This window comes from Pelophylax lessonae (genome assembly GCF_965119305.1).
Source record: "Pelophylax lessonae genome assembly, chromosome: 7".
NCBI classification, from domain to species: domain Eukaryota; kingdom Metazoa; phylum Chordata; class Amphibia; order Anura; family Ranidae; genus Pelophylax; species Pelophylax lessonae.
Genome location: NC_138774.1, coordinates 29,147,126 through 29,274,456, shown reverse-complemented (window position 1 = coordinate 29,274,456; position 127,331 = coordinate 29,147,126). Strand labels below are relative to the sequence as shown.

At 44.7% G+C, this 127,331-nt stretch overlaps 1 protein-coding gene across 1 annotated transcript; it reads right to left on the bottom strand.

The window, feature by feature from the left end:
• Positions 1-15,704: 15,704 nt before the first annotated feature.
• SRPX2 (sushi repeat containing protein X-linked 2) lies at positions 15,705-111,790 on the bottom strand. Its single transcript, XM_082262558.1, has 11 exons — positions 111,644-111,790; positions 93,154-93,289; positions 59,348-59,431; positions 48,176-48,367; positions 45,386-45,562; positions 39,544-39,670; positions 33,252-33,373; positions 26,935-27,114; positions 22,720-22,853; positions 20,260-20,381; positions 15,705-15,944 (listed from the first exon to the last, which is right to left on the bottom strand). Exons 2-11 carry the CDS (start codon positions 93,218-93,220, stop codon positions 15,764-15,766), a joined length of 1,386 nt encoding a protein of 461 aa, XP_082118684.1. The 5' UTR covers positions 93,221-93,289; positions 111,644-111,790; the 3' UTR covers positions 15,705-15,763.
• Between the last annotated feature and the right edge of the window lie 15,541 nt (positions 111,791-127,331).

Genomic DNA, 127,331 nt, shown 5'->3' with positions numbered 1-127,331 from the left:
TATATATATATATATATATTTTTTTTTTAGATTTAGCAGGAATTATGCGAGTTGTGTTTATATTTGTGTCTGCTAATAGTGATTTTGTTGTAATTTTAGCTAAATATATCTTTAATATTTTCTTGGGGGGCCCTGCCAGGTAGTCTGTACGGGGCCCCGCGATTTCTAACAGCAGCCCTGGGTAGCACTGTGGGCACTGAATGACAGCACTGGTGGGCACTGTGGGGACTGCACTAATTATCAGTGTCCCTTTCACAGAAGCCGGTTATCGGCTCTCTTCTCCTTTCCCTATGCTTATGAGGAAATGAGTGCCGATAATCGGCTTCTGTTTAGATCTGTGGTCAGCTGTGATTGGACACAGCTGATCACATGGTAAAGAGCCACTGATTGGCTCTTTACCTCAACCTGTGATCAGCAGCCGGAAGACAGGTACCCAGTGGGCGCAATTTCGAGACGCCGTCATATGACAGCGTCCCAGAACTAGCTGGCTGTGCTGTAGCCGTCAGTTAGCCATAGCACGGTTGGCGTATGTCGATAGTCTGCAATAGGCATCAGACGGGGATGTTTACATGCCGCAGCCATGACGCTTCAATTTGCGCCCATGGCAAAGTTCACCTGACATACACATGCAAGTAAAAGGGGAAGCACCGCAAATGTCCCACAGCCGCGTGCAATGTGGACCAGACTTCAGAGGCAAGGGAGATGACACTCATGTCTTAATCTACCATAGCCCCTGTATTGTGTTGTTTTATAATGTGGGAACATGATGAGCAAAGTGGAAGTTTAATGGAAGATCCTGATCTATACTAAGATGGATGGTTCTCTATGCTGAGTTTCTCATACTGGACGTTATTGGAGATTTAATAAGCTCCTATTTTCTGGTGAGTTTGCATTGCATGAGGAGTGAAGGAGTTAAATGCAGTTTAGCTTCTGTTCTTCCATCACGGGTGTTACCCTCCCTCTGTACTACATCACGTGTGAAACACAAGGTCCCGGGGGCCGAATCCTGCCCTCTAGACCATTTCATGTGGCCCTAGCAGCCAGGACTTTTTTTCAGCCAGAACGTAGCGGAACTCCATTCCTCCACCTCTGGCTCTCACCCTCTGCTCCCCGCTTACCACTATCACTTGTAAACACAGAAGCCTTCTGTGTTTACAAGGACAGTTTTCCTCTTGGCGGCTCTCACATATACCTGCCTGCCCTACATGCACTCATGACGGGGACAGATGATAACCAATGATCTCCCTGCAAGTACACAGCACACTCTTTAACTCTGCACTCTGTACACAGCACACTCCTTAACTCTGCACTCTGTACACAGCGCACTCCTTAACTCTGCACTCTGTACACAGCACACTCCTTAACTCTGCACTCTGTACACAGCACACTCCTTAACTCTGCACTCTGTACACAATACACTCCTTAACTCTGCACTCTGTACACAGCGCACTCCTTAACTCTGCACTCTGTACACAGCGCACTCCTTAACTCTGCACTCTGTACACAGCGCACTCCTTAACTCTGCCCTCTGTACACAATACACTCCTTAACTCTGCACTCTGTACACAGCGCACTCCTTAACTCTGCACTCTGTACACAGCACACTCCTTAACTCTGTACACAGCACACTCCTTAACTCTGCACTCTGTACACAGCGCACCCCTTAACTCTGCACTCTGTACACAGGGCACCACTTAACTCTGCACTCTGTACACAGCGCACTCCTTAACTCTGCACTCTGTACACAGTGCACCCCTTAACTCTGCACTCTGTACACAGGGCACCACTTAACTCTGCACTCTGTACACAGGGCACCACTTAACTCTGCACTCTGTGCACAGCGCACCCCTTAACTCTGCACTCTGTACACAGCGCACCCCTTAACTCTGCACTCTGTACACAGGGCACCCCTTAACTCTGCACTCTGTACACAGGGCACCCCTTAACTCTGCACTCTGTACACAGTGCACTCCTTATAGCGCCGTACACACGTACCGATCGTCGGCCAAACGATCGGCCGTCTTTTGTCCAGGGCTGTCGTGTCTGTTGAAAACTGCAAAAGACTGCACACGAATTTTGTCGGCCAACAACAGCCGACTGCAGAAGTGATGTCATGTGATGGTTAACTTTCCTTGTCTTTTTTCTTTTCTGAGCATGCCCAGTCTTGCTAATCTGCTGTCTGTCGGCCGAATTCTGTACTGACTGGCGAACAATCGGCCGTTCTGGTGTTGGCCAACCAAACTTTAATGCCTGCACGACAGATTCTGTGCAGCCGAAAATGCGCTGTCGGCTGTCAGAAGCATCATACTAACAAGCCTACAATGGGCCGATCGGTCGTCGGCCGAATATTTACGGCCGACAATCGGTACGTGTGTACGGGGTTTTACTCTGCACTCTGTACACAGCACACTCCTTAACTCTGCAGACATAGTCTTACAGACACAACCGGCCCTTTGAGGGCAACCATAATGCCGATTGGGGCTCTCAATGAAATGGAGTTTGACATCCCTGTACTACATCCACAGTCTGTTGGTACTGCACCATGATTAGTTTATCACATTCCTTACATGTTGGTCCACGGATGTAACCTTTTGGTGGAGCCCACATCCACCGTGTCTGCAGGTATTCATTTGGACTTTTACCCGTAGGACTCCATATTAATTTCTGCAGACTCATTTTTCTGGATTTTGGACTTTTATGTATTTTATTCTATGAATATTATTACATTTTTGGATGTCACGTTTATGAGCGCTGCAAAATTCTTATTTGACTTTACCTGAGGTTTTGTGTACCCTGTTTGCCAGCAGCTACTTCAAGAGCTTTGCGCTGATCATTTTTCTTCATGTATAAATCTACCCTTAGGGTCCTTTTACAACTGTACGTTCTGCTGACGGGACTCCGTTCTGCTCAGTGGGGGATTGATCCGCTGATCTGGCGGCTCTCACATATTCCATGCCTGCAAGTGCACAGTACACTCCTTAACCACTTAAGCCCCGGAAGATTTTACCCCCTTCCTGACCAGGGCCTATTTTGCGATTCGGCACTGCGTGGCTTTAAGGACAATTGCGCGGTCGTGCGACGATGTACCCAAATGAAATTGACGTCCTTTTTTCCCACAAACAGAGCTTTCTTTTGGTGGTATTTGATCACCTGTGCGATTTTTTGATCATGCGCTATAAACAAACAAAGAGCGTCAATTTTGCAAAAATAAAAATATTTTTCACATTTTTATATGAAATTCCCCCCCAAAAAATGTAAAAATCTAAATTTTTTAACATTTTAGGCCAATTTGTTTTCTGCTACCTATGTTTGGTAAAAAAAATCGCAATAAGCGTATTTTGATTGGTTTGCGCAAATGTTATTGCGTTTACTAAAGGAAAGATTTTTGTCATTGTTATTTTTTAACGAGTAATGGCGGCAATCTGCGTTTTTTTTTTTTTTTGCGGGACTGCGACATTGCGGCGGACAGATCAGACCCTTGACTGACATTTTTGACACTTTTGGGGGTACCAGTGACATTACTACAGTAATCAGTGCTAAAAATATGCGCTGTTACTGTAAAAATTACACTGGCAGGGAAGGGGTTAACTTTATTGGAGAAGGAAGGGTTAAGTGTGTCCCTAGGGGCGTGCTTCTAACTGTGCAGGGATGTGGCTTTTCATGTAACAGCAGAGATCTATGATCCTACATAGCAGGACCGTATGATCTCTGCTGTTACACAGGGAGAATGACAGGCGGCTTTGTTTACATTAGCTGCCTGGCTTTCTCCCTCTCCACCCGGCGATTGCGAGTGACCGGCGGATATCGGGTCCGCCGGTCACAAGCGCGGGGGGGTCCGCGAACGAGCGGGGGACGGGAGCGCGCCTCCGGCAGCACGCGCTCGCCCCCTAGAGCCTCACAGGCTAGTGACATACCCCTACGCCACTTTGCCTGTGAAGGGCTGACTGCTGCCGTATGTAGTCGTGCGGCAGTCGGCAAGTGGTTAACTCTGCACTCTGTACACAGCGCACTCTGTGTACAACTCTGCTCTGTGTGCGGAGAGAGAGCTGTCAGATCCCCGCTGTCCTCTATGGGGGAATGGGATGAGAACAGACCGCCTGTCCATTCCCATCCAATCCCATCAGATCCGATCCGCCAGACGGATGGAAAATAGGGTTTCCATCCATCCGGATTTGATGGACAGGATCAAATCGGATATCTCCGCTGAATTCCGCTGCCCCATAGGGATGCATGGGGCATCCGATCAGGTCCTCCTGAAAAACTGACAGGAGGATCTGATCGGACCATATGTGTGAAAAGGGCCTTAACCACTTGCCGACCGCCGCAAGTACATATACTGCGGCGGTCAGCCCCTCACAGGCAAAGTGACGTATGGGTACGTCACTAGCCTGTGAGGCTCTGGGGAGCGAGCACGCACCGCCAGAGGCACGCTCCCGCTCGGTCACGGACCCCCCCCCGCGCGTCTGCCCGGCGGACCCGATGTCCGCCGGGCACTCGCGATCGTCCGTTAGAGCTGGAGAAAGGCAGGCGGCTAATGTAAACAAGCCGCCTGTCATTTTCCCCTGTGTAAGAATAGTGATCAGACGGTTCTACTATGTAGGACCGTTGATCACTGTTCCTACACCTCAAGCCACAGCCAATCATAGTTAGAATCCCGCCCCTAGGGACACACACAACCCCTCCCTCTCAAAAAAAGTTAACCCCTTCACTGCCAGTGTCATTATTACAGTAACAGTGCATATGTATAGCACTGATTACTGTAGTAATGTCACTGGTAACCCCAAAAGTGTCAAAAATGTCAGTCAAGGGTCCGATCTGTCCTCCGCAATGTCGCAGTCCCGCAAAAAAAATTGCAGATCGCCGCCATTGCGCGTTAAAAAAAAACAAAAATCTTTCCCTTAGTTAGTAAACGCAATAACTTTTGCGCAAACCAATCAAAGTATGCTTTTTGCAATTTTTTTTTTTTTTTTACCAAAAATATGTAGCATAAAACAAATTGGCCTAAAATGTTAAAAAATTTAGATTTTTACATTTTTGGGGGGAATTTCGTATAAAAAAATTTGAAAAATTTTGTTATTTTTGCAAAATTGATGCTCTTTTTTTGTTTATAGCGCATGATCAAAAAATCGCACAGGTGATCAAATACCACCAAAAGAAATCTCTGTTTGTGGGAAAAAAAGGACGTCAAATTTGTTTAGCTACAGCGTCGCACAAACGCACAATTGTCAGTTAAAGTCACGCAGTGCCGAATCGCAAAATAGGCCCTGGTCAGGAAGGGGGTAAAATCTTCCAGGGCTTAAGTGGTTAATGTGTAGGAAAACTGGTGTTGACCTGTAGAGTTTGCTGTCCTATATGGGGCCATTCGTTTGAGAGGTTGCTTTGCTAGCATTCAGGTCTTTGCATTCCTCTCTACACTTTCCTGTATATCCGGAGTTCGATCTCTTGTGTTGGGGATGGAGTGTCTTACTGATGCTCCTTAGAACTGAAGAAGTGACTTGGAAAAGCTACAAGACATCTTCAACATTACACCAGAATTCCAGCTGTGTGACTATATCCTGTATAATAATGACTATCTGCTACTAGCTGCTCTTGGCTGCTTTTATTTTTGCTCCAGTGTAATAATAATATCCTGTTCAGGTTTTGCTAATTCAGTATCTAACGACCTCAGCAGTTTCCGCCAACCTGAAAAAAAAATGTCTATGAGGTCACAGTAACATTTTTGTGGTGTTACTCCTAGGATATTAGTTTGTGGTTGATGACTGCAGCTTCAAAGAACGATGCAGGACATCTGCATGGTACGGTAGAAGTTTTGCTGCAATTCAACATTGTCTTTTTGGATTTAGGGCCCCTTTAACACAATCGGACCGATCCATTTTTTTAGGCGGACCTGGTCGGGCCACCTATTGTACTCTATGGGGAGGCGGATGTCCGTGGCAGTGGTGTATTTTGGTTTTGTGCTGCCCTAGGCAAGAATAAAATTCGGCGCCCTCCCCATGTAAATTTTCCCCACTCCTTTTTCAACGGATGTGTCTTCCTCCAAAGTTGAAGGACTACAAGTCCCAGCAAGAACCCCTGAGATCTCACGAGAGGGGGGGTGAGAGGGGGTGGGTGAGGGAGAGAGAAAGAGGGGGGTGGGTGAGGGAGGGAGAGAGAGGGGGGATGAAAGAGAGATAGAGAGGGGTTGGGTGAGGGAGGGAAAGAGAGGGGGATGAGAGAGGGGGGGATGATAGAGAGAGAGAGAGAGAGAGGGGGGAATCGAAGAGAGAGAGGGGGGAATCGAAGAGAGAGAGGGGGGGGGTCAAAGGGAGAGAGAGAGAGAGAGAGGGGGGATGAGCGAGAGAGAGTGGGGATGAGAGCGAGCGAGCGAGAGAGAGTGGGGATGAGAGAGGGGGATGAGAGATGGAGAGGAGAGAGAGAGGGGGTGAGAAAGAGAGGGAGGTAAGAGGGAGGGAGAGAGAGAGGAGAGAGTGAGAAAGCGGGGTGAGTGAGAGAGAGGGGGGGTGAGAGAGGTGGTTCTAGCAACCAGTGGCCAATAGAGTCTAAGGTGGTGGGGGGTCTCTTTTTTGCTGCCCCCCTGCAAAGTGCTACCCTAGGCATGGGCCTTGTTGGCCTAGGCCAAAATACAGCACTGGTCAGTGGACATGTGTCCGCTGACACCCACCTGGCATCCAACCTGACAAGATCCACTAAAAACTCATGTAGCACCCTCCTAGATAGGTGCTAGTTAGGGAGGATAAGTTTGCTCTGCCTGCTTAACAGGGGAGTAGCAGGTAAACCATAGTCTGCTCCATCTGCTTATCAGGGGAGCCTGATCAGTAGTTAGGCCTGTTGCATGTGTCCATGTGGGATTCATCTGGGCTGAGGGAGTGTCCCCACTGTATCCAATGGGAGAGTCTGTTGGACAGTGGAGGAAACCCAGCCAGTGGCACACAGGCTTTTTTAGCTATCCCAGTGGGTTGGCACAAACAGTGGTGCATCCTGGGATATGTTATAAAAAGCCAAGGGCACATGTGACAGGGTTTCTTTGGGCGGGAATCCAAGTCCCGGGAGGAGGGCGACGGCTGTCTCTCCTCCTGTCTGTATGGAAGGTGGTCACAGGCGGTCGGCCTAGTGGGCCAGAAGTGTGGTGCTGAGCCAGGAGGTCCAGTGGATGCTGACAAGTGGAGTTGGAGGCAGAGCAACCTTGGGAAAAACAGTGTCTGTGAGTGCCGGGACGCTTGCCAGGGGTCTGTCCAGTGGAGAGTCAATGGACCGGGGCTAGCACACACAGCAAGTGAGAAAGGGGGTGCCAAGCTAGGACCCTGAAGAGAAACTCAGGATCATATCTTTATCTTCACTTCAGTGGCAAGGTGAAGCAGCGGCCTTGCCGCACACTACAGCTAGTTGTCCTCAGATTTGTGCATAGTTCATAGTTGGAGTATCCCACTCATCCCTTCTCCCATCCCAGTTCCAAATAAAACAAAAAAACCAAATCCCCTGGACTGTTTATTGTCTGAGCCAAGCATCTTAAGTGATACATTTCCACACGGGTAACCCAGGGGAATCCAGAAAGTGCAATTCTCAGCAGTCCTCTAGAGGGCAGTGCTACACAGATGTATGGCGATATGTTCGCCATCTGGGTCAGATCGGACGGGAACAGGTAAAAACGGACAGGCTGTCTGTTTTTTCATCCGATCTCCTCATAGAGGAAAGCAGGACCGTGTCAGCACAGTGAGCGTAGACGGACCTGTCAGAATGAATATAGTGGTCTTTAGAAATTTGAATTCGAAATTGAATAGAATAGATAAAAAGAATAGAATAGAGCAAAACAGAATAAATACAGCCATCTTTGGAAATTCTAATATTTTGAATTGATTTTAAAATAACAAATTTACTAAAGAAATCTGAATATATGAAACAATTTCCTCCAACGAATCATTCTAACATAACCAATGAAGCACTACTCCCTTGGGAACTACTGGTTACGGAATTCCCCTGGGTTACCCATAGCAACAACATGACAGATTAGCATTTTCAAAGTGCTTGGCTCAGTCAGGAACAGTCCAGGGGTTTTGGTTTTTTGTGGTTTTGAACTTGGATAGGAGAAGGGATGAGCGGAATACTCCAACTTGAATAATAACTATGCACAATTTGCTGGGATGTCTAAATATATAGCTGAGTGCGGCAAGGCCGCTGCTTCACCTTGTTACTGCAGTGAAGAAGAATCTAATGAACTGTATGCTTCTGTGAATCTCTCTCCAGGGCCCTACTTGCGAACCCTTTGTCCCTACTCTTCAGGGTTCTTTACACGGCACCCCCTTTACTGAAACACCCTGTGTGAGCTGGCTCCCTGATCCCCTGACTTCATTGGAGTTGTCCCCCTTCCTGGGCAGACCCCTTTGGCAAGTCCCCTAGTCCTTACGGACACTGTTTTTCCCGAGAGACTCTGCCAGCAGCTCCACTTTCAGCTCCACTGGATCCCCTGCAGCTCAGCTCCACACCTGGTTCACTAGGCCAACTGCCTAAGTCCACTTTCTTCATACACAACAGGAGGAGAGACAGCCGTCAGCCTCCTCCTGGGACTCTGCTTCCCGCCAAAGACGCCCTGTCACATGTCCCCCCAGCTTTTATGGGCAATCCCAGGATGCATTGCAAGAGTGCCCTCCCACTGGGACTCCCACAAAAGCCAATGTGTCACTGGCCGGGTTTCCTCCACTGTCCAACATGCTCCCTCATTGGATACAGTGGGGACACTCCCTCAGACTCAGTGAATCACACCTGGAAACATGCAACAGGCAACCTAATAGATCAGGCTCCCCCTAATAAGCAGAAGGAGCAAATAGATCAGGGGTCTTCAAACTATGGTCCTCCAGTTGTTCAGGAACTACAATTCCCATCATGCCTAGTCATGTTTGGGAATGTCAGAGTTTTACAATGCCTCATGGGATGTGTAGTTCTGCAACAGCTAAAGGGCCATAGTTTGAGGATCCCTGAAATAGATGCTTTTACGTAGCACCTATCTAGGAGGGTGCTACACATCCGAAATTGAACAAATATTTCCAGCATGCACATCTCTAATCCCATGCTGAGTGCCGTGGTTCCTCCAGCCATAGGTGTAACAGCTGGTGGGAGGAAATGCCATCAACCTGGTCCAGAATAAATCCTTCTCTCATCTATTTTACTTATCCTATCCCTGCCGCAGCCTGGCTCCGATTGAGGCCCCATATCCAGTAACTGGACCTGTTCCAGTAGGATGTGTAAATCTGAGCCGTTCCCCCCCTGAGGTCTTTGTCTCCCGTGGTAAGAACATGCACATTGCTCATCTATTTTCCATCCACAGTCTGCAAAACATATTTCCCAGCTTAGCCCCTGGAAAATAGGCTGCAGATCTATCACAGGAGGAACATGTGTAGAGATGCCAAGGATTAGTCATGGAAATATCTCCTTCAGGTTTACCGAGTGACGTTAGGAGAAGACGAGGCAGACTGGGTTTTCCTGAATTCCAGCTATAAAGAAAGACCTCAAACAGAACCCCATTGCCGGGCTCCACACATTATGTTCTGGTGTGTTAACATGCTGAGTACTGCCTCACTTAACCACTTCGGGACCGGAAGATTTTCCCCCTTAACCTCTTGCCGACCACCCACTGCAGTATTACTGTAGCAGGGTGGCTTGGCTGTGCAAAATCACGTAGATCTATGTGATTTCATGCACGAGGTCTCAGTAGCGCACGCGCGCTCCCGCTGTGTTTTAGGAGGCGGGTCACGGGAGGAGTGGCAGTGATTGCCGCCGGCCTCCCGCAATCGTCAGAGAAACTGACAGAAGACCCGCCTGCTTATGTAAACAAAGAAGGCAGGGCCGGCGCTTCCACTAGCCAAACTAGGCAGCCGCCTAGGGCGCATTGCCACCTAGGGGCGCAGTCAGGAGTCGGCACTCTCTCTCCATCATGAATGATTATTGTTAGCTGAGGGGAGAGGTGGCGGTAGGGGAGGAAGAAGGGACAGAGAAAGATGCCAGGTGTCTTGGGCAGTGGCGGAACTATCAGGCACTGGCTTTCCACCACTGTTGGAGGGGCCCCAAGAGGCAGGAATGGAGCCCACCAGAGTGCTGCCTGCATGATGATCCTCTTCAGCTGGAGCTGAACGGCCTTAACCCCAGGCAGGAAGTGACTCTCTGCACTGAGCTGGTGGGCAGCCGTTCATTTCCCTGGGTTGGTATTAAGCAGGGAGCTGAGGAGAGCTGAACCTGAGCTGGAGCTCGGCACTGGAGGGCGGAACCTTTACTGGGGCAGAAGCGACGGGGCACCGGAATGGTCTGAGGAGGTTGGTGATGAAGGACATGCGGAGCTCTCTGACTGCTGCTTTTACCTCCACCAGGAGTCTGTTGGGGCTGTGGTCAGCACTTTGGTCCAGGAGAGGAGTGTCCTGGGAGAAGGAATCAGCAGGATCACTGTGAAGGAGGGCAGAGTGGGGGCCACTCTCTTCATACCGTCCAGTGAGTGTCCCCAGAACAGGGGATCGGGGTTCCTGGGTGTTACATGGAGAATCCCTTGTATGAAAGGGAATCAGAGTCACCAGGTGTGACATGGAGGATAGGGGTCACCAGGTGTAACAGGAGTTCGGGGTCACCAGGTGTGCCATAAGGAATTGGGGTCCCTGGGTGTGCCATGGTGGATTGGGGTCCCCAAGTGTGACACGGAGGAACATCAGGGTACCCAGGTGTGACATGGAGGAACATCAGGGTCCCCAACTGTGACATGGAAAAACATCAGGGTCTGACATAGAGGGTGAAATCAGGGAAAGACTGGATAAACTTAACACAAACAAATCACCAGGTCCGGATGGCGTACATCCGAGAGTACTCAAGGAACTCAGTAAGGTTATATCCAGACCACTGTTCCTGATCTTTGCTGACAATATTAGGACAGGAGATGTAGCAGGGGATTGGAGGAAAGCTAACGTGATTCCGATATTCAAAAAGGGGCAGAGGCATATCCCGGGAAATTATAGGCCTGTCAGTTTGACATCAATAATATGTAAACTTTTGGAGGGGATGATAAGGGACTATATCGTAGAGTATGCTAAAGACAACAACATCATCAGTAGTAATCAGCACGGGTTTACAAATGGGCGTTCTTGTCAAACCAATCTCTTAGCATTCTACGAGGAGGTGAGCTGTGAGCTAGATAGGGGCAGACCAGTGGATGTGGTGTACCTAGATTTCGTTAAGGCGTTTGATACAGTTCCCCACAAGCGCTTAATTTATAAAATAAGGTCTGCAGGTATCGACAGCAGGGTTTGCTCTTGGATACGGAACTGGCTAAAAGGGCGTGTCCAAAGAGTGGTAATAAACAGCGCATACTCAGACTGGTCTGAGGTAGTAAGCGGGGTCCCCCAAGGCTCAGTCCTGGGACCAACCTTGTTCAATTTATTCATAGACAGCATTGAGGACGGGATCAGTAGTTCTATATCAGTTTTTGCAGACGACACAAAATTGGGCAGGGCAATAACTGCACAGCATGAAGCAGATATCCTACAGAATGACCTGGACAAAATAACGGAGTGGGCAAAGACATGGCAAATGAGGTTTAACGTGGAGAAGTGTAAGGTTCTGCACTTGGGGACTAAAAACATAAAAGCACAATACACGTTAGGAGGGGAACCCTTGGGGGAATCAAAAATGGAGAAAGATCTGGGAGTCTTGGTTGATGATAGATTAGGCAACAGCATGCAATGTCAAGCGGCAGCTTCCAAAGCCAACAGAATATTAGCATGCATAAAGAAAGGGATGTATTCCAGAGATAAGACTATAATCCTTCCACTTTATAAAACTCTGGTCTGACCGCATCTGGAGTATTCTGTCCAGTTCTGGTCGCCAGTCCTCAGGAGGGATGTGTTGGAGCTGGAGAGAGTCCAGAGAAGGGCAACTAAACTGATTAGGGGGTTGGAGGACCTTAACTATGAAGAGCGGCTGCAATCGCTCAATTTATTTTCCCTGGAGAAGAGATGTCTGAGAGGGGACATGATAGCAATTTATAAATATCTTAATGGGGATCTCAGCTTAGAAAAAAAGCTGTTCATTCGAAGGAATTGCATGAGGACTCGAGGAAATACAATGCGATTAGAGGAGAAGCGTTTTAACCTCAGGCAACGAGGAGGGTTCTTTACTGTTAGGGCTACAAGATTGTGGAATTCTCTACCACAAGAGGTGGTTTCTGCGGGTAGTATGGTGACTTTCAAAAGACTCTTAGATTTACATCTCAAGGATCAGGAGATTAAGGGCTATGTTAGATGATTACAGTCACACACACCTACACAGGTTGAACTGGATGGACTATTGTCTTTATTCAACCTCACCTACTATGTAACTATGTAAGGAACATTGGGGTCACTGAGTATGAGAGCATGACATGGAGGAACACGGGGGTCCCTGGGTGTGACATGGAGGAACATCGGGGTCAGTGGGTATGACAGCATGACATGGAGGAATATTGGGGTCCAAGGGTGTGACATGGAAAAACATCAAAGTCCCTGGGTGTGACACGGAGGGACATTAGGGTCCCTGGGTGTGACATGGAGGAATATGGGGGTCACTGGGTATGAAAGCATAACATGGAGGAACCATCAGATCAGGGTCACTGGGTATGACATAGAGGAGTTTTTAACCCCTTTTCCTTTTTTTGGGGGGGGGGGGGGAGCGCAAGTAGCTGGTTTTGCCTACAGCGTAAAATAGTCTAGCACCGGCCCTGAAAGCAGACAGATCTTCTGTCAGACAGGCAGGGAGAGATCAGAGTTTCAGCGAAGCTACAACCCCGATCTCTCTGTGCCTGTCACAGAGCCCTTCCCCCCACACAGTCAGTAATCACATTTGGGCATACATTAACCCCTTTGATCACCCCCCAGTATTAACCCCTTCCCTACCAGTGTCATTTATACAGTAACCGTGCATATTATTTAGCACTGATGACTGTATTAATGTCACTGGTCCCCAAAAAGTGTCAAAAATGTCAGTTAGGGGTCCGATCTGCAATGTCGCTGTCCCGCTAAAAAAAAACGCTGATCGCCACCATTACTAATAGATTTTGGAATTTTTATTTATTTTTTTCATTTCTATCTCGTAGTTTGTAAACGCTATAACGTTTGCGCAAACCAATTACAATGCTTTTTGGGATTTTTTTTTTTACCAAAAATATGTAGCAGAATACAAATTGGCCTAAACTGATTTTTTTTTTATTGGGAATGTTTTATAGCAGAAAGTAAAAAATATGGCGTTTTTTTTTTTTTTTTTTTCAAAATGGTCGCTCTTTTTTGTTTGTAGTGCAAAATCTAAAAACCGCAGAGGTGATCAAATACCACCAAAAGAAAGCTCTGTTTGTGGAAAAAAAGGACATCAATTGTATTTGGGTACAGCGTCGCACGACCACGCAATTTATTGTTAAAGTAACGCAGTGCCGGATAGCAAAAAAATGGCTTGGTCATTTAGGGGGGTAAAACCTTCCCGGAGCTGAAGTGGTTAAAAAGTAACTCCACTTTTGAGGGGGGGGGGGGGGGAAATCAGCAAACAAAGAAAAAAGAATATAGTGTATACAATTGCAGATGAGTCACAGATCCTCAAGATCATTCTCTCAGGATGGCTTCAGCGTATAAACAGTGTGGGTTATTTCCTTCCAAGAAGATGGCCGCTGCGTCCTCCGGCGCAATGACGTCACACGCTCCGTAGCCCGCCCGACGTGGCGTTTCGTCAACAATGACGTCGCCAGGGGCGTGGTTTGTGGACGCATTGTGCACATTTATGTACTGAGGACGGAACGAGCGGCACTCAGCAGGAGGAACGGGGCTGTACTAGGAAATTGACTCTTCCTGAAGAAGTCAAATTTTCTAGCAAGTTCAAATGCACATTGCAAGCCAATAGTAAAATGTGTTTATGATAAGAAAAAAGGCTGAAAGTAATGATTTGGAATTGATTGTTGTTACATAATAATTTAGAATATTGGAGTGTTTTTACCTTAATTTAGATATTATTTTATGTTTTTAGTATTGTATTTTTTTTTTTATTAGGATTTATTTGTTTTTGAAAGGAGGAGTATAGTCAAAGCTCTTTTTGGATCACAAGAGTGCAGCTCATTCTGCACTCCTGTGACCCGTTTTCAGCCGACAGGGGGCTAAAACAGTACTGTCACAGAATCGGTCCAGGTTCTGGAAAGATCCTGACCATATGGTTGGTATTTTACCAGAAGCCTGGACCTGAACGCAACTCAGCCTTTCAGCGATCCCAGCCCCGCCCCCTACACAGCCCAGTGATTCAGTGAGTGCTGGAGGGGAAGGCAGAGAGCCATTGACTGACAGTCACTGCTCTCTGCTCAGAGAAGAGGGGGAGAACTGTTTGATTGCTCACTGCACATCTGGCCAGGAATCGATGCTGCATCTATCCAAGTGAGTACATATATATTTTTTTTAATCCTAAACTTTTCTTTTGAAGTAAAAAGTATAAATTACTGCTTAAAGTGGAGTTCCACCCATTTTTAATCATTTGGATTACATAGATGTATGTAATCCCCTTTAAAACGACTTTTACCAATGGAAAGTTTTTTTTTTTTTGCTAGTAAATACCTTATTTTCTGCTTTATTTATCCTCTTCTCACTTCCGGGTCCGGTTGGCGATTGCGTCATTCGGCGATTCGCAGTGTGTGCTGGGATGTATCTCAGGGCATGAAATCTTGCATTATTACACAGGAGATGAGCTGCACTGCGTGCTCTGCCCCGCCTCCGCCCCGCCTCCTCTCAGTGAGCTGTATTGTATGTATTGTATTGAGGCCGTGCTCCGCCCCGCCTCCTCTCAGTGAGCTCGGTGAGGATATAATGCTTTCAGTCCTCGCTCACTGAGAGGAGGAGGGGCGGAGCACGGCCTCAATACAATACATACAGTACAGCTCACTGAGAGGAGGCGGGGCAGAGCACGCAGTGCAGCTCATCTCCTGTGTAATAATGCAAGATTTCATGCCCTGAGATACATCCCAGCACACCCTGCGAATCGCCGAATGACGTAATCGCCGACAGGACCCGGAAGTGAGAAGAGGATAAATAAAGCAGAAAATAAGGTATTTACTAGCAACAAAAGGGGATTACATACATCTAAAGTCACTAAAATGGGTGGAACTCCACTTTAACTCCAGCTACCACTTTTTAGATTTTTTTTTTGATATATACAGTTTATGAAGTTAAAAAACAATCAATTTACCAGTCTTTAGATCTGCTCATGTTGTTGCATTAATTTTCGTATTTTTAAAACTTTTTTCCTTTTATTTTTTACCCAGTGATCCTACCATTAACACACTTCCTGTCCTAGGGTAACCACGTTCGTTCACACTACTGTATCAGGACAACAGAAGCCATATAGGACTATAGAACCCCACCCCTCTCCTATTCTATATAACATGGTAGGGATTGGTTCTGTAGTCTTCGGGGATACAGTAGCCGTAACAGTCCACAGACGTGGGGAGCACAGGAAGTTATCAGCTCACAATATTTCTGGCAGGATCAACCAGCATTTGTATTTTGTAAAAAAAAAAAAAACTATACATGCACTTTAAAGAAACCAACATTTTATGTCCCATAAACCAGAGCCAATTAAATCCCTAATCGTATTCAAATAATGCCACAACTATTGTTCAGAGGTGTTTTTTTTTTAATAAATACTCTTTTTCTATAAACAATTAACCAAAAAAAAAAAAAAATTCTATCCTTTTTGACGAACAGATGGTTGTTCCTCCGCTCCATCCAGTCCATCATTCACAGTGTTCTCTGTTGGCCTCCACCTGTGCTTTCTCCTGCGAGCTTAGTAAATATGTGTCAATGAAAGTGAAGAGCTCATCGGATGTTGTGGGTTGCCGGTAGCGTTCCCGGTCCACGCCAAACTTGTCCAGCAGAACTACATTGAAATAGGACTTTGTGATACGCAAAGCCTGCCTGCATGCAGAAAAAAAATATATATATTTAAGGAAAAGGACGAAACATACAGTGTGATGGTACATAGGTCTAGTACAACACTGGTAACCTTTTTTTTTTTTTTTTTTTATACAAATATCTATGAAATGATTGCCCTGGTCAGCAGCCTTGCCTTCCAGCACTGGTTCCAATCTCAGTCAGGACACGATGGGCTGTATTGATAAAAATTATAAAAATTTGCACAGCTGTTGGTTTAGTTAAAGTGCACGTACATTCGATCTCTGTGAATGAGGCAAAACGTATGTAATTAGGCAATTTCCTGTGCTGGTCAAATGTTTTACATTTATTTAAAATGGAAAATATTGCATTTGGCCACTAGATGGTGTCAAAAAATCATTACACATTTCTACGATACTTAACGCCATCTAGTGCCCAAATGCAGTATTTTCATTTTTAAATGAATGATAAGCATTCAACTAGCACAGGAAATAGCCTAATAACCTTCATTTTTTTGCTTCATTCACTCAGAACAAAGGTACATACACTGTCACTGGGTTAATTGCTATGCAAATGTATAAATGTATAAATAAAATCCTTATCTGAAAAAGGAATTGATTGTGTCATAATATAAAAACTATCAAATAGGGTTCCTTCATACCAATGATAATGGCAAAAAAGTTTGGGACTAAAGGGCCCAAGCCAACCTGGGAAGGGAAAAAGGAAAACAAAATATGGGAAACACAGGAAGGGAGGGGAAAAGGAAAGAGGGGAGGGAGAAGGGGCTATAAGGATTTTAATGGTACTGTACAAATCACTGTAGAAATAGGTTAAAAAACAATTTTTATTGAAAAATTAAGAAAACATATTAAAATAGCAATAGTATTTGCACATCTGTATGGAGTTTGTAGGTTCTACTTGTGCTTGTGTGGGGTTCCACAGGGTGCTCCAGATTTCTTCCACACTTCAAAGACATGTCGATAGGCCAAATGAATATTGTCTAAATTGGTTCTTGTATGACCCATGAGCTGAATCTGGCTCACCAGGTAATTTCATGTGGCCCTTGCATCTCTCCTCCAACTGTGGCACCTCCACCTTGTCTCAGCAGAAGAGAACAGAACTCCTCCACCAGATCCTGCACTTCCCTGTGCAGCCACAAAGAGGCTCATCTCTGTTCCACCCTGTCTCAGCAGTCAGCAGCAGAGAGAAGGGCAGAACTCCTCCTACAGATCATGCCCCTTGTCTCCTCCTCCTCTGGTCTCAGCATTCAGCAAACTCTGGCAGCTGACTCCAGCCCTCCTCAAGGCCTCCTCCAGACCCTGCTCTTTTTGCTTCACAGCTTCGCCTCCAGCTTCTTCCCAGCAGCAGTACAAGGTAAGGGGGTGCACTGTGATGTAAGGGAGGTTGGAAGACACTTGATTTCTGATGATGGGGGGGACTCTTGACATCTGATGTAAGGGGGTGCTCTGGACATTTAGTCCTACAGACACAACTGGCCCTTGTAGAGCAGCCATAATGTGACCCGCAATGAAATTGAGTTTGATACCCCTTGCTTTGACTGTATGCTCCTTGAGGGCAGGGGCTGATGTGATTGTACAGCATGTAAAAACTGCTGCGTAAATTGTTGGTGACATTTATACGCTATTTTGTCAAAAGTATTGGGACGCCTGCCTTTACACACACATGAACTTTAATGGCATCCCAGTCTTAGTCCGTAGGGTTCAATTTTGAGTTGGCCCACCCTTTGCAGCTATAACAGCTTCAACTCTTCTGGGAAGGCTGTCCACAAGGTTTAGAAGTGTGTCTATGGGAATGTTTGACTATTCTTCCAGAAGTGCATTTATGAGTTTAGGCACTGATGTTGGGCGAGAAGGCCTAGCTCGCAGTCTCCACTCTAATTTATCCCAAAGGTGTTCTATCAGGTTAAGGGCAGGACTCTCTTCAGGCCAGTCAAGTTCCTCCACCCCAAACTCACTCATCCATGTCTTTATGGACCTTGCTTTGTGCACTGCTGCGCAGTCATGTTGGAACAGAAAGGGGCCATCCCCAAACTGTTCCCACAAAGTTGGGAGCATGAAATTGTCCAATATGTCTTGGTATACTGACGCCTTAAGAGTTCCCTTCACTGGAACTAAGGGGCCAAGCCCAACCCCTGAAAAACAACCCCCCACCATAATCCCCCTTCCACCAAATGATTTGGATCAGTACACAAAGCAAGGTCCATAAAGACATGGATGAGTGAGTTTGGGGAGGAGGAACTTGATTGGCCTGCACAGAGTCCTGACCTCAACCTGATAGAACATCTTTGGGATGAATTAGAGCGGAGATTGCGAGCCAGGTCTTCCCGTCCAACATCAGTGTCTGACCTCACAAATGCGCTTCTGGAAGAATGGTCAAACATTCCCATAGACACACTCCTAAACCTTGTGGACAGCCTTCCCAGAAGAGTTGAAGCTGTTATAGCTGCAAAGGGTGGGCCAACCCAATATTGAACCCTACGGACTAATGCTGGCCATACACTATACAAAAAATCATTCAAACTCATTTACGAAAAACGAACACTCGGCTGTGAGAGCAGACGATTGTGCCATCATGAAATTCAATGGACATAAACAAATCCGTTTTTCCTTCAGTTTGTCACATATGCCTGGTGCAAACAGTTCGGGCGAGAAACACATTAACCTTTCAATTTATTGTTCGTTCAGTAGAATTTTCCAAAATGTTCCTTCGGTTTTTCAGCTCTAGAAAGTTAAAATTGATTTTCTATTTGCGCCCATTAACTGGACAAAAAACGAACGATCTGAACAAATGACAGATTTTCGAATGATTTTTCAGCTAGTGTATGGCCAGCATAAGATTGGCATACCATCAAAGTTCATGTGCGTGTAAAGGCAGGCGTCCCAATACTTTTGGTAATCTAGTGTATAAATACCTGTAATCATAAACAAAGATTGTTCACAATAACTCCTATGTCAATAGCACCATCTCCATGCCTACTAATTCACCCACTGTGTATGTAATTCACAGCTCATGGATAGTGCCGGGGCAAGGCCATCCAGCGCCCAGGGCAAAGATGACAAACTGCGCCCCCCCCTTCCCTTAGGGTTAGGTTTAGGGTGCCCCCTCCCTGCAATAAACTATTGCACCCAGGGCAGCCGCCCCTCCCGCCCACACCTTGTCCTGGCCCTGCTCATGGAAGAGGGGACACTTTAACCTTTTTTGCCTGTGGGTGCTAAAGGACCTTATACTGGCACTGGTGGCTGCCATATGAGTAGTTCCTAAATCTAAAGCAGTGCACAATATTACAACTGAAGTGGCTGGGATGGACCCAGAGGCGTAAATAGAACCTTCAGGGCCCCGGTGCAAGAAACCATGAAGGGCCCCCTGGACCCTTGGCTGGGGCCCTTCCCTTCGTGCCTGGGGCTCTTCCCACTGATCCTGGGGCCCTTCCCTTCAAGCCTGGGGCTCTTATCACTGATCCTGGGGCCCTTCCCTTCAAGCCTGGGGCTCTTATCACTGATCCTGGGGCCCTTCCCTTCAAGCCTGGGGCTCTTATCACTGATCCTGGGGCCCTTCCCTTCAAGCCTGGGGCTCTTCCCACTGATCCTGGGGCCCTTTATTCTTGTTGCGGGGCTCTCTATTATGGTCCCACAGCGGGACCCCTTCAAAAGTTCTGCAGTGGGCCCCCTTCCTGCCATTTTTGGGCCTCCCTACGGTGATGGAATGCCAGGGCCCGGTCGCAAGTGTGACCTTTGCGATCCTGGTATTTCACCCTCTGGTGTCAGTAGTTTTTATTTTTTTGGTATTTTAATTATATTATTTTTTATCACTTTATTTAATTTTTTTACGTCACTGACTATGACTCTGTCCATTCAGAAAAGGAAGGAGCGGGTAAATTACTTATTTACTGTCCCCTTCCTGGTTCTCTATTGTGACACATTCTCTGCATCAGCCGGCAGGAGAGGGGAGGGGAGCACAGTGGGGGAGGGGGGACCAGGGGAGCACACAGGGGCCCAGAGTTAGCAGAACACAAGTGAACTGGATGAGAGGAGTGGCGGGGGCAACATACAGAGGAACCGATCTCCTCCATTTTCCTCCTGCAGCTACAGGAGGAAAAAGGAGGACAGTGATTTCTCTACATGCTGCCCCCACCCCCCTCCTATTCAGGTGTGCAGGGGAGCCACACAGGCCCCCTGGAGCATGGGTCCCGGTTGCAATTGCAACCCCTGTAGTTACGCCCCTGGATGGACCAATCAGTGTACAGTGTAAATATAGGTTAAAGATAAATAAATAAAGTAAATAAGGATAAAGAAGAGCTTTAGAACAGTGTTTGAGATACCTTAGTTGTTCAATGAGTTCCACCGAGAGTTGCTGAGACCGGACCCGTCCCACTTCCCTTGGCTCCTCTCCAACCAGCTCCACCACTACGACATGTCTCTGATCCAGGCCGCAGCTCGCCCCCTAGGATTACATTTATGACATTGAGGAGTCGGTAATGTCTCAGTTCCCTGGCTGCACACTTGATGACAAAGCTGTTAGGCTATGAGCTCAGATTTGGAAAACCTTCTTCTAGATTTATTCGGAATTTAGGCCATCACACAATAAATCGTGAACAAATTTTATTACTATTTTACGGGACCAGGCTTCTACTTTGCTGGTGGTTTTCTTGTAGTGGTTACAATTATAGAGGACCTGCACTGGTGACGCTGTGCCTGAAAAAGATGCGGAGAGGGTATAGGACTAGTCACCAATATTACCTATGGTCTACCCACAGTCGATCCTTTAAGGTTACTGACTTACCATCTCTTGTTCTACATGTGAGGAAGAAACTATTTTATTCAGGGAGCAGGGCTTTGCTTCCTCATATTGGAGCTCCCCCCAGGGACTGGCAAACTAATGTTCAAGAATTAGTAAGAGCAGAGCTTTTTTTCTCAGAAAATAGGTACAGAAACTCAACTACCCCCAAACCCCCCCTCCCCACACACACTCCAAACCGCATCAAATAGTGGGCTTGGTCAAATTTCACTAACAGTGGGAAGGTTCTAAAGAGGCTTTAAAAGGGCAGCACTTTGCAGGGGGGCAGCAAAAAAGCCGCCCCCCTCCACCTGAGACTCTATTGGCCACTGGTTGCTAGAGCCGCCTCTCTCGCCCCCCTCTCACTCACCCACGTCTCTCTCAACCCCTCTCTCTCTCACCCCCTCTCTCCCTCCCCCTCTCTCTCACCCCCTCACTCTCTCTCTCACCCCCTCCTCTCTCTCACTCACCCCCCTCTCTCTCTCACCCCCCTCTCTCACTTACCCCCCCTCTCTCTCACACCTTCCCTCTCTCTCTCTCTCACCCCCTCCTCTCTCTCACTCACCCCCCTCTCTCTCTCACCCCCCTCTCTCACTTACCCCCCCTCTCTCTCTCACCCCTCCCCTCTCTCACCCCCTCCTCTCTCTCACTTACTCACCCCCCTCTCTCTCTCACCCCCCTCTCTCTCGCCCCTTCTCTCTCGCCCCTCCCCTCTCTATCTCCCACCCCTCCCCCTCTCACCCTCTCTATCTCTCATCCCCCCTCTCTCTCTCTCTCGCCCCTCTCCCTCTCGCCCCTCTCTCTCTCGCCCCTCTCTCTCACCCCCTCTCTCTCACCCCCCTCTCTCTCCCATCCTTCTCTCTCTCTCCCATCCCCTCTCTCTCTCTCTCTCACCCCCCTCTCTCTCTCTCACCCAGCCTCTCTCTTCTCTCACATCCCCCCTCTCTCTCCCTCCCTCACCCCCCTCTCTCTCCCACCCCCTCTGACCCCCCCCCCCCTGTGAGATCTCAGGGGTTTATGCTGGGACTTGTAGTCCTTCAGTTTTGGAAGGAGTCACATCCATTAAAAAGGAAGGAGTGAGGCAAATTTGCATAGGAGGGGGTGCCTAGGGCAGCACAAAACCAAAATACACCACTGCAACTCCCCCCCCCCCCCAAAATCCCCATGTTCTCCCCATTTCCTTTAAAGCTCTGCCATTTTCCACATGTCTCAAATTGTTGCTGTATTAAGCAGAAGCACCCGGCCGGCTCTAGTACTTCCTCGCACATTGTAGTTGGCTCTGCCTCTCTCTTGTGGGAAGATCATCTACTGGGGTTGTTGGCATCGGCACTGCACCCCGGGCCACTGCATCTCCCTTGTCCCCATCCTTCACTCAGTGTGAGACACTCAGGAGATCAGATCTGTGACAAGCTGTCACTTGTAAACACAGAAGCCAGACTTCTGTGTTTACAAGTGATGGTAGTGAGCAGAGAGCAGAGGGCCTGAGCCATAGGTGGTGGAACTGAGTTCCACCAAGTTCCAGCTGAAAAAAAAACCCTGAGTAAGAGGATCCACAGAATGGATGAAGGAAAAACAGGGAGATTCTTGCACTGCAGGACTTCAGATACAGCTTTCTCTCCAGCAAGGAAAACAGAGGTAAAAACATAAAACCTGGCAAGACTTGCAGTCAGAGGTGATCTCACACTATAGAGATACACTTATTATGAGGCTACAAAGCAGGAGTGCCTAGGCACAGGAAGGGCTCTGCTGTTTTTCAAGAGGAATCCAAGACAAAAGGTAGAATTTTCAGAGTATTGCCTAAACACAACTAATATATCTAGATGTTTCCTATAAGAAAGCAAATCTTTAATTCTTGCGTTTAGTTCCACTTTAATGGTCCCAATACTGCTTATGACTACCAATTCACCACTGATTGCAAATTTACTATGGCAGACACCAGAAACTGCATAATGCCACAATTGTACATTACTGCACACATGCATTTTAGCACATATTGTTTACCCACCTGTAGAGCAGCGTTCTGGAGCCGGTAGTATCGGTCAGAGGAGCTGGGAGCAGAGATTATCAGCAGTCGCTGCTTCTCAAAGAACTGATCCACAAAGGCACCAGCTGAATTCACATTGACATTGATCTGCATAGCTGGAAAAAAAACATGTTATATATTATACAGGCATGGTACAGCTGTCCACAAAAAGGCTACAGAATGTTTATGTAGGAGCACTGAACCTTTGGTAAGCTTGAGTTAGATCATCCAGAAGGCAACTTAGGCAGGAGCCAAGGGGCCCTGTGAATGCCCATCTACAACATTCATGCACCCACAGTAAAACAGGAGTATACCTGTACATGAGGTTCAAAATGGATGGGTTCTCTGGTGTGTGATGGGGTGGAGCGTACTACAGGGATTTCAAAATGTATGACTTCTTTAATGTCTGGGGTGAACGATACCATTACAGGAAGTTCAAATAGATGGGATGACCCTACCAGTACAGACAATTGGACGGCTTTTCTGGGGTCTTATGGGATTGACCATACCAGTAGAGACAGATCAAATTGGATGGCTTCTCTCATATCTGATAGTGTTGAGCATACCAGAACAGAAAGTTCAAAATGGATGGCTTCTTTTTTGTCTGATGGTATAGACCATACCAGTACAGACAGTTCATATCGGATAGCTTCTCTGGTGTTTGATGGGGTTGACTATACCAGCACATGAAGTTCAAAATGGATGGCTTTTCTGGTGTCTGATGAGGATGACCCTACCTGTGCATCAGATACAGTGCATCCGGAAAGTATTCACAGCGCTTCACTTTTTCTACATTTTGTTTTGTTACAGCCTTATTCCAAAATAGATTAAATGTATTATTTTCCTCAAAATTCTACAAACAATACCCCATGATAACAACGTGAATGAAGTTTGTTTGAAATCTTTGAAACCATGACCATGAGAAACAAAATTCTCTGGTCTGATGAAACAAAGATTGAACTCTTTGGCCTGAAAGGCAAGCGTCATGTCTGGAGGAAACCAGGCACTAATAATTATCTGGCCAATACCATCCCTACAGTGAAGCATGGTGGTGGCAGCATCATGCTGTAGGGATGCTTTTCAGTGGCAGGAACTCGGAGACTAGTCAGGATCGAGGGACAGATTAATGCAGAGTCATCTTTGATGAAAACCTGTGCCAGAGCGCTCTGGAGACTGGGGACGAAGGTTCATCTTCCAACAGGAAAATAACCCTAAGCACACAACCAAGATGACAAAAGTGTGGCTACAGGACAACTCTTTGAATGTCTTTCAGTGGCCCAGCCAGAGCCCAGACTTGAACCCGATTGAACATCTCTGGAGAGATCTGAAAATGGCTGTGCACTCACTTATGCTCCCCATCCATGAATGAAAATTCGCTATTGTCACACGGATCCTCCTCCTGGCCAATCAGGAAGCGGCGGCGATACACGCTTCCTGATTGGCCGAAAGTCAAACCCCATGCCATTGGCTGGGGAGGAGGCGGAGCCGGGAGAACTGAAGAAAAGCCGCCATGCCGGGGAACGGAAGAGAAGCCGAGAGCCGCCGCTGCTGCCCAGGCAGGAGACAGGAGACAGACACAGAGCAGGGTGTGAGGTAAGTGCACTGGTCACGCGCGCGGGGGGGGGGGGGACACGCTTATGCTGCTCACTATGCATTGAAAGGGGGCATGCTGGCATCTCTGCATTGAAAGGGGGCATGCTGGCATCTCTGCATTGAAAGGGGGCATGCTGGCATCTCTGCATTGAAAGGGGGCATGATGGCATCTCTGCATTGAAAAGGGGCATGATGGCATCTCTGCATTGAAAGGGGGCATGATGGCATCTCTGCATTAAAAGGGGGCATGATGGCATCTCTGCATTGAAAGGGGGCATGCTGGCATCTCTGCATTGATAGGGGGCATGATGGCTTCTCTGCATTGAAAGGGGGCACGCAGGCATCTCTGCATTGAAAGGGGGCACGCTGGCATCTCTGCATTGGAAGGGGTCACGCTGGTCACTGCACTGAAAGGGGGCACCCTGGTCACTGCAGTTAAAGGGGGCACGCTGGTTTCTGTGCATTGAAAGGGGGCACGCTGGTCTCTGTGCATTGAAAGGGGGCACGCTATACCTTAATTACTGAAGGCCCCTTTCACACTTTTGTGACCTCAAAGTCACGCAATTTTTTACAGCGTTTTTTTGCCGCAAAGCAATGCCTATTACATTTTTCTGTTTGCGCCCCCCAAAAAATTTTGACCAACCGCCACTGGCTGTAACATAACAAAATGTGGAAAAAGTGAAGAACTGTGAATACTTTCCGGATGCACTGTGATCAAATAAATGTTCTGAAAGTTTTCCTATTAAATCCCAAAGGGAAAAGGCCAGTTTAAGAACATAGAAGGCTGATTAGATTCCTTAGGATTACACAGATTGAATAGGACAGGTTTGAATTTTGGGCAGGATCAACAGGCATTTTTTGCCTTTATTGAACAGATATTACAAAATGATTTGAATGGTTTATATAACAGAAAATTGGCAATAGCATTACAACCTTTTACATGCAAACACATGTCCCAATATTTCACACTGTATATTTGATGAAAAAAAAAAAATTAAAAAAACCTCTAATGGCATGACTTAAAAATGTGTTCTTATTTTATCTGATCTGCTCTATAAACATTTTCGCTAATCCCGCATAAAGCCATGATAATAACAAAAATGGAAGCACATCCATACACTTAATACGCCATTACTGTGGCCTCATGGGGGATTAGGTGGACAGCTGGTGGGGTCCTTCAAATATTAATTGCATTGTTGGATCTGAAGTACCACAATTTATTTATTACCCGCTATTTTCATTCTAGCCTAGCATGTAATTCCCAGCAGTCCCTGAAGATGACGCCACCTGCTGGAGAAGGAGCTGCTGTTAGAAATCATAGGGCCTTGCACATTTTACCTGAACTCCCCCCTGGAAAATATCAAAATGATATTTTCAATACAAATACACTAAAATCAACATTAGTGGACACACATGTAGCACTACTACCTGGGGAGCTGCTTGAAGCGGGTTCCCCTGGGTTACCTATAGCAACAACTCAGCAATTCAAAGTACTTTAAGCGTTTGGGTCAGTCAGAAAACAGTGCAGGGATGTGCTTTTTTGTTGGTTTTATTTTAGAACTTGGATAGGAGAAAGGATGAGTGGGATACTCCAACTGGATGAACTATGCACAATTTAGGACTTCTAACTATGTTGACTGCCGCAAGGCCGCTGCTTCACCTTGCCACTGTAGTGAAGTATTTGATAATCAAACTGTATAGTGAATTACTCTTCAGGGCCCCACTTGGCACCCCCTTTTACTCTTGCATACTGTGTGAGCTGACCTTCTATCCTTGGACTTCTCTGGAGTGGCCCCCCTTCCTGGGTGGACCCTTTGGCAAGCCCCCCTGGTACTCAAGGACACTGTTTTTCCCACATGACTCTGCCAGCAGCTCCACCGTCAGCTTTCCAGGATCCTTCAGGCTCAGCTCCACACCTGGTTCACTAGGCCGACTGCCTGTGACCACCTTCCCCAGACAGCAGGAGGAGAGACAGCCATCACCCTCCTCCTGGGATTCTGCTTCCGGCCAAAGACGCCCTGTCACATGTGCCTTTGGCTTTTATGGTCAATCCCAGGATGCACTGCGGTAGTGCCCTTTCACTGGAACTGCCACAAAATCTGTTTGCCACTGGCCAGGTTTCCTCCACTGTCCAACAGGCTCCCCTATTGGATACAGTGGGGACTCTCCCTCAGACCTAGTCACTCACACCTGGACACATGCAACAGGCATGACTAACAGATCAGGCTCCCCTGATAAGCAGATGGAGCATAATAATGCTTTTTCCTATCATCTATCTAGGAGGGTGCTACTGCTACATACATATAACATATACAATTTCCCATAATGCTCCTGCACTCTGCAGTGTAGTTGAGCATCATGGGAAATGTAGTTCCAAAACATCTGGGGTGCCGGGGTTCGCCATCACTCAAAAAGGGGAAAAGGCGGCAGCTCTCTTGGCTATAAAAGGATAGAAGGGTTTAGTACCGATGGAGATGGTAAGGCATAGGTGATAGTTGGGGAGATCCACACCCAAATGCCCATTGCTGGGTTCCTGAGAAGTAATGTCGCCTCTAGGAGTTGGAATAGTGTTGTAGAAGACCAACGCTTGCATAGAGTACTTACGGGTACATGTAGCTGGTGCTCCGGCCCACTGCCCGCTGAACTGGCACACTCTGAGCACCGACCCCTGGCGTTCATAGCTTCCCTCGCAGTGATACTCGCAGTTGGATCCATAATTATTTCCTGCACCACTACAGGTGATGTAGCCATGAAGTGGAGGAGTGAGTAGCGGGCATCTTTTCACTGTGGGACAAAGAAAGCCACAGAGCTGACAATTATAATATTTTTTTGTACTAATTTTAGGACCTTATTGTTACTTGCATTGTATATAACTAGTTGCAGACTCTGAACATACTTGACACGCCCAAAAACATGCCATCATTGTGCACAGGGCATGTCTAGTACGCCAGGTCCTTCTGCTCTGCTGCTGGGATCCCCCCTGTCCCAGTACAATGCAATTCAGCTGTGATTAATCATAGCTGCATTGAAGAGTACACAGAGAAGGTGGGCAGCAGGAGCTGTAAAAAAAAAAAAAAGCAGTTTGACAATGTTTATCAACAACATTGCTCAGATGGGAATACAGAAAGTTACAATGAAAGGGTAACTCCACTTTCGTGGGGGGGGGGGGGGGGGGAAATCAGCAAATATGGAAAAAACAATATAGCGTATACAATTGCGACACAAATCATATTGTAATTCAATGTTATTAAAAATTGCCTTTCCTTTTCAATCTGCAGCTGTTGTAATTTTCTGAAAATACAATGCAATATGGCCGCCTGGAGCTGTTCTGTACACAGAATGTATACGACAACACACCCCAGAAGCATAATTTCCTGCTTGTGTGATTGGCTCACCAATTTTCCCAGAAGTCTACACTACAAGTCAGATTTCTGGCATCCCCTGCAACAAAAATTTCATTTTTGGTGAGAAACTCCCAATAGGAACACGTCTAAAGGGATGCAGGCCCAGCAGCTTTCCGCATTAGAGTCCTGCAGCTGCCACAGCTGATAGATAATTATGAAAACACTCCCATTTGACCCACTCAGCACAGAGGAACAAACAATGATTTCTTCAGAATAACAAAAGGAAGGAATCTGCAACAAAGTTTGTTAAAATCCCTGCAATGTACAGAGATCACCCAGAGGGGAATGTTTTTTTCTCAACTAAAGTGGAGTTTCGCTTGAAACATTGTATCATTTGTAATGTTCTGTGTTTTTCATTTACAGATCAAAGGGATGAACTTCAATCTACAGATGAAGAGAGTTAAAGTGATTGTAAAGTCTCTCTATTTTTTTTTTTATTTTTTTTTTAGATAACAAACCTAGCCCCTTAGGACAAAAGTGAGCAGTGGCATTTTATTCCCTTCTCTCAGTTGAAACAACAGATCTTTCTCAAGGGGGAAAAAAAGGAAAAATATTTCACGTCCCTGGGTGGGCTTGAACCACCAACCTTTCGGTTAACAGCCGAACGCGCTAACCGATTGCGCCACAGAGACTTGTGAGCATGCTTGTCAAAGCTTTGCTACCTGTTTACAAAGTCCCATTCGTTGCTCCTATTTATTTTCAAGGTTTGGGTGGAATGTCCAATTATTTCTATTCATACTTTTCTTAAAACTATTAATGCAATTTTTTAATTGTACCTACATTAGTTTAAAGGATATTTTGCAGGGTATAAATCTAAACTTACTACCTTACTACATTTAATTTAAAAATAGTATTTTGTAAAGCACTTAGCAAACTGTTTGTGCTATATATAAAGCCTGAAAAATAATAATAACAATAATAATAAAGCACTTGGCTTACTGTTGATGCTATATAAATCCTGAATAATTGTAATAATAATAAGGCACTAGACAAACTGTTGGTACTATATAAAACCTGAATAATAATTATAATAATAATAAAGCACTTGGCAAACTGTTGATGCTATACAAATCCCAAATAATAAAAATATTATTAATAATCATAATAATAATATTAATAATAAAGCACTTGCAAACTGTTGGTGCTATATACTGTAAATCCTGAATAATAATAATATTAATAATAATAAAAAGCACTTGGCAAACTGTTGTTGCTGCATAAATCCTGAATAATAATAATAATGATAGTATTATTAATAATAATAATAAAAAAAGCACTTGGAAAACTGTTGATGCTATACAAATCCCGAATAATAAAAATAATAATATTATTATTAATAATAATAATAATAATAATAATATTAATAATAAAGCACTTGCAAACTGTTGGTGCTATATACTGTAAATCCTGAATAATAATAATAATATTAATAATAATAAAAAGCACTTGGCAAACTGTTGTTGCTGCATAAATCCTGGATAATAATAATGATAATATTATTATTATTAATAATAATAATATTAATAAAAAGCACTTGGCAAACTGTTGATGCTATACAAATCCCGAATAATAAAAATAATAATATTATTAATAATCATAATAATAATGGATCCCCTGCAGCTCAGCTCCACACCTGGTTCACTAGGCCGACTGCCTAAGACCACTTTCCTCATATAACAGGAGGAGAGACAGCCATCAGCCTCCTCCTGGGACTCTGCTTCCCACCAAAGACCCCCTGTCACATGTCCCCCCAGCTTTTATGAGCAATCCCAGGATGGATTGCAAGAATGCCCTCCCACTGGGACTCCCACAAAAGCCAATGTGTCACTGGCTGGGTTTCCTCCACTGTCCAACAAGCTCCCTCATTGGATGCAGTGGGGACACTCCCTCAGACCCAGTGAATCACACCTGGAAACATGTAACAGGCAACCTAACAGATCAGGCTCCCAGAACACTGAACAGTAACAGGAGGATGCTCTTTTCTCTTAGTACAGTCCCTTCATCAATAGCTCAGGAAATGGACAGCTATGGGACACCATAAGCAATGTTCCAGGCCAGGCAAGCCTTAGTAACAGTCACTAGGTTCCTTCACTCAGGTTTGTACTCACAGTGTCCCCAGGTACCTGGATGCTTCCCTCTAGTCTCAGAAAAACAACTCTTTAGTGAATCTTCCAGACTGGATCCCCTAGCATAACATCTGTCTTAGCTTCAGGGATTCTAGCAGAAGAATGCTATGTTCACTCCCAGCCACAATCTGGGCACCCTCCCAAGGGATCGGCTGAGACAATATAAATATTCAGCTGCTAATTTGCTTCATCCAGCTTACTACATACTAGAATCCCCCAGAAAGCAGGGGGAAACAATCAAACCTGCGGCCAGTAAAGTTCAGATTAGGCCAAAGCAATCACAGGCTGCCCAACTGATTACAGAAGAGCCGCAAGAACTACATTTGCCTAACCTAACTAGCAGCCTATCTAGTAGGGTGTTACAATACTCTTTAATAGCTGTTTTATTTTGTAAGAAATCCATGCAAAAATTCAAATTTGGCAGGAAAATAATATATATGTATATATATATATATATGAGTAATTCCAGGGCTTTTTTTTCAGCTGGAACTTGGTGGAACTCAGTTCCACCACCTCTGGCTCAGGCCCTCTGCTCCCTGCTCACCAAAGCTTGTCTCCCAAATGGCTCCCATAGATCTAATCTCCTGAGTGGCTCCCACTAAGTGCAGGATGGGGACAAGGGAGATGCAGGTGCCTGTGGTGCAGTGCGGATGCCGACACCCCCCACTGGATGATCTCCCTGCAAGTGAGAGAGGTGCAGCCAGTCATAGCTGAAGAGGGGTGAAAGTAAGATGTGGTTTAGGGAATGCATAGGCAAGCAGCTATGGAAGAAGGCTGAACTCTGCACTCTGTGCGTTGTGCACCCCTGAACTCTGCAATCCGTATGCAGCGAACAACTGAAGTCTAATGCATATATGCATTCTCGAACTCTGCACATAGCGCACCCCTGAACCCTGCACTCTGTATGTAATGCACTCCTGATATTTAATGTCCCTTTAAGACCATTCCACTCAGTGGCGGCTGGTGCTCCATGGGCCAGGGGGAGGGCAGCAGACGGACCGGACCACACCATACACCCCCGGACCACATCAGCCTGCACACCATACCCCCCCCCCCCCCCGTCACCAGCTCACTCACCCTGGACATGTGGAGGGCAGGCAGCGGTGGCAGCTTCCCCCTCAGTCTCCTGCATCTCCTCCCTCCTCCTCCTCAGCCAATGGCATGGCTTCTCCTTTCGGCCAATCGGGAAATGGGTCTCGGGACCGGCTTCCTGATTGGCCAGGAGGAGAATCAGTGTGGCAATAGCGAATATTCATTCGCTATTGTCGCACAACTGGGTGGGCTCTGGGCACAGTACACTGCGCCCCGAGCCCACCCTTTTTTGAAGCCTATTGGAGCCTCTGGCTTTAATCAAGTGCTTAAAAAAAAAAAAAAAGAAACCCCATTGGAATCCATGCGTCCGGCGCCCTGCATGTAGATTAGGGGGCCAGACACATGGATAGTGGGGGTGGCTCCCCTGCGCCCCCAATGGACAGGCCGCCACTGATTCCACTGTTAGTGAATTTTGACCACAGCCACTATTTGATGCGGCTTTGGGTGTGTGTGGAGGGGGGGGGGGGTTTGGGGGGACCGTGGTTAAGTTGCTGGACCTATTTTCTGAGAAAAAAATCCCTAAATAATTCTATAGTTCACATCAGTGAACCTAGCTGTCATACAGTGAGTACGGAAAGTATTGAGACCCCCTTAAATTTTTCACTCTTTGTTATATTGCAGCCATTTGCTAAAATCATTTAAGTTCATTCTTCTTCCTCATGAATGTACACATAGCACCCCATACTGACAGAAAAACACAGAATTGTTGACATTGTTGTAGATTTATTAAAAAAGAAAAACTGAAATATCACATGGTCCTAAGTATTCAGACCCTTTGCTGTGACACTCGTATATTTAACTCAGGTGCTTTCCATTTCTTCTGATCATCCTTGAGATGGTTCTACACCTTCATTTGAGTCCAGCTGTGTTTGATTATACTGATTGGACTTGATTAGGAAAGCCACACACCTGTCTATATAAGACCTTCCAGATCACAATGCATGTCAGAGCAAATGAGAATCATGAGGTCAAAGGAACTGCCTGAAGAGCTCAGAGACAGAATTGTGGCAAGGCACAGATCTGGCCAAGGTTACAAAAAGATTTCTGCTGCACTTAAGGTTCCTAAGAGCACAGTGGCCTCCATAATCCTCAAATGGAAGACGTTTGGGACGACCAGAATCCTTCCTAGAGCTGGCCGTCCAGCCAAACTGAGCTATCGGGGGAGAAGAGCCTTGGTGAGAGAGGTAAAGAAGAACCCAAAGATCACTGTGGCTGAGCTCCAGAGATGCAGTCAGGAGATGGGAGAAAGTTGTAGAAAGTCAACCATCACTGCAGCCCTCCACCAGTCGGGGCTTTATGGCAGAGTGGCCCGACGGAAGCCTCTCCTCAGTGTAAGACACATGAAAGCCCGCATGGAGTTTGCTAAAAAACACCTGAAGGACTCCAAGATGGTGAGAAATAAGATTCTCTGGTCTGATGAGACCAAAATAGAACTTTTTGGCCTTAATTCTAAGCGGTATGTGTGGAGAAAACCAGACACTGCTCATCACCTGTCCAATACAGTCCCAACAGTGAAGCATGGTGGTGGCAGCATCATGCTGTGGGGGTGTTTTTCAGCTGCAGGGACAGGACAACTGGTTGCAATCGAGGGAAAGATGAATGCGGCCAAGTACAGGGATATCCTGGACAAAAACCTTCTCCAGAGTGCTCTGGACCTCAGACTGGGCCGAAGGTTTACCTTCCAACAAGACAATGACCCTAAGCACACAGCTAAAATAACGAAGGAGTGGCTTCACAACAACTCCGTGACTGTTCTTGAATGGCCCAGCCAGAGCCCTGACTTAAACCCAATTGAGCATCTCTGGAGAGACCTAAAAATGGCTGTCCACCAACGTTTACCATCCAACCTGACAGAACTGGAGAGGATCTGCAAGGAGGAATGGCAGAGGATCCCCAAATCCAGGTGTGAAAGACTTGTTGCAGCTTTCCCAAAAAGACTCCTGGCTGTATTAGATGAAAAAGGGGCTTCTACTAAATACAGAGCAAAGGGTCTGAATACTTAGGACCATGTGATATTTCAGTTTTTCTTTTTTAATAAATCTGCAACAATGTCAACAATTCTGTGTTTTTCTGTCAGTATGGGGTGCTATGTGTACATTCATGAGGAAGAAGAATGAACTTAAATGATTTTAGCAAATGGCTGCAATATAACAAAGAGTGAAAAATTTAAGGGGGTCTGAATACTTTCCGTACCCACTGTATATTATTGGAATTATGAGGGATCTCTCTCCTTTCTGCTCTGTTATCTTTGCAAAACAATTTGCCCCCATCTCCCTCCATTACTTTGGCTGAATCTTACCTTGCACTTTTATTACAAATTTGCAGCTTGCTCGGTTGTGCGCCCGATCATAGGCGGTGTAGCGGATGATATGTTCCCCTTCTGGAAATTCAGAGCCGGGTTCTGGGCCACGGCGAAAAACTCTGCAATTATAAAACACCATTAAAGTGTTACTAAACCCAGGAGCCTGCATTCTCTAAATCTGGTCTCACACAGAACATGGAAATGCAATTATTTTAGTAAATATAAACTGCAAGCACTGGTTAAAGCTTGTAGGAGGAGTTGTCTGACTGTCCTATCAGGCTGCATGACCCCTGACCCTCTGTCTGGACAGTGCTGATTGGCCCTGTGCCGATGACATGCACTCTCCCAAGAAAAAAAAAAAAAAACCTCTCTTGCAATACACACCAAACTGAGCATGTGCAGCCTGACTCCATAGACTCTGAGTTATCAGGAAATTATCAGGGGAGAGCAGGGCTGTCTTTAACACAGGGCAAAAGGGGAAGCTGCCCTGGGCCCAGTCAATGTTGTGGGGCCCAAAGCAGCTGCCCCTTCAGCCCATGCTGCCTGCAAATAGTTAAGTATATTTGTTATGTAACGGTATCAGCCAAATGATCAGACCAGTGGTGATGTGCAATTTCTACTTTACTTAACAATGTGGAACGTAGATTACACAGGAGATCATGTGAACAGGTGTTTGCAGTACAAAACAGCAATATGAGGAATGGAGAAGCATTCATAAAACATGTGAAAACAATTATATTGCAGTTCTAGTAATGGACACCAGATGGCAGCAGAGTGTTCTGAGTTCAGTTTACTGATAGGATAAAGATCTGAAAATTCTCACGTGTTCCAAGAGATTGATCGTTCATTTAGCAGACTGTGAGCTGAGGGGATTTCCTGCTGGCACAGACTTCACACAGGCGCTGCTGATGCTGACTTTGGTCAGGAGGCTCTGGGGGCCGTAGATAGGACCAACCCACTGCTTGGGACAGCTTCTCCACGTGGACTGTAACAGAGTCCTCTCCAGTGACTGGGGCTTGGATAGATGCTGCGTGCTCTTGTGCTCACTGCTGGTGGCCCACACACCAGACTGATCGAATGAGGACCTAGCACCTGGGGACAGCTCACTTGCCCAGTCACTGCTGTCCCATCAGGCAGGATCTCTCTGAGCACAGGAAGTTGGGCGGAGCTGGCATTTATACTCCCTGGGCGTGTCCAGGAACTCAGGGGATGCTGGGAGCCCAGAGGATTGTGGGGAATCGAGTTAAAGGGACTTGCACCTACATTGGATAAAGGGGCACACCACTACACTGTATTCCGGGGGGGGGGGAGGGCTCCAAGAAAATGTTTGCCCAGGGTCCAATCAATATTGATCCCTGGAAGAAGCTGCGTTGGAACGCAGCGTAACGCAAAGGATAGCCAAACCGGAAGTGACGTATCGGCAAAGGAATGTTTGTTATGTGAGAAACAAGACGTAATGAAATGTGAGTGTTACTCTTATCTTTTTAAATAAAATTTATGAGACGTACTTCACCATGTTTGGCCCAATTTGATTTCTTGGAGATAAAAAGGACCGCATATACCCCCTGGAGTAGAGCTGTCTGTATAAAGGAAATATAATCGAGGATTCAGAATGGTACATATATGCCAATAAGGAGAAAGGCACAGCATACTGAGGCATATAACTTAAGGCTCTCTTTAAAGAGCATTGAGGTGAGCGCATAGGACACCTAGTGGGCACCGCACGAAAAAGCACCTGCATGCCATATTTGGATAAGAAGATTCGTTTTATCACTATATATTTATATATTTATTTAACCACTTGCCGACTGCCTAACGCCGATCTACGTCGGCAGTCAGCCCCTCACAGGCAAAGTGACGTAGGGCTACGTCACTAGCTTGTGAGGGTCTAGGGAGCGAGCGCGCGCCCCCGGAGGCGCGCTCCCGCTCCCGCGTGGTCACGGACCCCCCCGCGCGTGTGACCGGCGGACCCGATGTCCGCCGGTCACTCGGCGATCGGCGGGGGAGAGGGAGAATGTCAGGCAGCCTGTGTAAACAAGCTGCCTGTCATTCTCCTTGCTGTTAGGATACTGATCACTCGGATCTAGTATGTAGATCCGTTGATCAGTGTCCATACAGCTCAAGCCCCAGCCAATCACAGTAGAAAGCACGCCCCTAGGGATACACACAGCCCCTCCCTCCCAAATAAAGTTAACCCCTTCACTACCAGTGTATTTTTACAGTAACAGTGCATATATATATAGCACTGATTACTGTAGAAATGTCACTGGTAACCCCAAAAGTGTCAAAAATGTCAGTCAAGGGTCCGAAAAAACAACAAAAATGACAAAAATCTTTCCCTTTGTTAGTAAACGCGATAACTTTTGCGCAAACCAATCAAAATACGCTTTTTGCGATTTTTTTTTTACCAAACATAGGTAGCATAAAACAAATTGGCCGAAAATGTTAAAAAATTTTGATTTTTACATTTTTTTGGGGGGGAATTTCATATAAAAAATGTGAAAAATATTGCTATTTTTGCAAAATTGACGCTCTTTTTTTGTTTATAGCGCGTGATCAAAAAATCGCACAGGTGATCAAATACCACCAAAAGAAAGCTCTGTTTGTGGGAAAAAAAGGACGCCAAATTCTTTAGGTATAGCGTCGCACGACCGCGCAATTGTCCGTTAAAGTCACGCAGTGCCGAATCGCAAAATACCCCCTGGTCGGAATGGGGGTAAAATCTTCCGGGGCTTAAGTGGTTAAAGGACACTTTAGCACCTTATATTTGTAACCACCTATTTGGAGCACATAATTTTATTTTATTTTAAAAAGGTCACGGACTTATAACTTTATTTATTTTTCTAACTATATATTGTATTTATATAGTTGGTTTAACAGAGATCCATTCTAGTTTAACAGATTTACCACCTATCATATTTATTGTAAGATTTATATTAGATTGTATTTATTATGCACATTGAGATACATTATTTATGAATATTATATTTAAGAAGCACTAAGGCACTTTTTCACATATGTATTTTATTTGATTTATGTTATATTAAGCACTTTAACTCCCCCCAACCATATTTATCTGAATTGTGTAGGTTACCAATTTTAGTACCTGCGGCATTAAAGTTGTTATTATTTTGATAATAATTAAAGAGACAGCGCGAGGATTTCACCAACCCTTAATATTAAAGAACGCCCTGGGAGAGAGTGGAAGAAGGGGTCCCAGAAATCCACGTCCACCTACCTGCCGTATGGCAGTAGTAAGTTGGTTAATGATCTTATCTGCCAGAAGGATTGAGGGTTGACAGAATACATACATGATGGTGTCAAATACAATAACAAATGATGCCACCGGCTAGAGGAATTACACATGTGTATCATTCATGATTGTTTTTTGGAAAAATAGCCATAAAGATTGCTTGTCTGATGGAAACTATCATACATTTCAATAATTTTTGCTTATATGTCGTGCTCTCAATTAAAGTAAGGCCGGCCATAGAAGAAGCACATTTCTTGGATTGCAGGAAGAGTTCCATTACAGCCGCAATCGATAATCACATGTAAAATCTGGCAGGCTGGTTCTACCCAAGTTAGTTGATCAACTTGTAACATTCAGTTTGCAAATACATGGTTCGAATCCCGGCTGGTTTCTGCAGAACCGACTGATATTGGAACCGTCTATGGCCAGCTTAAGCCAAAAAGGTCCAGGGTTTTTTTTTCAGCTGGAACTTGGTGGAACTCAGTTCCACCACCTCTGACTCAGGCTCTCTTCTCCCTGCTCACCACTATCACTTGTACACAGAAGTCCGGCTCCTCTGTTTATCAGTGACAGTTTGTCTCCCAATGGCTCCCTCCGATCTGATCTACTGAATGGCACCCACTGAGTACATGATGGGAACAATGGAGATGCAGGTGCCTGGGTTGCAGTGCAGATGCCAACACCCCCACTGGGGGATCTCCCCACAAGTGAGAGAGCCACAGCTAACTACAGTGTGGAGGTACGAGAGCCGACTGGGTGCTTCAGCTTAATACAGCAACAAAAGTAAGACATGTGGAAGATGGTGGAGCTTTTAAGGAGGTGGAGAGAAGATAGGGCAGTGGTGGGAGGGAGGGGTTGCATGCAGGTCAGAGCTGAAGAGGTTTGAAAGTGAGATGTGGATGCAAAGGTAAGCAGCTGTGGAAAAAGGATGAACTCTGCACTCTGTGTGTAGCGCACCCCTGAATTCTGCACTCTGTATGCAGCGCACTGCTGAACTCTGCACTCTGTATGCAGCGCACTGCTGAACTCTGCACACTGTATGCAGCGTACTGCTGAACTCTGCACTATGTACATAGTGCACCCCCGAACTCTGTGTGTAAGCCAGAACTCTGCACTCCTGATATTTAATGCCCCTTTAAGACACTCCCACAGTTAGTAAAAACTGACCACACCCACTATTTGATGCTGTTCGAAGTTGATAAAGTTTGGGGGGTCGTGGTTGGGTTCCTGTACCTATTTTCTGAGAAAAAAAGCCCTGCAAAGGTGAATCTACAGACAATTCATATCCTTATGTGACAAATTCGTTTAGCGGCAGTATTGTGACCCTATAATGTGCACTGTTGAGTCAGACTCCAAACAGTCCATACCAATACACAGTGCACTGGCAAGTTCAGCCGTTAGCATGGCAGTAAAATCATAATGCTCAGCTGCCACTGAAGCATGTACACATCCAAAGGAAGATCATGCAAAGAATTGACAGGATGTGCACAATGCAGGGGAAAACAAAAATGAAAAATAAGGAAAAACTGTATAATTGTTACATAGTTTGTCAGGTTGAAGAAAGCACAGGTCCATCAAGTTCAGCCTTTCTCAACCTTTGTACCCCAGAGGAACAACTAAACAAATATTTCTGCTCTTGGGGAACCCCTACTAAAACCAATTTATTGTTAATGGGGAAAATGCTCCTTACAGTGGTGGTCAGATGTCACCGTTACAGATAGGTAAAAAGATAATTAGGTCATGCTTTTGGTTTTGCCAATGGCCTTGGCCCTGGAACCATGCAGGCACCATCAGATGAAAGGTCAAGGAACCACTAGCTACCTCTGAAGGAATGCTGGGGAACCACTGAACCCTGGTTGAGAATAGCAGATATATACAGGAGTGTAACTACAGGGGTTGCAATTGCAACCGGGCCCCATGCTCAAGAGGGCCTGTGCAGCTCCCCTGCCACTCCTCCTATCCAGGTCACCTGTGTTCTGCTGTCTCTGGGCCCCTGTGTGCTCCCCTGCCCCCCCCTAATGTGCTGCCCCCCCCCCCCCCCCCCACTGTGCTCCCTTCCCTCTCCTGCTGGCTGCTGCAGGGGATGTGTCACAATCAGGGCCAGATTAACATAGGGGCTATTGGAGCTGCAGCTCCAGGCCCCTACCTTTATATAGGCCCCGGGTTGGCCATATTCACTGTTACCGCTCTTCTGTCACTTGTAAACACAGAAGTCTGGCTTCTATGCTCACTTCCCCAGGCAGCACCCTCAGAACCTCCCCACACAGCACGAAGGCCGGACAAGGAGGGACAGTTGCCGATGCATGGATGTGTTTATGGGCTTCAGAGAGAGCATCCCATGTTGAATTAGGCATGCATGGCTGCACCCTTCCTCCTCTGGGTGCATGCCAAGGCATGGCCCTTAAGGCCCTTCTAAATCCTCAGCACCAAGCCCATGATGCTCTTAATCCGGCCCTGGTCACAATAGAGAGCCAGGAAGGTCAGTAAATATGTAATTTACCAGCTCCTTCCTTTTCTGAATGGACAGAGTCATAGTCAGTGACATTGTAAAAAAATAAAATAAAATGATAAAAAACAATACAATTAAAATACCAAAAAATAAAAAAGACTGACACCAGTGGGTGAACTTCCAGGATCGCAAAGGTCACACTTGCAACCGGGCCCTGGCATTCCACCACCATGGGGAGCCCAGAAGATGGAAGGAAGGGGGCCCACTGCAGAACCTGTGAAAGGGTCCCCCTGCGGGACCGTAATAAAGGGCCCCACAATGAGAGTAAAGGGCCCCAGGTTCAGTGGGAAGAGCCCCAGGCTTAAAGGGAAGGCCAGGGGTCCGGGGGCCCTTCATGGTTTCTTGCACCGGGGCCCTGAAGGTTCTTGTTATGCCTCTGGATATATATATATATATATATAAATATATATAAAACCTTTATATACAGAACAGAGGAAAGAAAAAAAACTATAAAACATGGTCCAAAACCATGTAACAAAATAAAAATGCGATGTAGTTCTGTTCTTGTTTTGACTATTGGTTCTTACCTTGTAATTGCGCCATCAGCCGTATCCTTCACCAATGGGCTTCCCCAGTACACCACGGCCGTCAACTTTCCTGGCTCGGCCACTTTTGTTCGGGAAGGTGGACATTGGACTTTGGGTGGATCTACATCTGATGGAACACAATAAAATTAGATTCTTGAAGCCAGCTCTGATCCCAGATAAAGGTCTAGGCTTTACAAAGCTCTCAGTGGAGGTTAACAAGCTCTAGACTGTAAAATTTGAACAGCCTTCTACTATTAGGCCCCGTACACACGTGCAAAATGTTGGAAGACTTTTTACGGTTAAAAGAAATACGGCCGACATTCTGTCTGTGTGTATGTAGGTCTATCTGACAGAAGCCAGCCGAATGCTGGAAAACCAGCAGCCGACCAACTCCCAAACAGCGCCAATGGCAATGAGTGCTCTGGCAGGGGGGTTCCTCTCCCTGTCAGAACACAACAGCTCAGTGGGGGATATTGCTGGACTAACCTTGCATGATTAGTACAGTGTCTCTGACCGGAGCTGACTTTTATTTGGGTTGCACAAAAAAAAACTGTAGTGTGTACCAGGCATTAGTCATAGGCGTGCACACAGGGTGTGCCTAGGCACACCCTAATCACACCATGTGTCGCAAATTCCTTATTTAGACCCCTGATATTTTACCAAAGCCCCCTAACGGAGCTCCTAAAATTATTGTAAAAAAAAAATAAAATTGTAAAAAATAATAAAAAATAAAATAATAAAAATAAAAACTACTGACACCAGCCACTGCCTTACTGACACCAACTTCTGCCCTACTGACACCGTCCATTGCTCTACTGACGCCATCCATTGCTCTACTGACACCGTCCATTGCTCTACTGATGCCGTCCATTGCTCTACTGACACCGTCAGTATATGTACACATGCACACACATGCAATGCAATAGGCATGCTTGTGTGGTTGGAGACTGAAAACATACTGCAAGAGACCATAAGAGGTTGGTAAAATGTTGGATAAAACTTCTGAAGATCGTTGCCATTACAGTCCTTTTACAAATTGATGCTCCTGCTTCCATTACTGATATCTGCCACCCAAAATACCGAAAAATTACCAAAAAATTTCAGGTTGACCTATAGGAGCTAGTCCTTCTGTACATTTTAACTCTTCCTTTTCTGAAGTGTGCATTCAGTTGGGTTCCATAGTGTAGTGGTTATCACGTCTGCTTTACACGCAGAAGGTCCTGGGTTCGATCCCCAGTGGAACCATTTTGTAATATGAGACCCGATACTGATTTTCTGAAAGTCAGAGTTTGGAACATCCTCCACACAACACAAAGGCAAGCCATAGGGTCAAAAAGTTAAAATTTGCTGTTTTGCAGAGAATAGAAATGCTAATTTCACCTAAGCAGTACTTTGAAAATTACATAGCTATGTGTCTCTAGCGTGAGATCTAAGGCATTGCTAGCTCTGACTTTTAGTCTCAGGTGATTTGGGGTGGGGTTTGGAGATGTCACTACTATGCTGCTCCCTGGACTCCTTGCTGGAGGCTTTCTGACATGAGGAAGGGAAGCCCTGCCTCTACCGAGATGGCTACCTCCAAACAGTGTAAATCAATACATTGTAAATCAGAAAAGATCAGCTGCAGGGATACAACAGGCAATACCGGAAAATAGTCCTTTGCCCTCTGCCTGCCTTTTTTTGCTTCCAGAGTTAAATTCCTTTTTAACCGCTTGCCGACCGCCGCACGACTATTTGCTGCGGCGGTCAGCCCCTCACAGGCAAAGCGACGTAGTACTACGTCGCTAGCCTGTGAGGCTCTAGGGAGCGAGCGCGCGCCGCCGGAGGCGCGCTCCCGCGCGGTCACGGACCCCCCCGCGCGTGTGCCTGGCGGACCCGATGTCCGCCAGGCACTCGCGATCTTCCGTTACACCGGAAGAAAGGCAGGCAGCTAATGTAAACAAAGCCGCCTGTCATTCTTCCCTGTGTAAGAATGGAGATCACATGGTTCTACTATGTAGGATCGTTGATCTTTGTTCTTACACCAGTAGCCATGTCCAATCACAGTTAGAAGCACGCCCCTAGGACACACTTAACCCCTCCCTCTCCAATACAGTTAACTCCTTCACTGCCAGTGTCATTTTTACAGTAACAGTGCATATGTATAGCACTGATTACTGCAGTAATGTCACTGGTAACCCCAAAAGTGTCAAAAATGTCAGTCAAGGGTCCGATCTGTCCACCGCAATGTCGCAGTCCCGCAAAAAAAACGAAGATCGCCGCCATTACTCGTTAAATAAAAAAACAACAAAAATGACAAAAATCTTTCCCTTTGTTAGTAAACGCGATAACTTTTGCGCAAACCAATCAAAATACGCTTTTTGCGATTTTTTTTTACCAAACATATGTAGCATAAAACAAATTGGCCGAAAATGTTAAAAATTTTAGATTTTTACATTTTTTTGGGGGAATTTCATATAAAAAAATGTGAAAAATATTGTTATTTTTGCAAAATTGACGCTCTTTTTTTGTTTATAGCACATGATCAAAAAATCGCACAGGTGATCAAATACCACCAGAAGAAAGCTCTGTTTGTGGGGAAAAAAGGACGTCAAATTTGTTTAGGTACAGCATCGCACGACCGCGCAATTGTCCGTTAAAGTCACGCAGTGCCGAATCGCAAAATAGGCCCTGGTCAGGAAGGGGGGTAAAATCTTCCGGGGCTTAAGTGGTTAAAGGTGTAGCACCCTCCTAGGTAGGTTCTAGAGAGAGAGAGAGAGAGAGAGAGTTTTGGATCTTTTCTGCTTACCAGAGAGATTGCCAGGTAAATCTATATTGTTCTCTGCCTACAAGAGAGCAGGATCAATTTGTGAGGTCTGCTCATTGTGTTCAGGTACAGCTCAGTTTGTCTGAAGTGTTTAACACTGGTCTAATAGGGAGGCATATTGGACAGTGGGAGGAAACCTGACACATGAGTACACAGACATTTAGTACAGCCCTGGTGATTGGCTGAGGAAAGTGCCGTGTGCATGCTGGGATACTGTATAAATGCCAGGGGGCATGTGCTCGAGGTCTTTGAGCTGGAGAGCGGAGTCTCCCCTCCTCTGTAGAAATTGCCATGCGGCCTCAGGTGGTGGACCTGAGGGCCTAAAGAGTAGAGAGGAACTGAACCCAGAGGTCCTGCAGAGCTGACTTGAAGGGAGACACTGGAAAGGGTCTGATTCTGCCTACAGTGAGTACAGATCTGTGTCATGGGGCCTGTCTTGTGGGGGGCCATCCCTGCAGCTAGAAGAGTCAGTGGATGGGTGTCAGTAAAGGGGATGCTAAACAGTGTCCTGGAGATAATGTAGTTCACCAAGTCTGTTGCTGAAAAGAGCAAGAAGACTTAACCCTTTCCGTACATGTGGCAGTATGGTAAAAGCAGTGGGACTGCTTCCACAAGTAACCTGGTGAGGCCAAGTGAGAGTTGTTCTTATCAACTGTAAATAGTTCAAGTTGGAGTATTCCACTATTCCCTTCTCCCATCCAAGTTCCACAATAAATATCAAAAACCAAAACCCCTGGACTGTTTATTGAGTAACAGGCCATTGGAAGTAAGGATGAATGTGTGAACTACCCCTAGGTGACTGTCTGCAGGTAATCAGAGGAGACCCAAGAAGTCATCACACAGCAAGCCCTACGGGGACAGTGCTACAAAGGAAATCCATAAGAACAGAAATATGGAATCAGTCACTGCTGACTTATTTTTTTTGTATCTGGATAATAGGTGTCCCAAAGCTTCACTTGCTACATGCTGATCAATGGCTCGCTAGGTACTAGCAAGGTAGGATGAGGTGACATTCCTGGAGACTACATTGCGACAAAAACAAGCCAGGAATGGAAAATTCCATATTTTTACCCTAATAGTTTTCTTTAAGGGAACCATTAAACACCAAAGCTGCAACATCATATTCAGTGCATAAAGATAACCTTTTGGCTTCTTTTTATAAAAATACATAAAGATAAAACGGTCATGAAATTTGTGTTTAAAGCACATGTAGACCAAACGTTTTTGGTCAATGACAGAATATGGAAGGGTCTATTTGTAGTCCGTGACCTTGTTGGCGAGATTTTCCATGACTTCCTGCTCAGACATTCTTCCACTGGCTCAGAAAACAGACTAGGGGTTCTTTTTAGGTTTTTAATTGGAAACAACAAACTTAGGATAGGAGTGAGGAGCATGGGATGCCCTGATACACCGCAAACTGAACAATTTGAGGACTGTGCACTTCACAAACTGAATATCGCACAGGATTCCCAATGTTGCTGGTGACACCCTCAAGAGTCAAAAGCTACACACTTCCCTTCAGCATTGAGGGGACATCTACTCACTTAGCCCCAGGATCACTGGTTCCCTCCTGCCAATATCCACCAGGCTCTTTCCAGTGAGGGAGGTGTAGACAGGGCCATCTTACCGAATGGGCACGCTGGGCAGTTGCCCGGGGGCCCCACTTGCTGGGGGGCCCCACCTACCCAGTGACCCAGCCCCAGCCAAGCATTAGTCCCAATTCCCATGTACATCCCACCACCAAACTTAGCAGGTGGCAAGCGCCTGTCGGCCCTATGCTTCTGTCAGGCCACTTGGGCCGTGGAGGGGGAGCTCACAACTGCAGGAATGCCTGTCTACCTGTCTGCCTGTCTGAACAGGCAAACACAGGACAGTCAAGTCTGACTCCCGTCCGTGTGTGTTTTAACCGGACCCAGCTACCCAACTTGGAAGCTGTCATTAGCCTGGCACTGCTGTACCAATAAATATTGCATTATCGACAATTTGCATTTTTATTCTCATGGGTGATTGTGTAGGCGGGGCCCCAGTGCACTGCATTGCCCAGGGGCCTATAATGCTCTTAAGATGCCACACCACCATAGGACAGTTGGAATCTTTCCCACCAACTTCCTCCTGGCTCTCTCCAGTGAGCTTCCTCCTAACCCAACTTGAACCCTGGACATTGATCTGTGAATGGGCCCCCCAGTGAAGCCTAGCAGAGACCATTGTGTCTTCCTCAAAGCACTCTCAAGGATCTTGCACCAGGGGGCATAGCCCCTGAACAGGGGTCTCCTCCTGTAGAACTGGACCCAGGAACATTTCACACTGTTGCTCAGGCCTATGACTATTTATGGGCTCTCTCCCCACCTTCTGGGCACACCTCCCAGGGATTGGCTGCCTGTTCTACTCCCCTACCCCTACTTAACTTCTAGATGCCTCTAGAAGACAGAGGGAAGTAACAGAACAGCAGCCTGTGAAATACTGAGCAGCCCTAAGCAATCAGCCCCTGGGCATCCAAACACTCCCCTCCTCTTTCCTGATCATTGGAGAACATATATTCTTTTCTAATAGATTTTTATTAGAAAAACACATTGAATACAATGAAAAACCATTAAAGCTTTACAGTCAAGCATTACAGGTCCAGTCCACAAATGTGCGATTACTTGCAAAGTTATGTGAATTTAGGTTCCCATTCATGGGAATTGCTATTGTAGTAGCAACTGAAGGAAGATGACGTTTTCAAGAAGGACAACGGTAACACTACCCTTCTATACTGACAAAGTACTTTGTAGTTTCACATAGCATCTAAATTACTGGGGAGATCCCCCTCCAGAAGTCTGGTGGGCCAACAGCCCTCTAGGTGGTGTCAGGTAAGCAGTATGGTGAGGCAAGAAAAAGAGACCTGGACATCTAACTTAGAAAACGGCTAGGAGAGAATTGTACCAAAGAATCAGGGGAGAAAGAGAGGAGAAAAATGAATGGAAGAGGGAAGAGGAATTCAAGAGATGAGCCCTCAGGGGAGCCAACAAACGGGAACATACATTCTACATGAAGATTTACCTACACAGAGAGGTTCTTCTCCGCTCCACAGCCCATCCTCCATACAGACACGATTTCGGTCCCCTTCTATCTGATAGCCCAGAGAGCATGTATAATCACAGCGGGATCCCTCGTTAATCCCAGCCGAACATTGGTATGACCCATTGGGTATCGCCGGTAGAACATGGCATTGGATCCCTAAAATAAAAAATGAAGTAATATATGACCATAGAAAGGGGAAGAGGAGCGGTGGAAAATGTCACCATCTCAACAAATCAAAGAACACCTTGCATTTAATTATTAATAATAAGTGTTCTCTAAATGACTGCAGTTCAATGCAAGCAACTCCCTGTAGGGACATAAAAAAACCACTGTACCATAAAGTGGACCTCCCCTTCCCCCTAATAGACCTGACTACCAACATACAGTTTACTCTATTAACTGAAATGAATAAAGTTAGAAGTACTTAAGCAGCCCATGGATGACTAGATTTTCTTTCCTTCCACCACGGGTGGAAGGAAAGAAAATCACTTGATTCCCCCATCAACAGTCAATGGGCTTGGGTACAATCAGCCTCCCTATACATCAGGGGTGGCACGATCGTTCTGTCCGAGCCCCCCCCCCCCCCCCCGTGCCGCTGTGTCAGAAGGAGCCGATGGCTCCGTTCTGACACTGTGAATCTCCGAAAAGGGGGGACCCGAGGCGCCTCGAGCCCGCCCATTTGTGTGACAATAGCGAATGAAAGTGTGACAATAGCGAATGAAAATTTGCTACTGTCTCACGGATCCCCCTCTTCCTTGGCCAATGCCATTGGCAGAGGAGGAGGTGGGACGCGGGAGGACTCGAAGAGACGCGGGGACTGAAGAGAGGAAGCTGCCACTACAACAGGTAAGTCAAGTGCACTGGGGCTTGGCACACTGTTCACTCTGCATTGTGGTCAATCAGTCTGCATTGAAATTGGGCACGCTGTGGTCACTCCGCATTGAAATTGGGCACGCTGTGGTCACTCCGCATTGAAATTGGGCACGCTGTGGTCACTCCGCATTGAAATTGGGCATGCTGTGGTCACTCCGCATTGAAAGGGGGCACGCTGTGGTCACTCCGCATTGAAAGGGGGCACGCTGTGGTCACTCCACATTGAAAGGGGGCACGCTGTGGTCACTCCGCATTGAAAGGGGGCACGCTGTGGTCACTCCGCATTGAAATTGGGCACGCTGTGGTCACTCCGCATTGAAAGGGGGCACGCTGTGGTCACTCCGCATTGAAAGGGGGCACGCTGTGGTCACTCCACATTGAAAGGGGGCACGCTGTGGTCACTCCGCATTGAAATTGGGCACGCTGTGGTCACTCCGCATTGAAAGGAGGTACGCTGTGGTCACTCCGCATTGAAATTGGGCACGCTGTGGTCACTCCGCATTGAAAGGGGGCACGCTGTGGTCACTCCGCATTGAAAGGGGGCATGCTGTGGTCACTCCGCATTGAAAGGGGGCACGCTGTGGTCAGTCTGCATTGAAAGGGGGCACGCTGTGGTCACTCCGCATTGAAAGGGGGCATGCTGTGGTCACTCCGCATTGAAAGGGGGCACACTGTGGTCACTCCGCATTGAAAGGGGGCACACTGTGGTCACTCTGCATTGAAAGGGGGCACACTGTGGTCACTCTGCATTGAAAGGGGGGCACGCTGTGGTCAGTCTGCATTGAAAGGGGGGCACGCTGTGGTCAGTCTGCATTGAAAGGGGGCACACTATACCTTGATTACTGAAGGCCCCTTTCACACTTTTGTGACCTCAAAGCCACGCAATTTTTTACAGCGTTTTTTGCCGCAAAGCAATGCCTATTACATTTATGCATACATTTTGTAAGGCCCCCGAATGATGTTACAAAAATCCAAATGGCCCTTGGCAGAAAAAAGGTTCCCCACCCCTGCTATACATGGATCAAATCTCAGATGGTCCCTGCTGAACTGGCCAAATTTTGATCTATGTATGGCCGGCTTTACCTGCCTCTTCCTTGCCTTTTATGTCCCTGATGTCTCTCAGCATCTTGCTGTTAACAAACAAGATCTCCTTGGAAGGTATTGGTGATGTAGCCTTCCCAGGGGGCATCCGTGAGGTCCTGGCTATGTAACCAGTGTCTCTGATGACCAGTAATTAGGAAACCTTTAGAGATAAGTAACAGCTAATATATTTAATTTTAAATGACTATAAAATTATTTGACATCAGAGATCAGGAGCAGACTGGCAACTTTCAGGCCAGGGGGCAAGTATAAACCAGAGGTCCATGGTGGAGCGACTTGGCCCCTTTCCCACTTCCCCTCACCCCCCTCTCACTCTTCCAATCCTCCTCCTGACCCCCATTCCAAGCTGAAGCCCTGCACCAGATACTCTCTACTGGCCAGCAGGGGGAGGTTGGGGGGAGCGGGGACAGGACGGTCGGGGCTGGCTGGGGCAGAAGAGTCTCCAGTGGGGCATGGAACCGGCCTCTGCTAAGACACAGTTTACACCATCCATGCTGGGAAAGGTGGGGGGGCCTGAGCTCTGTCCTTGTCTTCAACTCCCACTCAGTAGGTCAGTGGCAGAAGCGGTGCAGCCTTTTTACGGAGCATCAGAGCGGCCCAGTGGGCAATTGCCCCCCTGCCCCCTGGCCCAGTCCTCCCCTGTCAGAGATGCATGCTGATGTGATTTTTGGTGAAAAGAGTAAAGGTCCACAATAATGATATCAATTGGTTTATGCACAATGAAAAGGTTCAAAGAAAATCGTAAACAACATATATCCTATCTTTCCTATTAGTTATCTCATTGTAGTCACTTACTTCTGCAGTAAGCATATCCAGACCAGCGGCGACTTTGCAAGCAGCGCACTGAGCTCTGTCCAATAAGGCGGAAGCCCTGGTCACATGACAGACTGCAACGTGTTCCAAGAGTGCTGCGGTAGCCCGGCCCTCTGGGAGAATAACATGCCGCTTCTCCATCTTGGATCTTCAGGTCATAACACCAGCGAGGAACTTAAAAAAAGACAAGAAGAATTGCCAAAGTAAATACTTTATATCTTTCATGATGGGACTTGAGACTCAATACAAAAAGTTTTAGGTGAGGTTCACACATAGTTTCAGTGCGGGAGTCTGGTGCGTTTCTGTTCACCAGTTCAGGTGCGATTTAGGTGCAAATTTTTTACCTGAAATTGCACCTGAACAGGACCCAAAAATGCACTGGACCCTTTTTTAAAACTGCACTGCGGCCGTCCCACACAGTGTCGGGACAAGGCCATCCAGCGCCCAGAGCAAAGATGCCAAACTGCGCCCAACCTTCCCTTAGGGTTAGGTCGAGGGTGTCCCCCTCCCTGCAATAAACGATTGTGCCCAGGGCAGCCGTCCCTCCTGCCCATCCCTTGTCCCTGCCCTTTCCCCCCCCCCCCAAACCACACATGATACCACAATACCCAGGGCAGCCACCCCTTGTCCCGGCCCTTGATGCTCCCAAACCTCACATGATACCACAGTGTCTGGGGCAGCCACCCCTCCTGCTTACCCCTTGTCCCGTCCCTGGATGCCCCCAAACCACACATGATACCACAGTGCCTAGGGCAGCCTCCCCTCCTGCCCACCCCTTGTCCCGGCCCTGGATACCCCCAAACCTTACATGATACCACAGTGCCCAGGGCAGCCATCCCTCCTGCCCACCCCTTGTCCCGGCCCGGGAGGTCACCAAACCTTACATTATACCACAGTGCCCAGGGCAGCTGTCCCTCCTGCCCACCCCTTGTCCCGGCCCTGGATGCCCCCAAACCTCACATGATACCACATTGCCCAGGGCAGCCGCCCCTCCTGTCCATCCCTTGTCCCAGCCCTTGATGCTCCCAAACCTCACATGATACCACAGTGTCTGGGGCAGCCACCCCTCCTGCCCACCCCTTGTCCCGGCCCTGGATACCCCCAAACCTCGCATGATACCACAGTGCTCAGGGCAGCCGCCCCTCCTGCCCACCCCTTGTCCCAACCCTGGATGTCCCCAAATCTCACACGATACCACATTGCCCAGGGCAGCCGCCCCTCCTGCTCACCCCTTGTCCCAACCCTGGATGCCTCCAAATCTCACACGATACCACATTTCCCAGGGCAGCCGTCCCTCCTGCCCACCCCTCGTCCCGGCCCTGGTCCCACACATGCGTGAATCGGCTGCTTTGGAAGCCGTTCACATTCACATGTTTTGCAAATTGGATGCGGTTAAAAACACATGTGAACCCTGCCTAAACCTGAACTCCAGGACACGCAAATATCATCTAAATACAGGAGTCATGTATATTCTTCATTGAGTCTTGGAGTGCTTCGTGTATTTCAGATCTGTGCAGTAACACACCTTCCAACTTTTTAAAAATGGGAACAAGGGATATCTATCAGCAAAAGTATGTAGCCATAGGACACACCCCTGCCACGCCCCCTTAAATTCGAATTATAAAAAAAAAATGAATAGCTAAACCCAAGTGCTTTTTTCCCCACTACTATTCCTTTATATTGGCTTTTGAAATTTACAGATGCAGCAATTTAGAAATTGGATGAAACGTTTAGCAACTATAAAGATCAGACCAAAATGAGGGATACATTAGGAGGAAAGAGGGACAGGGGGACTTTGTTCCAAATCAGGGACAGTCCCTCAAAATCCGGGACAGTTGGGAGCTATGCAGTAATCCAGTATAAAGCTTTGTCTTAATGCAGGAGATTCCTGTACTAAACCTTTCATCATTTTTGTTGCCTGTCTCCAGAATTCGTCACATTATTCTAAATGAGGTCTAACTAAAGATCTATCTATACAGAGGAATCGGGGCCTCCTTCCTCCAACTGGTGATCCCTCTTGTGATAACCAGGGCTTTTTTTCTCAGAGAATAGGTGCAGGAACTCCCCCCTTCTGAGTCACCCCTTGTCTCTGCCCCCTACCCACCTCTGAGCACCGTCCCCTAGTTTCACCCCTTCCCACTTCCCAGTACCGCCCCTTTTAGAGGATACAGAACCAAGTATAATTTTGTGGTGCTAAATAATTTGTATGGAAAAGCAGTAACATAGATCCTCTGCAGCCAGCGACATTAGACCCCCAGCAACAACAGACACCCCTAGCAACAATAGATCCACCCCACAACAAAAGACCCCATCACAGCAATAATAGATCCCCCACACAACAATAGACCCCCCACGCAGAAACAATGGACCACCCACAACAAAACACCACACCCAGCAACAAAAGATCCTACCCAGCAACAATAGAACCCCCAGCAGCAATAACAGATCTCCCAGCAGTCAGCAGCAATAGACCTGCCAGCAACATAAGACCCACCAGTAACAATAGTCCCTCACACAAAAACAGATCCCCACCAGTGACAATAAATCCCCCAGCAGCCAGCATCATCAATAGACCCTCTAGCACACCCCACACCCCTTTCTATTACATACATTCAGTGCTGGAGGTGCCGGAACTGCGTTCCCCCGCGTCCTGCTGAAAAAAAGCCCTGGTGATAACTAAGATCTATATAGAGAATTAGAACCTCCTACTAGGGATCCCTCTAGTAATAATTAAAGATCTATATAGTTGATGATCCCTCTAGCGATGACCAAACTTCTATATAAAGGAATCAGGACCAGTGGCGGCTGGTGCTAAACTTTTCTGGGGGGGGGGGGCAGCAAACAAACCCCCCCTCCCCGGGTCCACACTCAGCCCTCCAGGGTCGCAGCATGGCGGCTTCCCCTGCTTCTCCTAGGGATTGGCTGGGAGGAGAAGCCGAAAACCAATAGCCCAACCTTTTTCCAGCAAATAAAAGCCTCAGGCTCCAATTATACTGTATGCTTAGTCCGGCGCCCCACATGCAATCTTGCATGCAAACTAGGGGGTCAGCACCCCTGCACCCCTTAGGGACAGGCCGCTCCTGATCAGGACCTTATTTCTCCTGCTGGTGATCCCTCTAGTAATAATTAAAGATCTACTGTATATAGTTGATGATCCCTCTACCGATGACCAAACTTCTATATAGAGGAATCAGGGCCAGTGGCGGCTATTGCTAAACTTTTTTGGGGGGGTGGCAATCAAACCCCCCCCTCCCCAGGTCCACGCTCACCCCTCCAGGGTCGCAGCATGGCGGCTTCCCCTGCTTCTTCTAGGGATTGGCTGGGAGGAGAAGCTAAAAACCAATAGCCCAACCTTTTTCAAGCCAATAAGAGCCTCAGGCTCCAATTATATGCTTAGTCCGGCGCCCCACATGCAAACTAGAGGGTCAGCACCCCTGCGCCACTTAGGGACTGGTCGCTCCTGATCAGGACCCTCTTTCTCCTGCTGGTGATCCCTCTAGTGACATTTAAAGATCTATATAGAGGAATCGGAACCTTCTTTCTCCTGCTGGTGATCCCTCTAGTGACACTTAAAGATCTATATAGAGGAATCTGAACCTTCTTTCTTCTGCTGGTGATCCCTCTAGTGACACTTAAAGATCTATATAGAGGAATCTGAACCTTCTTTCTTCTGCTGGTGATCCCTCTAGTGACACTTAAAGATCTATATAGAGGAATCGGAACCTTCTTTCTTCTGCTGGTGATCCCTCTAGTGATAACTAAATATTTATAGAGAAGAATTAGGACCTCCTTTTTCTGGTTGAGGGGCCCCTCTAGTGCAGAGGTTCTCAACCTTGGGTCCATGGACCCCTAAGAGGTCCTTGGATGGTTTAAGGGGGTTGGTGAGGGTCAGATAAAAAATACCATTTACATTCACTATAGAGCCCTCCCCTTTGTCCCACTCAATGGTTTCCCCGTATAAGAAACTAAAGAAACCACACCATTGTACTTCTTATAGCACCAACCACTAAGCATCTTTTGACTCATTGTTGGTCCATGTTTACCATTATAATAGGAGGGAGTTTTTTGTTAAGATTATTTACTTTATTCAAGCTATAGGTATATATATATATATATATATAAGGCATTTATTAAAGATATATATTATATATATGTATATTATATATATATATATATATATATATATATATATATATATATATATATATATATATATATATATATATATATATATATATATATATATTAATTATTATATATATATAATAATATTATATTAATAATATATTAATATAGTAATTAATGAATGAATATAATTAATAAATTAATATTATTATATATATATATACAGTAAACCCCCCTCCATTGCGGGGGTTACGTTCCGGACCCAGCCGCGAAAAGGGAAATTCCGCGAAATAGAAAAACCCTATTAAAATGCATTGTAGGCATGATTTTTTTACTGTCACTGTACGTGTAGAAGCATTTTAAGGTCTTTAAACACACTTTTAAAACAATAGAAACTCATTTAAACACATAAAAGATACTTAGAGACAGAGCAAGAGCTATGAAAAACACAAAAATCTTTCATTTGTAATGATTTATATAGTAAAATAACATTACAAAAAAAAACGCGAATTACCGGGACCGCAAAAACTGAACCGCGATGTAGCGGGGGACTACTGTATATATATATAATAAAACATTTAAAAAAAATAAAGTACATACATTTACTGCATGCAAAGTTGTTTTTATGTGAATATTTCTGGGGAAGGGGTTCATAGTAGTTATCGGATTCTTAAAGGGGTCAGTGACTCAAAAAAGGTAAAGAACCACTTCTGTAGTGATAGCTAAAATTCGTTATTGGGGGGGAAAAAAAAGCTGTGGTGAATGCGGGCATTGATCCCACTACCTCTCACATGCTAAGCAAGCACTCTACCATTTGAGCTAATTCCTAAGAGGTCTGTGGATAGGTTAAGGGGGTTGGTGAGGGTCATGTAAAAAATACCATTACCACTCAATTCACTATAAAGCCCTCCCCTTTTTTTTTTTTTTTAAGCCCGTAGCGTGTGAAACACACTCAAAAGACTTCACCCGGTGCATAAAAAAGTGCACACACACAAACGTGAGGAACACAAAAAGTGCACAGGGTGTGCGAACACAAATGGTCTTCCCTCCGAAGAGGTAGGACCCGAACCTCGATCCCCCGGGGCGCAAGACTCCTGACAGGGATTTAAGGTACTCATGGTCTGTCTGGCCGAAACCAGACCGACCCCGTTCTTCAGGGGGACTGCCGAAACAGCCCCCACCGAGTACTAAGTGGGGCTCCCCCAAAGGGAGACCCCATGAGAGAGGGCGAACTAAGCCAAAAGGCCATATCCACCCCCTCCCAAGACTCAAGGCAGGGCCCGAGGACCCACACCCTACAAGTCGTGCAGTGAAAAAAGGTGATAGAAAGTGACAAACTACAAAGAAAAAGCACACACAAACAAAAAGGTGGGGAAGGGGAAGTGGAGAGGTGAATTAGTGCCTAAGTGAAAAACAAAGGCAGGCCTTCCGGCCGGAATAAAAATTCCTCTGGTCGAAGCCAAAAGGCCTTGCCCAAGAGGCAGGTGCTTAAAAAAGTGTGCGTAGGTGCAGTGACCATGCAGTGACCATGGTGCCGAAAAACTCAAGGCGAGCTGCCCCTCACCAGTGAGAATTAAGGCACCCCTGGGCTGCCACCCCAGGGGCACATACACTACGGGCTTTTTCTACCCCGGCCCAATGGCCAGACCGAGTGTAGCCCTTACCTACCAGGAGGTTTAGAACGTGGACAGCTTAGAGAGAGCCTGCCTTCAACTGGGGACAAGCCTTTTGCAAGAACAGATTCAACCCAGGAGGAAAGGCCCTCCCACCGCCATCCCAATTCCTCACCAATTACATCCAGGAGCAATACTAACCGTCATTTCCCAGCTTTCTTGCTCCCTTCAAACTGGTAGGGGCGGACCCATTCAAACCAAAAGGTAATGGACCCATCCGGCTTTCTCTGATGTGGCTTACTTCCCAGTCTCCCGGTTATTCCGGAGCTCCCTGGTTCATTTCGACCCCCACCGATACTAACCATCAGGTTCCATACCAACTGATAAGAACAGATACTACACTTGATCTTAGCCAAAAGGCCGAGAAAGCCCTCCCCTTTGTCCCACTCAATGGTTTCCCATTGAGAGAAACTAAAGAAAACACACCATTGTACTTCTTATAGCACCGACCACTAAGCATCTTTTGACTCATTGTTGGTCCATGTTTACCATTTAAATTTGTATCAACATTATAATAGGAGGGAGTTTTTTGTTAAGATTGTTTACTTTATTCAAGCTATAGGTATGTATAAGGCATTTAATAAAGACATATATATCTTATATATATAATATTATTATATTATTAATATATTAATGAATTAATATAATTAATATATTAATATTATATATATATATATATATATATATATATATATATATTTCAATAAAATAAAGTACATAAATTTACTGCATGCAAAGTTGTTTTTATGTGAATATTTCTGGGAAGGGGGTTCATAGTAGTTATCGGATTCTTAAAGGGGTCAGTGACTCAAAAAAGGTAAAGAACCACTTCTGTAGTGATAGCTAAAATTCATTATTGGGGGAAAAAAACACTTGGAGAATGCGGGCATCGATCCCGCTACCTCTCACATGCTAAGCGAGCGCTCTACCATTTGAGCTAATTCCCCTCCATGGTCTCCCACAGCTTGCCAGCTACTGTATAAAGACCCTGAAACCCACCTGAACAAATTAAGGTACAGGTTCAGACAAACATCAAGTATCATAAATGCTTACTTTACTTATTATGTGCATATTTTCCATAAATATGCAAAGATCGGGTGAATGAGTCATGAGCTGGTGGCTGCAACATCCCGAAAAGTAAACCGGAAAAGTAAACCGGCATCTCCCTTGGAACTTTTAAGCAGCCATGAAAAATTACGTGTTAAAAAAAGAAAAGTTTATTATACATTGGATTAAAAAATATATTGCGCATCAAAAACCTCTGGTCTCAGATTGCATATAATTGCTATAGTCGATAGCGGCAAAACAACATACATTCAATAATGTTAATTATCGCCGGTTGACCAGCTATGACAGATTATAGCATACATCATGAAATTTAAAAAAATATACCAAAGTATATTCCCCGCGCCAAGGATATAAGTTGTGTATAAATAAGAGAAATAAAAGAAATAAATTATGTATGTATATTTAGGTAAAATGAATAGTTCAGCAGCAGCTGTAGGTGGTAAACGGAAATAAAAGGGATTAGCTCTGGGGACAAAAAGCTAACTACAGCGCTTGCTGAATAAGGTTAATGATATCAAATATATACCCCAATGATTATATTAGTGACTGTATGATTAATAAATAGCACATAATTAAATAAATAATTCAATCATAATGGCAAACAATGGTAAATAAATAATAAAACGTGACTCACTGGTCATATATAGAAAGTCCAATAGGTATAAAGTGACTTTAGTGCTCAGAATAATCAAAAAGTCCTTAGTGACTGTATGGTTCAACGTTTTCAAAGGTGCAAGTGCTCAAGCATGAGTGTCCATATAATTCTGTGACATCAATCCGTTTCGCCGTGATTTGTGGGTAGATGAAATCACTTACCAGAACCAGTGGGTCCTATGTGCTTTACAGCACTAGGACCTTTCGCGCTTTAGTGCCCCCTGGGCTGGGGTGGGTTCCCCCTTTTTTCCTCTGGGCTGGTCTGGATTGGTAACTGGCTCCTCCTCACACCATGGTATTTGGCCAATTATAAAAGGAAAAAGAAGCTCCAGTGCAGTATCAGCAAATAAGTTTATTACCCAATAGTAATGGGTTAAATAGTAAAGGATTGCATAAATAAAAGAAGCAGTGGTGGTCAGTGGTCAGCTGGTGTGGGCTGCACGTCTTCACTGCAGAGTGGCAGGGAAGTGACAGGGGTAGGAGCGGAGATGATTTCAACAGCTGATGCGGTGTAACGTTACAACACACTACCGTGAAAATTCCCTACCCTCCAGACCTCTGAGCATGCGCAATGGTAACCTGCTCAGCTGTTCCATGACGTAGGTGCACCGGAAGTGACGAGGGTAGGGAATTTTCACGGGTAGGGTTTTTTCACGGAACACCGGTGCAGGCACATTGATTCCTGGGAGCGATGACGTTCAGCTCCCAGGAATCAATGCAAAGAGGAAGTGACGGCGCGGGCCGCGACCGCAGAGGGAGGAAGAGGAAGAAAGGTGAGTATATTTTTCTTCAATAACAAGGTAAGTAAACAAAAAAAAAATCGTAACTATCCGTTTCTTTTTCAGGTGACCAATAGCAAGCGGATGGCCCAAAATCAATTATGTCGATTTTGTGGCCGGAACTCCGCTTTAACCACTTGCCTACTGGGCACTTATACCCCCTTCCTGCCCAGGCCAATTTTCAGCTTTCAGCGCTCTCACACTTTGAATGACAATTGCGCGGTCATGCTACACTGTACCCATATGAAATTTTTATCATTTTTTTCACACAAATAGAGCTTTCTTTTGGTGGTATTTAATCACCTCTGGCTTTTTTATTTCTTACAAAAAAAAAGAAAAAATTTTGAAAAAAAAAAAAAAGTTTTTCTTATTTTCTGTGAGTAAATTTTGAAAAGAAATACATTTTTCTCCTGCGCTGATGAGGCGGCACTGATGGGCACCGATAGGCTGCACTGATGAGGTGGCACTTATGGGCACTGATGAGGTGGCACTTATGGGCACTGATGAGGTGGCACTGATGAGGAGGTACTAATATGCCGCACTGATGAGCACTGATAGGTGGCACTGATAGGCGGCACTGATGAGCACTGATAGGCGGCACTGATGAGCACTAATAGGTGGCCCTGCTGGGCACTGATATGTGGCACTGCTGGGTACTGATATGTGGCACTGCTGGGCACTGAGAGGTGGCAGTGCTGGGCACTGAGAGGCGGCACTGATGGACACTGATGGGTGGCACTGATGGACACTGACGGGTGGCACTGATCAGCACTGATGGGCAGCACCATCAGTGCCCACACTCAGTGCCCATAGTGCTGCTAGTCAGTGCCCATCAGTGCCTAGATGAGCAGGCACCGATGGGCACTGACTGGCAGCACTATGGGCACTGACTGGCAGCACTGATGGGGGGCACTGATGGCGGGCACTGTGGGCAGTTATGGCATTTTTTTCCCCTCTTCTGTAATCAGGGCACTGGTGATCAGTGCCCTGATTACATTCCTTTGTGTCCCCTTACCGCTGATCGGCTCTCCTCTTCCTCACACTGCAGTCTCTGTGTGAGGAAGGAGCGCTGGCGATGAGAGATGATCTCATATGTTTACATATGAGATCATCTCTCATTGCACGGTCCGATCACGAGGTAAATGGCCGCTGTGATTGGCCATTTACCACGATCTGTGATTGGCTGTGTCCAAGGGACACGGCCGACACAGATTTTCCCCGATGCGCACTCGCGGGAGCGCGCGGGGAGCCTGTTTAAAGACGGCCTCCCGGAAATTAGAGCCCGCGCTGTAGCCGTCTTTCGGCTATAGCGCGGGCGGGAAGTAGTTAAATATGATTAAATATCACCAAAAGAAACCTCTATTTGTGTGGGAAAAAAATGATAAAAATGTCATATGGGTACAGTGCTGCATGACCACGCAATTGTCATTCAAAGTGTGACGGCGCTGAAAGCTGAAAATTGGACTGGGCAGGAAGGGGGTGAAAGTGTCCAGTACTGAAGTGGTTAAAAAATCAAACACAAGAAAAAAAATGTATAATATATGCAGATCAACAAAGCAGTCTCTGACTAAGTGCTGACCCTCAGCCCAGGAATTTAGAGGAGAACGAGCCTCTCGGTAATTGCTGAGTCAGGAAAGTTTATGTAAAGGCCCGTACACACGTACCGATCGTCGGCATACAAACGTCGGTGGACGAAGGATCTGCCGATTGTACGCGTGTTAGTATGGTGCCTCCGACAGATGTCTGCGCACAATCCGCGGACAAAAGTCTTTCTTGCAAACATGAAAATATTTGTATGCCGACACCAGAACGGACGATTGTTCGCCTGTCAGTACACAATTCGGCCGACAGACCGCAGATTTGCAAGACTGGGCATGCTCAGAAAATAGAAAACACAGGGAAAGTTAACCATTACATGACATCACTTCTGCAGTCGGCGGACAAAATTCTTGTGCTGTCCTTGTGCTGTCTTTGCACTTTTCAGCAGACACCGACATCCCGGGGAGAAAAGAGGAACATTTGTAAGCCGACCATCGGTACGTGTGTACGGGGCTTAAGGCTGTACTATGTATAAATGAAAAAGTGCGCTGATAAATGTGAGTGCGCTGCTACCGAAGGTGTATGAATGAAATAGTGTATAAAAAGTCTGGTGCGCTACTAAATTGCAATAAAATGAACAATGTCAATCATGCATACAAAATAGTGTACAAACAATTTGAAACAATTTGAAACAAAAAGAAAATGTGAGTAAACAAAGTCTCTGGTTTCTCTGGCAAATCAACATAATGTGTTTTCCGTGAATAACTCCACCAGAAAAAAGCTAAATAGATGAATGTGCAAATAAAGTCCAGTGTTCATATATGAATTTATATTAACACTGGACTTTATTTGCACATTCATCTATTTAGCTTTTTTCTGGTGGAGTTGTTAATGAAAAACACATTATATTGATTTGCAAGAGAAACCAGAGACTTTGTTTACTCACATTTTCATTTGTTTTAAATTGTTTGTACACTATTTTGTATGCATGATTGACATTGTTAATTTTTTTGCAATTTAGTAGCGCACCAGACTTTTTTACACTAAGGCTGTACTATGAGCTTCTCTTATTTTATCACTTTTGGCCTCTTTAACCACTTCAAGCAAAATCACGTAGACCTACGTCGGCTGACTTTGCGGGGTTATACCAGGGTGATGCCTCTAGCTAGAGGCATCATCCCGGTACCGTTGTTTAGAGCCGGCGGTCGGCTTTCCGGCGGAAAATCCCAAATCCATGGAAGTCGGCAGGTGTTGGTGAATATTGTAGGGTATATAGGCCATCTTACATTAACAATGAGATAGTTACCATATCTTACCAAGATAATCTGGCTGACGGGCTGGGGGGCGCTGTTCAATATAAACTTCATTATTGTAGCTTTCATCGGAGGCATATCCCGAACCTGTAACAAAATACCCAAAATGTTAAACACAGCGGGATTTTGTGTGGCCCTGTGGAGAGATAAATTATTATCATTATTCATTCACAGCAGGGGTCTCTAAACTTTCCTAAACAAAGGGCCAGTTTACTGTTCTTTAGACTTTAGGGGGGGGGGGGGGCGGTGGGAATAGAAAATATCCTGGCATTAGTGGGGGTAAACAATGCCCTATCTATAGCATTATGGGAAGAAATGGTACCCCATTGGTGTCAGTGGAAGGACTAGTGCCCTATCATTCGTGTCAAGGGGAGGACTAATGCCCCATCATTGGTGTCAGTGGAAGGACTAGTGCTCCATCATTGGTGTTAGTGGAAGGACTAGTGCCCCATCATTGGTATCAGTGGGAGGAATAGTGCTCCATCATTGGTGTCAGTGGAAGGACTAGTGCCCCATCATTGGTATCAATAGGAGGAATAGTGCTCCATCATTGGTGTCAGTGGAAGGACTAGTGCCCCATCATTGGTGTCAGTGGAAGGACTAGTGCCCTATCATTGGTGTCAGTGGAAGGACTAGTGCACCATCATTGGTGTCAGTGGAAGACTAGTGCCCCATCATTGGTGTCAGTGGGAGGAATAGTGCCCCATCATTGGTGTCAGTGGAAGGACTAGTGCCCCATCATTGGTGTCAGTGGAAGGACTAGTGCCTCATCATTGGTGTCAGTGGAAGGACTAGTGCCCTATCTTTGGTGTCAATGGAAGGACTAGTGGTGATTACATGTTCTACACACTTCCCTGAAGAAGGAATCGTAACTTAGATTCCGAAACACGTTGGACGTTTACATCTGTATCAAGAACCAGTGATCCACACTCTCACATTGGGCTACATGCAATACTATTTGAACATACCATTGTGACTATATTCTCTAGTTTTTATTGAATTATGTGTTTTTGTCATTGTACGTTTACATTTTAATATGAAACAATAAATGTTACTTTTTACTCTATTTTCCTATTTCTTCATACTCTTTTACTACCCAGCCTTGTCCAGTTAAATTCCCCAGGGACACTTCCTTGGTTTCTTTCAGTGGAAGGACTAGTGCTCCATCATTGGTGCCAGTGGAAGGACTAGTGCCCCATCATTGGTGTCAGTGGAAGGACTAGTGCCCCATCATTGGTGTCAGTGGAAGGACTAGTGCCCCATCATTGGTGTCAGTGGAAGGACTAGTGCCCCATCATTGGTGTCAGTGGGAGGAATAGTGCCCCATCATTGGTGTCAGTGGAAGGACTAGTGCCCCATCATTGGTGTCAGTGGAAGGACTAGTGCCCTATCATTGGTGTCAGTGGATGGACTAGTGCCTCATCATTGGTGTCAGTGGAAGGACTAGTGCCCTATCATTGGTGTCAGTGGAAGGACTAGTGCCCCATCATCGGTGTCAGTGGGAGGAATAGTGCCCCATCATTGATGTCAGTGGGAGGAATAGTGCCCCATCATTGGTGTCAGTGGAAAGACTAGTGCCCCATCATTGGTGTCAGTGGGAGGAATAGTGTCCCATCATTGGTGTCAGTGGGAGGAATAGTGCCCCATCATTGGTATCAGTGGGAGGAATAGTGCCCCGTCATTGGTGTCAGTGGGAGGAATAGTGCCCCATCATTGGTATCAGTGGGAGGAATAGTGCCCCATCATTGGTGTCAGTGGGAGGAATAGTGTCCCATTATTGGTGTCAGTGGGAGGAATAGTGCCCCATCATTGGTATCAGTGGGAGGAATAGTGCCCCATCATTGGTGTCAGTGGGAGGAATAGTGTCCCATCATTGGTGTCAGTGGGAGGAATAGTGTCCCAAGGGCCAGAGAGTGAGTTTAGGGTGTAGGAACTTTTCTTCCCTGTGAGTCCTGACCTCAAACTGATAGAACACCTTTGGGATGAATTAGCCAAGCCTTCTCTCCAACATCAGTGCCTGACCTCACAAATGCTCTACTGGAAAAATGGTCAAACATTCCCATAGACACACTCCTAAACCTTGTGGACAGCCTTCCCAGAAGAGTTGAAGCTGTTATAGCTGCAAAGGGTGGGCCAACTCAATATTGAACCCTACGGACTAAGACTGGGATGCCATTAAAGTTCATGTGTGTGTAAAGGCAGGCGTCCCAATACTTTTGGTAATACAGTGTAGATGGCGCACACTCATTATCTGGTATGTATTAAGCACTGTGTGATGTGAACAAGCCTAAGAGAAATCCAAAATGATTTCATGGCCATCGTATAAAGAATTGTAGCTGTGGAACTTCACTGAAGATCACATTACAATGCACAGAGCAAAGAGTGCAGAAAGTTTTCCCCTTCGTGGTGTCATTCTGCCTTATTGACAAAAACCGAGAACATTTGGAAAAAATGATGACTGGAATGATACAAATTTACAACATGCATTCCTTCCCCAACCTCCTCACACACAATGGATGGAAATCCCATCACAGCCTATGCAAGTATCAGATAGTCTGGCTCTGAAAAGTGCCATGTGCTTCACATGACGTATGTAAATGAGAAACAGCCAACAGCTAAAAGGAAAACTCAGCGTGTGAGCGCAAATCCTGAGTCATAGTTGCAAAGCTTATTTGAACATCATTTTAATGTGAGATAAATGACTGTTGAGATAAAGTCAATTACAGGGTAAGCCACCCACCCAAATGCAGTGGAGTTAACCATTTACCGCAAAGTGACGTAGGGGTACGTCAACAAACTTGGCGGTGTTATACCCGAATAATGCCTCTAGCTAGAGACACCATCCCGGTACCGTGGTTTACAGGCTTTCCGTCAGTAAAGACCGATGCGGCTCGGGAGCCGCTCAATCGTTACCCGGGTGAGCGGGAGGGGACGTCCCCCCCTCCCACCACCTTCCGTGACTTTGCCCGGGCCTCCCGTCCCACCGGGAGACCGGAGCACCCAGCCGGCTGGATGGAGTCCCGATCAATGCCGGAAACGGCTTCGATCGGGTCTCCGATGACGTAACCCAGAGGCGGCGTCCATGACGTCACTTCCGGGTTACTGTGCTGCAAAAGGCGGCAGATTTAAAAAACGGCTGTATGCAAAAACGCAGTTTTTGGCGTTTTGCATACATGGAAGTGCAGTGGAGGGGTTTGGGGTCTTTTAGACCCTCGATCCCTCCATAAAGTGTACCTGTCACTGCATATTGGTGTCACAAGGGATGTTTACATTGCTTGTGACAGCAATAAAATTGATCAGATTTTTTTTTAAAAAAAAAAACCTGTAATAAACTTAAAAAAAGAAAATAAAATAAATAGGAAAATTTTTTTTAGCCGCCCCCGTCACCGTTAGCTCGCGCATGAAAAAAACGTATATGGAAGTCGAGCTGCGAATGAAATCGCTGTTCAAACCACACACGTGAGGTATCGCCGCAATCGCCAGAGCGTGGGCAATAATTTAAAAAAAAAAGAGCTACACTCTAACTCTAAACTGGTAACCGTTAAAAAAATTTAAAGCGTCGCCTATTGAGATCTCTATTGACCGTAGTTTGTCGCCATTCCAAGGGTGTGCGCAATTTTAAACCGTAACATGTTGGGTATCTCTTTACTTGGCGTAACATCATCTTTCACAATATACAAAAAAATGGGCTAACCTTACTGTTTAGTATTTTTTTAAATGCAGTGAATAATGCATGTTGCCCTCTCTGGCAGTGTGAGTGGGGGATGGAGTATTAGCCTGCCATGTGCTTTTCCCATCCTGTTTAGGAATGTCAATAAAGCGGTCAGGTTGGATATTGATGCTAGGGGAACCCAGCAGAAAAATCAGTTGTCCCCAACTGAGGATGCCTGGCACCATCTTAGGGAAGCCTAGGCTCTGACTGTACCTGAAGTTCCCATGAGGTTGGCAGCCATATTTAGTTATAATACCGGCTCATCTTCTTACTTTAACCACTTAAGCCCCAGCCCTATTTCGGACACTTTTTGTTTACAAGTTAAAATCAGTATTTTTTCCTAGAAAACTACTTAGAACCCCCAAACATTATATATATTTTTTTAGCAAAGACTCTGGAGAATAAAATGTCGGTCATTGCAATATTTTTTGTCACGGTCTTTAAAACACCATTTTTTTTAAATATATTGAAAAATTACATTTCACTGCATTTAATTAAATTACCTGTTTAGAGTTACAGAGGAGGTCTAGTGCTGGAATTATTGAAATGATAGAAATGTTGATCTAACGTTCGCGGCGATACCTCACGTGTGGTGCAAACACCGTTTCTATATGCGTCCGCTACTTATGTATGCATTCCCATCTGCGTGGGACATGGAGGGATAGGAGTGCTTTAACCACTTAAGCCCCGGAAGATTTTACCCCCATTCCGACCAGGGGGTATTTTGCGATTCGGCACTGCCTGACTTTAACGGACAATTGCGCGGTCGTGCGACGCTGTACCTAAACGAATTTGGCGTCCTTTTTTTCCCACAAACAGAGCTTTCTTTTGGTGGTATTTGATCACCTGTGCGATTTTTTGATCACGCGCTATAAACAAAAAAAGAGCGTCAATTTTGCAAAAATAGCAATATTTTTCACATTTTTTTATATGAAATTCCCCCCCAAAAAAATGTAAAAATCAAAATTTTTTAACATTTTCGGCCAATTTGTTTTATGCTACCTATGTTTAGTAAAAAAAAATCGCAAAAAGCGTATTTTGATTGGTTTGCGCAAAAGTTATCGCGTTTACTAACAAAGGGAAAGATTTTTGTCATTTTTGTTGTTTTTTTTTTAACGCGTAATGGCGGCGATCTGCGATTTTTTTTGCGGTACTGCGACATTGCGGCGGACAGATCGGACCCTTCACTGACATTTTTGACACTTTTGGGGTTACCAGTGACATTTCTACAGTAATCAGTGCTATATATATGCACTGTTACTGTAAAAATACACTGGTAGTGAAGGGGTTAACTTTATTTGGGAGGGAGGGGCTGTGTGTGTCCCTAGGGGCGTGCTTTCTACTGTGATTGGCTGTGGCTTGAGCTGTAAGGACACTGATCAACGGATCTACATAGTAGATCCATGTGATCAGTGTCTTTACAGCGAGGAGAATGACAGGTGGCTTGTTTACACAAGCTGCCTGACATTCTCCCTCTCCCCCGCCAATCGCCGAGTGGCCGGCGGACATCGGGTCCGCTGGTCACACGCGCGGGGGGGGGGGGGTCCATGACCACGCGGGAGCGGGAGCGTGCCTCCGGCGCCGCGCGCTCGCTCCCTAGACCCTCACAAGCAAGCAACGTAGCCCTACGTTAGTTTGCCTGTGAGGGGCTGACCGCCGACGTAGATAGTTATGCGGCGGTCGGCAAGTGGTTAAAAAAATTTTTTTTTTTTTTTTGATATTTTATTTTTAAAAAACATTGTTTACTTTAGCTTTAAATTATTATTATTTTTTTTTCATTTTTTAATGTTTTATTTTTACACTGTCTTTTGACATTTTTTTTTTTTTTTGGATCACTTTTATTCCTACTAAAAGCAATATAAACATCTCTTGTAAAAGAAAAAAAAGGGAAGACATATCCTCTTTATGGAGAGATCTGGGTTCAATAAGACCCAAGATCTCTTCTCTACCTTTAAAAACAAAAGACCCAAAAAAAAAAATGATCTTTTGTTTAAAAAAAAAAAAAGTTTACTTTCGTCCCAGACCAGAAGTGACGTCATAGCGTCTCTTTAGGTCCTTCAAGACCATAGAGGTAATCTTTTGCTTTGAAAAAAAATTATTTACTTTCGCTTTTATTTTTTATTTTTACACTGTCCTTTTAATTTTTAAAAAATTTTTTATCACTTTAATTCCTGTTATAAGAAATGTAAAAATGGCATTATGGTGTAGCTCCGGTCCTCCAAGACCAGAGGTTCACAGGTCTCACAGGACTCACAGGTCGCCGTAGGTCGCCTTCCATAGGGAAGCTGCGGACCCGTTCTAATAGGAGCGACACAAGTCGCTCCGACTTAGAAAAAGGGTCCGGAGCTTCTTCGGGGCGACCAGGAGGCGACCGCCATAGACTTCAATGTTATGAAGTCCGTGGCGGCTGCTCCGAGGTCACAGCGCGGTGCGAAGTAGCGTCACCCCGATGTGAACGGGGCCTTAATCTTTTGCTTTGAAAAAAATGTTTTACTTTCGCTTTTATTTGATATTTTTACACTGTCCTTTTATTTATTTTATTTTTTTTATCACTTTTATTCCTGTTATAAGTAATGTAAAAGTGACGTTATGGTGTCGCTCCGGTCCTCCAAGACCATAGAGTTAATCTTTTGCTTTAAAAAAAATGTTTTACATTCGCTTTTATTTTATATTTTTACACTGTCCTTTTATTTATTTATTTTTTTTTTTTTTATCACTTTTATTCCTGTTATAAGTAATGTAAAAGTGACATTATGGTGTCACTCCGGTCCTCCAAGACCATAGAGTTAATCTTTTGCTTTAAAAAAAATGTTTTACTGTTGCTTTTATTTTATATTTTTACACTGTCCTTTTATTTATTTATTTATTTTTTTATCACTTTCATTCCTGTTACAAGCAATGTAAAAATGACGTTATGGTGTCGCTCCGGTCCTCCAGGGACATAGAGGTGATCAGAGATGATCTGGTCTCTATGGCCAGCCACGTGACCCATCAGATCATTTCATGGGCGCATTGATAAAAATGGTAAGCCCAAGAAGCACCAGCAAGTGGCAGGAGGAGGAGGGGGGGATGTCTCTGCTGTTTCTGAAAGCAATCCAGTGGCCAATTAGCTGCTTCATACACTTTTATGAGAAAGCCAGTCGCTGGCTGAAAAAATAAAAATAGTAAGTAAACCACTTGCAAACTGCAGTATATATATATACATATTGCAGTTGGCAAATAGTTAAACAAAATATTTTACAAAGTGTGAAGTAGTAAATTAAAAAACACTTGGAGAATGCGGGCATCGATCCCGCTACCTCTCACATGCTAAGCGAGCGCTCTACCATTTGAGCTAATTCCCCTTCCTGGTGGTGTCTTGGATGGTCTCAAGGGGGATGCCTACAGACAAATTTTCTAATAAAAAACAATGTAAAAAATTGAATTTCTTAATCATTTTAGACCAATATGGTAAAAAAAATCCCAATGAGCGTATATTAATTTGCATGAGACATATGAATGCCCAAACAACTTTCAGGGCTCATGCACACTGCATCTCAAAGAAGCTCAAAGAAGCGGCTCCCACAGGCTTTTGAGCTTTTTTAACCACTTTACCACCGGAGGATTTTGCTGTCTTCCATCCAGGCCACTTTTTGCGATTCGGCGCTGTGCGACTTCAACTGACAATTGCGCGGTCGTGCGACGCTGTACCTAAATGAAATTTACGTCCTTTTTTTCCCACAAACAGAGCTTTCTTTTGGTGGTATTTGATCACCTGTGCGATTTTTACTTTTTGCGCTATAAACAAAAAAAGAGCGTTTATTTTGAAAAAATAACAATATTTTTAACATTTTTTATATGAAATTCCCCCCAAAAAAGATGTAAAAACCAATTTTTTTAAAAAAAATTGGCCAATTTGTTTTATGCTACATATGTTTGGTAAAAAAAAATCGCAATAAGCGTATTTTGATTGGTTTGCGCAAAAGTTATTGCGTTTACTAACAAAGGGAAAGATTTCTGTCATTTTTGGTGTTTTTTTTTTTAACGCGTAATGGCGGCGATCTGCGATTTTTTTTGCGGGACTGCGACATTGCGGCGGACAGATCGGACCCTTGACTGACATTTTTGACACTTTTGGGGGTACCAGTGACATTACTGCAGTAATCAGTGCTATATATATGCACTGTTACTGTAAAAATGACACTGGCAGGGAAGGGGTTAATTTTATTGGAGAGGGAGAGGTTAATGTATGCCTGGTGCTTACTGACGTGTAGGGGGGGAGGTGACTGAGTGAGTCATGGACAGATCGGATGTCCAGCTATGCTGAACAGTCCGATCTGTCACTCCCTGTCACTATGGAGATGTTTACACACAGCGGGCGGATCTCCAGACTCGATCCCCGACGATCAGGTAAGAGCAGCGCGATCGCCGCTGCTCCTCCCCTGGCCCGACTCCCGCTGTGAATGAAAACAGCGGGAGCGAGCCTCCGGCGGCGCGCAAGCGCCGCCCAGAAGGGGGAGTGTCTGACGACGTAGTACTACGTCGTCAGACGATAACGAGCCACTCTGCCGCAGTAATATTACTGTGAGCAGACGTAAAGTGGTTAAGCTCTAATTTTTTTTCTGCCTGGAAACTCCCTTCTATGTTAGCCAAGGTGTCCATGCACACTATGGCTTCTTCAGGAGTTTACAGGCATAATATGCTCCTACAGACAGAAAAGAAAACTCCACCAAAAACGCATGAAAAAGCAGTGTGAAAAAGCATAAAAAAGGCTCATAAAAGCTAGAAAAAGCTTGAAAACTCACAAAAAAAAGGAAAATTAGCTTAGGGGAGGGTTTGTGAAAAAAAACCCTCATGCTCAATAAAGCTCAAAGAAGCTCAATAAAAATGTGCAAAAGAGCACAAAAAAGCACAAGCTTCTTCAAGCTTTCCCCTCTTGAGTTCCCCTCTGTTGATGGATGTTCTAGGGTCACATAAGAAATCCATACTGGTAAAGTCTCGTTTTATGAACTTTCCTTTGGCAGAAAATGAAGAGGTGGATGGATGTTTGTGGAACAGGAGGGTGGGTAGCATTGGAGGGGGATCGGGGGTTGATGGATGGGTGTTAGGGGGAGGCTTGTGGTGTGGGCAGGCATCAAGGGGTCGTTAGTGATTGGGGGAAGGGAGGTGAAGGTCAAACCAGAAATAAATGTGTGTGTGTATGTGTGTGTATATATATATATAAAGTATTTCATGAAAAACATATAAAAAACATTAGTTTAAAAATAAAGAAAAATGACCCAAAACCATTTGAAAACTCTTTAAAAGGAGGTCAATCTCTGGGCAAAGCTCTCCCGTCCTTCCCTCTCATCCATTCAGCAGTTATTGATGGTACAATTCCTTGTGAAGACTATTTCGATACGTACCGAAGTCCGCCATCTGTGTCCCTCACCAGCGTTTCTTCTGGGAGTGACGACTGGTGGATCCAGCATTGCCCTCCGTGCCCACACCAACCACTTGCCTCTATCTGATGGCATTACATTGTGGTCACAACCACAACTAAAGGGATGAACCTCCCCAGTGGGAACACAGACAGCAATAAAATCTTGAAGGAGGGTCCAACCCTTCCCCACTCTATCCAAATGTTTCAAAAAGGTTTTGCCACCAAATCAGACTCTTGCTCATTCTCATCGTGTAATAGAAAAGATGGAGTTGCACTTTAACCACTTCAATACTGGGCACTTTCACCCCCTTCCCTCCCAGGCCAATTTTCAGCTTTTAGCGCTGTTGCATTTTGAATGACAATTGCGCGGTCATGCAACGCTGTACCTAAACCAAATTTATGTCATTTTTTTCCCACAAATAGAGGTTTCTTTTGGTGGTATTTGATCACCGCAAGGTTTTTTCTTTTTTGGTACACAAATAAAAAAAGACTGAAAAGTTTGAAAAAAAAAAAAGTTTTTTGTTTATGTTATAAAATTTTGTAAATAGATACGTTTTTTCCTGCACTGATGAGGAGGCACTGATGGGGGTGGCACTGATGGGGTGGCACTAATATGCAGCACTGATGGGCACTGATAGGCGGCCCTGATATGCAGCACTGATGGGCACTAATCTGTGGTACTGATGGGTAGCATTGATGGCCACTGATAGGCGGCACTGATGGGCACTAATCTGTGGTACTGATGGGTAGCATTGATATGCAGCATTGGTGGCCACTGATAGGCGGCACTGATGGGCACTCATAGGCGTCACTGATGGCTACTGATAGGCGGCACTGATGGGCACTGATAGGCAGAAGCGCAGAGCGCATTATTCTGCCCAACGTCATAAGACGCCGGTTCAGGATAATACAACCACCTTCCCGCCGTCAATTGCCTATAGGGCGGGCGGGAAGTGGTTAAGATGTATGTAAACTCACTGCAATATTTTATGCTTGCACATGCAAAATAGGATTGGAGAATGCGGGCATCGATCCCGCTACCTCTCACATGCTAAGCGAGCGCTCTACCATTTGAGCTAATTCCCCTTCCTGGTGGTGTCTTGGATGGCCTGAAGGGGGATGCCTACAGATAAATTTTCTAATAAAAAAACAATGTAAAAAATCTAATGTCTTAATCATTTTAGACCAATATGGTAAATTTTGGGTATTGATTTCCTGTTAGTTGATTGGCCAGCGCTCTGATCACTTAGCAGCCAAGACTGGGATTTCCTGTAACTGCAACTTTTGCAGCACAGCTTAGCATGTTACAGGAAGTGGAAAAGTAACAGAACTGCAACCATCATCAACAGGTAATGGGAAATGGCTGTTTTTATCACGCTGGTGTTGGATTTGTGGTTTTGTATTTTACCATCCTTTGCAAGTCCAGATCTCATGGAATGAGTCACTCATCACTTATGGTGGTTCAAGCTCTGGGAATACAAATTTTATATTCTCTGACCATGTGGACAGCCTAGGTGCAATCCTGGACGTTTACCTATTGATTGAACAACAGGTATACTACAGTATTAGGTGCCACCAGGTCCTCCTTCCACCATCTTGGGAATATTACAAAAATCAAACATCTGATTCAACATGAAACCATGCATTTGTATCATCCAGGATGGATTACTGCAGCTCTCTTTACTATGATTGGGCTGAGAAAGAACTACATTGTTTGCAGTTGGTACAGAATACTTTATACAAAATACAGTGCCTTGCAAAAGTATTCGGCCCCCTTGAACTTTGTGACCTTTTGCCACATTTCAGGCTTCAAACATAAAGATATAAAACTGTCATTTTTTTGTGAAGAATCAACAACAAGTAGGACACAATCATGAAGTGCAACGAAATTAATTGGATATTTCAAACTTTTTTAACAAATAAAAAACTGAAAAATTGGGCGTGCAAAATTATTCAGCCCCTTAAGTTAATACTTTGCAGCGCCACCTTTTGCTGCGATTACAGCTGTAAGTCACTTGGGGTATGTCTCTATCAGTTTTGCACATCGAGAGACTGAAATTTTTGCCCATTCCTCCTTGCAAAACAGCTCGAGCTCAGTGAGGTTGGATGGAGAGCGTTTGTGAACAGCAGTTTTCAGTTCTTTCCACAGATTCTCGATTGGATTCAGATCTGGACTTTGACTTGGCCATTTTAACACCTGGATATGTTTATTTGTGAACCCTTCCATTGTAGATTTTGCTTTATGTTTTGGATCATTGTCTTGTTGGAAGACAAATCTCCATCCCAGTCTCAGGTCTTTTGCAGACTCCATCAGGTTTTCTTCCAGAATGGTCCTGTATTTGGCTCCATCAATCTTCCCATCAATTTTAACCATCTTCCCTGTCCCTGCTGAAGAAAAGCAGGCCCAAACCATGATGCTGCCACCACCATGTTTGACAGTGGGGATGGTGTGTTCAGGGTGATGAGCTGTGTTGCTTTTACGCCAAACATAACGTTTTGCATTGTTGCCAAAAGGTTTGATTTTGGTTTCATTTGACCAGAGCACCTTCTTCCACATGTTTGGTGTCTCCCAGGTGGCTTGTGGCAAACTTTAAAGGACACTTTTTATGGATATCTTTAAGAAATGGCTTTTTTCTTGCCACTCTTCTATAAAGGCCAGATTTGTGCAGTATACGACTGATTGTTGTCCTATGGACAGAGTCTCCCACCTCAGCTGTAGATCTCTGCAGTTCATCCAGAGTGATCATGGGCCTCTTGGCTGCATCTCTGATCAGTCTTCTCCTTGTATGAGCTGAAAGTTTAGAGGGACGGCCAGGTCTTCGTAGATTTGCAGTGGTCTGATACTCCTTCCATTTCAATATTATCCCTTGCACAGTGCTCCTTGGGATGTTTAAAGCTTGGGAAATCTTTTTGTATCCAAATCCGGCTTTAAACTTCTCCACAACAGTATCTCGGACCTGCCTGGTGTGTTCCTTGTTCTTCATGATGCTCTCTGCGCTTTAAACGGACCTCTGAGACTATCACAGTGCAGGTGCATTTATATGGAGACTTGATTACACACAGGTGGATTCTATTTATCATCATTAGTCATTTAGGTCAACATTGGATCATTCAGAGATCCTCACTGAACTTCTGGAGAGAGTTTGCTGCACTGAAAGTAAAGGGGCTGAATAATTTTGCACGTCCAATTTTTCAGTTTTTTATTTGTTAACAAAGTTTGAAATGTCCAATAAATTTCGATCCACTTCATGATTGTGTCCTTCTTGTTGTTGATTCTTCACAAAAAATTACAGTTTTATATCTTTATGTTTTGAAGCCTGAAATGTAGCAAAAGGTTGCAAAGTTCAAGGGGGCCGATTACTTTCGCAAGGCACTGTAGATCTTAGATAGTTATGGAATTCAAAAAAAAAGATTGGAGAATGCGGACATCAATCCTGCTACCTCTTGCATGCTAAGCAAGCACGCCACCATCTGAGCTAATTTCCCTATGGGGAGCTAAAGTGGGACACCTACTGGTCAAGTCCTCTTACATATACTGACCTTCCTTTGCTCTTCCCCCACTTCTCTATTCGCTAAGAAAGTTCATTTATATTGTTTTCATTGCACCTAACCGTAATATATATTAATTTCCCATGCAAACTTAAATTTTTCTTTTAGATTTACACTCTGCAATATTTTATGCAAAATGATATATATTATGCTTGCATATGCAAAATAGGATTGGAGAATGCGGGCATCGATCCCGCTACCTCTCACATGCTAAGCGAGCGCTCTACCATTTGAGCTAATTCCCCTACATTGTTGGATGTTCTAGGGTCACATGATGAATCCATACTGGTGAGTCCCTTTTTATGCAATTTCCTTTGGTGGAAGGTGAAGAGGTGGATTGGTGTTTGTGGATTGTAGAACAGGAGGTTGGGTAGAATTGGATAGGTGTAAAGGCCCATGCACACAAGTGGAAATTCATCTGGAAATTTTCGTCCGACGACCGATCTGACGATTTTCGGCTTGTTAGTATGGTGCTCTCGACAACCAACTCCGACTTTTCGGCCGAAAAAATCCTCCGTCAAAACACGTCCGATTTTCATGCAGCCAGAACAGATTTCGATGGGGAAAAATCTTATGAGCAAGACTAGGCATGCTCAGAGATGAAAGAACACATACAAAGCAATCCAACACATGACGTCACTTCTGAAGTAGAATTCTGTCATGCGGGAAAATTCGTGTGCAGTCTAGAGCACATTCCAACCAACAGACACCACTCTAGACAAAAGATGGACGACCGGTCAGCGGAAATTCGCTGCGTGTGTACGAGGCTTTAGGTAGAGGCTTGTGGTGTGGGCAGGCATCAAGGGGTCGTTAGTGATTGGCTAACGACCCCACATGCTAAGGAAGCGCTCTACCATTTGAGCTAATTCCATTAGTATGGTGCTCTCGACAACCGACTCCGACTTTTCGGCCGAAAAAATCCTCCGTCAAAACACGTCCGATTTTCATGCAGTCAGTACAGATTTCGATGGGGAAAAATCTTATGAGCAAGACTAGGCATGCTCAGAGATGAAAGAACACATACAAAGCAATCCAACACATGACGTCACTTCTGAAGTAGAATTCTGTCGTACGGGAAAATTTGTGTGCAGTCTAGAGCACATTCCAACCAACAGACACCACTCTGGACAAAAGATGGACGACCGGTCAGCGGAAATTCATTGCGTGTGTACGAGGCTTTAGGTAGAGGCTTGTGGTGTGGGCAGGCATCAAGGGGTCTTTAGTGATTGGGGGAAGGGAGGTGAAGGTTAAATAAGAAATACATGTGTGTACATATAAAGAATTTAGGAAAAACATATATGAAACATTCGTTAAAAAATAAATAAAATTAATCCAAAACCATTAGAAAACTCTTTAGGAAGAGGTCAATCTCTGGGCAAAGTTCTCCAGTCCTTCCTTCTCATTTATGTAGCAGGTATTGAAGGTGCAATTCCTTGTAAAGCCTCTTTTAATACTTACCAAAGTCCGCCATCTGTGTCCCTCACCAGCGTTTGGAAGCCTAAAAGATGCTTTGTACAGGGACTGCAAGAGGCTGGTATTAGGTCAAATTCCGATACTCACACTTGAAAAATCACTGTTCTGGAGCCAACTCAAAATTAAGGAAAACTCTTTAGGAGGAGGTCAATCTCTGGGCAAAGCTCTCCAGTCCTCCTTGGGAATATTACAAGAATCAAACATCTGATTCCAGAGGAATCCATGCATTTGTATTATCCAGGATGGATTACTGCACCTCTCTCTACTATGATTGGCCTGAAAAAGAACTACATCATTTTCAGTTGGTACAGAATATTTATACAAAATAGATCTTTCGCTAGTTTAGCATTCAAAAAAGACTGGAGAATGTGGGCACCAATCCCGCTACCTCTCACATGCTAAGGAAGTGGCTCCACCATTAGAGCTAATTCACCTAACGAAGGGCTGTGGTGGGACACCTACTGGTCAAGTCCTCTTACATACAGTATACTGACCTTCCTTTGCCCTTCCCCCACTTCTCTATTTGCTAAGTTCATTTATATAGTTTTCATTGCACCTAACTGTAAGATATATTAATTTCCCATGCAAACTTAACTTGTTCTTTTAGGTTTACTCACTGCAATATTTTGAAAAATTATATTATTCTTGCACATGATAAAACAAGATTGGAGAATGCGGGCATCGATCCCGCTACCTCTCACATGCTAAGCGAGCGCTCTACCATTTGAGCTAATTCCCCTTCATTGATGAATGCTCAAGGGTCACATGATGGATCCATACTGGTGAAGTCCCTTTTCATGCAATTTCCTTTGGTGGAGAGTGAAGAGGCGGATTGGTGTTTGTGGATTGTAGAACAGGAGGTTGGGTAGAATTGGATGGGTGTTAGGGAGAGGTTTGTGGTGTGGGCAGGCATCAAGGTTGGGTGTTTGTGGTTTTTAGAATTTGAGGTTGGGTAGAATTGGAGGGGGAATGGGGGGTAGATGGATGGGTGTTAGGGGGAGGCTTGTGGTGTGGGCAGGCTTCAAGGGGTCGTTAGTGATTGGGGGAAGGGAGGTGAAGGTTAAATAAGAAATAAATGTGTGTACATATAAAGAATTTAGGAAAAACACATATGAAACATTTGTTTAAAAATAAATATAATTTACCAAAAACCAATTAGAAAACTCTTTAGGAGGAGGTCAATCTCTGGGCAAAGCTCTCCAGTCTTTCCCTCTCATTTATGTAGCAGGTATTGAAGGTGCAATTCCTTGTAAAGCCTCTTTTAATACTTACCAAAGTCCGCCATCTGTGTCCCTCACCAGCGTTTGGAAGCCTAAAAGCTGCTTTGTACAGGGACTGCAAGAGGCTGGTATTACGTCAAATTCAGATACTTACAGGTGAAAAATCACTGTTCTGGTGCCAAATCAAACTTAAGGATTTTTTGTCACTTTTACATTTGGAGATAATCACCAGGATAAATAGAGAGGGGGATCTTCCTAACGGGGGCACAGACAGCAAAAAAAAAAAAAAAAAACATGACCGGTGTTCTACTCCTTTTCCACTCCTATCCAAATCTAAAAATGTATTCTCTCACCTTTCCCTGGTGGTCTAGTGGTTAGGATTTGGCTCTCTCACCACGGCTGCCTGATTTGAATTCCCAGTCAGGGAATATTCCTTTTCTTTCTATAAATTCCTTAACCACTTAACCTCCGGAAGATTTATCTTAGAAAAAATGTTACCGTGTAGGCAGGCCCCTACCCCTATTGATGCAAAACAACATAGAAAGAAAAGATGGGGCTTTCTAGGCCAATTGGGAGAAGGACGATCAAAAACAACAATCAATTATATATAAAAAAAACTTGTTTATTGGTATAACTTGAAAAACATATATGACATTAGGGTATATAACCCGACATCAATACAACACAGAATTAAAAAGGTACATTAGTGCAGAAATACTTTCCCATAAGGGGGTATCAAGGACCCATCCATGATGTTATAGGGTCTCTGGTGGAAAAACAGTCTAGGGGTCCTGTAACGCTGAACGCTCCGGTCCCTGCTCCTGGACCGGAGCGCTCGCGGCGTTCGTCCCAGATCCACTCACCTGTGCCCGCTCCGGCTCTCTCCTCCACTCCCCGCTCACGTGGTTCCCGGCGCACGCATCCCTGCACCATAGGGCGCGCGCGCCGCCTGTTTGAAATTTAAAGGGCCAGTGCACCAGTAATTGGTGCCTGGTCCAAACCTCCCTTCCTGTTTCTTGTTTCATATATAAGTGACCTGCCCCTTCCTGCCCTTGCCAGATCTTTGTTGCCTCAGTGCTCTAGTGAAAGTGTTATTTGTGTAATCCCTTGCCTGTTGCCGAACCCTTTGCTAACGGTTACCGCCTCTGAACCTGTGCTGCCTGCCCTGACCTTTGCTACGTCTGACTACGTCTCTGCCTGTCCCTTTTGTACTACGCCTGTCTCAGCACTCAGTGAGGTTGAGCCGCTACCGGAGGACACGACCTGGTAGTTACCGCCGCAGCAAGACCATCCCGCCTTGCGGCAGGCTCTGGTGAAAACCAGTAACTACTTAGAACCAATCCTCCGGTACGGTCCACGCCATTCCCTCACTGACACAGAGGATCCATTCCCTACACCGCTCCTGCTACCAGTCCGGATCCTGACAGGTCCCAGCAAGCCGACGCATTTCGCATGGGGTTTCCTCAGGGCCAGACAGACCAGAGAAGACCGGTATTTCCCACTATATAATGGACCATGGATGGGCAGGACCGACGGACCACCAATGATCAGAAAAAAATCTCCAGATCAAACATTGAATGTCTTTCTTGTATTGTACTTGTATAGGAGTTGTTCCCTCTTTGTGCTAATGGGAGAATATAATTGCTTGGTCTGCAATGTATGCATCATGCATTCACAGCAAGATGGGTTCTTGTCAATCAAGTTAAGCAAATCCCAAAATTAGGGTCATAAATATAGCTGGATATCCCAAATACAATGTATAAAGGGGGGAGAGACCATCCCATAGAAGTCCAAGGTTGGTCTTGAGGCAGATATATTTAATACATAATCCTCATAGCCTATCAAGATATGTGGCAGCTCCCATACTCCATAAAAGAATGAGGCTAATCCAAGGTGTCCTGTTAGTGCGCCTGCCTTGTTTGGATTTGGCGCTCTCACCACCGCGGCCTGATTTTGATTCCCGGTCAGGGAATATTACTTTTCTTTCTATAAGTTCCTTAACCACTTAACCTCTGGAAGATTTATCCTCTTCAAGACCAGGCCGTTTTTTGCAATACGGCACTGTGTTACTTTAACTGACAATTGCACGGTCGTGCGACGCTGTACATAAATATATTGTATTTCTTTTTATTTCCCACAAATAGAGCTTTCTATTGGTGGTTAGGGATCAGCACTGCATTTTTTTATTTTTTGTGCTATAACTAAAAAAGACAGACAATTAAAAAAAAAAATATATATATATATATATATATATTTTTTACTTACTGCTTTAAAACATATCCAATAAAAACATTTAAAAATGATATTATTCTTGCACGTGCAAAAAGATCATGGAGAATGCGGGCATCGATCCCGCTACCTCTCACATGCTAAGCGAGCGCTCTACCATTTGAGCTAATTCCCCTCTGTTGAAGGGGGTTTTAGGGTCACATCATGGATCCATACTGGAGAAGTCCCTTTTCATGCAATTTCCTTAGATGGAAAGTGCAGTGGTGGATTGGTGTTTGTAGAACAGGGGGATGGGTAGCATTGGAGGGGGATGGGGGGTTGACGTATGGGTGTTAGGGAGAAGCTTGTGGTGTGGCCAGGCAGCAAGGGGTCGTTAGTGACCACTGATCTGGTGACAAGCTAAAATGTAGAATTTTTTTTTACTTTTAGTCCTTGAGATAATCACCAGGATAAATAGAGAGGATGAATCTCCATAATAGGGACACAGACAGCAATAAATACTGAAAGGCAGTCTAATCCCTCTCTACTTTACCCAAAACAATCACCCTTCAGCTTTCCCTGGTGGTCTAGTGGTTAGGATTCGGCGCTCTCACCGCCGCGGCCCGGGTTCGATTCCCGGTCAGGGAACATTTGTTTTCATCCTTAAATTAAAACTAGGAAAGAGGAAAAAAAAACTTTTTTTAATTTTTTTTTTTATTTAGAGTTTTTCACTATAATACACAGCATGTGAATTGGGAAATAGCTGTTTTTTTCCAGCTGGTGACTGATTTTGAGGTTTTGCACTTTACTATCTTATCACTGTGTACCTAGCTCTACTGAAATGAGGTGGTTTAAAACCTAGAAATACAAATTTTATCTTCTCAGACCGCGTCTAGTGATCCTGGACACTGACCAGGGGAGGACTGGGCCAGGGGGCAGGGTGGCAATTGCCCCCTGGGCCACTCTGATGCCCCATAACAAGGCTGCACTGCTTCTGCCACTGACATGCCTAAATGATTCCTGGTGAAGAGAAGTAAAAAGTCCCCACTGCTGGCCTGCTGAGTGCAGGATAAAGACAAGGACAGAGTGCAGCACACCCCCCCCCCCCCCCAGCATGGATGGTGTAAGCTTTTTCTGAGCAGAGGCTGGTTCCATGCCCCACTGAAGACTCTCCTCCTCTGGACAGCCCCCCCCCCAACTGCCCCTGGTGGCCAGGTCGGGAAACCAGATTCGGCCGGTGAGTAGAGAATACCTGGAGCGGAGCTTCAGCCTGGAATGGGGGTCAGGAGGAGGGCAGAAAGAGAGGGAGTGGGAGGGGGGCCGAGTCACTGCACCATGGGCCTATGGTTTGTACTTGCCCCCTGGGCTGAAAGTTGCCAGTCAGCCCCTGACACTGACCTATGATTAAGCAACAGGTATCAGCTGCCACCAGGTCCTCCTTCCTCTATCTTAGGAATATTCTAGGAATCAAATATTTGATTCCAGCCAATGATGTGCCTAAATTAATCCATTGCCTTTGTGTCATATAGATTGGATTACTGCAAAACCCTCTACTATGGTCTTCCTAAAAAAAAAAGTCCATTGTTTGCGGGTGGTAAAGAATGCAGCAGCCAGACTACTCACCCACCAGCCACATCACCCCACGTCTTCGCTCTTTACATTGGCCACCAATTCAAAAAATAATCTCCTTTAAAATTGTCCTACTTTCTTACAGCCCCATATAACTTGGTCATTGCTTCTGTGACAAAACTTCTTGTTACCCGTACTCCCCCCACACTCCCTTCGCTTCTCAAAGAAAATAAATGTTTCTAGAGTCATTTTACATTTTTTGGGATATCTTACATTCTATCATGCAGCACCCACAATGTGGAACTCATTGCCATTCATTGTCCTGGAAGTAACTTCTCTGGATCCTTTGTGTGGAAAGCACTCGCTCTCTCTGAACTCAAACAGGGTGTTTCCTGACAATGGGTCTAATCTCCAAAAGCAGATCTATTGTTTGGGAAGCGCCCACTCTGAATTCACTGTCCAGGAAGCACCCTCTCTGGATCCACTGTCTGGGAAGCACCATGTTTGGATACATTGTCTGGGAAGCAGTTTCTTTGGATTTATTGTCCGGGAAGCACTTTCTTTGGATACATTGTCTGGGAAATACTTTCTTTGGATCTTTTATCCGGGAAGCACTTTCTTTGGATTTATTGTCTGAGAAGAATATTTTTTGGATCCATTATCTGGGAAGCACCCTCTCTGGATCCATTTTCCTAGAAGTACCTTCTTTGAATTCATTGAACCCTCTCTAGAGCCATTGTCAGGAAGCACCCTCTCTGAATCCATTGTCCGGTAAGCACCCTCTCTGTATCTATTGTCAGTGATACACTTTCTCTAAATCCACTATCAAGGAACCACCGTCTTTGGCTACATTGTCTGGGAAGAACCCTCTCTGGATCCATTTTTCAGAAAGCAGCCTCTCTAGATTAATTGTCTGGAAGGCACCCTGTCTAATTCCATTGTCAGGAAACACATTCTCTTGATCCACTGTCTATGAAGCACGCTCTTTGGATCCATTGTCTAGGAAGCAAGCGCTCTGGATTCAATGTCTGGGAAGCACTATCTTTGAATACATAGTATGGCAAGTACCCTCTTTAGCTCTATCATCCAAGAAGCATATTCATCGGAACTATTGTCCAGAAAGCACTATCTCTGGATTAATTGTCTGGGCAGCACTCTCTAAGGATCTGTTGTCCAAGAAGCATGCTCTCTGGATCCATTGTTTGGAAAGCACCCTCTCTGGATCCTTTGTCTTGGAAGCATCTTCTCAGTATCCTTTGTCTGGGAAGCATCTTCTCAGGATCCTTGGCCTGGGAAGCATCTTCTCAGGATCCTTGGTCTGGGAAGCATCTTCTCAGGATCCTTGGCCTGGGAAGCATCTTCTCAGGATCCTTGGTCTGGGAAGCATCTTCTCATGATCCTTTGTCTAGGAAGGATCTTCTCAGGATCCTTGGTCTGGGAAGCATATTTTCAGGATCCTTTGTCTGGGAAGCATCTTCTCTGGATCCTTTGTCTGGGAAGCATCTTCTCCGGATCCTTGGTCTGGGACGCATCTTCTCAGGATCCTTGGTCTGGGAAGCATCTTCTCAGGATCCTTTGTCTGGGAAGCATCTTCTCAGGATCCTTGGTCTGGGACGCATCTTCTCAGGATCCTTGGTCTGGGACGCATCTTCTCAGGATCCTTTGTCTGGGAAGCATCTTCTCAGGATCCTTTGTCTGGGAAGCATCTTCTCAGGATCCTTGGTCTGGGAAGCATCTTCTCAGGATCCTTGGTCTGGGAAGCATCTTCTCAGGATCCTTTGTCTGGGAAGCATCTTCTCAGGATCCTTTGTCTGGGAAGCATCTTCTCAGGATCCTTTGTCTGGGAAGCATCTTCTCAGGATCCTTTGTCTGGGAAGCATATTTTCAGGATCCTTGGTCTGGGAAGCATCTTCTCAGGATCCATTGTCTGGAAAGGATCTTCTCAGAATCCTTTGTCTGGGAAGCATGTTCTCAGAATCCTTTGTCTGGGAATGATCTTCTCAGGATCCATTGTCTGGGAAGGATCTTCTCAGAATCCTTTGTCTGGGAAGGATCTTCTTAGGATCCTTTGTCTGGGAAGCATCTTCTTAGGATCCTTTGTCTGGGAAGGATCTTCTCAGGATCCTTTGTCTGGGAAGCATTTTTTTAGGATCCTTTGTCTGGGAAGCATCTTCTCAGGATCCTTTGTCTGGAAAGCACCCTCTCTGGATCCATTGTCTGGGAAGCATCTTCTCAGGATCCTTTGTCTGGGAAGCACCCTCTCAGGATCCTTTGTCTGGAAAGCACCCTCTCAGGATCCTTTGCCTAGTAAGCACCCTTTTTTTGTTCTATTATCTGAAAAGCAGCCTCTTTGTAGCCATTAACCAAGAAGAATATTGTTCTAGATCTATTGTCTGGAAGCACCCTCTCCTTGATTCATTGTCTGCGAAGCATATTCTCTAGATCCCTTGTCCAGGAAGCACCCTCTGGATGTTTTTAAAAGCAGACCCAAGACACATTTATTCACCAAGCCTTATGGCAAAACCTGACAAAGCTGCCTCTTCAAAGATCACAACATCCATTTGATAATCACCTCTCTAAAAGGAGGAATGCACTATAGAAATATTATTATATTAAGACCATTATCATTAGAGTAACAAAAAAAAAATTAAAAAAATGTTGTCTTGTGCAGCCGGCTGCCATGTAATGAAATAAAAAATGTTTATACTATGGGGACTGACAAGAATGTTCAGCTCTTGAATAATACTTTAAAAATGTGCTTCGTGCAAAGGGCCTCAAGGCTGGATGACACATAGGAGAACAATTCAAATAACTGAGCAGATGACCTAACCAAAAATCTTAACTCCTTCATGGCTCCTCACTACGGGGACAAGGATACCAAATCCTTGTTTAGAGTGCATTTGATGACTTTGGGACATACCTAAAGTATATCTAAATCCAGGAACAAAAATGTTATATACTGCAGCTTACCATAGATGTAATGGCTGCATTCGTTTGTTTTTTCAGGCTAAGAAAATTTCCTGAGTACACAAAATACCTGTTGAATTTGCACAGTATACAGTGTCCTTGTAACTTTCTGTAAACTAAACTACTATCTCAAACAAGGTTATTTACCATCCAAGTTCTCTTCTGCTCTCCCAGTTCGGACTAAAGAACATCTCTCCTTTGCAATGGAGATTAGGAGAGAGTGAGGTCTGTTTAGTTCAAATCAGAAGAGCAGCCTGGGGTGACAACATTGCTCCTCCATAGATACAGTATGGTGAGTGAGTGTTGTCACCCTAGGACTGAAAGTGTGTTACTGGCGGGATCACCAGGAATAAATAATGAAAATATTTCAAATGCAGCCACCATATCTAAAGACTGGTAATCTGTAATATATTATACTTTTTTGGGGGGTTTAGATACACTTTTCAGATTGATTCCAGACACAACTTTTCCAGTTTTGGGTAGAGTAAGGAAACCTATGATCTTCTGTTAGCTTTTACTGGCGTGACTTCCATTTGGAGTCTTCCATTGACATACTGTTGTGGCTTCCATTTGGAGTCTTCCATTGACATTCTGTTGTGGCTTCCATTTGGTGTCTTCCATTGACATTCTGTTGTGACTTCCATTTGGAGTCTTCCATTGACATACTGTTGTGGCTTCCATTTGGAGTCTTCCATTGACATACCGTTGTGGCTTCCATTTGGAGTTTTCCATTGACATACTGTTGTGGTTTCCATTTGGAGTCTTCCATTGACATACTGTTGTGGCTTCCATTTGGAGTTTTCCATTGACATTCTGTTGTGACTTCCATTTGGAGTCTTCCATTGACATACTGTTGTGGCTTCCATTTGGAGTCTTCCATTTACATACTGTTGTGGCTTCCATTTGAAGTCTTCCATTTACATAACGTTGTGGCTTCCATTTGGAGTCTTCCATTGACATTCCGTTGTGACTTCCATTCGGAGTCTTCCATTGACATTCTGTTGTGGCTTCCATTTGGAGTCTTTCATTGATATACTGTTGTGACTTCCATTTGGAGTCTTCCATTGACATTCTTTTGGGACTTCCATTTGTAGTCTTCCATTGACATACTGCTGTGACTTCCATTGAGAAGAGTTCTCCTCACTCCCTTTCCCCTGTGACAACCTGTAATTGGGACAGGAAGTGGAGGGGAATTTTCTCTATTGAGGAAAAATTCTGTAGCCTCACAATAAGAACTAGAAAGCCTCTTTAAGATTGCACTGGAAGCATGCAGAGGACACAGGACAGATCTAAATTTCTGTCAAGATAAGCAGGTTTTATAGCACCTATCAAGTAAATATATCTAAATGCATCCAATCAGGACTGGTACAAAGAGGGGTGGGAGCAATTTTCATTTGGGGGTGGCAAGCTGCATCCTTCTTGATGCCACACCAAAGAACTTACTGGTGCTTTGTTCTCTGACTGTCTGCTTATTGACAATTGACTCTTGTCAAGCAATACAGGGGCTGTTGAGAGAAGGATTCAGCTCCCTCCATTGGCAGACTACTATGGGTGGAAGGGAGCAAGAGAAGGCAAAAAACAGACCACCTTCATAGTAGGGATTGAGCGATTATCGGCAACACCGATATATCGGGGGCCAATATGCACTTTCCCTGATATATCGGAATCGGCCCCTGAGGTTACCAATATTGCAGATATTTCGGAAAGTGCTGTACCGGAGTGATACCTGCAGCTAGAGGCATCACCCCGGTACCGGCGTCCATAGCCGACGGTCGGCTGTCTTGTAATGACAACCGATGCTGCTGAGGTTGTTTTTTTTTTTGTTTATAGCGCAAAAAAATAAAAAACACAGAAGTGATCAAATACCACCAAAAGAAAGCTCTATTTGTAGGAGAAAAGGACAAAAAATATTATTTGGATACAGTGCAATTGTCAGTTAAAGTAACGCAGTGCCGTATCGCAAAAAATAGGCTGGTCATATATGGGGGTAAACCTTTCAGAGCTGAAGTGGTTAATCAAAGCTGGATTAAAGAGAAAATAAAATGGCAGGGTTAATTTTTTTTCCTGACCTGCAAATTAAAGCCATAATTTGCTAGTATGCATCTCATACTAGCAACTTATGTGAAACTTTTCTGCAAACGAAGCCCTCCACTGATGCTGGAGGCCACATCCATCTTTACCCGTCTTCTTTCCGGGTCCGCGGACTCCAGCTTTGTGAGTGGCTGATGCCACATGACGTCAGTCCCGCGCATGCACGGGGAGCCACTGTTCACGGCACAGGAATCTGAGGGAACGGCATGGGTGGCCATTCCTTCAGAGCACATGCTCCAATGACACCATCGGCTGTATATACAGTAAATATCTCCTAAACGGTGCATGTTTAGGAGATATTTATAGTACCTATAGGTAAGCCTTATTATAGGCTTACCTATAGGTACAGTAAATAAATGGGAGTTTAAAACCACTTTAATGTGTACACAGAGAAGGTGGACAATTTTAGCTGTAAAAAAAAAAAATGTCTGACAAGAGAAGGAAAATGGCTAATTGGGCCCAATTTGGACATTTTCAATTAGGGGTGTACTCACGTGAGGTGCCATGTTGAGCTTCCAGTAACCAGTATGAGAGAGTGAGAGCGACAACACCAAATTTAACACACCTACTCCCTATTTACACCTGAGACCTTGTAACACTAAGTAGTCACATGACACACCGGGGAGGGAAAATGGCTAATTGAGCCCAATTTGGACATTTTCACTTAGGGGTGTACTCACTTTTGTTGCCAGCAGGTTTAGACATTAATGGCTGAGTGTTGAGTTATTTTGAGGGGACAGCAAATTTACACTGTTATACAAGCTGTACACTCACTATTTTACATTGTAGCAAAGTGTAATTTCTTCAGTGTTGTCACATAAAAAGATATAATATATTTACAAAAATGTGAGGGATGTACTTAATTTTGTGAGATACTGTAAGTACACATCCATGGATGAGGGGAGGGTGGTGTAAGTGGGGTCAGAGCAAGGGGGTAAATAAAAAAAATAAGTGTGCATTGTTTTAACTGGTTCCAGTCTTTGGGTATGTGTAGCATACGAGACCCACTGCCGCTGTAATTAGGGCGGGAGCCCAAAAGAAAAAGTCTGACAGTGTTTATAAATAACATTTGCTCAAGCTACAGAAAGATACAATGTAATATAATGTACAGTATATTATTACTTTTGTATCAATCATTTTATTAATCTGCAGATCATATCAATTAAAGCATCCTGAAAAGTAAAAACATTTAAAAATATATATGTATTTCTCAGTTTAACCCATTATTAACCCTTAGTTTATTCTAATCATTAACTCCAATATTCTCTTTAATTATTCAATTATTATTTTTCTGCTGTTTTTTTTGTTAATTTCTATTTTATCACCATTAAGGCGTCATGCACACTGGTCGTTATCAAAACGTCAGTAGAAATCTGTAGCTCTAGTAAGAGTTTTTCCAGCTTTTTTGCAATAGCGTTTTTCAGCGTTTTTCAGCGTTTTTTTCAGCTGTAGCGGGGAGTTTTTTAGCTTTTTTTTTTTTTTTCTATAACCACTTGCCTTCTGTGCACTTAAACGCCCTTCCCATCCAGGCCAATTTTCAGCTTTCAGCGCTGTCACACTTTGAATGACAATTGCGCGGTCATGCTACACTGTACCCATATGAAATTTTTATCATTTTTTTCACACAAATAGAGCTTTCTTTTGGTGGTATTTAATCACCTCTGGGTTTTTTATTTTTTACAAAAAAAAAGAAAAAAGACAGAAATTTTTGAAAAAAAAAAAAGTTTTTCTTATTTTCTGCGAGTAAATTTTGAAAATAAATTTTTCTCCTTCACTGATGTGCGCTGATGAGGCGGCACTGATGGGCACTGATAGGCTGCACTGATGGGCACTGATGAGGTGGCACTTATGGGCACTGATGAGGTGGCACTTATGGGCACTGATGAGGAGGTACTAATATGCCGCACTGATGAGCACTGATAGACGGCATTGATAGGCGGCACTGAGAGGCGGCACTGAGAGGCGGCACTGATGAGCACTGATAGGCGGCACTGATGAGCACTGATAGGCGGCACTGCTGGGCACTGAGAGGTGGCACTGCTGGGCACTGAGAGGTGGCACTGCTGGGCACTGAGAGGCGGCACTGAGAGGCGGCACTGACGGGCGGCACTGATGGGCACTGATAGGCAGCACTGATGGGCACTGGCGGATGGCACTGGACACTGACGGGTGGCACTGATGAGCGGTACTGATGGGCAGCACCATCAGTGCCCATAGTGCTGCCAGTCAGTGCTCATCAGTGCCTAGATGAGCAGGCACTGATGGGCACTGACTAGCAGCACTATGGGCACTGATTGTGGGCATTGATGGGGGGCACTGATGGCGGGCACTGTGGGCACTGATGGGGGGGCACTGTGTGTGTGTTTTTACCTTTAGTAATCAGGGCACTGGTGATCGGTGCCCTGATTACATTCCCCTGTATCCCCGGCGCTGTGAGGCTCCCCCTCCTTCCTCACACTGCAGGCTCCGTGTGAGGAAGGAGCGCCGGCGATGAGAGATGATCTCATATGTTTACATATGAGATCATCGCTCATTGGACGGCCCGATCACGTGGTGAATGGCCGCTGTGATTGGCCATTCACCACGATCTGTGATCGGCCGTGTCCAAGGGACACGGCCGACACAGATTTCCCCCGCAGCGCACTCGCGGGAGTGCGCGGGGGGCGTGTCACTGGGAGGCCGTTTAAAAACGGCCTCCCGAAAATTCGAGTCCGCGCTGCAGCCGTATATAGGCTGTAGCACGGATGGGGGGTGGTTAACAAATCTATACTCCCACAAAAGTTTATGGCTCAAAAACACTGATAAACACTGAATAGCCGCGTTTTTCTGCTTTTTTTTTTTAGTGTTTTAAGCTTTTATCAGAGTTACAGCATTTTTACAGCTGAAATACTCCTCGCAAAGCCCACTAGTTCTGGGTTTTTTTCCAGCCAGAAAATGCCCCTGCCAAAAACTGCTGATAAGAGCCTGTGTGTGCATGGACACGTAGGATAACATGCTGGGGAGTTTACTGGCTGCAGAAAAAAAGTCTGAAGCCAAAAACAGCCGCTGTAAAAACATCCCGTGTTCATGAGGCCTATAAACTTTGATGTTTTTATTTTGTTTTCTTCAATAATATTTTTCACAATTAAAAGAAGCTCAGAAATGGAAAAAATAAAAGTAAAAAAAAAACTTTTTTTATTTGTAAATAACTTTGTAATGCTTTGCACCAGTATCATAATTTTAAAGAGGACAAATTACAGAATAAAATAACACTTTTTACAGTATTTGATGTTACATGATTTATTTTTTTAACTAACATTGGTGAAAATAAGCCCCCTCACAGGTCGCCGCAGGTCGCCTTCCATAGGGAAGCTGCGGACCCGTTCTAATAGGAGCGACACAAGTCGCTCCGACTTAGAAAAAGGGTCCGGAGCTTCTTTGGGGCGACCAGGAGGCGACCGCCATAGACTTTAATCTTATGAAGTCCGTGGCAGCCGCTCCGAGGTCGCGGCGCGCTGCTCGCACCGCGACCTCGGAGGTCGCCCCTGGAAGTAGCGTCGCCTGTATGTGAACGGGGACTAAGAAAAAGCGTGTTTTGTTTAGTTTTGATCACAAAGATTGTGAAAAAAAAAAAAAATTGTTGCTAGACAATAATTACAAAAAAAAAAAAAAAAAAGCCTTATTTGTCCATAACCCTTTCATCCCTAAGCCTTTTTCTGACACTTGTTGCTTATAAGTTAAAATCAGTATTTTTTGCTAGAAATTTATTTAGAACCCCAAAACATATATATATATATATACAGTGCTTTAAGTGGCCCAAAAGAGGTGCCGGTGCTCTATATATTCTATAATTTTTTTATATCAGGGCCCCCACAGAGCGCCCCGCCTCACATTAGGGTCCCCACAGAGCCCCCCATCCCACATCAGGGTCCCCACAGAGCCCCCCCTCCTAACATTAGGGTCCCCACAGAGTGCCCCCATCCCACATCAGGGTCCCCACAGAGCACCCCCCCTCCTCACATTAGGGTCCCCACAGAGCCCCCCATCCCATCCCACATCAGGGTCCCCACAGAGCATCCCCCCTCCTCACATTAGGGTCCCCACAGAGCCCCCCCATCCCATCCCACATCAGGGTCCCCACAGAGCACCCCCCTTCCTCACATTAGGGTCCACACAGAGCCCCCCATCCCATCCCATCCCACATCAGGGTCTCCAGAACTGCTCCTACTCACGTTTTTAGGCTGAGGCTGACACACAGGACTCACTGTGCTGTGTTGGCCTGGAGTACCTGGAGGGAGGAGGTAGGTGGAGCCAACACTCCACTCGGCGCACAGCAGAGGAGCAAGGAGGTTCCACAGTGTACGCTGGGGCCTCGCTCTCCTCCTCCTCAGATGACATCACTGGTTGCTAGACGCCGGGCGGTGATAGCAACCAGTGCACCGCAGTACAGGCCAGCAGCGTGGCAGCTCTGCCACCGCTGCTGGCCTGGGCTGGGGCAGGGGGACTCACTGGTAGTGACTGGTCTGGTTCTGGAGTAGGAAATTAGCGTACCGGTACGCTAAGGCGCATGGAGAGGTGGCGGTATGCTCAAGAGCCATATTTGAAAGTGGCGGTACTGAGTACCGGTGCATACCGGCCCACTTAAAGCGGAGTTCCGGCCACAAAAAAAAAAATTTCAATGAACATACCCCCCGGGACAGTCAGGGCTAGTACATTCCACAATGGCTAGCCTCTGATCTGTCCCGGTTCGCACTTACCTTTTAGAAGAAATACTTACTTATAAAATTTCTTCCACAGCGTTTCCATCTCTCTTGTGGGCAGCTGAAGCCGGCGCGGTCCTCTTCTGTGTCTTCTTCCGCGTCTTCTTGTCCCAGAATGCGCCTGCACCGGCCCCTCTCATCACTTCCGGTGCGGCGCCGCATTCCTAAACGGCTTCTGGGCATGCCCAGAAGCTGTTTAGCAGGGGAATGCGGCGTCGCCCGGAAGTGACGAGCGGGGCCGGTGCCGTCGCATTGATTCCTGGGAGCGATGACGTTCAGCTCCCAGGAATCATCGCAGTGCAGGAAGTGACAGCGGAGCCGCGGCGCTGAGGGAGGAAGTACCCTGAGGTGAGTATTTACGATCGTCAATTACAAGGTGAGTTTTTTTTAAAAAAAAAACCTAACTATCCAATTCCTTTTCAGGTTATGCAGAACTAGCGGACGGGCACAAAAAAAAATATTGATTTTGTGCCCGGAGCTCCGGAGTTAGAACAACAATATACAGTATTTCACAGAAGTGAGTACACCCCTCACATTTTTGAAAATATTTTATAATATCCTTTCATGTGACAACACTGAAGAAATGACACTTTGCTACAATGTAGTGTAGTGAGTGTACAGCTTGTATAACAGTGTAAAATTGCTGTCCCCTCAAAATAACTCAACTCAGCCATTAATGTCTAAACCGCTGGCAACAAAAGTGAGGACACCCCTAAGTGAAAATATCCAAATTAAGCCCAAAGTGTCAATATTTTGTGTGACCACCATTATTGTTCTTGGGCATGGAGTTCACCAAAGCTTCACAGGTTGCCACTGGAGTCCTCTTCCACTCCACCATGATGACCTCACGGAGCTGGTGGATGTTAGAGACCTTGCGCTCCTCTACCTTCCATTTGAGGATGCCCCACAGATGCTCAATAGGGTCTGGAGACATGCTTGGCCAGTCCATCACCTTTACCCTCTGCTTCTTTAGCAAGATAGTGGTCGTCTTGGAGGTGTGTTTTTCATGTCGTTATCATGTTGGAATACTGCCCTGCGGCCCAGTCTCCGAAGGGAGGGGATCATGCTCTGCGTCAGCATGTCACAGTACATGTTGGCATTCATGGTTCCCTCAATGAGTGCCGGCAGCACTCATGCAGCCCCAGATCATGACACTCCCACCACCATGCTTGACTGTAGGCAAGACACACTTGTCTTTGTACTCCTCACCTGGTTGCCGCTACACACACGCTTGACACCATCTGAACCAAATAAGTTTATCTTGGTCTCATCAGACCACAGGACATGGTTCCAATAGTCCATGTCCTTAGTCTGCTTGTCTTCAGCAAACTGTTTGCGGCCTTTCTTGTGCATCATCTTTAGAAGAGGCTTCCTTCTGGGATGACTGCCATGCAGACCAATTTGATGCAGTGTGCGGCGTATGGTCTGAGCACTGACAGGCTGACCCCCCACCCCTTCAACCTCTGCAGCAATGCTAGCAGCACTCATACATCTATTTCTCAAAGACAACCTCTGGATATGACGCTGAGCACGTGCACTCAACTTCTTTAGTCGACCATGGCGAGGCCTGTACTGAGTGGAACCTGTCCTGTTAAACCGCTGTATGGTCTTGGCCACTGTGCTGCAGCTCAGTTTCAGGGTCTTGACAATCTTCTTATAGCCTAGGCCATCTTTATGTGGAGAAAAATTTATTTTTTTCAGATCCTCAGAGAGTTCTTTGCCATGAGGTGCCATGTTGAACTTCCAGTGACCAGTATGAGAGAGTGAGAGCGATAACACCAAATTTAACACACCTGCTCCCCATTCACACCTGAGACCTTGTAAGACTAATGAGTCACATGACACCGGGGAGGGAAAATGGCTAATTGGGCCCAATTTGGAGATTTTTACTTAGGGGTGTACTCACTTTTGTTGCCAGCGGTTTAGACATTAATGGCTGTGTGTTGAGTTATTTTGAGGGGACAGCAAATTTACACTGTTATACAAGCTGTACACTCACTACTTTACATTGTAGCAAAGTGTCATTTCTTCAGTGTTGTCACATGAAAAGATATTATAAAATATTTACAAAAATGTGAGGGGTGTACTCACTTTTGTGAGATACTGTGTGTATTACTTTGTTATCTTAAGTAATGACAAAAATATTGCTGAATAAACAGGTCCATAGCAGAATTGTAAAAACTGCTCTGGTCCATAAGGGGTGAATAGGCGTGAGAGGCAAAGTGGTTAAAGTGCTCCTATCCTTTAGGATAAGCAGGATTACCATCTTTTATTTTCGCCCGGCAGTGGCTGGAAATTTACTCAAGCATTAGCTAATATCTCTGCAGGGTGCCATTAGCAAGAGAATGCACAGGAAATGTCCCACAGAGCCTCGGGTTAGACACCAATGTGGACGCCTTGCAGTTATGCATACATCGCTCTTGAGCCATACCCCCTGCTGGGGAGTCATGTGACCGAGCTTTGAGAACAGCACTGACGCTTACAGCAATGGGAAAATGTGTTAGGAAGTAGTACTGTTCAGAGTACGTCCATATTGTCCTGTTACTTTGCTGGATAAGGGCAACGTGTAAATGTGAAATGTAGAGGATTGTGAAAGATCAATATATGCTGTACCATATGGGAATAGGCGAAAAATAAAAAGCAATGTTCCCTGACCGGGAATCGAACCCGGGCCGCGGCGGTGAGAGCGCCGAATCCTAACCACTAGACCACCAGGGAAGGCTGAAAAAGGTCTTGAAAACATCATATATATTATAACCCTCAGCAGTTTTTAGTACACTTTTAGACTTTATGTTAATGTCTTTAAGGCCAAAGTTTAGGTGTGGTCATTTTTACATAGTGTAAGGGGTTAGCTCGGTAGCGGGTGTGGATGACCCCTTGGGTGGGTTCGCTACAAAGAGAGACAGCCGAGGAGTGGTTGAAAACAACGGTCTATGGTTTATTCTTCCAGTTTGCTGGAAACAAGTGCAAGCATCCAAACAGCATAAATCAAACAAACATAAAATAAACCCTGGCCACTTGGGGCGTCTACCTTCACAACACAGGAACCTACCTATGGAGTCTGTCCCAACCTACTGCTGAGCAGACACTGCTGGTCATACAGCAGAAAACCAATAGTCTATTTGTTTTCCTTTCACACAGAAAAAGTCAACACCACCTCACCTTCAGAAGTCTTTCTCAGCTCACTGCTCTCCTTAACGCAAAAAGCCTCAGGAGGCAGCAATCAGTAGTCATCCTCTGGATAACTTATAGAGGTTTTAATTGCCTCATTCTGAATAGCTGAAGCTTTCCAGCGCCGTTAAACCTTTCTGGCTACCTCCGCAGCCGACGCCTGATAGTAATTGGTGAATTGTCTAAACAAGACAGAAATGTATCTCCTGTCTGTGACAACACCCATAGATTTACCTGACTTCCTGTCACAATAGTTACATTGGTCCACCTTGGGTGGAACGATGGAAGTATGTCTGTGCCATACCTGTGGGATCTCCAAGAAAGCAGAAAATAGGCATTGTAGCAACAGTGATCAACGCTAGCTTACAGGTCCTGTGCCTCCACTGTAAATACTGGAAGTGGCTCACTTTGCATGGACGCCATTCAGAGAAGTCAACAAAGAAGGAAAAGGAATCCTGAGAGATGCACATCACACAAAACCCTCATGTAAAGACTGGAAGCAGCCTCAGCCTAGACTCCATCCAGGCCACAGCTTTGACGTGTTTCACCTCGCCCACATGTCAGGGGTCAAACATGTTGGGGGTGTAGACTGGACAAAGTCTAGGTTGAGGCTACTTCCAGTCTTTACATGAGGGTTTTGTGTGATGTTTAGCTCCTGGGACTTGCTTTCCTTTCTCATTGACGTCTATGTAGCTGAGACAAGCTCTTTCCCTACCTGCAATACCAGAAGTTGGCAGCATATAAGGACCTACTACTACAGCCTGAAGCAGCACCCTTAATTTGTTTGTATGGGGCCATTAAGAGAACAGATTGCATTTCTTCAATGAATGTAAAGTGTCCTGTGATTGGACAAGTTAGAGATTGCGATGACTCCTCACCTTGCCCAATCAGAGAACACTTTACATTAATTTATTCAACCCACCCCATAAATTTAACCCTCAACCCAACCCATAAACCTAACTCTTTAACTTCAACCCATCCCATAAACTTACTGTATACCTCAACTTCAATCCAACTGATAAACCTATACCCTTAATCTCAATCCAGCTCATAAATCGAATCCTTTAACATCAACCCACCCCCTAAACTTAACCCTCAACCTCATACCGACCCATAAACCTAACCCTTTAACTTCAATCCATCCCATAAACTTATTGTATACCTCAACTTCAATCCAACTGATAAACCTATACCCTCAATCTCAATCCAACTCTTAAATCTATTCCTTTAACATCAACCCACCCCCTAAACTTAACCCTCAACCTCATACCAGCCCATAAACCTAACCCTTTAACTTCAACCCATCCCATAAACTTTTACCTCAACTCAACTGATAAATGTATACCCTAAACCTCAATCCAACTCATAAACCTAATCCCTTAACATGAACCAATCCCATAAACTCATGAACGTAAACCAACCCATGAACTTCAACCTCAACCCAACCCAAAACCTTAACCTATAACCCTGCCCTAAATGTAACCCTTAAGTGGAATCTATCCTCTGCCACTTGAAGTATCTGACAAAAACATTCTATAACTATTTTTAAGGTATCCTTTCCTTAAAAAAAAAATATAAAAGCAAGTTTCCTGTGTCTTGTCCCAGAATTCAATTTGGTGGAAGGAATGTTTTAATGTGTGAAAACTGCAAATGGATTCAAAATCAATAAAATATTGAAACAGTGGAAAGTTAAAAGGAAAATCATTTACCTTCATTATACATGGCTGCCACCATTTTTAGGAGAGTGAGCGCTAGAAGCCTTATTGACTGTTCCATCGTGGTCGTCTTTCAAACTGATATTTTATTTCCAGAAAGAATTCGAATCTTTCAGGCAGACAGCGGCACCTACGGAGGAAATGGTTTTCACAGCTGAAACCAGCACAATGAAGAATTTGTTTCGGTCAAGGAAAGGAAATATTTTCTGCTAGGATCATCTGAAGAGAACACTATTACAAATACACGTATGCCTGAAATACATGCGTAGTTTTACGAGACAGCTGAGTGCATCCTACAGAATTATTGGTCATATTTGGGTCGTCTTAAGGACAAGATGCATTACTGCAAAGTCATTTGCTCATGTAGAGCGAATTTGTTTTAAAGCAGAACTATAAGCTAAACTTTCTTTTTTTCATTTTTGATAGCGCAAGGGAGGACTATAACTCCTTTCAATTTATTTTTTGCAATCTGTGTCCCATTTCAGAGATTTAAACTGAACAAAATTATAAACGCAGCACTTTTTTTTTTTTACCCCCATTTTTCATGAGCTGAACTCAAAGATCTAAGACTTTTTCTATGTACACAAAAGGCCTATTTCTCTCAAATATTGTTCACAAATCTGTCTAAATCTGTGTTAGTGAGCGCTTCTCCTTTGCCGAGATAATCCATCCACCTCACAGGTGTGGCATATCAAGATGCTGATTAGACAGCATGATTATTGCACAGGTGTGCCTAAAGCCCCGTACACACGAGTAGAAATTCGGCCGGGAAATTTCGTCCGACGACCGATCTGCCGATTTTCGGCTTGTTGCTTCAAAACTGAAAGGAGACCGCTCCAGGTGAGATGGTATCAGGTGCTGGTCGGATCCGTAATCCAGAAACTATTTGATCAAGAAGAAAGTGACCGCACTCCGAAATGAAAATCAAACAGGAGTGTATTTATTCCACATCAAAAATAGGCATCAAACTTCAAACTGTGAGACATAGGACAATAAGGTAGACGCGTTTCACGACTAAGAATGTTCATTTCTCTACCATAAGCCGTCTCCAAAGGTGTTTCAGAGAATTTGGCAGTACATCCAACCGGCCTCACAACCATAGACCACATGTAATCACACCAGCCCAGGATCTCCACATCCAGCATCTTCACCTCCAAGATCGTCTGAGACCATAACTAAAAGCAACCATAACCAAAGAATTTCTGCACAAACTGTCAGAAACCGTCTCAGGGAAGCTCATCTGCATGCTTATCGTCCTCATCGGGGTCTCCACCTGACTGCAGTTAATTTTCCTAAACGACTTGAGTGGGCAAATGCTCACATTCGGTGGAGTCTGGCACTTTGGAGAGGAGTTCTCTTCACGGATGACGGTTTTCTTAGATCTTTGAGTTTCAGCTCCTTGCAAATTAAGGGAATCCCTTGGGGGCCCTCAAGTGTCCCTATTGGAATTTTTTTTCACCTATTACACTTCTGGGGGTAGCCCAAAACATGTGATTTTCTTTTACTTTCACTTTCAATGATAATGGTAAAGAAGGCAAATATAGAGAGGGTTAATCTCCTTAACAGGGGCACAGACAGCAAAAAATCGTTCTTTGCTCATTCCTCTTCACTCTGAGGCTCCATTCACACCTGGGCGTTTTTGAGCATTTTTCAGCTCCAAAAACGCTTAAAAAAAAAAAACGTTCCAAAATGCCCAACAAGTAAAACCCCATTCATTTAAATGGCCCCTGTTCACATCTGAGCGTTTTAACGCCTGAAGCAAAACGCCTGTAGCTGAAAAAAGTACATAAGCTTCTTTTTGGGCTGATTACCAGCGTTTTTAATAGATGTCAATGTCTGCCTCCAAAAACGCCTGAAAAAAACGCCTAAAAATCGCTGTAAAATTGCGGTAAAAATTGCGGTAAAAAAACGCGCAAAAACGCTATGCTCAAGTGTGAATGCAGCCTTATAAAAAGTTTTGCCTTTAGTTATACTTTAATGTCCCCACCCCTAGCAGCACATATTCACCTTACCAGCTCGGGGGGATGTTCTACTCAACTCAATGGAGAGAAGAAAATACTTGTACTTCCAGGTTTAAAGTAGCATGTGGCTTACAGTATTCACCTTCCTCTCATTGGACAATGTTGCTGCTTAGTGATTGGTCCAGTGCTATCACATAGGAGCAGGGAGTGAGTACTCAGCCTTGTGTTAAGGAGCCCATAGATGGATGGGAGGAAAGAAAATCACTTGATTCCCCCATCAGTCAGTGTTGATGGAGGAATCCCTCCTGCAGTGCCATTGTGTTCTGCAGGTAGGGAGCCTTCCTGACTGTGCAGGCCAGTCAAGTTCCTCCACCCCAAACTCGCTCATCCATGTCTTTATGGACCTTGCTTTGTGCACTGGTCCAAATCATTTGGTGGAGGGGGGATTATGGTGGGGGGTTGTTTTTCAAGGGTTGGGCTTGGCCTCTTAGTTCCAGTGAAGGCAACTCTTTAAAAGTCAGCATATCAAGACATTTTGGACAATTTCATACTTTCAACGTTGTGAGATAAGTATGGGGATGGCCCCTTACTGTTCCAACATGACTGTGCACCAGTGCACAAAGTAAGGTCCATAAAGAAATGAATGAGCGAGTTTGGGGTGGAGGAACTTGACTGGCCTGCACAGAGTCCTGACCTCAATCCAATAAAACACCTTTGGGATGAATTAGAGTGCAGACTGCGAGCCAGGTCTTCTCGTCTAACATCAGTACCTGACCTCAAAAATGCGCTTCTGGAAGAATAGTCAAACATTCCAATAGACACACTCCTAAACCATGTGGACAGCCTTCCCAGAAGAGTTGAAGCTGTCATAGCTGCAAAGGGTGGCCAACTCAATATTGAACCCTACGGACTAAGCCTGGGATGCCATTGTGCAGAGTGCAGACTGCGAGCCAGGTCTTCTCGTCTAACATCAGTGCCTGACCTCAAAAATGCGCTTCTGGAAGAATGGTCAAACATTCCCATAGGCACACACCTAAACCTTGTGGACAGCATTCCCAGAAGAGTGGAATCTGTTATAGCTGCAAAGGGTGGGCCAACTCAATATTGAACCCTACGAAATAAGACTGGGATGACATTAAAGTTCATGTGTGTGTAAAGGCAGGTGTCTCAATACTTTTGACAATGTGGTGTATGTTAATTCTACAAACTGGATCATGTTGCGGGGCATTATTGAGTCTAGGAGGGGTTAGGTCCGACCCCCTAATGTTGCCCTCTCTGGCAGTGTAAGTGGGGGATGGGGTATTAACCAGTGTTGGGGTAGTTACTCAAAAAATGTAACTAGTTACTTCTGTAAATTGTAGCAAGATTACTTTACTAGTTACTGCATTTGAAAAGTAACTTCACTACTTATTACTTTACTTTCCTCTTTCTTAATTGACCGTGTAGAAGATGATACATGACACTCTTTCTGCATAGAGTTTATTGTATAAACACAGGCTTTGGGAAACATGAGAACAAAACCTGAAAAAACAGAATAAAACATAAAGTGCAACAAAAAGTCATAAACTTCATCCCTCTCTATTCTTCGAAATAACGATTGAATCGCACGGCTTAGGTAACGCAGGAAAGCGCGTTCCTATAGCCTAGTAAAGTAGTGTAGTTACCTCCTATAGCCTAGTAAAGTAGTGTAGTTACTTCCTATAGCCTAGTAAAGTAGTGTAGTTATCTCCTATAGTCTAGTAAAGTAGTGTAGGTACCTCCTATAGCCTAGTAAAGTAGTGTAGTTACCTCCTATAGTCTAGTAAAGTAGTGTAGTTACCTCCTATAGCCTAGTAAAGTAGTGTAGGTACCTCCTATAGTCTAGTAAAGTAGTGTAGGTACCTCCTATAGCCTAGTAAAGTAGTGTAGTTACCTCCTATAGTCTAGTAAAGTAGTGTAGGTACCTCCTATAGCCTAGTAAAGTAGTGTAGTTACCTCCTATAGCCTAGTAAAGTAGTGTAGTTACCAATATTAGTATTGTAACTAGTTACATTACTTTGTTACCAAAAAAAGTAATGTAGTTACTGTAATCAGTTACTTTGTAACTCGTTACCCCCAACACTGGTATTAACCTGCCATGTGTTTTTCCCATCCTGTTTGCAGTCAGATTTGATATTGACCCTAGGGGAACCCAGCAGAAAACTCAATATTGAACCCTACGAACGAAGACTGGAATACCACTAAGGTTCATGTGGGTGTAAAGGCAGGTGTCCCAATACTTTTGACAATATATTGTATGTGTCCATCAGTGTTGGGGGTAACGAGTTACAAAGTAACTGATTACAGTAACTACATTACTTTTTTTGGTAACTAAGTAATGTAACTAGTTACAATACTAATATTGGTAACTACACTACTTTACTAGGCTATAGGAGGTAACTACACTACTTTACTAGGCTATAGGAGGTAACTACACTACTTTACTAGACTATAGGAACGCGCTTTCCTGCGTTACCCAAGCCGTGCGATACAATCGTTATTTCGAAGAAGCCTGTGTTCATACAATAAACTCTATGTAGAAAGAGTGTCATGTATCTTCTTCTACACGATCAATTAAGAAAGAGGAAAGTAAAGTAATAAGTAGTGAAGTTACTTTTCAAATGCAGTAGTTAGTAAAGTAATCTCGTTACAATTTACAGAAGTAACTAGTAACTAGTTACATTTTTTGAGTAACTACCCCAACACTGGTGTCCATGCACTTTCTGTGCTAGGGGGGTGATCAGTGCGTGCTCCTAGCACAGTGACCGAGCTGTTACAGACAGCTTCCAGTCTCTGGGTATGACCTGGATCTGGCAGGACGGGCTCCCTATTATGTGAGTACTGTAACAGCCAATCAAAGTGATCACGTAACCGGGAAAACTGTCCTGCACCCATTAGAAAGACGCCGTTAAAAGGCCGCTGGGAAGGGGTAGGAACGGGTTAAGTCAAAGAAAAAATAAAAATAAACATATGTTTTGGTATGAATGCTTTACCAGATGTTTCCATTTAACAAAAAAAAAAAAAAAAAAACCTCAAGGCTATTGGCCTGTGACTCAGCGCAAGAGGTTGGGACACTGCGTCCTTCCAGCAAGCTTATCATTCGTTATGTATTGCATACAACATTGTTTTATGGGAATCCTCAATGTAAAGTACTTTTATATCCTACAGGGGACCCTTGTGATTCTTGTTTTTATAAATACCAGTAGGATGTAATCACATATTAAGACTTCATAACTAAATTTCGTAATCTCTATCTATGAGCCCATTCATACCACAGCACGTGCATTACTGTGTGCCTGGGACGTGCATGCTGGTGTGCTCTGTAACATGCAATAACCACTTGCTGACCACCCAGCAGTAGGTCGGCTCTGTCCCGAGAAATGATGTACCTGTAAGTTGCTTCGCGAAACCGCTAGCGGGGGTGTGTGCCCATTCGCCGCAGGGGAAGCTGATCAGCGAGTCCGGCGGCTGTGATTGCCACCGGGCACCCACGTTCGCTCCCCGTATAGACAGAACGGCGGTCTGCCATTAAGAAACACAGCAGATCGCTGTTCTGTCAGTAATGAACACAGGGATCCCGTGTTCCTCCTATTTAGGAACTCAGGTCTCTGTGTTCATGCAGCAAGCCCATCCCACACACAGTTAGAAAGCACTCCCTAGGGCAGTGATGGCGAACCTTGGCACCCAGGGGCATAACTACAGGGGTTGCAATTGCAACCGGGCCCTATGCTCCAGGGCCTGTGTGGCTCCCCTGTACACCTGGATAGGAGGTGCGGCGGGGGCAGCATGTAGAGAAATCACTGTCCTCCTTTTTCCTCCTGTAGCTGCAGGAGGAAAATGGAGGAGATTGGTTCCGGTTCAATATTCTTTATTGGTTTTGTCCGTAACAATACAGGTGTATGGAACAACAAAAAAGAAAAGTAAAGGTAACAAGGTGCACAAACAGAATGCAATAGGAAATAATATAAAATAAAAATTCAGGTTCAAGCAACTTAACTGTATTCACAGGAGGAGATTGGTTCCTTTGTATGCTGCCCCCTCCACTCCTCCTATCCAGTTCACTTGTGTTCTGCTGTCTCTGGGCCCCTGTGTGCTCCCCTGGTCCCCCCCCCCACTGCGCTCCCCTGGTCCCCCCACTGTGCTCCCTCCCCTCTCCTGCCGGCTGCTGCAGGGGATGTGTCACAATAGAGAACCAGGAAGGGATCTGTAAATATGTAATTTATCAGCTCCTTCCTTTTCTGAATGGACAGAGTCATAGTCAGTGACAATGTAAAAAAATAAAATAAAATGATAAAAAATAATACAATTAAAATACCAAAAAAAAAAAAACTACTGACACCAGTGGGTGAACTTCGAGGATTGCAAAGGTCACACTTGCAACCAGGCCACAGGCTTGAAGGGAAGGGCCCGGGCCAGGGGTCCGGGGGGCCCTTCATGGTTCCTTGCACCAGGGCCCTGAAGGTTCTAGTTATGCCTCTGTTGGCACCCCAGATGTTTGAGAACTACATTTCCCATGATGCTCAACTACACTGCAGAGTGCATGAGCATCATGGGAAACATAGTTCCAAAACATCTGGGGTGCCAAGGTTCACCATCACTGCCCTAGGGACACATTTAACCCTTTGATCGCCCCTGGGTTAACCCCTTCCCTGCCAGTGTCATTAGTACAGTAACCGCACATATTTTTAGCACTGATTAATGTAGTAATGTCACTGGTCCCCCCAAAAGTGTCAAAAATGTCAGTTAGGGGTCCGATCTGTCTGCCGCAATGTCGCAGTCCTGCTAAAAATCGCTGATCGCCGCCATTACTAGTAAAAAAAATATATAAATAAATATATGTAAATAAATAAAAATGACATAAATCTTTCCCCTAGTTTGTAGACGCGATAACTTTTGAGCAAACCAATCAATATACACGTTACCAAAAAATATGTAGTAGAAAACAAATTGGCCTAAAATGATGAAAAAATTTGTTTTTAAATTTTTTTTTTTTATTGGGAATGTTATATAGCAGAAAGTAAAAAATATTATTATTTTTTTTTTCCAGAATTGTCGCTCTTTTTTTGTTTTTAGAGCAAAAAATAAAAATCAGGTGATCAAATGCCACCAAGAAAAGCTCTATTTGTGAGAAAAAAAGGACATCAATTTTATTTGGTTACAGTGTCGCACGACCGCGCAATTGACCGTTAAAATAACGCAGTTCCATATCGCAAAAAATGTCCTGGTCATTAAGGGGTTAAATCCTTCAAGTCCAGAAGTGGGTAAGCTACAGAGCTGCACTCTTAGCATGTATTGCTTTGTTCTATCTTTTCATTTTATTCAATTTGTCATATTTGCTGCAGTGCATGGTGATGCATGAAAACAATTCAGAACACACTGTATAAAGAAGGAATATGTCTTTTTTTTTTTCATGCAAACCAAACCAGTGCATTGGTGTTAACTGAAACCATAGGACAAAAGGCTAAATGCTTTGTTCTTGTGTTGGAACTATGTTGGGCAATGCAGTCTAATGCCGCTGGTGTGAAAGGGCCCTATACTATTCCAGTGCAAAGTTTTGCCAGCTTTTGGCCCTATGCTGCCCCTCCTACCTGTACTATTACTAATTCTTTATTACCCTAGTGCCCAACCTGTGGTCCTGGGGCCACATGTGGCTCTTTGCCACTTTTTGTGTGGCCCTTATGACTCTTGCAGACACTAACCTGTGTTTCCTTTTCTGCTCTAGCAGTCTCATGTAATATGTCTCCATTCTTTGACTGTCTCCTGCAGCATGTCCCCAGGTTTTCGGCAACAGTTCCGCCCGCTCAGTAGGGGATCTTTCCACAGATGACAAGTCTGTGTCTGCTCGGCTGATGCAGAGTGGACATGGACACAGCCCACTGTTCTCTATGGGGCGCCTATCCATTTCCATCCAACTGTCATACGATCTGATCCACTGGGCAGATGGGGAATGGATCCCCATCAGTTTGTTTTTAGCAAGCCGGATCGGATCAGATGCCAGTGGGTGTCAGCAGACACATATCCACTGACATCCGCCGCTCCATAGAGAAAAATGGAGGTTCTGATCGTATCCACCTGAAAACTGACCTGATCCGAATGTCTGTGTGAAAGGGGCCAAAGACTCCTGCTGCTTGTTCACAGTCTCTGAAAGTCTCCTGTCGCATGCTCACAGCCTCTGAAAGTTTCCTGCTGCATGTTCACAGTCTCTGAAATTCTCCTGCTGCATGTTCACAGTCTCTGAAAGTCTCCTGCTGCATGTTCACAGTCTCTGAAAGTCTCCTGCTGCTTGTTCACAGTCTCTGAAAGTCTCCTGCTGCATGTTCACAGTCTCTGAAAGTCTCCTGCTGCATGTTTACAGTCTCTGAAAGTCTCCTGCTGCATGTTCACAATCTCTGAAAGTCTCCTGCTGCATGTTCACAGTCTCTAAAAGTCTTATGCTGCATGTTCACAGTCTCTGAAAGTCTCATGCTGCATGTTCACAGTCTCTGAAAGTCTCCTGCTGCATGTTCACAGTCTCTGAAAGTCTCCTGCTGCATGTTCACAGTCTCTGAAAGTCTCCAGCTGTTTGTCCACAGTCTCTGAAAGTCTCCAGCTGCACTTTCACAGTCTCTGAAAGTCTCCTGCTGCATGTTCACAGTCTCTGAAAGTCTCCAGCTGCACTCCCACAGTCTCTGGAAGTCTCCAGCTGCACTTCCACAGTCTCTGAGAGTCTCCAGCTGCACTTCCACAGTCTCTGAAAGTCTCCAGCTGCATATTCACAGTCTCTGAAAGTCTTCTCTTGCACGTTCAGTCTCTGAAAGTCTCTAGCTGCACTTTCACAGTCTCTGAAAGTCTCTTCCTGCCCGTTCAGTCTTTGAAAGTCTCCAACTGCACTTCCACAGTCTTTGAAAGTCTCCAGCTGCATATTCACAGTCTCTGAAAGTATCCTCTTGCACGTTCAGTCTCTGAAAGTCTCCAGCTGCACTTTCACAGTCTCTGAAAGTCTCATACTGCATGTCCACAGTCTCTGAAAGTCTCCTGCTGGATATTCACAGTCTCTGAAAGTCTCCTTCTGCACATTCAGTCTTTTAAAGTCTCCAGATGCACGTTCACAGTCTCTGAAAGTCTAATGGTGCATGCTCACAGTCTCTGAAAGTCTCCTGCTGCATGTTCAGTCTATGAAAGTCTCCAGCTGCACATTCACAAAGCAATAAACAAGCTTTAAAACATACCTTCCCTGACCTCTGTAGCTGGAGGCACTATGGAGCAATATATCTTCAAAGTTCACAATAGAAGCAGTGAAGTCATTCAAGCTTTCCGCTCCCCCCTCTTTCAGTAGAGCTGCTCTGTGTTTACAATAGGGATTAGAAGGCTGGTAGGCTGCAATGAGGGGTGAGTTATGCTACAGAGAAAATAATTCTGATGGGAATTTTCGAGAATGAATTGCCCCACAGTGTCTGCAACTACAGTGGTGAGTGATGGCTTTTTTCCAATCTTGTTTACAGCTTGTTATAAGAGTAAGTAAATATTTGACTATCCATAGCCTGACCACAATTCTACTTTAAAGACATAATTAGCTTAAATTTGAAACGTGTGAACTGTTGTACATTTATTCAACAAGTAGAGCTTCACAAAGTCTGCACGCCTTTTTTTTTTGTTTACTAAAACACGTTATTTTTTTAGCATGTGGTTTGAAAACCTCTAACACCCACTTCCAGTTTCCTGCAGAAAGATAAATATAATATGGTCTACTGGCTCTGGTGCCATTGTATGCTGGGATCAGATCCAAGAGTGCCACCGGTTTATTCTCAGACATCAAATATTGCTGTGTAGAGGAAAGTAGAGACAAGCAGTGATTGTCTTTAGAGTTTTCACCGAACATAGTGAAACCTGCCTTAACCACTTAAGCCCTGGAAGATTTTACCCCCTTCCTGACCAGGGGGTATTCTGCGATTCGGCACTGCGTGACTTTAACGGACAATTGCGCGGTCGTGCGACGCTGTACCTAAATTAATTTGACGTTCTTTTTTTCCCACGAACAGAGCTTTCTTTTGGTGGTATTTGATCAGCTGTGCGATTTTTTGATCATGCGCTATAAACAAAAAAAGAGCGTCAATTTTGCAAAAATAACAATATTTTTCACATTTTTTATATGAAATTCCCCCCAAAAAATTTTTTTAACATTTTCGGCCAATTTGTTTTATGCTACATTTGTTAGCGCAAAAAGCATATTTTGATTGATTTGCGCAAAAGTTATTGCGTTTACTAACTAAGGGAAAGATTTCTGTCATTTTTGGTGTTTTTTTTTAACGAGTAATGGCGGCGATCTGTGATTTTTTTTTTGCGGGACTGTGACATTGCGGCGGACAGATCGGACCCTTGACTGACATTTTTTACACTTTTGGGGGTACCAGTGACATTACTACAGTAATCAGTGCTATACATATGCACTGTTACTGTAAAAATGACACTGGCAGGGAAAGGGTTAATTTTTATTGGTGATCAAGGGGTTAATGTATGCCTGGTGCTTACTAACGTGTGTGGGGGGAGGTGACTGTGTGACACAGGGACAGATCGCATGTTCAGCTATGCTGAACCCTGCAATCTGACCCTGCCTGTCACTTAGGAGATCCGCCCGCTTTGTTTACACAAGCGGGCGGATCTCCACACTCGATTTCCCGACGATCGGGGAAGAGCGGCGGTGATCACCGCCTCGCCTCCCCTGGCCCGACTCCCGCTGTGACTGAATACAGCGGGAGCGAGCCTCCAGCGGCGCGCGCGCCACCCACAAGGGGAGGAGTCCAGCGAAAACGAGCCAATTTGCCACAGTACAGTCAACGTGACTGGTCGGCAAGTGGTTAAAGGTGAATTTAACTACACTTTTCTAAAAATAGCCTCCTAGTGTTTTTTTTTTTTCTTTTCTTCTCTCCTGGGTTAGTTTCAAAACACATACTGTACTCTCATGTTCAGCAAATCCAGCATTGTCCTTTTGAAATTCTAAAAAAGGCCACCACATGCTGGGTTCCATGCCACCATCTTCTTTCCTTATGTCATCAAGGGGCTGGGTATATTTTCCAGTTTCTTTCAGCTGTCTCACTGAGGACTTGCTGCTGTGCATGCAAAGTGTATTTTAGATTACCCCAAAGCCTCCAAGAACCCCTAATGAGAGTATCATAGGAGGCTTCGGGCAGCTGGGGACATCATTCTTGCCTAGGTGAGAAAGGCGGGTGCACGGGCTGTGCTTCCCAAAAAAAAGGTATTGCCCCCTCCAAAAAATTGGTGATTTCTTAAAAGGAAGGGATAAGGAGCAATATTCTTTAAAGAAATAAAAGGGAACAAAGATTCACTTTCAATTTTGGTTGGACAACATTGGGATTTTCTATTTTCTTGATATTTAGAAGTAAATCAAGAAATTTTACCAAAATTTTCCTTTGAATGAATTGAAGTCAATGGAGAAATCAAGGTGGTTGTTGGTGGTTTTTAAGGGTGCAATAGGCTTTAATTCATTTTTAAGGCAGCACATACATTATGCAATTTTTTTTATTCAACCAGCAAGTTGAACAAAAGAAAATGCCTTGATTACCCCCATCTACACATTCAATGTGGATAGGGGAATCCCTCCTGTTGTGGTATTGTATCCTGACAGTGGGGAGCCTTCACCCGTCTTCACAATACAATGATCAGTGTTGTCAGCTATAGGCGGCGGCACTGATCAATTCAGGAAAAACCCAACAGGCTGGTTGTACACAAGTCTTGTGTACAACCAGCCTGCCCATACACAGATCAAAATTTGGCCAGTCTCTACTGAACTGGCTAACTTTCAATCCATGTATGGCTGGTTTAACCACTTGCCGACCGCCGCAAGTACATATACTGCGGCGGTCAGCCCCGGCCAGGCAAAGTGACGTATATATACGTCACTAGCCTGTCACCGGCTTGTGAGCCAATAGCAAGCTAGCGCGCGCCCGCTGAGGTGCGCGCCCGCCCCGGCTCGTTCCCTAAGAAGTCAGTGCGTGTGACCGGCGGACCCGATGTCCGCCGGTCACTTGCGATCGTTCGCCGGGAAGGGAGAAAGGCAGGCGGCTAATGTAAACAAGCCGCCTGTCATTCTCCCCTGTGTAAAAATGGAGATCAGATGGTTCTACTATGTAGGACCGTTGATCTCTGTTTTTACACTAGTAGCCATGCCCCATCACAGTTAGAAACATGCCCCTAGGACACACTTAACCCCTCCCTCTCCAATACAGTTAACCCCTTCCTTGCCAGTGTCATTTTTACAGTAACAGTGCATATGTATAGCACTGATTACTGCAGTAATATCACTGGTACCCCCAAAAGTGTCAAAAATGTCAGTCAAGGGTCCGATCTGTCCGCCGCAATGTCGCAGTGCCGCAAAAAAAAATTGCAGATCGCCGCCATTTCTCGTTAAAAAAAAAAACACCAAAAATGACAGAAATCTTTCGCTTAGTTAGTAAATGCAATAACTTTTGAGCAAACCAATCAAAATACGCTTATTGCGATTTTTTATTTTACCAAACATAGGTAGCAGAAAACAAATTGGCCAAAAATGTTAAAAAATTTTGATTTTTACATTTTTTTGGGGGGAATTTCATATAAAAAATTTGAAAAATATTGTTATTTTTTCAAAATTTACGCTTTTTTTTGTTTACAGCTCAAAAAGTAAAAATCGCACAGATGATCAAATACCACTAAAAGAAAGCTCTGTTTGAGGGAAAAAAAGGACGTCAATTTCATTTGTGTACAGGGTCGCACGACCGCGCAATTATCCGTTAAAATCACGCAGTGCCGAATCGCAAAATAGGCCCTGGTCAGGAAGGGGCTAAAATCTTCCGGGGCTTAAGTGGTTAAGCATGTGGTGAATTCTACCCAAAGCTTTTTTGGTTTAACCTTGGCTACAAAATCCATTTATTCTACTTTCAATTATTTGGAACAATGATTTTGTAAAATAATTGACAGTATATATACACTATATTGTCAAAAGTATTGGGACGCCTGCCTTTACACACACATGAACTTTAATGGCATCCCAGTCCTAGTCCGTAGGGTTCAATATTGAGTTGGCCCACCCTTTGCAGCTATAACAGCTTCAACTCTTCTGGGAAGGCTGTCCACAAGGTTTAGGAGTGTGTCTATGGGAATGTTTGATCATTCTTCCAGAAGCGCATTTGTGAGGTCAGGCACTGATGTTGGGCGAGAAGGCCTGGCTCGCAGTCTCTGCTGTAATTCATCCCAAAGGTGTTCTATCGGGTTGAGGTCAGGACTCTGTGCAGGCCAGTCAAGTTCCTCCACCCCAAACTCGCTCATCCATGTCTTTATGGACTGGCCCAAAGCATTTGGTGGAAGAGGAAATTATGGTGCCAGATTGTTTTTCAGGGGTTGGGCTTGGCCCCTTAGTTCCAGTAAAGGGAACTCTTAAAGCATCAGCATAATAAGAATTTTTGGACAATTTTAGAAGTGTGTCTATGGGAATGTTTGACCGACAGAAGACACAGAACAGGCACAAAGTGATACTAAATTATATCTTTACTAGACATTAAGTCCGTTAAATTAACGGGCGCTAGAACATATGTGGTCAAACATTTGTAAAAACAGACTGGCGGGAATATTGTCTGATTAGAGAACACAAACACAGCTCTAATCGGGACACTCCCTTTTAATGTGCCCCGATAAGAGCTGTGTTTTTGATCTCTAATCAGACAATATTCCCGCCATTTCTCATATAAGAATGAATACTCTGTAATCCAATCAGTCCCCATAGATAGAACAGAGAGCGAGGCAGAATCTGACAATAGATTCTCTCCCCTCCGCTCTCTATCTACCGTCGGATAGTGCATCCGTCATACTGCGCATGTCAGTATCGTCACCGCCAGCACAGCTGATCGGAGCAGTCAGCTGGAGTGACGTCAGTAAGTTGGATACATTCTTCGACGGGAGGCATTTTCCGACATGACACCGGCCGCCCGAAGTCTCTGCGCTCCAAGTCCCATCGGCTGTCCGTGGGGCACATGCGCAGTAGCGCAATCCCACGGACACAGGGACTGGACGCAGAGACACTTGTACTTTATTATAGTAGATTCTCCAAATATGTATCCACTACTTAATTGCCCTGTGATCTATTTGCCACTAAATAGTTTTGTAACTATGTTTTTCTGCCTCCTCAGTGAGCTCCTGAACCTCTTCCTTTCACCCTCACCTCCATGTGTTTGGAACAAGCAGTGCACATTGAGATTGGTTATAGTTCCGCGCTACGCTGTAGACAAAATGGCTGCTGCCTACCTCACATATCTCACAAAGTGGGGTATGCAAATGAATATAAAAAAGAGGTAAAGGTGTTGCTGCCTATATGATATGTGCAATCCTCATGGAGAAAAATACCAGAAACAAGTGAAAAAAATGATATAAGTGATAAACTTAAAAATGTATGTAAAAATATATATGTGTGGTCCTATTGCACAAACCCCATATGAAAACATTAGTAAAGTGCAAACATAAAAAATGCTATAAAATTCTGTAGTAGTAATCCAATTGTTTATGATGTGGGCCCTATGTTGGGTATGGCCCTACGATGTTCATGGGAGACCAGACACAGTTTGGGAATTCGTCAGGGTCTTTATATAGTATTTTTGATTGCTCTTTAGTAATGTATTAACAATTTATGTGCATGTCTTTGGCATGTATGCATGACTTCACTATGTGTTTTCTGTTTATTGTTTTGGTTTATATTTTCCTTATAGATCAAACCCCTCACGAATATTACTCCTGAAGAAGTGGAAATCCCACGAAACATGTAGAGTGTAAGATGTGAGATTTAATGAGGCCACCCAGATTGGAGGATACCCCACTCATTATCCAATCTCCCCACTCATTATCAAAAAATGCAATGATCAAACAAGTTCATAAAACAATCTAATAATTTTAAAAAATCCTTATAAAAATGGTAAAGTGATATAGTGTAAAAAATATTTTCCATGGTGCAACATCAGTCTCTTGATGATAAAAACCGGGGGGGGGGGGGGGGAAATCCACCCATGCTCCCCCACTCACCAGAAGACTGAACCCCTGCAGGGACCAGAGGCACCAACAAATGGTTGAATACATGGTCCTGTATCTCCTCCTCCGTCTCACCTTGCTTGATCAATGGGAATTCTCCTCACAGGTTATATGGACAAGAGAGGCAACTCATAGTGTGAGTCTGTAACAAATGCATTTATTTTAAAAACAGAAAATGCACTTACAGCGGTACAAGGAATACAAGCAGTCTGCGAGATGCACTATGTCCAGAATGCCACGCGTTCCGAGGACCGGAAACTAGAAACTGGAAGTGACACGATGAAGCTCTAGTCTCCGCCCTATGCGTTTCGTCAGAATGACATCATCAGAAGCAGTGCCATCTTGGTCAACCTCACGGTCTTTATACTGTGTGGTTGCCCGGCAACAGAATCATCAACATAAACACACTGGCGGTGTCAAGATGCCAGGAAACCAGAGCACATGGGAGGAATGTACTTAAAATGAAGCAGTTTATGGGAGGAAACAACAATAATCGCACAGCAACAGTGAGGAAATGAGAGCAGGAACAAGCCAGGCACTTTCCATACATCACTTTCGGAGCACTTCCTGGTTTACCGTGGAACGCACGCGGCCGCGGCGTTTCCGGGACCATATGCAACATTGTTCTCTGCCTTTATCCATATCACGATTGTGAGTATATCTCTGCTTATATAATAATAAATATATTTTAAAACGGACTTCACTATTCTCGAATTGGTATTATCTTGTTGCAGCTATCCAGGGCCACCACATTGAAAGGATATTATTCAACTTATCCTAATAAGGAGAAGACCTGGCATGCTATTAAACTTATCAGCTATAAGTACAGATTAGATGATCCTACTTAATTACAAGCGGTTTTGACCCCTAACAAGGGTCCATCCTTTCTGGTAAGTAGGGTTTCTAAAGGGGTTCAAGTCACCTGGCACGAGTGATCATCTTTTAGCACCTTTGCACTGGAGCACTTCATTGTATTTTAATTATTGTAGTTATATTGCACTTTAGTGCACTTGAACTTTTATTTGTGGACTTTATCTTTGCACTGGACACTTTATTAATTATTAATTATTTTTAAATTTTTGGTCACATATTGTACTTTTTACATGAAATATTTTGCACCTTTTTAAATTTACCACTTGTTTGGTTATTTATATTAATTATAATTAATTACCACATATAAATATAATAAATACAAGGCGAAAAGCAGCCAACACAAATCCCGAATAAAATTGGATCAATAGACAGTAATAAGTAAGACCCTTTGACGACGTCAGCCTATGACGAAACGCTTCGGGTGGAGCTTACGGCGATGCACGCCACACGAGGAGGAGACGCGGTGGCCATTTTGCTGGTGGGTTACGCCGGTAACCGATCATATGAGAGGAAACATGCCACGCTCCATTTGACCTGCTATTTTGTAAGTCTAATTTTAACTATATGCGCAAATAAAACTACCAAACAGTGTTACGCTATGTGGAGTGCTCTTTTTATCTTTTGAGCCTACTTTTGGTGGTGAAGGTGATCGTGTGCCATCCCTGTGGGAAGAGAGGAGGACCTTATCCTAGTTGGATTTATATGCTGTATGTGACCTTTGTAGTGAGGGTCACATATTTCAGGGAGACAGTGTGAGCTGTTCTTCAGTGGTGGTTCTCTGGGCTTACGGACTTTTCACCTTTTATGTGTATTAAAGATATATGGACTGTGGTTTCCCCTCACAATATATGGACTTTCTATGAGTGATTGTTCCAGATTAGCGCCACATTTTTATTACTATTTATATTAATTATTCTGCAAGCGCTGTGTTATCTTGTTTTACCAATTCTTCCGAGTTTTTACTTGGTGAACAGCAGCTGCACCATTTGTTCATTTATTCTATATATATATATATTTTATTTTTGCACTACACCATATTTTAGCGCGGGTTTAAATTCACTTTCATTATTTGATCATTGCACTTTTTTTTTTGCACATTCTTGCACGGAGAGCACTTTTTTGTAGCACTGTATTTATTATGACATGAGTGTGTTCAGTAATTTATAAGTCTGGATCACTACTACAGCATTTTAGCATTTTTTTAAGTTTGCACTTTACTATTTGTTTTCATATGGGGTTTGTGCAATAGGACCACACATATATGTTTTTACATACATTTTAAGTTTATCATTTTTTTTCAATTGTTTCTGGTATTTTTCTCCATGAGGATTGCACATATCATATAGGCAGGACTGCTGATAGAAATCGTGGGACCCCGTACAGGCTATCTGGCAGGGCCCCCCCAAGAAAATATTAAAAATATATTTAGCTAATATTACAATAAATTCATTATTAGCAGACACAAATTCAACATAACTCACATAATTCCTGCTAAATCTAAAAGAAAAAACTGAGTTAATAAAAATGAACTCCAGGATCAGAGAGACAGAGGAAGAGAAACAAAGTTACAGATAAACTCAGGAGCAGAGCTAACATTAAAGCCAGTGCTGGGAGGGAGGCCCACACAGGGAGGGGGATTAGTCAAGGACAACTGTACCTTTCGACTCGATTCACACTAGAGCGACTTGTCAGGCGACTTGTCAGCCTGAAAAGTCGCGGTCCCTCGCAGTCCATTGACTGCTACAGGAGCCGTTCTAATAGGAGCGACACAAGTCGCTCCGACTTAGAAAAAGGGTCCTGTACTACTTCGGGGCGACCTGGAGCGACTTGCATAGACTTCCATTATGTGAAGTCCGTGCAAGTCGCTCCGAAGTCATGGTGCATGGGAATGCACAAGTCGCCCCTGAAGTAGTACAGATTCGTGCCGCCCCAGTGTGAACCGAGCCTTCAGCTGCTGGAGGAAGAGTTTAGTATTTGTTGTCCATCACTAACCCCCCTCCCTGTGTGGGCCCCCCTGTGTGCTTGTTGTCCATCACTAATCTCCATCCCCGTGTGGGCCCCCCTGTGTGCTCAGGCCACCTACAAGAGGACCTTTGGTCCCCCCCCTATCAGAGGCCCTGCATACAGGCAGGGCCATCTTTACCTCTTTTTCATATTCAAGCAGTGCACATTAGTTGCAGTCACGTTCACTGCTCTATGCCACTACAAATCCTATAGTCCATAATTCATAGTCCAGCTCATGAGCGAGTAAGAGAGGGTGACAACCATCCTACATACAGTGAGACCATAGAGAATGAGGGTAGCCACCCTCTAACAGGAAGTTAGATCACAGCAGCAAAAAAAATAAAAAGAGATTTAGAGGAGGTAGGGAGCAATAGAAAGTAAGTTTTTGAGTTACATACTGGAATAGATTTCTTTTTTCTAACCAGAGTTTAGTTTTACAAAGTCCAGTTTGTAGGAAATTGTCTAACATGTTCGGTTACACCACCATCCACAGATATGTTACAGATCTAGTTATAAAATGTGCATGGATTGCCAGTCAGAACCCCTTATAGTTATGTGAACCCACCGTCATTTTCTCTTACCTGCTTTTATAGAGTCAAGAAACTTTTGCCCCGGGGAGTCAAAGAACTGCTGCGTACGGCCGGACAACTGATCTCGTAGTCCAGATGTTCAGACGTCTGGATCCCGGCAGACAGTTTCTTCTTCTATAGAGTCATACTAGAAAAGTGGGGAGGACTGGGGGTTGGAGGAGGAGATGGATGTTTGCCAAACAGCAGCTTGGCTCTGTCATTTTGGTGATATGGAAAAGCATCATTGAGCAAAGCCGGGCAAAGGCTACACTTCCCTTTAACATTGAGTCGCCTTCTACTAAGCCTAATTGAAAAGAATGTCTTACAGTTTTCCTAGGAAGAAAGATTTTCCTAAACCATAGAGCATGTGGTTTATATTTTATAGCAGGCAATTTTTAGAATTACTATTATTATTATTATAATTATTATTATACACTGACCGGCCATTAAAAAGTTGCCATCTGGAATTAACTAAGCAACTAACTAAACTAAGCACGCAGTAACTATCCTATTGAATCCTATTGGATAGTTACTGCATGTCCCCAAAAAATGAGGTCAGCTGACTACCTGAATATACTGAATGACCAGGTTATTCCATCTGTAACACCCTCCTAGGTAGGTGCTAGGTAAAAGCATCTTATGCTCCTTCTGCTTATCAGGGGAGCCTGATCTGTTAGGTTGCCTGTTGCATGTCTCCAGGTGTGATTCACTGGGTCTGAGGGAGTGTCCCCGCGGCATCCAATGAGGGAGCTTGTTGGACAGTGGAGGAAACCCAGCCAGTGACAAATTGGCTTTTGTGGGAGTCCCAGTGGGAGGGCATTCTTGCAATCCATCCTAGGATTGCTCATAAAAGCTGAGGGGACATGTGACAGGGCATCTTTGGCGGGAAGCAGAGTCCCAGGAGGAGGCAGATGGCTGGTCTCTCCTCCTGTTGCATGAGGAAGGTGGTCATAGGCAGTCGGCCTAGTGAACCAGGTGTGGAGCTGAGCTGCAGAGGATCCAGTGAAGCTGACGGTGGAGCTGCTGGCAGAGTCTTCCAGGAAAAACAGTGTCCGTGAGTACCAGGGGACTTGCCCAAAGGGTCTGCCCAGGAAGGGGGACCTCTCCAATGAAGTCAGAGGATCAAGGGGGTCAGCTCACACAGAGTTCTACAGTAAAGGGGGTGCTGTGTAGAACCCTGAAGGATAGGAACAAAGGGGGTGCCAAGTATGGCCCTGAAGAGTGATCTACAGTATAGTACAGTTCATCTAATTCACTGCATTGTCAAGGTGAAGCAGCGGCCTTGCCGCACTCAGCTATTTTCAGAAGTCCCAGCAATTGTGCATAGTTTATTCAGTTGGAGTATCCCACTCATCCCTTCTCCTATCCAAGTTCTCAAATAAAACAACAAAAAACCAAAACCCTTGGACTGTTTTCTGACTGAGCCAAGCACTTTGAATATGCTATATTGTCAAGTTGTTGCTATGGGTAACCCAGGGGAACCCGCAACCAGCAGCTCCCATGGGAGTAGGGCTACACATCAATGGATTTTTCTTCCCTGATGGCACGGGTATATTCCAAGATGACAATGCCAGGATTCATGGGGCTCAAATTGTGAAAGAGTGGTTCAGGGAGCATGAGACATCATTTTCACACATGGATTGGCTACCACAGAGTCCAGAACTTAACCCCATTGAGAATCTTTGGGATGTGCTGGAGAAGGCTTTGCGCAGTGGTCTGACTCTCCCATCATCAATACAAGATCTTGGTGAAAAATGAATGCAACACTGGATGGAAATAAATCTTGTGACATTGCAGAAGCTTATCGAAACAAGTCCACAGCTAATGCGTGCCGTAATCAAAGCTAAAGGCCAACAACTTCTGGTGAGTGACTCATCCTTAGTCACGGTGGAGAGTGATCTAGATACCACACGGCTGACTTGGATATTTACTTTGAGCACTTGCACTTTATCCGCACTGGATCCTTATATATTGTTTGCACAAGGAACTTTTTTTAAACTTTGATCACCTGGTCACCTTTTTACACAATTTGCAATTTTTTCTGTGGACTTATACAGAGCACTCATGATGCACATTAACTTTATATGAATTGTTTATTACTGTATTTATATACACAGAGCACCTATGATTCACATGCACTTTATATGAATTGTTTATTACCGCATTTGTATATATTATAGGCAAGCGCTGTAGGTAGCATTTAGTAACAGTGGCTATATTTAACAGCTACACTATTTGTAGCTGCTGACTTTTAATTTTTATTTTCCCAGACTGGAACTCCTCTTTAACCACTTGCAGTGCTGTATTTTGGCCTAGGCCAACTAGGCCCAGGCCTAGGGCGGCACTTTGCAGGGGGGCAGCAAAATAGCTGCCCCCACCTCCACCTGAGAGTCTATTGGCCACTATTTGCTAGGGCCGGCTGGCATCTAGCAACCAGTGACGTCATGGCCGTGACACCCTGGCCCTGGCCATGATTCAAAGTGGAGGAGGTTTTAACTTCCTCCTCCACACCTAGTGCTTGTGGGGCCCAAAGAGTCCTACTGGTCCAGTGACAGTGGGGTGCAGGGTAATAAAGCAAAATTCACCAATCCACCAATCCACCGCCGACAGCAGCTGCTGAGCTGCGACGTCTTCACACAGCCACCGGGCAGCCGGCCGACCCTGGAAGCTGGCTAGAACTTGAGAGCCTGCGAGGGAGAAGACCTCAACTGCCACGGCGCCACCCTGTCCTAAGCAGCAGTGAGTGCAGCATCCCTGGCACCTCCCAGAGCCTGCACTCCTTCTCAACCCTCCTCTCTGCTCCCAGCTGGGACATCAACAGGCTGACCGAGGGCCCAAAAGATGAGAACAGGCAGGTGGTAGGTGCATCACTCAGGAAGGGGTGGGGCAAATTTAAATAGGAGGGGGGGCGCCCAATTTTAGTCTTGCCTAGGGCAGCACAAAACCAAAATGCACCACTGACCACTTGCACAGTACATTTACTGCTGGCAGGCGGCTTCCCCAGTCGAAGTGACATACCCATACATCACAGTGAACTTCCTGGTTTAGGGGAGCCCTGCTTACCTGTGCTGAGCTGGCGAGTGGGCGCATCCCCAGAATTGCTCCTGTGAACCGCCATACAGGTAGGGTGATTTGTGGGAAGCTGCCGACCTGCCGCCGTATAACTGTGGTGGCTGGTTGGCAAGTGGTTAAGGGTAAATTCTCAATCCAATACCTACTCCGGTAGAGCGACGTCACATTGGGCAGCCCAGGATGACGTACTCCCAGTCACACGGACAGTAGTATGCTGAGCATGCTACCATTCTGATTGGAGGGACAGGATGGCAAGCCTCACTTGCCACCAAATTCAAATCAGCGGAGTCCTTTCTTGCAGGGCTTTGGTGATTTGGGTTTTAGTTGCACTTTGGTGGTGGGTTGGAGGGAGTTATGTTTGGCGTTTGCTCCTGCCTGCTCTGTTTCTTCATACCTTTGTCTAGAGAAGCCTATCTTCTGAATTCCCAATTAGCCACCCGCTGCCTCCGCCCCAGGCTTGGGTTAATTAATGCTGGGGGAGTTTCAACCCAAGTTATTTTTCTCTGTATCAGTCTTCTTTCAGAGATCTCTTTGTCTGGTGTAACTCTCCTTTGCAATTCCTAATTAGCCCCCTGCTGCCTCAGGCTTGGGTTCATTAACACGGAGACAGTTGCAACCTACGATGTCTTCATCACATGCAAAGCTGTTTCTTTTTTTCCCAACGCTGGTTGCTTGTGAAGCTTTTGACTTTTTTTGTATAATTTTTATAGGTCTACCTTCCACATTAAGCCTGTGTTCTAAAATCTCATCGGACCCGTGAAAATTCCAGACCCTCATCACTCCGGTGACGCTACGTCACCACCAGCTGGTGCGAGCCCCAGTGCGCATGCGCAGAAGACTTTTTGCCAGGTCCGATGAAATTTTAAGACTTAGCGAACAGCTGACTGAGAGGAGGCGGGGCTGAGGCACCGGGTATGTGCGGTCCACCAACTCCACTTACGGGTCTATGCGTTCCAGACATAGATCTTTTTTTTGTTGTTTTCTTTTCTATCATTCCACACATTTACACACATTCCCTTTACTTCAATGGAACGGAAAGGCGGACACTCTTTTTTTTTTTTTTTCTTAAAATTTCATCGGACCTGGAAAATGTCTTGTGCGCATGGGGGCTCGCACCAGCTGGTGGTGACATAGTGTCACCGGAAGTGACGAGGGTCCGGAATTTTCACGGGTCTGATGAAATTTTAGAACACTGGTTCATACCGGTGCGACTTGTAAAGCATTTTGCCAGTTTAACCTCTTGCCAATCGCACTATAGCCAAATGGCGGCTACTACACAGTCGCATGTTTTCAGGTGGGTGTCTATTAATGTCCTCCAGAACACTGCCCCACTACGCACCGCCAGCCTGATCACAGATCAAGCTAAAGGACCAATCACAGCGGCCCTTTACAATGTGATCAGCAGTGTCCAATCGCTCATTGCATGTAAACAAATGCCAGTTATTGGCATTTCCTTTCCTCACCACTTTTACTGTCTGAGAAAGGAAAAGCCAATAACTGGCTTTCCTGTGACAGGATACACTTTTTCACTTATAATCAGTGTCCTGATGATCAGTGCTAATCAGTGTCCTTCAGTGCCACATATCAGTGCATCCTTTTAGGGCCCATCAGTGCTGCCCTATCAGTGCAGCCTCATCACTGTCTCCCTACCAGTGCCCATCAGTGCTGCCCTATCAGTGCAGCCTCATCAGTGTCTCCCCACCAGTTCCTCCCAGTGCCGCCTAATCAGTGCCCATCAGTGCAGCCTATTAGTGCCCATCAGTGCTGCCTATTAATGTCCATCAGTGCTGCCCTATCAGTGCAGCCTCATCAGTGTCTCCCTACCAGTGCCCATCAGTGCTGCCCTATCAGTGCCCATCAGTGCTTCCCTATCAGTGCAGCCTCATCAGTGTCTCCCCACCAGTTCCCCCCAGTGCCGCCTAATCAGTGCCCTTCAGTGCAGCCTATTAGTGCCCATCAGTATTGCCTATTAATGCCCATCAGTGCTGCCCTATCAGTGCAGCCTCATCAGTGTCTCCCTACCAGTGCCCATCAGTGCTACCCTATCAGTGCTTCTTTATCAGTGCAGCCTCATCAGTGTCTCCCCACCAGTTCCCCCCAGTGCCACCTAATCAGTGCCCTTCAGTGCAGCCTATTAGTGCCCATCAGTGCTTCCTATTAATGCCCATCAGTGCTGCCCTATCAGTGCAGCCTCATTTGTGCCTCCCCACCAGTGCCCATCAGTGCAGCCTCATCAGTGCCCATTAGTGCAGTCTATCAGTGCCACATATCAGTGCCCATCAGTGCTGCCCTATCAGATTAGTGCCCATCAGTGCTGCCCTATCAGTGCAGCCTCATCCGTGCCTCCCCACCAGTGCCCATCAATGTAGCCTCATCCGTGTCTCCCCACCAGTGCAGTCTATCAGTGCCACATATCAGTGCTGCCCTATCAGTGCAGCCTCATCAGCACCTCCCCACCAGTGCCCACCAGTGCAGCTTATTAGTGCCCATCAGTGCCGAGTCACTAACCCTAACATATAACCCTAACTTTTAACCCCAGCCCTTAACCCCAGCCCTTAAGCCTAACATGCAACTTTGGACACATAAAGGTTCCTGCACTACTTTGATGCAACTTTGATGCTACCTAAATGCCAAAGAGTTTACAGTTGCATCAAAGTCACACTCCATGAACAGAACTGTCATACTTTCCTATTAGCAAAAAATACGCAAAATGCATCAAAAACGCATGCTCAAAAATGCATCAACCGCAACCTTCATAGCTTTGAACCTGGCCTCCAGCTTTTCTTCTGCTTAGAGTACCTGGGTCTCTCTGGCTCTGACCATAGTTTTTATTTTCTACAAGGTAGCTCCTGGCTCTCCCTTCCCATGTAGGACTTTCAATCCATGGACAGGCCACCTTCTGTTCTTGCTAGAAAAGTCCGGGCTTGTGGTTGCCTCCTTCCTGGCAATACCGTAAGCCCCAATTCCACTCTCTGTACTGCTGCTTTTAGTAAAATGCTTTGCAAAAGATTGCTTTGCACACAGTTTGTATAGAAGCCAAAGCCCATGAGAACAAGGCTGATAGCCATAGAAGCTCCATAAGCCCTAGCTGTATTCTAACAGCCCTCTATAAAAAAAATTATCAGACCTGTGCTAAATTTCCAGTCTAGTTTTCTAGCCCATGCTTATAAAGGTAAAATTCAGCTCAATCTCTCACAAGTCTCTGTGGCGCAATCGGTTAGCGCGTTCGGCTGTTAACCGAAAGGTTGGTGGTTCAAGCCCACCCAGGGACGTCAAGATTTTTTTTTTTTTTCTCCGTCTGCCTAATTAGAACAGCGTGCAATTTCCCCAAATATCTTTCTGACACTTCATTTCATTTAACCCTTTTGGTGCCAGGGCTGTTTTTTTTTTTCTTCATTTTTTGTACACATGTTGCACCACTTAACCCTAGGTGGGCGTCATATGGCGTCTTGGATTTTTTTTTTTTTTTTAATCTTTTTTCTTCTTTTATTATTAGAAAACATAAACTACAATACAGAACAAAACTTCAACAAACAAACAAACAAAAAGACATGGGCAATATGTCGCAGTGCAGTGTTGGACTTTAGGCTCCGTTCACATGTAGGCGTTTTGAGGCGTTTTGGGGGAGTTTTTCTGCTCTAGGATCAGCTCTCAAAACTCCCAACAAGACAAATCCTATTCATTTCAATTGCCCCTGTTCACATCTCAGCGTTTTGACGCTGTGAGCAAAACGCCCAACGCTCAAAAACGTACATGAGCTTCTTTTTGGGCAGATTACAGGCGTTTTCCATTGGTATCTATTCAATCTAAAAACGCCTGCACAAAAAACGCCTGTAAAAACGCATTTAAAACGCCTGCAAAAACGCCCATAAAAACGCCTGAAAAAATGCCCATAAAAACGCCTGTAATAGCAACGGCAAGATGTGAACGTAGCCTTAGGCTGCATTCACATGTCAGCGTATGGATCGCGGGCAGAATCACCGTGATTCTGCCCGTGATCCGGAAATCATTGCAAATCGCGGGACGCCTGTGCGTTGCCCGTGATTTGCAATAGCACCCCAAACGCTGGGCGATGTTGCCGCAATTTCCGCCTGCCGAATCGCGGTAACATCGCGCAAAAAAAAAAAATCACGGGATGCATTACGCCCAAAAAAGTACAAGAGCTTCTTTGGAGCGTAATGCGTCCCGCGATTTTTTTGCGCGATGTTACCGCGATTCGGCAGGTGGAAATCGCGGCAACATCGCCCAGCGTTTGGGGTGCTATTGCAAATCACGGGCAACGCACAGGCGTCCCGCGATTTTCAATGCTTTCCGGATCGCGGGCGGGATCGCGGGCGGAATCGCGGCGATTCTGCCCGCGATCAATAAGCTGACATGTGAATTCACACTTGAGCGTAGCATTTTTGCGTGTTTTTTTTACCGCAATTTTTACCGTGATTTTACCGCAATTTTCAGGCGTTTTTTTCAGGCGTTTTTGGAGGCAGGCATTGACATCTATCAAAAACGCTGGTAATCAGCCCAAAAAGAAGCTCATGTACTTTTTTCAGCTACAGGCGTTTTTCTTCAGGCGTTAAAACGCTCAGATGTGAACAGGGGCCATTTAAATGAATGGGGTTTTACTTGTTGGGCGTTTTGGAACGTTTTTATTTATCGTTTTTGGAGCTGAAAAACGCTCAAAAACGTCCAGGTGTGAATGGAGCCTAAGTGGTTATATCTAAATGATGGGAGCAGCTGCAGGCATCATTCAGATATCTTTTTATTATCATCTGGCGATTCTCTCACATGTAAAAGCAATCATAGTGGCTATTCAGCCGCTTGATTGCTTTTACAGGCAGCGGGAGGGGACATCCCCCCCCCCTCCGCCACCTTTCCGGTGCTTTCCAGGCTTGCCCATGCGATCAGGGAGCCGTAGAATGAATCACCGGGCGGTGACGGTCTACCATAGAGCTGACCAGGCCATCTCTTTGACCCTCGGAGACCAGGAGCGATGTCATGATGTCACTTTCCGGCGCCGGCAGATGTAAACACATTCATTTTTCTATCTCAGGCATTCCAGGAGAGATGTGGGGACTTATAGACCCCAGATTTCTCCATAAAGAGGACCTGTCATGCCCTATTCCTATTGCAAGGGATGTTTACATTTCTTGTAAAAACAATAAAAGTGATTAAAAAAATGTAAGGCTCCTTTCACACGGCCGCTCCGTGTGAAAGGTCCGCTGCGGGACTTTTTTTTTTTTTCTTCCACGGAGCGGATGACATTTCTGTCATCCGCTCCGTGTGCCCGCATATCATCCCGTCCGTTTGCGGATGATATGCGGACATAATGTATGTCTATGGCACTGCGGATGTCAGCGGATAACACCGCTGACATCCGATTTTCCTTCCTTTCCGTGTTTTACACGGAAGAAAAAATGGGTTCTGTTCCATTTGTAAAAACGGAACAGAACTGAATGGAGGAAAATCGGGTGTCAGCGGGTGGTATTCCGCTGACACCCGCAGTGCCATTCACTTACATTATGTCCGCAAATCATCCGCAAACGGATTGGATGATTTGCGGACACACGGAGCGGCCGTGTGAAAGGACCCTAAATGGAAAGTGTAAAATAAATAAATAAATAAATAAAATAAACATTAAAATTTTTTTTTTTCAAAGCGCCCCCATCCCTTCGGGCTCGCACACCAGAAGCGAACGTATATGTAGGTCGCACCAGCATATGTAAACCGTTTTTAAACCACCCATGTGAGGTATCACTGCGATTGTTAGAGCAAGAGCAATATTTCTAGTCCAAGAACTTCTCTGTAACTCTAAACAGGTAACCTGTAGACCTTTTTAAGTTTGGTGCCATTTCACAAATGTGCGCAATTTTAAAGCATGAAATGTTAGGTATCTATTTACTCAGCCTAACATCATCTTTCACATTATACAAAAAAATTTGGGTAACTATAGTGTTGAGTTTTTTTTTTTTAATTCATGAAATTGGTTTTTTTTTTCAAAAAAAATTGTGTTTGAAAAAGTGCTGCGCAAATACCATGTGACATAAAGGCCTCCATGACATCACTTCCGGGTTACTCGACTGCAAAAGGCGGCAGATTTAAAGAACGGCTGTATGCAAAAATGCAGTTTTTGGCGTTTTGCATACATGGAAGTGTAGTGGAGGGATTTGGGGTCTTTTAGACCCTCGATCCCTCCATAAAGAGTACCTGTCACTGCATATTGCTGCCACAAGGGATGTTTACATTGCTTGTGACAGCAATAAAAGTGATCAGATTTTTTTTTTTTTCAAAAAACCTGTAATAAAGTAAAAAAAAAAAAAAAAAATAGAAAAAAAAAAAAAAAAACATTTTAGCCGCCCCCGTCACCGTTAGCTCACGCACGAAAAAAAAACGTATACGGAAGTCGAGCCACGAATGAAATCACTATTAAAACCACACATGTGAGGTATCGCCGCGATCGCCAGAGCGTGAGCAATAATTAAAAAAAAAGAGCTACACTCTAACTCTAAACTGGTAACCGTTAAAAATGTTTAAAGCATCGCCTATTGAGATTTCTATTGACTGTAGTTTGTCGCCATTCCACGGGTGTGCGCAATTTTAAACTGTAACATGTTGGGTATCTATTTACTCGGCGTGACATCATCTTTCACAATATACAAAAAAAATGGGCTAACTTTACTGTTTAGTATTTTTTAAATGCAGTGAAATGTGATTTTTCGTAAATTTTTCCAAAAAATTGGCGTTTTAAAGACCGCTGCGCAAATACCGAGTGACAAAAAATATTGCAATGACCGACATTTTATTCTCCAGAGTCTTTGCTAAAAAAAATATGTATAATGTTTGGGGGTTCTAAGTAGTTTTCTAGGAAAAAAATGATTTTAAATTGTGAAGAAAAAGTGTCCGAAATAGGGCTGGGGCTTAAGTGGTTAAAAAGGAAAAAAAAAACTTGGAGAATGCGGGCATCGATCCCGCTACCTCTCACATGCTAAGCGAGCGCTCTACCATTTGAGCTAATTCCCCTCCATACAAGGCAGGAAAAGTGTTGGAAGGGGGATGCTTACTAGAGAGTATCTCACACATAACAATGTGTTTGAAGATTTCTTTTATTTGCTCTCTATTGGTTTGTTACATATTCCTTTGAAACCATTTTAGTATAAAAGTTCAATAAGTTCAAAAAATATACTTTGATCCTGGAAAGCAACTTGAAGAGGTATTAAGAAAAAAATATAATATATAGCAGCTTACCAATCATTAGAGGTGGTGGCTGCATTAGTTTTCTTTTTTTGTACGCTTTTTTTCCCCCTCTGTTGTCACCCAGGGGAGGACTGGGCCAGGGGGGCAATTGTCCTCTGGGCTGCTCTAATGCCCCAAAAAAGGCTGCACTGCTTCTGCCACAGACATCCCTAAAGTATTCCTGGTGAAGAAAAGTAAAAAGTCCCCCCGCTGACCAACTGAGTGCAGGTTGGAGACAAGGACAGAGCACAGCCCCCCCCCCCCCCCCCCAGCATAGATGGTGTAAACCAGGGGGTCTTCAAACTATGACCCTCCAGCTGTTCAGGAACTACAATTCCCATCATGCCTAGTCATGTCTGTTAATGTCAGACTTTTACAATGCCTCATGGGACGTGTAGTTCTGCAACAGCTGGAGGGACGTAGTTTGAGGATCCCTGGTGAGCAGAGGCCAGTTCCATGCCCCACTGGAGCCCCAACCGAGCTGTCCCAGCTCCCCCCAACTGTCCCCTGCTGGCCAGGTTGGGAAACTGGATTCGGTCAGTGAGTAGAGAGTACCTGGTGTGGAGCTTCAGTTTGAAATGGGGGTCAGGAGGAGGCTGGGAAGAGGGAGAGTGGGGCTGAGTCGCTGCATCATGGGCCTCTGGTTTGTACCAAAAGTTGCCAGTCAGCTCCTGTTGTCACCAATAAGGCTTAATTTACATGTCAGCGTAGCGATCGCGGGCAGAATCACCGCGATTCTGCCCGCGATCCGGAAATCATTGCAAATCGCAGGACGCCTGTGCGTTGCCTGTGATTTGCAATAGCACGCCTGTGCGATGTTGCCGCGATTTGCGCCTGCCGAATCGCGGTAACATCGCGCATAAAAAATCGCGGGACGCATGACGCCCCAAAGAAGCTCTTGTACCTTTTTTGGACGTCATGCGTCCTGCGATTTTTTTTGCAAAATGTTACCGCGATTCGGCAGGCGGAAATCGCGGCAACATCGCACATCGTTTGGGGTGCTATTGCAAATCACGGGCAACGCACAGGCGTCCCGTGATTTGCAATGATTTCTGGATCGCGGGCAGAATCGCGGTGATTCTGCCCGCGATCGCTACGCTGAAGTGTGAATGAAGCCTAAAAGAAAGAAAGCCGGAAAAAAAAAAATAAACAAATACAGCCATCACATCTAAGATCCGCTAAGCTGCAATATATTAAATTTTTGCTTTTAGGGTTTAATCAGAGATGTATAGTAACGAAGTAGAACTACTTAAGTACTGTACTTAAGTACCGAAATGCGGTATCTGTACTTTCCTAGAGTAGAATTTTTTTCTCCTACTTCTACTTTTACTTCACTACATTTTTTCGATGATTTCGATACTTCTACTCAAGTATTTTTTTTTTGTGCTGCATAGTTACTCGTTACTTTTAAAAAAATTACCACTGCCAGAACAGTAGATGGCAGGTTGCATAAAGCTCAAAAAAATGTGTATAATGTCATTTGTAAATCAGCGCATACGAAAATAAAGGCTGTGTATAATAAAAGCTGCTATACCAAATCTTTCCAATAAAAAGAAAATATGAAACAAACAAATAAATGGTGCTACAGCGCTTAAAGTGCATCAAGAAACTACTAACAAACACAGGTTAATCATTTGAATAAATCATTTGAAATAATAAAAACAATATGATGTTCATACTTTTGACTTCTTTCTTTAATAACTACATAACACAGTACTTGTACTTCTACTTTCAGTACTTGAGTAGAATTTTTTTTTCAAAACTACTGGTACTTTTTACTTTTAGTACTTAAGTAGCAAATTTTTTGAAAAAACTACTTGCAATACTTAAGTAAAAAAAATGTTGAATACTTTAGTACTTCTACTTAAGTAACTTTTTCTGCGAGCACTTCCACTTCTACTCAAGTAATTTTTTGATCTAGCACTTGTACTTTTACTCAAGTAGAAATTTCGAGTACTTTATACAAGTCTGGGTTTAATACATCTTTAAGGGGGAGCCATAAGAATGGGGTTTAAATGGGTGTTTTTACTGACCTCTATCAGCAAGTGTAAACCTAGCCTTACCAATAACCTTAGCAGATTGAAGCTCATCCCTTTAAAAATATAACAAAGTAGGTACAACAGTAACAAGATCTATCTATCTATCTATCTATCTATCTATCTATCTATCTATCTATCTATCTATCTATCTATCTATCTATCTATCTATCTATCTATCTATCTATCTATCTATCTAATCAATGTTTATAAACAATGTTACTCTATCTCCTGTCTGCCTGAGTATAGTTTATAAACAATGTTAGGGTTGTATCTATCTCCAGTCGGATCCAGTCGGATCAATATTTATAAACAATGTTACTTTGTATTTCTCTATCTCCTGTCTTAACAATGTTTATAAACAACCTGCTCAAGAAGCTTACAATCTAAAGGGAAGGAGATAGAGAGATACAACTCTTTCTCCCTCCTTTTAGATTGTAAACTTCTTGAGCAGGGCCCTCTTTTTCCTTCTTTTGTTTTGTATTTGTATTGTCTCCCTTTATGTTGTAGAGCGCTGCAGAAACTGTTGGCGATATATAAATCATGTATAATAATATACATGATATATATAATAATATACATGATATATATAATAATATATATTATTTATATAATAATATACATGGTTTATATAATAATATACATGATATATATAATAATAGACATGATATATATAATAATATACATGATTTATAATAAGCTTCAATATAATAAATATTTGCTTTTGTGTTTATTACTTTAACCGCTTCCCCACTGCTCACTGTGCTGCTACTGCGGCACAGTGGCTCGTTATCGTCTGGCGACGTAGACCTACGTCACCAGACATTCCCCTCTCTCGGCTGAACCCTGGATCTGTCCTTGTGTCACTCAGTCACCTCCCCCCCCCACACGTTAGTAAGCACCAGGCATACATTAACCCCTCCCTCTCCAATAAAATTAACCCCTTCCCTGCCAGTGTCATTTTTACAGTAACAGTGCTATATATATAGCACTGATTACTGCAGTAATGTCACTGGTACCCCCAAAAGTGTCAGCCAAGGGTCTGATCTGTCTGCCGCAATGTCGCAGTCCTGCAAAAAAAATCGCAGATCGCCGCCATTACGCGTTAAAAAAAAAACACCAAAAATGACAGAAATCTTTCCCTTTGTTAGTAAACGCAATAACTTTTGCGCAAACCAATCAAAATACGCTTATTCTGATTTTTTTTTACCAAACATAGGTAGCAGAAAACAAATTGGCCAAAAATTTTTAAAAAAATTTGATTTTTAACTTTTTTTTTTAGGGGGGGGGGGATTTCATATAAAAAAAATGTTAAAAATATTGTTATTTTTTCAAAATAAACACTCTTTTTTTGTTTATAGCGCAAAAAGTAAAAATCGCACAGGTGATCAAATACCACCAAAATAAGCTCTGTTTGTGGGAAAAAAGGACGTACATTTAGTTTGGGTATGGTGTCGCATTACCGCGCAATTGTCAGTTAAAGTCGCACAGTGCCGAATCGCAAAAAGTGGCCCATACGTAAGACAGCAAAATCCTCCGGTGGTAAAGTGGTTAACTGAATAACTAGAATTAACAAAAAAAGGAATTGATTGATTGGGGCTAATAACATGAAATAGGAGAGACTATTAAAAAAAAAAGAAGCCTCATGCCTCGTACACACGATCAGATAATCGTACTGAAAAAAAATCGCTTTTGAATTGATTGCGCGATGATCTGATCGTTAGTACACAGCTTTCCACAGCCGGCCACGACATTTCTTCCAATAAAATCATAAGGGACAAACATGAAAACTTTTGTCATATGATAGCCCAGCGAACGACAATCGTTTAATCAGTACAGTATGCGTCCGCTATAAATCGATACACAAAGACCACGCATGATCAGAAACATAAGAATAACCTGGAAAAAGCCTGGCCGCCATTGTTTTTGTTTCGCAATATCCCATATGTAGCTACACAACCAGGAAGCTTTTCCAGAATCACTATACTACAAGAAAAAAATCATACGGTTAGTACGCATTGTTGCGTTCGATACTAGTATCATGCAACAAAATGCGAACGATAAGTCATCTGATTATCTGATCGAGGCATTAACAATATCATTAGCAGATTGAAACTTGTCCCTTTTGATCTGCTTATAAATAAAACAGAGTAGATACAAAAGTAACACTGTTACTTTGTATCTTAAGCTGGATACACACTATACAACTTTTGCTGTTCGATTTCCTTTAGGCCCCGTTCACACTGGGGCGATCCGACTTCCCCAGGCGACCTCGGAGGTCGCGGTGCGAGCAGCGCGCCGCGACCTCGGAGCGGCCGGCACAGACTTCATAACATTGAAGTCTATGACGGTCGCTCCGGGTCGCCCCAAAGAAGCTCCGGACCCTTTTTCTAAGTCGGAGCGACTTGTGTCGCTCCTATTAGAACGGGTCCGCAGCTTCTCTATGGAAGGCGACCTACGGCGACCTGTGAGGCGACCAGGTCGCCTCACAGGTCGCCTCAGTGTGAACGGGGACTAAGATTTACCTTCAACTATGTAGTGCAAGGGTCTGTCTGACTTCATGCAAATTGAAAGTGTTTAGGTTTGACCTCATATTATATGGTTTTGGTAAATCTAAAGGAAAAAAATCTAAAGACAATTGTATAGTGTGTATCCAGCTTTAGACTGCTTTAACTGTGTAACTAGAATTAACTAAAAAAGAATAGATTGATTGGAGCAAAGACTATAGGGGAGACTATTTAAAAAAAAATACCTTTAACACATCTTCAGCTTATAAGTATAAGACTGAAGTATTTGTAACATTTCAGATGTTACCCTGAATGATCACCGCAGCTGCCTTTAATTATGTTGAATTGATAAACGATGGCTATTTAAAAATGTTTTTTTAAAAACAATACTAAAATGTTTCTGATCATTAAAGAGTTAACCACACATTTTTTTTTTCATCTTGCTTGAGTGGGTGGAGAGTTTGACATGATTAGCATACGCACTGTGACAAGAAAAACAGGTTTCCGGCAAGGGTCAGCCAGCACTCAGATGGGGAATTAGCTCAAATGGTAGAGCGCTCGCTTAGCATGTGAGAGGTAGCGGGATCGATGCCCGCATTCTCCAAGTTTTTTTTTTTTCCTCTTATGATAGCTTTTATATACTTTGTTATTTATAATTTATTATTATTGACATACCTTGATTCATTTTAGGAAAAAGAGCAACAACATTCAGTTTCTAATTATTAAAAATATGGTATGTGTGTGTATATACTATATATATATATATTTTTTTTTTTTTTTTTTTTCTCTTATGGTAACTTTTCTATACTTTGTTATTTATAGTATATTATTATTGACATACCTTGATTAATTTTAGGA

What these genes read in the sequence shown, in the direction of transcription:
- SRPX2 (XM_082262558.1), bottom strand. Translation starts at nt 93,220, where the DNA reads ATGGAACAGTCAATAAGGCTTCTAGCGCTCACTCTCCTAAAAATGGTG. An exon ending in AGAAGAACCTCTCTGTGTAG is followed by an intron (nt 39,671 to 45,385) that starts GTAAATCTTCAT and finishes GTGTTCCATCAG; the next exon opens with ATGTAGATCCACCCAAAGTC. An exon ending in GAACTCATTGAACAACTAAG is followed by an intron (nt 15,945 to 20,259) that starts GTATCTCAAACA and finishes TTCTGCATGCAG; the next exon opens with GCAGGCTTTGCGTATCACAA.